Source organism: Ostrea edulis, chromosome 10 (assembly GCF_947568905.1).
Source record: "Ostrea edulis chromosome 10, xbOstEdul1.1, whole genome shotgun sequence".
Classification (NCBI taxonomy): Eukaryota; Metazoa; Mollusca; class Bivalvia; order Ostreida; family Ostreidae; genus Ostrea; species Ostrea edulis.
The window spans coordinates 6,866,623-7,010,801 of NC_079173.1; the positions used below are offsets into that span (position 1 = coordinate 6,866,623).

At 35.2% G+C, this 144,179-nt stretch overlaps 2 protein-coding genes across 15 annotated transcripts in view; both read left to right on the forward strand.

Annotated features, from left to right (window-relative positions):
* Positions 1-7,891: 7,891 nt before the first annotated feature.
* On the forward strand, positions 7,892-91,696 carry LOC125666665 (histone deacetylase 4-like). Of its 14 annotated transcripts, none has more exons than XM_056151769.1 (25): positions 7,892-7,971; positions 12,351-12,413; positions 49,079-49,144; positions 64,234-64,439; positions 67,868-68,003; positions 69,476-69,584; positions 71,138-71,229; positions 73,621-73,746; positions 74,660-74,751; positions 80,976-81,089; positions 81,522-81,621; positions 82,101-82,272; positions 82,798-83,056; positions 83,365-83,587; positions 84,517-84,650; positions 85,149-85,254; positions 85,756-85,850; positions 86,212-86,265; positions 86,530-86,585; positions 87,166-87,471; positions 88,260-88,378; positions 88,867-89,000; positions 89,273-89,357; positions 89,625-89,760; positions 90,252-91,696. In XM_056151769.1, exons 1-25 carry the CDS (start codon positions 7,950-7,952, stop codon positions 90,298-90,300), a joined length of 3,054 nt encoding a protein of 1,017 aa, XP_056007744.1. In that variant the 5' UTR covers positions 7,892-7,949; the 3' UTR covers positions 90,301-91,696. The 14 variants fall into 14 exon arrangements, 13 of the variants coding, with proteins under 13 accessions (XP_056007744.1, XP_056007747.1, XP_056007746.1 ...); XR_008799291.1 differs by lacking the exons at positions 7,892-7,971; positions 12,351-12,413 and adding an exon at positions 29,339-29,695 and having other exon boundaries at positions 90,252-90,668; positions 90,778-91,696; XM_056151772.1 differs by lacking the exon at positions 73,621-73,746.
* Positions 91,697-122,533: 30,837 nt separating this feature from the next.
* LOC125666668 (receptor-type tyrosine-protein phosphatase N2-like) overlaps positions 122,534-144,179 on the forward strand; it is a 132,152-nt gene continuing 110,506 nt past the window's right edge. Inside the window, exon 1 of the mRNA XM_056151776.1 lies at positions 122,534-122,893. Coding sequence (XP_056007751.1) covers positions 122,782-122,893 — 112 coding nt within the window. The 5' untranslated portion in view covers positions 122,534-122,781. The remainder of the gene's footprint in view (positions 122,894-144,179) is intronic.

Here is a 144,179-nt window from a genome sequence, read left to right on the forward strand (position 1 = left end):
CAAAATAGCTCTTTCGTCTATTTTCTTCCATCGATTAGAAAAGAGCCAATCAAAAATAAGTTTTTACTATCATATGATTTAAAAAAAAAAAAATGTTGAAGTGAAAATAAAAGCCACATACAATTAGTAATATCAAAATTTTAAACAGGCACATGTTGTATGCAGTATTTTGTATTTTCCAACCTATGACGGCATGTAAACATTTATGAGAATACAGCATTATATTGATTGATTGATGGATTGCCTGATTTCTTATCTTATCATGTTCTCTGTCACAGATTTCAAATCAGTTAAGCACTATAACAATTGTTCTTAAGATATAGTATGTACTTAGGATAGATGGTGAACTTCCTGTCAATATTAGAGTGCCGGCTCCATATGACTGTCTTTACTGTAAAAAAAAAAAATTTCTTTGTTTTGTGAATAGTTTGGTGAAATTGTTTAATTTAATCCATAAAAGGAAAGAAAGTGAAATCATTGATTAATCAACAAATGATCATTGTTTAGATAGAAGAGGGAGGGACTCTCTATCAAATAAACAGTTACTTAAATAAACTAAGTTGATGATTTGATCCAGACTTTTGACTTCACATGAATTTGTCAGTCATAGTGACCCACTGTTCACTAAGCTCATGCACTCTGACTGCCGAGAGTAGTTAATGCACTCGCTTCACTACAAGACGGCCTGGGTTCTAATTATTCACTCGGGTCACTCTGACTGCTGAATAATTAATGCACTCGCTTCACTACAAGACGGCCTGGGTTCTGATTATTCGCTCGGCTCACTCTGACTGCCGAGTAGTTAATGCACTCGCTTCACTACAAGACGGCCTGGGTTCTAATTATTCACTCGGGTCACTCAGACTGCCGAGTAGTTAATGCACTTGGTGACTCTCTTCACTACGAGACGGCCTGATTCAAATTAATTAATTTAAAAGTAGTCTCGATCCCGGCGCCGCATCAAACCTAACATGTTTATTGTTATGTATTAAATCAAGCACCTGGTATTAGAAGTGAAAGTCATGGATTTTTTTTATATTAAGGAGGTACTCTACATCGTCATAATGGCTGACTTCCTTTTAAAACATGAATGAAAATATAAATATCAACAATATTTGTCTATTCATTAAAAAAATCATGGACTAGCTGAGTAGGGTAGCACATCAACTGTTAAACTGTAAATCTTGAGTCCGAATCCAGCGGGGGTTTTAAATTTTTTTCCAGATTGCTTTCTACTAAAACTGCGTTTTTTGACTAAATAAATTTGAAAGTTTTCAATTTCAAAATATTGTTGTACATATCATCCACTTTTTATCCATATCAAATTTCTCTGGTGTAGCATACCTCCTTAATAATGGAGGTGCCTTGTCATGATAAGCATTGGCTTGATAAAGATCAACCCTCATTGTTGTATTAGTGTCGTGCATAGGCCAAAATTTGTGGCACTTCACATCAAGCTGAAGATATGTCTCTAAAAAATTTTTTACAAATGGGACGTAAAATAACACTCAAAGAAAAAATAAAATGCAAAGAACCATTTTATTGAAGGTTTTCAAGTTTGATGTCATTTTAGTTCATTTAGAACCACCTTAATCCAAATTTAACTTACACTAGAAGATTGACTGCCTTTTGGTTGCCTTATTGAGACACTTTAAAGCTTTTATGATGTTAGATTCATTTGGAACTACGTATAAAAAGATGAAAGACTTTGTCAAATAATGGTCTTTATAGAAACACTTTAGTTACAAAAATAAAAGGCACTTGGGCTTATTTCATAAAGTAGTCAAAATTTAGGACATAACCTTTGCAAACTATCCAGTTATTTTGGCCTAAATTGTAGTTCAGAAAGGACAAATATGGATGTATCTGTCTTAATTTGTCCAAGACTTTCGCTCTAGACAACCAGTTCTGAAGCTCGGGCTCTGATGACTCTAATTGTCTGTAAGGTTACTAATGACTTGAGAGTTTGTCATGGATTTGTAAGGTCATGTAGACAAGGTTAAGGTCTGGGGGAGGGGTAAAAATCTTTGATGAAATGTGTTGGAATATATCGAGGCTTTTGACAATCATACTGGACAAGAAGATTGATTGCAATTTCAATGTGTTTATGATCCTGGATAATGTAAGGGTCAGTTACTCGGGTTATAGGAGAGAAACAATGTAAAACTCTGTCTTGTTCATGGTTTAGACCAGTTGTTTTGTTTACTATATAATGCAGTGTGTTGTGTTTCAGATGTCATTGGGTCAGATGCTGTCTGATGTACGTACTTTATACTAATTGTTGACGTCTTCATATGAGTGAAAAATTCTTGAGAGGGACGTTAAACAAGATACAATCAATCATATATGAATTGTTAAGCTGTTCTTTGATTTTGACTATGGAGTATTTCAATTACCTGATCAAGAGATAGGGCTAAATTGGCAGGTGTGAACGGTCGACAGGGGATGATTACTCCTCCTAGGCACCTGATCCCACCTCTGGTATGTCGAGGCATCCATGTTTGCCCAATTCTTAATTTTTTAATTCTTACTGGAGTTATAAGATTGATCACTGTTTGTTATCTTCATCTTTTCATATTATGCGCTTTATTCTGAGTCCACTGTGGATTTCAGTCTTGCTAATTAAAGACTTTTCTAATTCTTGTTAAATATAGATCTGAATTTCAGTCAGGTTAGCCTTATTACCCTTGATTATATCCTATACACCCAGTTAACAAAAGAATGCATGCAACATATATGAAGGACATATTTAGCAATGAAAATGCACCAAATTTGGAGAGGTTCTCCATGATGATGATGCTGTATCATAGTTTCCATGGTGACACATTGCAGCACCTAAAATATCATCCATTTTCTCTAATACCTTATTTTCTGAGGATTTTTCTTGTGATTATTTATGGGTTTGATGTAAGTCTAATAAATCAGCGCGTGACATTAAAAGTAAAATCAATACCATTTTCTGTGTGGACTGCTGTTTCATAATTCTGCAAACTATATGTATCAAAATCCAGACTATCTCCTCCTAGATATAGCTATTGTTCCAAATTAGGGACCATTCAGGGGAACAGAAATAGATATTGGAAGTCGAGCAATTATTCTTTTTCCCGTAGAATCCTTAAAAAGGGATTCTGGCAACTAAATACGAAAGTGACTGATATTAAATTGTGCACAGTATCCGCAAATTACGGCAGCATCTCCTTGTTAATTTCACCGAGCTCAGAGCGCTGCGTCTATATTTAGAATTTGATGATCAATCTTGTCCCTTGAATAAGAAACCTGTATAACACAGTATTGGTTTCTATATTTAGCCATCTTTAACAATAATGATCCAAGAGAGAGAGAAACTGATCAATAAGTGGAATTCAATTAAAAACCCTCGGCTGCCTAACGCAGCTAGGTACGGAACCAGTTCCAGATTTATCATACTGTTGTTGTTTTTATTTACTGTGTGTTTTTTGAGGCACATGGACTGATGCGAACAAAGAAGGTAAGAGAGCAGAAAATGTATATGGAGGTGGGGTCCATTTTTTTGCAATATCAAAATCTCATGTCAAATATGTGGGTAAAAGCGGATGTTTAGGATTGATGGTTAGAATTATGTATAGAATTATGTGTAGAAGGATGTATAGAATTATGTGTAGAAGAATGTATAGAATTATGTGTAGAAGGATGTATAGAATTATGTGTAAAATTATGTGTAGAAGAATGTATAGAATTATGTGTAGAAGGATGTATAGAATTATGTGTAGAAGAATGTATAAAATTATGTGTAGAACGATGTATAGAATTATGTATAGAAGAATGTATAGAATTATGTATAGAATTATGTGTAGAATTATGTTGTAGAATTATGTATAGAATTATGTGTAGAAGGAGGTAGAATTATGTGTAGAAGAATGTATAGAATTATGTGTAGAATTATGTGTAGAAGGATGTATAGAATTATGTATAGAATTATGTGTAGAATTATGTGTAGAATTATGTGTAGAAGAATGTATAGAATTATGTATAGAAGGATGTATATAATTATGTGTAGAAGGATGTATAGAATTATTTATAGAATTATATATAGAATTATGTACAGAAGGATGTATAGAATTATGTGTAGAATTATATGTAGAATTATGTGTAGAATTATGTATAGAATTATGTGTAGAATTATGTGTAGAAGGATGTATAGAATTATTTATAGAATTATATATAGAATTATGTACAGAAGGATGTATAGAATTATGTGTAGAATTATATGTAGAATTATGTGTAGAATTATGTATAGAATTATGTGTAGAAGGATGTATAGAATTATTTGTAGAATTATATGTAGAATTATGTGTAGAATTATGTATAGAATTATGTGTAGAAGGATGTATAGAATTATGTGTAGAAGGATGTATAGAATTATTTATAGAATTATATGTAGAATTATGTACAGAAGGATGTATAGAATTATGTGTAGAATTATATGTAGAATTATGTGTAGAATTATGTATAGAATTATGTGTAGAAGGATGTATAGAATTATTTGTAGAATTATATGTAGAATTATGTGTAGAATTATGTGTAGAAGGATGTATAGAATTTTGTGTAGAAGGATGTATAGAATTATGTGTAGAGGAATGTGTAGAATTATGTGTAGAATTATGTGTAAAAGGATGTATAGAATTATGTATAGAAGAATGTATAGGATATGAATTGTACTAAGTGTAAAGGGGCAGGATAGGATATGAATTGTACTAAGTGTAAAGGGTCAGGATAGGATATGAATTGTACTAAGTGTAAAGGGTCAGGATAGGATATGAATTGTACTAAGTGTAAAGGGTCAGGATAGGATATGAATTGTACTAAGTGTAAAGGTTCAGGATAGGATATGACTTGTACTAAGTGTAAAGGTTCAGGATAGGATATGAATTGTACTAAGTGTAAAGGGTCAGGATAGGATATGAATTGTACTAAGTGTAAAGGGCAGGATAGGATATGAATTGTACTAAGTGTAAAGGGTCAGGATAGGATATGAATTGTACTAAGTGTAAAGGGCAAGATAGGATATGAATTGTACTAAGTGTAAAGGGTCAGGATAGGATATGAATTGTACTAAGTGTAAAGGGGCAGGATAGGATATGAATTGTACTAAGTGTAAAGGGTCAGGATAGGATATGAATTGTACTAAGTGTAAAGGGGCAGGATAGGATATGACTTGTACTAAGTGTAAAGGGCAGGATAGGATATGAATTGTGCTACAGTGAGTGTAAGGGACAGAATAAGATACCGTATTCATTCTATTGAGTGCACTTAAAAAATTGGAAAAGGGAAAAGCAGTTGTTTCATACTTTTGGTTGGAATATTTCCAGTAAAACTGAGACTCTACGAAACATTTAAATAAATATTAAATTCTAAATGCGTTATTGCCATACAGTGGATCCTCGTTATTACGTTTCTCATTTTGTCATAATAAAATAACGTAATACCAGAGGCAATATAATAAAAGCTGCCAGTGAAATCCAATAAAAACATCACGTAGAAATTGTATTTTCTGTAATAAGAGGTGAATATTTTTTCATTCTATTTCCTTTGAAACTCGTATAAAAAAATTTACAGCTTATCTTGACTGTTCACCTTTCTTCGTGTTCTAATTTTCTCTTTTCTTTATTACTAGTGTAGGATGCATATATATACGCAGTGAATTCTTAACCTTCGCTAAAACTTACATAATGCATGCGTGTATAGTGTTAAATCTAAAGCAAACTAGCATGGTGCCGCACTGCCCTTTTTGGCTAGTGCCATGCCCTTTTTAATTCCACCATGCCCTTTTTTTCTCTATAAATTTTTTTAAAAATAGTTGTTTATATAAAATTATTCTTTATTTCACAAGGTTGATTCAAAAGTTTAAAATCAAGGCAGCAGGTATTAACTTTTAAAGAGGCTAAATGATTATTATATTACTATCATAGTATGATACAATGAAAGTGCCCCGAAATTGTCTTGCCGCGACAAAAAGTGCCCTTTTGAATCCTAGATTTAACACTAGTGTAAATTTCACTCAAGAACTCGGTTTGTATTCAATATTTGTACAACACATCACAAAACATTGGAGTTTTTTTTATTACGTTATTTAGCTATATTTTTTGATAACATTGTTCATTACGCAATGGTAGTGTTTATCCATTAATAGGATCCACACCTCGTGAGCTTTATTATAGATCCATGTGACGATTGACTCAGTAGGCGGGTTACAAAAGTGCGAGATGCTGTATGTAATTGCCGTATGTTTTGTGCTGTTGCTTGTAGATAAACTGTTTTTAATTCGTAATCAGTGATGCCCTGACTTGTTTAACTGTGTGAATCCCCTTTCTCCAGAAATACGACGCTAAAATGTTTCTGGTGTCGCAGAGGAGTTTATCCAAGCTGTGAGGACGTGATGTTTGGTACCCAAACTGTCTGTTGACATAGAATTATACAGATTAATAAAGTACAACTTAGGAATAAACACAATTTAATTGTTCGTCAATGGTTTTCATGCGAGGCATTCACCTGTAATGATTCCGCTAGATCCATCTAGGAGAGGTGATAGTCAGGTGTCACTAATCCTCTTACTGGTCACAGAGTGTGAGCCACTGACTATAGGTGTATCTTGTCTTGATTAACATCGTACTTAAATCCTTTACGATGATATAATCCACTGATGTCTTGTCTATTGATTTTAAAAAGTACCTATTATTGGGATAGGGTAAATTGTGATAGTGTAATGTGTCTAAAGGGGATGGGGGGCTCTTTTTTAAGTTGAAAAAATTCCCAGGGGGTACCTGTAGGGGTAAGAGCATTTTATAGGATGGCTACTGTATAATTGTGTAAAGGGCAGGATAGGATATGAATTGTACTAAGTGTAACAGGTAGAATAGGATATGAATTGTACTAAGTGTAGAGGGCAGGATAGGATATGAATTGTACTAAGTGTAAAGGGCAGAATAGGATATGAGTTGTACTAAGTGTAAAGGTTCAGGATAGGATATGAATTTTACTGAGTGTAAAGGGCAGAATAGGATATGAATTGTACTAAGTGTAAAGGTTCAGGATAGGATATGAATTGTACTGAGTGTAAAGGGCAGGATAGGATATGAATTGTACTAAGTGTAAAGGGTCAGGATAGGATATGAATTGTACTAAGTGTAAAGGGCAGAATAGGATATGAATTGTACTAAGTGTAAAGGTTCAGGATAGGATATGAATTGTACTGAGTGTAAAGGGCAGGATAGGATATGAATTGTACTAAGTGTAAAGGGTCAGGATAGGATATGAATTGTACTAAGTGTAAAGGGTCAGGATAGGATATGAATTGTACTAAGTGTAAAGGTTCAGGATAGGATATGAATTGTACTAAGTGTAAAGGGCAGGGTAGGATATGAATTGTACTAAGTGTAAAGGGCAGGATATAATCAGGAGTGTGATTATGATTCTTTTTAGAGGAAATCATTTTTGAAGAAAATGAAACACTCTGGGTTTGATCTACAGTGACTGAATATGATATTTTTCCCAGTAGGGTGGGGTGTTTCCTCCATTTTTGACCAGTTTTCCTCTGATTTCTGAGGAATTTAGTCACAGTCCTGATTAATGGCCCTGGAAGTTCTGGAAAGTTGCTATGGCATAAAAAGATATACATATTGGATTAATTTCTCTTTTTTTGAGCTAATATTGTTACAAGTAAGACATTTCAACCAATAATTAATATATATATATATATATATATATATATATATATATATATATATATATGTAAACTAATGCACTGAATTCTTAAAAACATTATATTTTGACATTTCCATATATATTATTTTCAGTTAAATTGGCTATAGTAATAAGAGAGCACGGAAATGGATTCTTAAAATGATTATATATTGACATTTAATTTTATTTTCAGTTGGCTATGGTAAGAAGACAGCACTGAAATAGAGACCATGTCTTCTAATAACTATCCATGTAAGTATTATTCATAGTGATGTCGTAGAAATGAACAAAGTGGGGAAATTCTCCTGAAATTGTAAGTCATGAATGCTCAATGGCATGTTCAGTAAATACTGAGGTACCTCAATATCCAGGTCTTTAGAGTTTCAAATACAGTAAAACATGCTTATAGTGAACATGCTTATTTCGAATTCACGCTTATTGCGAAGCGATATTCTCCCCTATAATAGAAAATATATGAAAATATCATTGAATATAACAAAGTTTGGTTATAACAAATTGTTTCCACAGTTTGTTATAACCATGTTTTACTATATATATATGCATTCATTGCACCATCAAAATTCAGCACTTCCAATTAAAAAATTTATTGCATGAGACTCAGTGACCACTAAGGCCCATGGCGATGGGCCTTTTGTATCATTGAGGTTTATACCCATACTGACTCAATGCAAGCTTACAATTGATGTTGAACTTCGTTATCTGGAACACCGATATCTCGAATACCATGGATGTGTCAAAGTGATTTGGAAGTCCCAGACATTTATTCTAAGTATCTTACCCTCGACATCTCGAATCCTCAGATATCTTGAATTTTTTTTTTGGACCATTGAGGTTGAGATAACAAGGTTTGACTGTAGATTGTTAACTGTGAACATTGTATAAGCTAGATGTTTTATAGCTAAATACTGACAGAGTTTTAAACTAGCTGTTATATAGCTAATCACTGACAGTGTTAAACAGGTTGTTGACTGTTTATAAACTAGATGTTATATATAGCCAAATACTGACAGTGTTAAACAGATTGTTGACTGTTTATAAACTAGATGTTATATAGCTAAATACTGACAGTGTAAACAGGTTGTTGACTGTTTATAAACTAGATGTTATATATAGCTAAATACTGACAGTGTTAAACAGATTGTTGACTGTTTATAAACTAGATGTTATATAGCTAAATACTGACAGTGTAAACAGGTTATTGACTGTTTATAAACTACATGTTATATAGCTAAATACTGACAGTGTAAACAGGTTGTTGACTGTTTATAAACTAGATGTTATATAACTAATCACTGACAGTGTAAACAAGTTGTTGACTGTTTATAAACTAGATGTTATATAACTAATCACTGACAGTGTAAACAGATTGTTGACTGTTTATAAACTAGCTGTTATATAACTAAACACTGACAGTGTTAAACAGGTTGTTGACTGTTTATAAACTAGCTGTTATATATAGCTAATTACTGACAGTGTTAAACAGGTTGTTGACTGTTTATAAACTAGATGTTATATAGCTAAATACTGACAGAGTGTTAAACAGGTTATTGACTGTTTATAAACTAGATGTTATATATAGCTAAATACTGACAGTGTTAAACAGGTTGTTGACTGTTTATAAACTAGATGTTATATAGTTAAATACTGACAGAGTGTTAAACAGATTGTTGACTGTTTATAAACTAGCTGTTATATAGCTAATCACTGACAGTGTTAAACAGGTTGTTGACTGTTTATAAACTAGATGTTATATAACTAATCACTGACAGTGTTAAACAGGTTGTTGACTGTTTATAAACTAGATGTTATATAGCTAAATACTGACAGTGTTAAACAGGTTGTTGACTGTTTATAAACTAGATGTTATATAGCTAAATACTGACAGTGTTAAACAGGTTGTTGACTGTTTATAAACTAGCTGTTATATATAGCTAATTACTGACAGTGTTAAACAGGTTGTTGACTGTTTATAAACTAGATGTTATATAGCTAAATACTGACAGAGTGGATCACCACACCAAGAGGCATCTCATTTGGAGTACAATTTCACCAGTGTCAAGATTGACAGAAGCAAGAATGAAGAAATGAGAACATCTGAGTCCTCTAGGCAATGTTTTATTAGATATTCAATATATCATGTATGGAGGGGGGTGGGGGTGGGGGGGTTTACAAAGAAATAAACAAAATAATAATATCTGGAAAAAATGAAATAAGAGTAAAATTTCATGAAAATAAGCAAAAATTCTGCCAGTATACTAAGCCATAATCTTTTTTCAAATACTCATGTTGTAGGAGAACAGCTAATATGTACTTTGTTTAGCTGTACTTATGAAATTTGAACCGCTTCTTGATTTTATAGATGAAATGTGAGAGAATAGTCAGGGGCAGCTGCAATCTGTGATACAAAACAGAATCGTGCCTAGAAAATGAAATTAAAAACAGAATGAAAAGAACAATAGAATCATGAAAAAAAAAAAGGAATACCAATAATTTTTCAGTATTCTGTTTTCTAGTTTGTATGTAGCCCTACCTAACACTAGCCAGCTAGCGGTTCAATGATAACTCTTTTATTTGTAGTCATCATATATATATATATATATATATATATATATATATATATATATATATATATATAGCTCACCTGATCTGAAAGCTCATGTGAGCTTTTCTGATCACATTTTGTCCTTCAAAATGTCTATTTTAAACTTTTAATGGCCTCTTTTATTTGGAGAATAAGAAATTGTGAAAAATTGGTAGGATCATTTAGAAATCTTCTCAAGAACCACTTAGCCAAAAAAAAAAATTAAACATTTGAAAGCATCTTCAGTGCAAATAATTTTTTTTAAAATCATGGCACCTTGGGGTAGGGTGGGTCACAAAGCTGTGAATAAGCAAGCATCCTTAGGTAGTGCAGACTGAAATCTTGGCCCCCACCAAAATTCAGTTGGAACGAGCTTGGTTGAAAAATAACAATCTGATGTAAGCAAGGCCCTATGTGTAGAAGTTAGTCCTACTATCCATGTGAAATTAGAGCATCTTCATGATAAAGGTTTAATAGATGAAATCTGACAGAATGGTCACAAGCAGCTATTGTTTGTATTGCTGCAGGATTCTCATAGGTTGTTCAGTACAGCTCAGTTTGAATCCTGCTTTGAAGACAATGTCTAGCTGTCATCTTCAGATGAAATTCACTACTGTCAAGGCTGTCTCTCAGTCTACATATATTGTTATTGTAGCTGTCCAATTTTCTCTGTAACATGGAGAAAACAGAGTGATGTGAGTGTATGATTTATTTGATAATCTATGTATATATTAGCAATAAACTGAGTAATTTTATTGATGTTTTGTTACACAATCGTTGCATCAAACCGTAGACATTGCCAAGCACCAAGCATAAATTAGAAGTGAAAGGTCACAGGTCTTTCACAAAATGGAGGAAGTTGTGAATTGGCACTTTAAAGAACCCCTATAGTGCTATAACCCTGAGCAGCATGTTTAAGTCAAAATTTGTGGCACTTCACTTAAACCTGGTGTCATCTCAATATGAATGAAAAGTCCTCTAATGGGACATAAACATTATATAAAAATATTGCTGAAAACAAATTCATTGGATATATTCAAGAACAACTACATGTAAGTTGTCTGTGATACAAAACTAATAAACTTAATAATCTAGAAGCATTTATAGGTCAATGTAAACTCAGAAATCTAGAAGCATTTATAGGTCAATGTAAACTCAGAAATCTAGAAGCATTTATAGGTCAATGTAAACTCAGAAATCTAAAAGCATTTATAGGTCAATGTAAACTCAGAAATCTAGAAGCATTTATAGGTCAATGTAAACTCAGAAATCTAAAAGCATTTATAGGTCAATGTAAACTAAAAAATTTAGAAGCATTTATAGGTCAATGAAAACTCAAAAATCTAGAAGCATTTATAGGTCAATGAAAACTAAAAAATCTAGAAGCATTTATAGGTCAATGAAAACTAAAAAATCTAGAAGCATTTATAGGTCAATTTAAACTAAAAAATCTAGAAGCATTTATAGGTCAATGAAAGCTCAAAAATCTAGAAGCATTTATAGGTCAATTTAAACTAAAAAATCTAGAAGCATTTTTAGGTGAATGTAAACTAAAAAATTTAGAAGCATTTATAGGTCAATGAATACTAAAAAATCTAGAAGCATTTTTAGGTGAATGTATACTAAAAAAATCTAGAAGCATTTATAGGTCAATGAAATCTCAAAAATCTAGAAGCATTTATAGGTCAATGAATGTCCTTTGAGACAACAAGTAATGCAACCATTGTACATTTTGTTCACTGATGAGTACTAGGGTTTGAAGACTGAACAAGTGCTCTGAATTCATGTAATGTGAGTTCTTGGGTTTGAAGACTGAACAAGTGCTCTGAATTCATGTAATGTGAGCCTTGTACAGTAGGAATCTGAATTTTCAGAGTGTCAAATAATGTAAGTGCAATCAAATGAGCATGATCCTCATGGAATATACTTTTGATATTTTTATTGTACGATACTCAGGTAACCATTAAGGCCCATGGGCCTCTTGTTAATTAGTGATAAATTTATAGAAATAGGAAACTTTGTTTTGTAGATATTGTCAACCGGAAACTGTTGTACAAAGAGAGTGTGGACTCCGGATTCCAGGAACCGATAGGTAGGTGGATCTAGTTGTTTGAATGACACGTACACGGTGATGGACGTCGCAGTGGGAATTACAGTCAAGCTTAATGATATCAAAGTGGGAGGACTTGACAGAAACTTGTCTTTGACATCTCAGGATAAGCTTGCATGATAACATAATCAATGGGTGGTGAAGATTTTATAATAATAAAAATCAAAGAATGGGACTGAAAGAAGTATGGAGTTTGAGATTAGACAAGTTTTGTTGTACAAGTATTTTTAAGATGAATGCAGACACATTTATAAATTGAAAGTTGGCTAGTGAATGCACATTTCTCCACTAGCTTACAAAGTTCTCTGTAATGTTCACAATGTACAGGAATTAACATGATGAGCTTTTCGCTAATTCTGGGAGGAAATGGAATGTAGACAAGATTGGGAGTGCTGTGAATTTAAGTTTTAACCACAACATACTTATAAATTTCTGCATTCTACTTGCATCTATTGTGTAATAATTTAAATTGAAAATTTTGTCAGATTTGAAGGATTATGGCTTATTTTGCCTCTCTCCACATCAAGATATTGGCTCAAGCACACAGTGTTGCGCCTTTCCAGTTATTCTGTTGTACTTGTAGTTCTATGAACATTTTCTGCTATGCTATTAAATTTTCAGCTGATTTTTTGGTGCATTATAAGTTGTATATTGATAGATTACACATCAAGATAAATTTTCTTTTTAATTGGCCTACTTTTACTGTGGTTTTTGGCCCTTGGACTTTCTCGGATTGGCCTACTTTTACTGTGGTTTTGACCCTTGGACTTTCTCGGATTGGCCTACTTTTACTGTGGTTTTGACCCTTGAACTTTCTCGGATTGGCCTACTTTTACTGTAGTTTTGACCCTTGAACTTTCTCGGATTGGCCTACTTTTACTGTGGTTTTGACCCTTGAACTTTCTCGGAGTGGCCTACTTTTACTGTGGTTTTGACCCTTGAACTTTCTCAGATTGGCCTACTTTTACTGTGGTTTTGACCCTTGAACTTTCTCGGATTGGCCTACTTTTACTGTGGTTTTGACCTTTGAACTTTCTCAGATTGGCCTACTTTTACTGTGGTTTTGACCCTTGAACTTTCTCAGATTGGCCTACTTTTACTGTGGTTTTGACCCTTGAACTTTCTCGGATTGGCCTACTTTTACTGTGGTTTTGACCTTTGAACTTTCTCAGATTGGCCTACTTTTACTGTGGTTTTGACCCTTGAACTTTCTCGGATTGGCCTACTTTTACTGTGGTTTTGACCCTTGAACTTTCTCAGATTGGCCTACTTTTACTGTGGTTTTGACCCTTAAACTTTCTCAGATTGGCCTACTTTTACTGTGGTTTTGACCCTTGAACTTTCTGCTGCTTTTTTGGTGCATAGTTGTATATTGATGGAGTACATATCAAAATAAATTTTCTCTTGGAATGGCCTACTTTCACTGTGGTTTTGGCCCTTGGACTTTAAAATATTTCTTCGACGTCAAAATTTTCAGGACATGATTTTACTATGTTTACATGTGTTAAGCTGATTTTTCTGTGGATGTATTGAACTGAAGAGCTACAAATCAAATTTAATGTTGTTGACCTATTTTCAATAAAAGTTGAGGTACATAGACATTGAGCATTCTCTGGACTTTTCAGTTTTCTGGACTTCTTTTCTGATATTAGCAGATGCCCATAATATATTGAGCTGATTTTTTATTGTGTAGTTGTATATTGAAAAGTTGCTGATCGAATGTATGATTTTGTTTCAATAACCTCGCTTTTAGCAAGGTATAATGACTGAATTGCCCCATTAGACTTTCAAACAGTATTATAAATTTTATTGAACAGGTAATTTAAGGCAACTCCTTACTCGCATTATATTATCTGATAAAAGTATAGAAACTGTATTTATTTCCATTTAGTAGAGTTAAAGGTAATAAATTTTCAAATAGAGTATATAGGTCATATTGCACTTTAAGATTCGAGACATTAATTGCATATCAACATTAAAAAATTGTAATTTTCCTTCAACAGCACCATCAAAATTTCACAAAAACAGGTTATGATGATTTAATAGTATTCCCAAAAAAAAAATTTGAACCTTTTTCATTACAAAAATATACAAAATGTTTGTGAAAAATAAAGGAAATCTATCACATAATGGACTTGATAAAGAAATCTAATTGAAAACAGCTATTGACCTTGGATTCAATATTTTGAAACATTTCATTCATTATTCATATAACTTACGACTTTTGAAATATTTCATGTTTAACAAGATTTTTTTTACAATATAACTATTGGAAAAGACTCCAGCAAAATTTATGTTCCTATCATGCATAAAATCGATCTAAATGAATCATTGATTTTCCAAAATCTAATGACGTCACATGATGGTGGTATTACATGCATCGTATGAAGATGAAATTGCTTGCAGACAGATGGACAATATCAATTTCTGGTCCCAAAATTTTTACATTCTTAATATGAAGTGAAATTTAGTAATATTCGTGAAACAAAGAATATCTCCAATATTGATTTCTGTTTTAGAATAAAATGTTACAAAGTTAGTGGGTTTTTTTTATTTAGCTCACCTGAGCTGAAAGCTCAAGCGAGCTATTCTGATCACCTGTTGTCCGTCGTCCGTCCATCTGTCTGTAAACTTTTTACATTTTCGACTTCTTCTCCAGAACCACTAAACCAATTTCAACCAAACTTGCCACAAATCATCCTTGGGTGAAGGGCTTTCAAGTTTGTTCAAATGAAGGGCCATGTCCATTTCAAAGGGGAGATAATTGCAAAAATAGGATGGGGTCATTTAAAAATCTTCTTCTCAAGAACCACTGAGCCAGAAGAGCTGAAATTTACATGAAAGCTTCCTGACATAGTGCAGATTTAAGTTTGTTAAAATCATGGCCCCTGGGGGTTGGATGGGGCCACAATAGGGGATCAAAGTTTTACATGCAAATATATAGGAAAAATCTTTTAAAAAATCTTCTTCTCAAGAACCACTGGGCCAGAAGAGCTGAAATTTACATGAAGCTTCCTGACATAGTGCAGATTCAAGTTTGTTAAAATCATGGCCCCTGGTGGTTGGATGGGGCCACAATAGGGGATCAAAGTTTTACATACAAATATAGGGAAAATCTTTAAAAATCTTCTTCTCAAGAACCATTAGGCCAAAGAAGTTGACATTTACATGAAAGCTTTTTGACATAGTGTAGATTCAAGTTTGCAAAAATCATGGCCTCCAGGGGTAGGTTGGGGCCATATTAGGGACTAAGGTTTTACATGCAAATAGATATGGAAAGTCTTCAGATATGGGCCATTAGGTGACTCAGGTGAGCGATGTGGCCTATGGGCCTCTTGTTTAATTAATTTTTTTTAGCTCAAGTGAACTTTTTCTGATCACTTTTTGTCCTGTTGTTAATTCATCTGTTCATAAACTTTTGACATTTTCGACTTTTTCTCCAGAACCATAGGGTTTCATTTCAGCCAAACTTGGCACAAAGCATGCTTGAGGTTTTAAATTAAAGGGGATATATAGGATAAATCTTTAAAAATCTACTTAGAAAGGGCCATGATTAATGGTATTAATTTGCAAGTTTCCTCCGATGGAAGATTCCGTTTTGTTTGAATCAATGCACAGCTGGGCCTTGGATGAGGACAAAATAGGGGATCAAAGTTTTACATGGGAATAACCTTCTCCAGAACCACATTAGAATTTGTTCAAATTCTGGTCCATAAGGGTACTGTGAGGTCACAGTAGGGGATCAAAGTTTTACATTGGAATATATAAGAAAAATCTTCTTCTCAATAACAACAGGACCATGAATACTCATATTTGATATGCAAGCATCCCTAGGTAGTGCAGATTGAAGTATGTTCAAATCACAGTCATCTTGGTGGGGGTATGGAGGTAAGATTAGGCCACAATAGGGGATCAAAGGTTAATAAGGGAATATATAGGGAATTTCATACCACGATTTTTTGTCTGGTAACTTTATATGACCCCTGGGTCGAGGCCTCTGCTGGTGGACTGTTAGTCCCCGAGGGTCTCTACAGCCCAGTAGCTAAGTACTTCATTACTAGCTTGAAAATACGGATGTATATTTAATTGCTGTTACAAAATTTAGAAATTCATTTCAAAATTAAGGATTATCTCCCTCGTGCATAGCTCTTATCCTTGGACGAATTTGGCTTCACTATTTTGGCACGCTGTTTTTGGCTATATTTAGCTCTAAAACTTCATAGTTATTTCGGATTTCAAAGATTTCGGTTGAGCATCACTGAAGAGACATTATTTGTCGAAATGCGCATCTGGTGCATCAAAATTGGTACTGTACAAGTTTTACATCATGGGTATATTTTGACCCTATGGGGCTGGCTTTGGGGTTACAATATGGAATCAAAATTTCTCATGGGAATAAAAGATTCAGATTGTAAAAAATCTTTTAAAAATCACAATATCAGCAGGGCCAAGGTGAGCAATGTGGCCCATAGACCTCTGTTTTACCATACCCTCGAAAAATTTTTAACATATCAATTTCTTTGGCATTTTTAGGAATCATGGGCATGAACCTAAACTATTTTCACACCTTTGCAACATTGAAATATATAGAAGTTTTATCTTAATTTGACTATGGTTCATACAAGTTCGTAAGCCTTAGAAAACATAAAATAGAAAATATTGATCTTAAGCCTGTTGAATGTTTAACATTCTTTGCCAAAATTATAAATAGTTTTATATACTTAAACATATAAAGATAAATGTATATATAAATATCTGTTATTTAAATAGTTTTGAAATTATCTTCGAAATCAGGGCTATAAATCTTGCTGTTGGTGATTTTTAGGATTTGCTATCTTAAGGATGAATTCTTGTCATAATTTAGATCTATTAGATGATCTTCATCACGTGCTTGTATTCAGGTTTATAATGGGAGGGACTTGGAGCTATGTTGACTACATGTTGTCAAAATTTAATGCTAAAACTGGACCTGGGGGACTTGAAGTATTAATAGAATGAGAAGAATCTATCCCTAATTAAGGTCATATGCAACATTTATAACAAAACTATTTTTTCATTTCCTTTATATGATGTGTGATTTCTGAAATATAGTGGTATAATATTGCCATACTTGTTGACCTGGTTATATAATTAGCTCAGTAGTTAGTTAGATTAGTCCTAACTAGGAAAGCCAGGTACTGGGTCCCAGGTTCCATTTTTGGTTGATCCAAAGATTTTTCACCCTTTTTTGCTTCAATAATTTCATTATTTCAGTATGTACTACCGTCTGTAATACATGAAAGTTAACTTTCCATTTTTACTTGCGACAACTGGGAACCTTCAAAACAAGCAAACTCTAAAACAAACCTGTTGATATACCCCAAATTTGCTTGTACAAACCAGATAAGATGTAAGTGAATTGAATCCAAAATGTCACGAAAAATTATGCATAACTGAGAAATGTCATGTATGGAGTCATTAGAACGTTACCAGAAGTAGGTACAGTAAAACCTGTGTTATTTGACACACTGTAAGACACACAGATACAGTAAAACCTGTGTTATTTGACACACTGTAAGACACACAGATACAGTAAAACCTGTGTTATTTGATACACTGTAAGACACACAGATACAGTAAAACCTGTGTTATTTGACACACTGTAAGACACAGATACAGTAAAACCTGTGTTATTTGACACACTGTAAGACACACAGATACAGTAAAACCTGTGTTATTTGACACACTGTAAGACACACAGATACAGTAAAACCTGTGTTATTTGACACACTGTAAGACACAGATACAGTAAAACCTGTGTTATTTGATACACTGTAAGACACACAGATACAGTAAAACCTGTGTTATTTGACACACTGTAAGACACACAGTAAAACCTGTGTTATTTGATACACTGTAAGACACACAAATACAGTAAAACCTGTGTTATTTGATACACTGTAAGACACACAGATACAGTAAAACCTGTGTTATTTGACACACTGTAAGACACAGATACAGTAAAACCTGTGTTATTTGACACACTGTAAGACACACAGATACAGTAAAACCTGTGTTATTTGACACACTGTAAGACACACAGATACAGTAAAACCTGTGTTATTTGACACACTGTAAGACACAGATACAGTAAAACCTGTGTTATTTGACACTGTAAGACACACAGATACAGTAAAACCTGTGTTATTTGACACTGTAAGACACACAGATACAGTAAAACCTGTGATATTTGATACACTGTAAGACACACAGATACAGTAAAACCTGTGTTATTTGATACACTGTAAGACACACAGATACAGTAAAACCTGTGTTATTTGACACACTGTAAGACACACAGATACAGTAAAACCTGTGTTATTTGACACACTGTAAGACACACAGTAAAACTTGTGTTATTTGACACACTGTAAGACACACAGATACAGTAAAACCTGTGATATTTGATACACTGTAAGACACACAGATACAGTAAAACCTGTGTTATTTGACTCACTGTAAGACACACAGATACAGTAAAACCTGTGTTATTTGATACACTGTAAGACACACAAATACAGTAAAACCTGTGTTATTTGATACACTGTAAGACACACAAATACAGTAAAACCTGTGTTATTTGATACACTGTAAGACACACAGTAAAACCTGTGTTATTTGACACACTGTAAGACACACAAATACAATCAAATCTGTGTTATTTGACCTGCTGTAAGAGATACATTTTGTGTTTGATTGTAAACAGGATGTTGGCAGTGTGTAAAGAATATGAAAAAAGAGGAGTAAATATGAAACTTTAAAACTTGAAGGTGAAATTATACACTGGTTTCTGGGTACATACTATACATTAAAGATTTCAGTCGCTATGATGGATAGAAAGAAAATTCACTGAGCATTGAGATAATTATAAAAATTAGAACATTATAAATTTGATTCACTTCCCCCAGATTGATAAAACAGTTATCTTTCCTTTCACTTAATCAGATTTTTGATTAAATTGTTATTTTCATTTGTTTTGCTTCTGCTTGATTAATGCAGATCAAAATGGGAAGAATTGATATGAAAGGCAAAGTTCAGATAAATGCATGGTATTTGAATATGTTTCACTACTATCATATAATGATAAGCTTTTGAGATCGAGAATTACCCTAATCAACATTTGACACTGGCTAAGTCATCTTCATATTTTAAAACTTCTTTTTAGGCTCTGATGCACATGGGGAAGAGCTGTGTATAATATCACTCTGTAGGCACGTGTCATAGAAATTCTTGGAAGCAGGTTTTAGAGAAATGAAATCACTGGTGTGGAAAGACCTTGTTTTTTTTAATGTCTAATTAAAAGCCACGTGTTACAAAATACAGTAAAGTGCAATTAAAAGATTCGAATTAAAAGCATGTCTGTAAGATAAAAACTTTATTAAAATAGATAATCTTGAAAATTAAAACTTGCCTTTTTGTTCTTTAAACTCTCTATCTTTTTGTTTACTGAACAAAGACGTGAATGTTTGATATGCATATATAATGATAGTTGTTTGGTAGATATGATGCTTCGCTAACCCTGAAAAAAATTAAAGTGTAAACAAGTCATACAGAAACACAATAGATGGGTAAATAAATGAATTAATCATTTTAGGTGTAAATATTCAGGACCATCTGTTCTTTACTGTCATTCTGAGTGCATATAGTGATTCAAATGAAGATCATATGTTTTTTTAAAAAGTTTTTTCTCTCTCTCAAATGATTGACATGCATGCTATGTGAGTGGTAGCAGTTGGAATTATAGTAGATTGATTGATCAAATATTGTTTAACATCCCCGTCGAGAATATTTCACCTATATGGAGGTGTCACCACTGCCGGTGAAGGGCTGCACAATTTCAGCCTATACTCGGCGCTGGGGGCCTTTGAGCAGGGAGGGATCTTTATCGTGCCACACCTGCTGTGACACAGGACCTCAGGTTTTGCGGTCTCATCCGAAGGATCGCCCCATTTAGTTGCCTTATATGAAAAGCAAGGGGTACTGAGGACCTATTCTAATCTGGATCCCCACAGGAAGAATTATAGTAGAAGAATTTCTAGCCTACCAGATTGACGTCCCTTTGAACTTAATACACTCCCATGTAGAGGGATGTTATTTGTAAATTTGATTTCTCACAATATGGTATAGCTTTCACTTTTCTGTGTATTTTGAATCGTTAATTGCTTGAAAATATGAATCCTTTGCTCCACAGTAATTATGATGGGGGAGAGTGCATAAGATCACCTTTGGTTGTCCAATCAAAGGAAAGTTGTTATGTTTATTTAGTGAAGTATGTATATGTAGCTCACCTGAACAAAGTCAGGTGGGGCTTTTGTTGTAGATCTGGTTATTGTGGTGCAGTGTTTGAAATTAACTATAATTATAGACTGAAAGACAGCAAGTCCACGTCAAATGGCGCTGGTCTTATGCCTGTTGCACTTGAGATAGACCAGCTTGTCAATGCCCATGTTTTAGATTTAAACACCTGATAAGTATAGATGAAAAAAATATGACATTGAAAATTTTGTAAATAGAGACCATAGATTTCTAACATTACAATAAAGATTTTCTGAAATAGAAAATTCATGTTGGATTTAATTTCGTTGTTTTCCCCCCCCCCAGACACAAAATTAATGAAATTTAATTCGAAATAAAATTAAATGCATCTTCATTAATGCAGCCTGTTGCCTTGGAGCTGTATGTAACACTATTTTGATATGCACTTATCATTCATCAGACACAGAAATTGATCTCTTAGTAAGTCCTGACCTAGATACTAGGGTTGAATAGCAATATTGATACTTTTTTCTATCTGTGTATGTACTATAGTAAGCTTTCTAAGACACCCAAACGGGGAGCTGTAAGTGAAAACTTGTGTAGAAAAACATTTAGGTAACCATTCAAATATGCTGTATGAAATAGATAGTTAGCTTTAATTGCCAAAAGGCAAACAGAAAGAGCATGCAGAGGAACCCCGGGCCCTCGCCCCAATATTCAAAACTTAAACATATATAAGTATACAAATCAGTAGATGTACTGACCAGCATATACAAGTATATAGGTATAGACATTGTGGTCCTAGACATTGTAGTCCTAGACATTGTAGTCCTATAGACATTGTGGTCCTAGACATTCAACAGTGGTCCTATAGACATTGTAGTCCTAGATGTTATATATTTGTTGAATTTAATGCAGTATAAGGTTGAAATTTTGGTAAGAAATAATTCCTATAGTCATACAGGTCAATAGCATGATATTTGTTCTATGTTTATGTTTTCAATGTTTTTTAAGAACATACACGTACAGCTCTCGGGGAAATCAGGCTTGAACTGTTGTGGCTGAAGATGTAAACTATAGAATAAAAAACAGGTTGCGTTGTTTTTCTTTGGAGTGACAAATTAGAGATTGGTCTGTTGAATATGAACCAGAATTTCACCCTCTTAAATAGGTTTGTCCTAACTCATGGATAATATTTTGTTATCATTTGTTTCTCCAAAAAGTAACATTTGCAGCAAAGAATTGTAACCTCCCTCAGAAATGTCAGACTGATAAGAATCGTGTTGCCCTCCCCTAGAAATGTCAGACTGTTAAAAATTGTATCACCCTCCACGGGAATTGCCAGACTGTTGAAAATTGTGTCACCCTTCCCGGGAAATGCCAGACTGTTGAAAATTGTGTCACCCTCCCCGGGAAATGCCAGACTGTTGAAATTATGTAGCCCTCCCCGGGAAATGTCAGACTCTTAAGAATTAGATAGATAACCCTTCCAGGAAAATGTCAGACTGTTAAAACTTGTTTAGCCCCTCCCCCCCCCCCCCCCCCCCCCCCCGAGAATTTTCATACTGTGAAAAAAAAAATCATGTCACTCTCCCAGGGAAATATCTAACGGTTAAAAATTGTGTAGCCCTCCCCTAGAAATGTCAAACTGTCAAAAATCATGTAGCCCCCCCCCCCCCCCCCCCTAGAAATGTCAAACTGTTAAAAATCATGTAGCCCCCCCCCCCCCCCCCCCCCCCCCCCGGAGATCACATTGCTAAAAATCGTGTAGCACCCAACACACACACCCCTAGAAATGTCAGACTGTTAAAAATCATGAGGACAACATTATTAATAGCTAATACCAGGGATGGGAATTGGCTCTTGGGAGAGGGAGACAAGAAGGAAAGATGGTGTTTTTTCCTTTGGCAAGGGAGATTGTTATAGTAATAGTAACTCATCATGAAATATGTCTTTTAAGTATCATTTTCGATTAAGTAAAACAATGCATTTTATAAAATGATAATCTGTAAGTAAGTTTTCGTGTGATTGACGTGGAATCTACAGAAATTAGTATGACTTTCATGGTATTTGTAATGTAGGTCTTCACAGGAGTGATCAGACTGAATAATAGTGTTTTGTGTATCATTCTCTGTCAGGAAAGGCTCTCATGTCTAATGCCACAGGAGACCTGCATTTGACAAAGAACTAGAGAAGTGTACCCCAAGAAGAGCACAATCAATTCACTTTCTGAATAGATCAAAGGCAGAACTTGGGGGGTTTGGAGGTGGGGGGGTTAAAAGGTAAATTATTACTTACAGTTAACATCCCTGACTATTTGATTGAAATAGGATTGATTGAATGTATTATTTATGCATGGTTAAAGAGAAAAATATTTAAAGTATTCATTCACATTGTAAGAATATATGATTGATGCAAGTGGAGTGGTTTGAAATACTATTGAGTTCCGGAACTGAGGATTCTGCATGCACTTCATGTGCCCCAGTAAATGGACGGATAAATTTAAATGCCAAAAGATATGATGAAATTGTAGGATGATGCGATTATTTATTAAGATGTGATAAGAACACTTGGTTTGATTTCATGTCTGACATTTTTGCAGCTTAATTTTACCCTTAAGCTTTGCTTGAGAAATGGAAGAAAGGCTATGATATTCAAATATACTTTTCATGACCCCCCTCAGAGATAGCTGTGATATTCAGATACTTGTTCATGACCCCCCTCAGAGATAGCTGTGATATTCAGATACTTGTTCATGACCCCCCTCAGAGATAGCTGTGATATTCAGATACTTGTTCATGACCCCCTCAGAGGTTACTAGTCTATTCAGGCCAGTTACCTTCCCTTGTCTACAGTTTTTATCCTCTCAACCATTGCACAGTTCTGGTTACTCTTCCCAATACACACAGTCCATTAGACTCGTAGAAAATTAAACTGCCACAGTTTTAGTACTCTTCATCATACATATAGTCCATTTATAGATTTGTAGAAAATCAAGATGTGTTCGAGTACTCACTTCTTCCTTACAGTCAAACTTGCAGAACCAGACACCTCTATTTACCAGACACCTTTATTTACCAGACACCTCTATTTACCAGACACTTCTGTTAACCAGACACCTCTGTTTACCAGACACCTCTATTTACCAGACACCTCTGTTAACCAGACACCTCTATTTACCAGACACCTCTATTTACCTGACACCTCTGTTAACCAGACACCTCTATTTACCAGACACCTCTGTTAACCAGACACCTCTATTTACCAGACACCTCTATTTACCAGACACCTCTATTTACCAGACACCTCTGTTTACCAGACACACCTATTGTACGAGGTCATAATTTTTCCTCCCAATGAAGACCTCTGTATTAACTCTGGTTTATAAATGAGCAGTAACTTCTTTATCATGGCCAGTGGTAATTGTTTTTCATTCTAAATCGTAATTTTGCCTTGCATTTAGCAGCCATTTTGACTGATCACATGATTCACATCTGAAGTTTTCCGAATGCTAGAAGTTTCCAAATGCTTGGTAATTGAAGCATATGAGGTGAGGGGGCAGGTAAATAGATCTAATTATATATGATTAAGAGTTCATGTACAGTTAGGTTAGCAAATAAATAATTGGACTGTATTTACCGCTGTTGTATTATATAAACCTAGGGAGTAAAGTTGTTAAACTGGCTGCAGTGAGAAAGGTTTTCGCACTAATGAGCAGCAAGAAGCGATGAAATTGATGGATTCGGGAAGTTAATGGGCATGTCAGTGCAGTTGTGTTAAATATTGGAAAGATGCAAGTGACAAATCTATTAAAACAGAAATGCAGAGAGTAAAAGAGATATTGAAAATAATGCGCCTGGTGAAGTGAAAACATCAGAAGATCGGGAAGACATTAATAGCTTTTGTTGGCTAATATTGTAAAAATAGTAGACTTAAACAATACTGAAAAACAGGTGATGGTAATGAATTTATGATACAATAAAGGATATACATATAGAGATAATGTTTTATTTGTGTCATTCTACAGATGATTCGAATAATTGTGCATGCTAAAAGTCTGACATCCTCTAGTCCAAGGTCACCTCCAGCCTGAGAATTTCACTTTTTAAATGGTATAGACAATAAGTCTATGTCAACTTTTTGATGCGGCATAGACCATTGGCATTTGGCATAGACCTGACCAAAATTTGACGACAAAAATAACACATATATCGAGGAAAAATAGTTATTAACAAACTTTGTTTTTTTTTTAATTCAACTTCATACTCCATTTCCAATTCTACATTTAATCTATTGATATTGTCCTCGTTTTCTCTTTTCTTTTGCTCATCATAATCATAATCACTGTCCAGAAAATACTTTAACTGCGAAATCATATACATGCCGTTTGTTTGACCTTCACCTCAAAATTATTTTTGCTAAGTCAAATGTATATTATTTGTTTTGACATTCTTGCAATACTTGAATATTTGGGAAATAAAGAAAAATAGGATAACTCTAGTTATATTATTGAGGAAAATTTTAGTTTAAGAATCGATCCCAATAAAATTCATCAATGCTGATAAAAAAAAAAAGCATCGACATTTAAAGACAAACGAATCATATATGTTGATAAATTTGTCTAGAGCACTAGTCATATACTCTAAAATTAACGGAGGGAAATCCAGGTCACAAAAATAGATTTTGACGATTGTAAGGGAAAATATTTATTTTAAGTACATTATCACACACGTACCATAATTATTCCTTTGTTTCTTAGAATTTGGCATAGACAATTCGGGATGTCTTATTTGCACATGGCATGGCCCGACCTCATTTGGCATAGTCGCGGTCTATCAGTCTAACGTTAAATTCTCAGACAGCACCTCTGGTAAGAGGTCACTGTGTGTTTTTACAGGTTTGACTGTTGTTAAGATAGAGAAACAAGGAGCAAGGATACTAGATTGTGTTTTATGGGGAAAGGTTTTTCAAAATGTCTTTTGATAAATAATTTGGTCTGAAGTATGTAGTATACTGTCATTCAGCTAAGTTGATGGGAGTGCTAGGTTTGAAGGGATGGGGGTACATGTTCACAGAGTTCTTGAAATCTTTCAATCTTGTCAGCAAATCCAACAAAAACAGTCAATGTCCGATTAATTCAGGTTTGATATCAGACCATATGATCAGTAGGTGTCAACAGGATACAAGTTTGGTAAATCTGACTAAATTTTGTTCGAATTCCTGAAGACCCTGCACTCACTCATAATGTGTTTAAGGCTTTTCTAAATGGCATAAAGGCTTCTCTGATGTATGCAAATGCCAGACAATGATCGATTAACAACATGTAGCCAAAAGGTATCACATCAGTAATTATTTTCATTATTTATTACCATATAAAGCAAAAAAATCAGTTAAAAATCAGTTTGACGTTAGGTTGATGCCAAAATAACACAGTTGGAAATGTTCTATGCAACTTGTCTCGTCTGCTGACACCGGAAAAACAACACCCTACAGTGTGTAGACTATACGGCATTTTCCAGTTTTTTTTTACCCACGAAGAAGACTACTCTCAAATCCACACGTTTTTCATATGTGTGAAAACAGCCTGACTGCACTTTCGGAAGTAGCTGCAGCTACCAACATCAAATAATTCCTTTGTAAACATTTGATTAATTTCTATAGATTACACAACATTTCCTAATCAGGGGTACAAAAATTAAGAGAAAGGGATAAAAATGTGAGAAAACGCGAATGAAAGTTCATTTTGATTGGACAATACTGGTGTAATAACTAATCATTAGAAAGTTTTGAACATCTTGGACTTTTGCATTGAAATTTTGAGGTTTTGAATAGCTTATACAATCAGGTGCAGTGTTTCTGACATTTTTTTCTAAAATGATATCTTCATCTCTGTATAAAGAGTTCTATTAAGTGTTTGACTTTTTAAATAGGTTTAAATTTTACAGTGTAGTAATATTACCATAAATAGGTTTAAATTTTACAGTGTAGTAATATTACCATAAATAGGTTTAAATTTTACAGTGTAGTAATATTACCATACTTTGTCGGTCAGGTTAGCTCAGTGGTTAGATCACCGATAGATCTAGTTTTACAAGGATACTTGGGGTTCGATTCCCGCGATTTATCTAAAGAGTTTTCTTCCCTTCTTTGCTACAATAACTAAAATAATACGTACAATCTAATGAGAGCTGACTTCCATTTTTACACGTTACAACCAGGAACTATCAAAATAACAAACCTGTGTATATATATATATATATATATATATATATATATATATATATCCCAAATTTTTTTTTGTAGGAACAAGATAGGATGGGAGTGAATTGTACGTGAAATGTCATGAAAAATGATATATTATCTAGAGGCGTAGGTAGTGTATGTTCTTAAATAAGGCTTATACAATGTGGTGCTCTAACTGCAGGTAATTCTGGGCCTTTCTATTTTAGAAATGGTTGTGATTTAATTTTACATAACTCGGTTATGATGATGGGGGTTCATTGTTTTTTTTTTAGTTTTTTTATGACCCTCCCTATCCCATGAGCATACTGGTAAAAATATTTGATGAGAAAAAACTCAGCCAAAATCAATTAAGTAATGTAAATCCCCGCAAATTTTGTTTTACTTGAAATCTGTATTGAGTTAAATATATTTGTATGTAAAGTCATATTAAAAACACTGGTATTTATATCAAAACAGATGTAACAAGCTTTTTTTTATCAGACCAGATAATTTCAGTTGGAAAGATGGAATCCATAGCAATGCAAATAGTGGAATGGTATTGTATACACAGTGAAATTTTTAAACTATGAAGTAGAGAGCTAGGTTGTTTACATGCTTCTGATAGCAGTGTGTCTATTTTGGGGTGATTAGCTAGCAGACTGCGCCAAGACCAAGGCAAGATTAAGTCGGCAAAATCTTTTGTATGAGATCAACAAGCTAAATTCATCACCAGGGGAGGAAGAGAAGGTGATGATTATCTCGTGGGGGACCTACATTTTATTTGCTCCGGGTGAAGTTCTGTTGGATCTTCAATAGGGTGGTCAACTGTTGATTAAAACCCTCATCTAGAGGGGTGGGGAAGTGGGAAGTAAAAACCTTTGAAGCTTTCCTGAATTTTTTTTTGGAATTTCTTGGAATTTTGCCGATGAAAAGTTTTGATTCTTCTAAGGATCTACACCTGCTGAAACATATTTTTTTCGAGGAGTGATGGGATACTAGATTTTCGAAGGAGTGTATACATTGAGCTCTTATACAAGATGTCGGAGGAATACTTACTTTGTAAGTATACATATGGGCACTATGATGACCTTGTGCTTAATTGACCTGCTTTATGTTGTGGGGTGTTTTGATATCAGTAACTTTTATGCCCAATTGAATAACATTTATTTTTGGTATTCACTAGGCTCATTCATCTGCAAAGAGGAAAAACCATTCCTAACCCACCTCTTTTTATGGTCAATCAGCATGACTTATTTAGCTTTGTTGATAATATATCTGTTGACGTATATTCATGCTCTGAATCTTTGAAATGGTCTGCTTGTTCTGACAGTTATCATAGCTAGGTCAACCAGATTCAAGGCTGTCATAAAATCCATTTGGTGTTGAGATTTCATCATGATGATTTAGCAGAGGCTATTTGGTGCATGATGTGGGTTGAAATTGGGCCACTTCTAGTGCTCATTTGGGAATTCATACTTAAAGTACTCCTAAATGATTGAGGTACCCAAATTTAATTGTGTAAAGGTGTTTTGCTTTCCAACCAATGTTCATTAATGATTTTGCAAAACAGGGAAAGCTTAATGTACTTAAAGCAGCTGTATGGAGACAACAATTAGATTTTCTGCATCTCGAAAAAAAAACATCCAATGCTATAAGTGTTTTCAATTGCAAAAAATAAGAAAAAAGAAAGAAAAAAATGGAAAAAAGGGCAAAATTCAATTCCTGTCAATGGAGTATGTAAGAATAGTTTTTGTACTTGTTGAAAAATAACTGTTTTAAGTATACATAAAACATTCTCCATTATTAAAACAGAAAAGAAAAAGAAGTCAGATTTGATTTTCAATGGGGGTATATAACTGGTAAGAATTGGCAGAAATTTTCAGACAGATCTCAGAGGGGGGTAGAGTGAGGATGGTTGATGATTAAAGCTGTGATTATAGTGGGCACCTTGCACAGTGACAGCAACATAGCTCCATCAATATCTAATATGTTCTCTTACTTGAAAGTTGAATGAGCATAGTATTTTAGATGGAACTTCAAATTGCAATGACAACTGGTATTGAAAGTCGATACAGTGCAACCTCTTTCACAGAAATTTACAAATCAACTGTAAAAAATCAAAAAGGGGTGTTTCCCTTATTTAAAGAACATTTTATATTTGATTAAATCATAAAATATCACATGATCTGAACCGAGTACGTAAGACATTATAGCATTACAGGCTGGGACTGTAGTGTCAGGCACATGCCTCTCCTTGACTGTTGCAGCTCAGACTGCAGTCTTTGAAAAATGAATTGTGTCAGTGATGTAGTCGTTATTGATCCAGTTACATCAGATTGGAAATTTTAATGAAAAATAAAAAGAGAGGATATAGGGAGCTGGTCAGAATTTATTATTGGAGAGGGCGGGAAATTGAGGCACTGCAAACACTGAGAACAACTTCCCTTTCTTCTTAATGATGGAGTGATTACGTAGTATGGCGGCTTTATCAGACTCTGCTGACGTAAAAATCCCCGACCAGAAATTCTCTTGTCTACCAACGGTTTCCAAAATAAAGAACTGCTGTGTTCTGTTGTATGAAATTGATAAAGTACACATGAAGGAAAGTTTAGGTGCAGATTTTATTCAAAAGTTTTTGGACTGTTTAGTTGAAACAGGTGCTCTTTTGACCCACACAATTTGCCTGTCTAATGGGGATGACAGTGTTCTGACTGTAACCTGCAGGTCCTCACAATTAAATATGTCAGGTAAGTACTGCTGTCCATGTGTTTGTGGGTGCAGGTGCCCTTACTGCAGCCCACAGAATGTTCTGTGACCTCTGAATTATTAGCAGCAGAACTGGGTTTACCAGTGTATATATTTACCTGCTGACTGTACTAGATATAACATGTCTACTGTGTGGATTGATGTATTATAATGAACAGTGTCCATGAGATTTGTATGGTAAGTAATATACAGGGACTGATTATAGTCATATCACTATCAAACATGAGTTTTTAGTCTTTCTTCATCAGTGACTTACTTTGGTGTTGACAGATGGAGTTGTGATGTGGTATAAAGGCAGCGCTGTAACCATTATGAAGTATTTTTTAATATTGGGTTTATAGTTATTGATTAAAGCACATTTCCAATTAAAGAGAAGTTTTTAACACACCTGTGAAATCTGATATGAATGATATATACAATAATATTAGGAGATTGAAAACCTTCAAATTTATCTTATTTAGTTAAAAAAGGAAGTTTTCGTAGAAAGTTGTTTTGAAAAAAATTAAAATCCCTGCTTATAAACTCTGCACGATTTACAGATTAATAGTCAACACGTTTAACCTACACAGCTAGGCAATTAGATTTAAAAGGAATGTACAAGTATTGTTGATATTAATATTTTCATTCGTGTTTCAAAAGGAAGTTGGCCATTATGACGATGTGTTGTACTCCTCCTTAATCTCAATGAGGAGGTAATATGGAGGTTGTCCAAGTTCAGTTTATTCTCTCACACCACTTTATGGTACATGAGGTTCTATATACAATAAATACAAATAAAGACAACATACAAGGTGCATGTAGAAAAGAGCAGAGTAATTAGGTGATTGGAATGAGTTGTGGAGGACAGAATATTTTAGATACATGAAATTACACAATTTTGATAAGTACATTGGAGGTGTAATTCAGAAAATCTGTGAAAGTTTGGTTGATAGCAATATTTTCTATACAGATATTTTTGCCACCATATTCTTCAAAAACCTGACACTCTGGGATATAATGATATTCATCAGCTATTTGACCCTTAATTGTTACAGATATATATGGCAATTTCTGTCATGTTTTGGAACGCCTTACCATCTTTCAGTCTCGACTGGGAGATCAGGTGATTTGCAGTTCTGAGTCTAATAATATTGTTCTAGCTGTTTTAGGTAGTACACTTGAATATTTTTTTCAAATGCAAATTCACTTTTGAAAATACTGTTCTGACCCTTGCTGATTTCACTTTGTCCTTTCTGTATATATATACCTATCTCGTGGTGTTTAACAGTATGTGGGGCTTGGCCTGCTTCACTTAGGAATCAATCAATTTCAGGGGGACTCAATTTTTAAGTATTCTTTTTTTCATTTTGTGGGTATTCCCTTCAAGCCACAATGAAATACACAGTTTATATATGTTTCAAAAACCAGGTACTGTATCCACAAAAAATTTAAATGCTTCTGCAATATGAAGACTTTTGCTGTTTGATGTGTACTGTTGATAATCCATTCAGAGAACCAGGAATCGTATTATTCTAGCTATCTGTTAATAGAAGAAACCAGGAATCATATTATCCTACTATCTGTTTATAAAAGAAACCAGGAATCGTATTATCCTAGCTATCTGTTTATAAAAGAAACCAGGAATCGTATTATCCTAGTTATCTGTTGATAGAAGAAAGTGAAAAGTTCTTCTTGATATCATTTATTTGGAATACTTCAGAGTTCAAGGTTTTAAATGACTTTTCGTAATGAATTTTTATGCCTCTGTATTTGAAGATCTGTGAGCATTAAGTGTATACGCATTATAATGGTCTGCCTGCAAAAACTTTGAAGTCCTAACTTTTGACTTAACTTTTTAACATTCATTGTGACAGAATAGATAAAGTTTCATATTGTACCAAAATTTATTACCTTGACCTTGGAGTTTGGTCATATGGGGGCATCATTGTTTCACAAATGCTTCTTATATTTGTTAATTAGTACGTAAGTACTTCACCAGACAGTACGAACTCACCGGTGTAGAAGTTGATTATTTATTGCCAGATCATATTAAAATGTTTGGTTCCAGAGTTTTAAGATTTAGTCTGATGTACGTTTTACCGAGGAAGATAAAGGTTTCTGGTTTGACGCTATAATTTGGTGATGTTGAAGATGATGAGGATCGATGCCAAAGATGTGATTTTCCAGTTGCACAGAATGACACAATTATAACTAGCAGGACTGCAATATAACATAGAGATTTTATAAGTGATGGTCGATGAGCAGACAAAAATCTACTGTTATGTATTTAGTTGTCCACTGTTGTGTGAATTGTGTGGGGTGATTTTATGTGTGTTTCTTTAAAGATTTAGCTTAATCACAGCGGACGAAAACACAGCTGGATCATAACATGAGAATTACACGCTATTGAGTTGTAAGATGGAGGGAATATAGTTGATTTCATATTTTGCTGCACACCATTTAGTACATTTGCTTTGGTGCCAAATATGAAACCTCCTAAGGTAAGGATGTATATTGGATCTCACAGTTCAGTCTGCATTTCTGGAGATGTATATTTGGGTACAGATTACGTCAAGTCAGAATAAAGAGTTACATGTATGTAATCTAAAATTTTATCCCCAGTGACGACAAAAATAACATTGTGTTTCTATTAGCAGTGTCTATCATAGTAAATCCTCATTCACATCCAAACTTGTGCACATCCTTCTCAGTATAAACAGCATGATGGTACAATTTCTCTATCATAGTAAATCCTCATTCACATCCAAACTTGTGCATGTCCTTCTCAGTATAAACAGCATGATGGTACAATTTCTCTATCATAGTAAATCCTCATTCACATCCAAACTTGTGCACGTCCTTCTCAGTATAAACAGCATGATGGTACAATTTCTCTATCATAGTAAATCCTCATTCACATCCAAACTTGTGCATGTCCTTCTCAGTATAAGCAACATGATGGTACAATTTCTCTATCATAGTAAATCCTCATTCACATCCAAACTTGGTGAACATTCTTCTCAGTATAAGCAACATGATGGTACAATTTCTCTATCATAGTAAATCCTCATTCACATCCAAACTTGGTGAACATTCTTCTCAGTATAAGCAACATGATGGTACAATTTCTCTATCATAGTAAATCCTCATTCACATCCAAACTTGGTGAACATTCTTCTCAGTATAAGCAACATGATGGTACAATTTCTCTATCATAGTAAATCCTCACTCACATCCAAACTTGGTGAACATTCTTCTCAGTATAAGCAACATGATGGTACAATTTCTCTATCATAGTAAATCCTCATTCACATCCAAACTTGGTGCACGTCCTTCTCAGTATAAGCAACATGATGGTACAAATATTCATTCCACATTGGAAGTAATTAATAGCTATCTTTCTTGGCATTCTAAAGTCGCTAAAATTACATTAACTCTTGCTAAATATATATACCCATAATTTATGGACAAATCGCTAAATTACCGACTCGCTAGAAATACTGCTTATGCGGTATATATATCATAAAATTGATATTATATAACTCACTTAAGGTGACTCACTACACCAAGAAATAGTTTCTCAAATCAGTACGAATTGATTTAATTATAAAAGATGTGATGATATACATACCAAAAAGGAAAAAAATATACAAATTTGGTTAAAAAACATGATTTTCAAAAAATTAATATACATTACCGAAAAGGAAAAAAATATACAAATTTGGTTAAAAAACATGATTTTCAAAAAATTATTTCAACACATATGAATAAAAGACTCTGGGGATTTGAACTCAAGATCTGCTGTTCACCAGTTCAATGCTTTAACAACTGAGCTACGATGATAGACAAACAAGTGGAATATATATATATATATTTATATTTATATTTATTTATTTATTTATACATTCACATCCAAACTTGGTGCATATCCTTCTCAGTAAAAACATGGAATATGTTGGAACAATTAATTCTAAACCAGGAAAATGTAAAAATAACAGTGTCTCAAAATAGCACAGGGAAATCGTATGTACTTTCATATCTATAAATGATTATATTCCTTAGTTGCCTTCTCAGTAATATACACCACTTTGAATTGATGATTATTATCAAAGTGTATGTACTTGAGGAAATCTATTCTCACACATGATGATTGATTTTTCACAATATTTTAGAATATTTCCATGTCTAGAAATAGTTTTATACAAGGAGAGTGGAAATCTATCCTCACTTATGTTGGGTTTGAATTAATTTGCCAATTTAATGTATATTGCAAAGTTTTGTATGCTTTTTTAGGCTCTATTTTGAACCAATTTTAAAATGCTTTTAGGGTTTAAATTTAGTATCGACAGATCTTCAGTGCACATTATCAACTGTTGGTTTTCCTTACATTATAAGCTTGAAGATTGCTGCTTTAGTAATGATTGACCTAATTGGTAGTCATCAGGAAAAAGTGGGTTAATTGCATTAGGGACATAAATTCTGCCTCTAAATGTCACCTAAACCCTGAGATTTTGAATTGCTGTTGGACTTATGATTAAGTATGTGTAATAGGACTCGTATTTTAAATGAATCAACATTTTGACACTACAGGACTCGTATTTCAAATGAATCAACATTTTGACACTACAGGACTCATATTTCAAATGAATCAACATTTTGACACTACAGGACTCGTTTTTTCAAATGAATCAACATTTTGACACTACAGGTCTCGTATTTCTAATGAATCAATATTTTGACACTACAGGACTCGTATTTCAAATGAAGCAACATTTTGACACTACAGGACTCGTATTTCAAATGAAGCAACCCTTTAGACATTACAAGACTGATATTACTAAATCAACACTTTGACGCTATAGGACTCATATTTTAACAAATCAACACTTTAACGCTATATATAAGGACTGATATTTTAACTAAATCAACACTTTGACGCGATAGGACTCATATTTTAACTAAATCAACACTTTGACGCTATATATAAGGACTCATATTTTAACTATAAATCAACACTTTAACGCTATATATATATAAGGACTGATATTTTAACTAAATCAACACTTTGACGCAATAGGACTGATATATTTTAACTAAATCAACACTTTGACGCGATAGGACTGATATATTTTAACTAAATCAACACTTGCACGAATATAACTCATTTATAAGTGATGACAGGAATGTATAAAGAAGAGGTTGATGTGTGTAGAGAGATGGGACTATCTCTGTATACGGCAAACTGACAACTCAACTGTATGACAAACGGGATGATTTCAGCTTCTCCATCGTCAACTTCTCATATTTATGTAGCAATATTCCATTATCACCTGCATATGGTGTTTATATATCTCAACTGATTTGATATGCAAAAGCTTGTTCTGTGTTATATAGTCAGTTTTTAAATCGAGGTTAGCTACTGACAAACAAGTTGATGGTACAGGGGTTTCAAGTCTCGATTGAAGTCAGCATTTCGCAAATTCTATGGTCGTTATAATGATCTAGTTCGTCAATACAACCTCGCATTGGGTCAAATGCTGTCTGATGTGTTTCATACTGATTGTTAAATCGTTCTTGGCACACTGATTTTGACTGCGGGTAACTCCGTTTACCTAATCAAAATATAGGGCTCACGGTGGGTGTGATCGGTCAACAGGGGATGCTTACTCCTCGTAGGCACCTGATCCCACCTCTGGTACGTCCAGGGGTCCGTGTTTGCCCAACTATCTATTTTGTATTGCTTGTAGCAGTTATGAGATTGATCACTGTTCGTTATCTTCACCTTGCATATGCACACCTTAAGTACAGCAGGCTATACACTATATAAAGCTTATACTCTTTATGACACTTAATGTTACAAGATGGCGATTTAAATGTTTTGTGAAATTATTTGTATCGATCGATTTGTTTGACTATCATCGTAGCTCAGCAGGGCTCGAAATTAACATATGCCCGTCAGTCTGTGACTGGTTAAAAGTCTGGCGGACTGACTGACATTTGTTTTAGTCAGTCCAATGGGACTGGTTAATTTTCTAAAGCATAATTTTGGAAATTATACTTATGAAATTTTATACACACATTTGGCATGCTTCGATATGTAGATATCAGACGAATCTGATTTGTAAATATAAATCCCACATTTAAGTGTTACAATATTGTCTGAGGCATATTGAGTTAAATTTCATAACATTAACGAAATATGTTTAATTATTTCTGGAACACTCTGTTGGACTGGTAAATTTTTCTGCGGACTGGTTGAAATTATACCCCATCAGTCCGGCTGGACTGGTGACACAAAAAGTTAGCTTCAAGCCCTGCTCAGTGGTTAAAGCACTGGGCTGGTGAACCGCAGATCTTGAGTTCAAATCCGCCAGAGTCTTTTGTTCATATGTGTTAAATTGAAATAATTTTTTGGAAAATCATGTTTTTATCCAAATTTGCATATTTTCTGCCTTTTTGGCATATAAACTTGTTATATATCATCATATCTTTTATGATTAAATCAGTTCGTACTGATTTGAGAAACTATTTCAGGGTGTAGTGAGCCACCTTAAAAGACTCCCCCCCCCCCCCCCCCCCCCCCCCCCCTCCCATGTGATACGTATTGCTACACTAGTGAAGGAAATGCATATTTTTGAACTAAGAATAATTAAAGACAGCAGTAAATTGGATAGGAGCTAGGACTGTATGTGCAGTGTTGATAAGTATCAGTCTAGAAGCTGGAGACATATCCTAGTAACATCATAGAATAACCACAGCTCTTATTTCAGACAACCATGGCTGCATGAATTTCCTCAACCTGTGATGTAGAAAGTAGCGTAATCATAGGACCAGCTGAGAGGAAGCCATTTTGTGGTTCTCTGTTATTGTCACTCTGTCTTCTTAACCTTTATTTTAAATCCAAAGTCACAACATGACATTTAAGTGGGATGTCTTTGGTCACATGACATTTAAGTAGGATATCTTTAGTGGGTTTTCAATCATCACCTACGATTACTACTTCCAGAAATACGTGTTGTGGTGAAGTGACGTGGGTTTATCTGATCGTCATGATATCGCTGAACATGACTTAAAAAGACTTAAGGATTCTTCTTTTATTAATAGGTCATTTTGCTAATTAGGAGTTCATGTATTGTTTGTTAAGGTTATCAGCAAGTCATGAGGGACAATTCAACATGGAGTTAATTCTGTCCAAATTGTCGGATAATCAACTGGAATACCTGGAGACCTGTCAAGTGATTGAGTAAAGCACCCACATGTACAGATCGACATAATAGGTTAAAGTGGATGTACTATGAATTCTATATATATATACTATGTATATATGAGTTCATATCTTATCTATAAACTTGTGGCTTGTATCTCTGAAATTGTCCGTGGTGTATTGCACCATTCTTTGTATCTGACATAATCAGTCCAAATGAAGACTTTATTAGGCCAAAACTAACTATAACTTTGTTTCATGCAGCCTCACAAGTTCCATCGCTTCTAAATATGTATTACATAGTGTATATATACCGACATCACATGTCTTTTCAAAACTATTAATTTCAAGTGCTTAATTGAATCATCATTTTTAATACATGTCGGTTATAAGTCGTTTATGATCCCTGATATGATGTTTTTCCTTCCGGCATTAGTTGCTACTTTTAGAAACAAAATGTTGACATGCAGTGTAAAATTTAATTATGAGGAGTATGTAGAAAATAACACTCTCACATGATTTTTATGTGTATATGATTTTTCCCCGGGGCCGTCATCAAGGCTCACAGCTGGCATTTTGGATAAAATTCGGATTTAATGACAGAACATAGAGAAAATATACATATATATCCGAATTATCAAATATTCAAGTAGATCTCCACTGGTTTTTTTTTAAATGATGTTGGTTTACGGGGCTGAAATGTTGGTTTACTTAATTGCCACTTGTAGACTTTATAGAATAAATTTGACCTGATTATTGTGTACTGCCTGACTATTAGATTAGTGACTTAGTAACTATTGGAAAACTGTGATGTGTGGGTTTGTTGGTTTATATATTATGTTGCATTTTAAATTGCTGTTACCAAAGTCATATTGGCTGTTGAGGGTTACATATTCTCTATGAAGTCCTGTTGAGGGTTATGTTTTCTCTATGATTGAAGTCGTGTTGAGGGTTACATATTCTCTATGAAGTCCTGTTGTCTGTGGAGGGTTACATATACTGTATTAAGTCCTGTTGAGGGTTACATATTCTCTATGAAGTCCTGTTGGCTGTGGAAGGTTACATTACTCTATGAAGTCCTGTTGGCTGTGGAGGGTTACATATTCTCTATGAAGTCCTGTTGTCTGTGGAGGGTTACATATACTCTATGAAGTCCTGTTGGCTGTGGAGGGTTACATATTCTCTATGAAGTCCTGTGGAGGGTTACATATTCTCTATGAAGTCCTGTTGTCTTTGGAGGGTTACATATACTCTATGAAGTCCTGTTGGCTGTGGAGGGTAACATATTCTCTATGAAGTCCTGTTGGCTGTGGAGGGTTACATTACTCTATGAAGTCCTGTTGGCTGTGGAGGGTTACATATTCTCTATGAAGTCCTGTTGTCTGTGGAGGGTTACATATTCTCTATGAAGTCCTGTTGAGGGTTACATATTCTCTATGAAGTCCTGTTGAGAGTCACATATTCTCTATGAAGTCCTGTTGAGAGTTATGTTTTCTCTATGATTGAAGTCGTGTTGAGGGTTACATATTCTCTATGAAGTCCTGTCGGCTGTGGAGGGTTACATATACTCTATTAATTAAGTCCTGTTGGCTGTGGAGGGTTACATATACTGTATTAAGTCCTGTTGAGGGTTACATATATTCTCTATGAAGTCCTGTTGAGGGTTACATATTCTCTATGAAGTCCTGTTGAGGGTTACATATTCTCTATGAAGTCCTGTTGAGGGTTACATATACTCTATGAAGTCCTGTTGTCTGTGGAGGGTTACATATACTCTATGAAGTCCTGTTAAGGGTTACATATTCTCTATGAAGTCCTGTTGAGGGTTACATATTCTCTATGAAGTCCTGTTGTCTGTTGAGGGTTACATATTCTCTATGAAGTCCTGTTGGCTGTGGAGGGTAACATATTCTCTATGAAGTCCTGTTGGCTGTGGAGGGTAACATATTCTCTATGAAGTCCTGTTGGCTGTGGAGGGTAACATATTCTCTATGAAGTCCTGTTGGCTGTGGAGGGTAACATATTCTCTATGAAGTCCTGTTGGCTGTGGAGGGTTACATATACTCTATGAAGTCCTGTTGTCTGTGGAGGGTTACATTGCTCTGTGACAGGTGTTGACATGGTGTAGACACATTAATTATTCGTCTGTATTGGATGTAAACAAATTTTAGTATACATTATGCAGAAATGCAATGAATGGTAGTTTGATTGACAAGAGTGGAAAAAACATGATAAAATATTTTCGTCATGGTGCTCAGGAATATCATAAATTACTTATTGACAATATATGAAGTGTTTTAATTCTGAAAGGATAAAAGAATTTAAGGTTGTGGTATATTAATGATTGTTTTTAGTACATTTTACAAACTATGCTGACTCTATGGACAGCTGTAGAGGATTGCTGTGTGAAATGTTTTGTTAGAATCTCACATCATGATGCAAGGTTACCTTAGGTCTCTCACTCAGGCCATCTGAGTATATTAATGACACTTGTTTTCCTTATATAACACTATACCATTAGAGTTGTGTCAATCAGCATTGTATCTGTTGGATATATATATACACTCTCAGGTCAAAAGGTCATGGATTTTCCATTCAGCTATGATATCATCATTGAGTGTTAAACATTGACATCATTAACATTGAAATAATGGGGGGGGGGGGGGGGGTATGGAAACCATGCTTTTGAGTCTCAGATTAAAACGATGCTATCGCCGTTTGAACGATGGAATTTTTTGTGTTTACATGCTAGCTGACGTCATGCGCAAAGAAATCGACCTAATTCAAGTGATGCTTCATTTGTTGGTGTTAAGGCCATTAATCGGCGATAGCATTGTATTAATCATGATCTATTTGTAGAATAATCTTTCGATAACTGAATCCTCACGCCTTGGAGGATAGATCCGCGAAATAAAGTTGTAAGAGGTAGGTAAAGCAGCAATACCAACTGGTGTCGCTGAATTCTCACTTTTCAATATGGAGTCCGCTCTGACTCTCCCCCGCACACGGCACAATATAAAAACAGGGGTAAGAGTCAGAGGAATCTCGGATTATCTGGCTGTATGGTGTAGATTGATCATGTGACATACCAAATGGTTTGGTATAGTAGTAACCTTTTTTCTTTTCTTTTGATTTTTTTTTTGTGAGCACTTTTAATGAACAGAATTATGGCACTCTGTCACCAATATTCCAACTTTCAGAAAAGCTAAAAACATCATTGTCGTTTGTTATGTAGGTATGGAGTGTGAACTATTGAAATTCATCTATGTCACAGAAAGATTTTGGAAAATTGTCCTATGTCATTTTCTCTGCAGTGGAGCAGATTGAAAACCATATGTTTCTACGCTCGGAATTCCATATGGAAGCATTACAGTGCAATAACAAGCTAAATTTATCTTTTAATACCCTGACCTTGAGGCTTGTTCACAAATTTTAATCTGGGATTGATAATAGTTTTTAAAAAAAATAAACAGACGGCAGGAGAAAACCACAAAACACTCCCAGATTGTTTTCCAATATATTAAAATGAGCCATTTTAAATACACAGTCTAGTACCAATAAGTTATTTCAGTGATAACAAAACAAGTGGATGTAGGGTGCAATCTGATTAAAACCAGATCCTAAGATCCGCTCACTTAGATCGCTATACTAGGATCTGACGTAACCCCATATAGGGTCACGTCCGCATGACCTTTCGTTAAGCCAATCAAATTGACCCTGTCGATTTATACCAACAATAATTTTTCTCCCATGAACCTTTGCGTCATTATTTACGTTAGAGATGCAATAAAAATGGCTGCGCATTTGACAGATGACTGCATGCCCACCTGTCAAAACATGCGATTTAAACAACGTCTGTATTCTCTGCGAGTTTTCTTTCATTCAAACGCTTAAAAATCCTGATGGAGTTCACAATTCAAGGAAAATGGCTGCAATTGTTTGGTTTGAAAGAAAACATATCGCAGCTAGATGCGATGTCACAATGCACCGTTTACGTCGACTGGTGTTATAATATATTCCTCGCGTTATTTAAGTAAACCATCTTAAAAACTATTCAAATCGTACCCGTCCCTATTCATACATAAATCGGAATTCACAATTAATTTAATTTGGGTATATTTCATATCGTATGTTTTGTTGTTTGAATGAATGGAATAGATTAGGCATTATTGCGAAAGTTCAAAATTCATTATGCAAGAATATACAATTTTACAGTGTGGAATAAACTTCGTTGGAGAGAAATTACAGCACTTTGTTTACGAATTGCCAGGAACCGCCTAAATAGCCATCATTGTCTGTATGGCACAATCTGACTGGCTGATAGTTCTCATGAATATTCCAAGTGAAAGGTCATTTGGACATGACCCCCTATGGGGTTATGTCAGATCCTAGTGTAGCGATCTAAGTGAGCGGATCTCAGGATCTGGTTTTAATCAGATTGATGTAAGGTGTAAAACCTTATAAAAATGCAGATGAGGGAGCAGTTATCCCCCCCTCCCCCATACCAATTCACACAAAAAAAGTTGAAAAGTAGACACATTTTTTCATTTAAACCTGATCTAAAATGTTTTTAAGGTAGTACTCTACTAAATCGTCATAATGGCTGCACTTCCTTTAAAAACATGGAGGAAAAAAATCGATATCAGCAATATTTGACTTTTCCTTTTCCATGTAAATACCTAGCCCTGAGCAGGGGTTTTATATTTTTTTCAGATTACCTTCTACTAAAACTGTATTTTTTGACGAAATAAAGTAAATTTGAAAATTTTCAACTTCAAAATATTGTTGTACATATCCTCCATTTTTCATCTACATCAAATTTCACTGGTGTAGCATTACCTCCTTAAATGCATTATGGTGAATTAAGTCATGTTGAATGTTAAGAGAATGGTTCAGAACTCACTGACTTAACTTAAAACCTAAAATTGAGGGTGACTTTCGGTTTGTTTGTGGTTTGTTGATTAATTTCTTTTAACAATTTTGTAAAGAAGAATTTCAGGCCTTGAGGTTATAAAACTTTTTGAGTCAAACTTCATTTTCTAAATCGTACTCATATTCAAAAGTGAAGGTTATAATTTTTTTTTTTATAAAATATCATTTTCATACTCAAATGGAGTACATGCCTAAGATTTTTCGAGTATACTTTGAGCTTGCATGCCCAGAGTTGTACTCAAAACAAACATGTTTGCAGTATGAGTACGGTAAAAGTAATTACCTCCAGGCATGGTTTGTTTAGGTTTTCATTAACTACTACTTCATTTTGATTACTACAGTATCATTTGGCAATTGTTTAAACTTTTAACTTCATTATTTTTCTTCAGCAAGATGTGTTTGCGAAACATTGATTTCAATCCACCCACCCTTTCAAAAAAAAAGTTTGGTATATAAAGAAAGGCTTTGTCATGTGAAATATAAAGCCCTTAATTAGCACTAATCATCCAAAAGTTATGGCCAAGATTTTTTCAAATTAAAGAAGATCAAACCCCAAGGTTAAAGGTCGCAAGGTCAAGAATTTTGGTACCAAAATTTGATTGTAGAAGGTCAAAGTGCCTTGACAAAGTTGTATTTTTACTTGATAACTTTGAGATCTGGGCCTCATTTGAGGAGCTTTGTGTTTAGAGGAATGGGGTAGATTTTTTCTCAAGGGGAGTATGTTATCTTTCCCATATGTATATAGTCAACATTAGCAGAACAAATTATCTTAAAGAAGTTCTAAGGTCAAGGTGTTCGTGGTGTTTTATAGTGTCTGTCTGCTGGTGGATGTGGTTAGTTCAGCTTATAAGATTAAAACTGAAATTTAAATTTAACACATTAAGAAAATATAATCGTCTTAATGTTGTTGTGGTGGGTTTTATATGTTTATTCAGACTAATAGGTTTGATCGGAAATGCACTTTTGAGCTGTCATGTGAAGGGCATATTTCTGTCAGTAGTACTATAGTAGTTAGTAGTATTAGCAGTTTTATGACTCGTTTAAGTACTTGATGTCAACATTTATAAGAGTTGTGTAAAAATGGCTTAAATTATACCAGCACGTGACGACAGTATTATCATCAAGGTATATTATGTGATCCTTAATTCTCTAACTATAAGAGACATAAGTCTTTCCTTTAACATGAAGTTATTTTAGGAAATTCTCACAGGTCATGCTAATGCCTGACAGCCAGGTGGCGAGAACAATGAAGAATATTTAAAAATAACTTGGCTTAGGCGAGAAAAAATAGTGCTCTTTGCCTCTAGACAGAGAAATTATATGTTAATTGTATTTTACAGAGGGAATGGATAACAGTATGTTTGGATTTTATGCTGTCTTATTGTGAATGAGGGCTTCGAAGTGTAGAGTTTAAATGGAGTTTATTACATCATAGTGAATTGTTTTTTGAACAGTTGCTAGTAAAATGTTATGAAATTCACACACTCTGTCTCATCATTTAAGAAGTGAACTTTACATAAGGCTTGGTCAAAATGTGTGTGCATGATTTCATTGCATAATTGTTAAGATTTGATATTCTGTATAACCGCGCGCGAATTGTGTTTCTATATTTATAGAGGGTTGTGTCCTGATGTGTAGGAAATGGTGAGAAAATGCAGCTATGATTAATGGGACACACTCGTATAAAGTATTAACGGAGTGAAATTGTGTTTGCTGATTTTCTAATGGAAACATGTACTTTATCAAGTTTAATTGTGCTCTTCAAACTGGATAGAAAAAAGATTATGGTGGAGATTTCTGGAGGGTGTACATAGTGACCTACTTTATTGTATATCAAGAGGATTATAAATATTGAACTGTGCTTTATTTAGATCACTTGCAGTGCATGGGATATATTTAGATTGTTGCTGATCAATTTTTGTTGAGCTTACTGCTCTAGAAATCATTTATGAATATAATTTGTGGGAATCGAAAAACATGGCCATGTTGACAAAGGTGTTGCCGACGATACAGGAGGAGTTTAAATCTCGAGGGGATGGTTACAAACAGGGGGAAACATCCACTTCTGGGGAGCTGGAGAATGGCAGTGAAATAGGTACAGGAAACGTAATTGAAAAAATTAAATGCAATTGTAACATAAGTGTATTATGAAGAAGGTCTGCATGATAAAATTTACTGTTGAAAATTATTTAAATTCCTATAAAGAATAAACAATTTAGTGATAAACAAGACTGTTAGACTCCAGTCTCCATGGAATTGAAAATTTGATGGACAATCTTCAGGGTATTTACAGTCAAATTTAGATGTTGTTATGTAACAGTTAATGTTCTAGCATCAGAGCTTGCACTGCAGGTTGTCCTGCCAGGAGCGTAAAAGAATGGGGGATTACGTTTTCGAGGGTCTGCATGAATATGAGGACAAGTAATGGAGGAAGAAATGTAGTAAGGGCTATACGGACCATGGATATCGGCCTGGATAGCTCTGGTTATAGATCACCTGACTATAGTAATGCAGGGGTCCCAGGTTCGGTTCCATGCAGGTCCAGCCATTGATTTTCCCCTCTCCTTTATACAACAGTGTATAATTCCAAAATAACAAGAAAGAAACACTAGCTGTTTATAATTCATTAAATGGAAATTCTTATGATGGATACATTTTGTAAATCCCCATAGTAAACTGAACATATTAAATTCCAGTGTATTTAATGGAAGTGATTTAAGGAAAAGTAATATCTTAACATGGCCAAAAAGGGAAAGCTTGGTCCGCAGTCGAACAAGGAAAGCCCCTTGGTTTTTGTGAACAACCAAATTCTTAGTGTTCAGAACAAAAGAATTTAAATTACAATAGAAAATAGTACTAATAAAATAAGAATATGGCATATTGGGTGAGCGTAAAACAAAAATGTTTAGTGTACGTACTACATTCCCCCCCATCTTAAGATCAATTATAGAGGAATTGTAAATTTAATTACCAATACCTGATTATGTATCTAATCATCTAGTACGTGCAAAGTATAAAAATGTAGAAGTCTAAAAAAAAAAAAAACAAAAAAAAAAACCAGTCCCTGACAGGTAACACAGTGATTTTTAATGAGTAAAATATGTGCATACTCAAGTGACTATTAGGCTAGGCCAACGATAGAGTCCTGTTAAAAGCAGAAAAACAAATGCTTGTGAATTCCCTGACTTTAGGTGATGGAAAAAAAATCTCACAATTGATCATTACAATGATCTGATCCAATTTTTCATCACAATGGATCATTGTTTCATCACGACTTGTATCTAAGCAAGGGAATGACGAGTCCTATTTTTAGATCATGTAAATGAAGCCATCAGGTTTATGTATGGAGCTTTCAGTAGTAAATATAACCTGGATATAATCACGGCCTATGCTTCACAGCTATTATGTGATATAAGCAACATTGGAATATTGAAAATGCTCAGTGACCAAAAAAAATATATATAGAAAGCGATTAATTAAATTTACATTAGTTCCAGCTAGCAACTGAGGAAACCTCTCCCGTATACAAAATATATATTAATTATGTTATACAGTTGTACAAAACAAGATTGTTGTGCCACAAAAATACAATAATTGTTTGAGTATATACTATTATATTAATAATTACAATATATGTATAGATTTATTTATACCAGTGTATTCTTAAAGTACATAATTATAGGCAGAAAATAAAAAATATTCCATATATAAATATGTTTCTCATTAAAACCTGTTAGAGTTCTTAATAAACTTCTGTCACATGTACTGCTTTGAAAATATGAAATTCACAATCATATTTGAAAAATATTCATTTCCCCATAATAAAAGGTTATATGATTCTGTTGAGTAAATTGAGATCAGAGATTATTTAGACTTAAAGTAATTCCACCCTCCTGTGATGTCATCAGATTTTGCAAAATCAATGATTTATTTAGATTTATGCATGATAGGAACATAAATTTTGTTGGAGTCTTTTCTGATAGTTATTGTAAAAATTCTTGTCAAAAAATAAACCATTTTAAAAGTCTAAGTTATAGATAAATAATCAAAGATACGTTTCAAAATATTGAATCCAAGGGGAATAACTCTGTTTCTATTGATTTCTTTATCAAGTCTATTATGCGATAGATTTCCTTTATTTTTTTATAGATATTGTATATATTTTGGTGAAGATACAGTTTCATGAAATTGTTATGAATGCTACTATATAGTCATTACCAGTTTGTATGAAATTTTGATAACGCTGTCTTAGGAAAATTGCAATTTTCTGACGGTGATATATGAATCTTTTTATGTACGTCTCGTATCTTAAAAAGTGTGACGACCTATGTATTTTATTTGATAATTTGTTAGTTTTAACTGTAATGAATGGAAATAAATGCATTTTTCAAACTTGTATCAGATAAAACTGCGAGTATGGAGTTACCTTAACATATTCAAGGACTGAATATTTATTTATGTATTTCCGAAAAGTGCCAGTCTCATCAGGTCTTTCATGGGATGTTAATATCCCCGTAACAATATAATACCAGTCAGCAGGCGATGTAAAATAATGATGTTACTACTCTCAGATCAAAAGATTAAAATCATCACATTTTCACTCTCACTGTTCAGTCAGGCTTTCTACAATTTTAATTTTTGCTTTAAAAAAAACCTGTTGTCATTTGGCATTAAGTGCCCCATGTAATTAAAGCCTGTTTATATATAAATGACCTTGACCTAAAAAAAAAAAAAACCAAACCCTGTCGCTATGGTTGTTTGTGTTTCACATTTTTAACCTTGTCCACGTTAACTAAAAAATGAAGTATTAGATAAAAAATAGAATGCGAAACAATTCAGTGCAAAGTTGATTGTTCATAAGAAGGCTGTGAGGTACCAAATGGGAGGAGGGGGATGATATTTTGTCTCCTTTCTTGTTCAGAATTCATCAAATCAACACCTCTGATGGCATGTGGGAAGGATGAATAAAGTGTTAATTAGAGATGTGTGTATATAGACTTCGTCAGCCTGGGTAACCATTGCCTTCTTGTTTATGCATATGTACTCAATGGTTTCGTTATTTAATGCTGTGTTATTGATTATGATTGGAAGGGGGAAATTTCTAAAGATAGCAGTGCCATTGATGAAGCAATACCCAGCTTCTGACACATACACTGTGCACGAACTGCTGAGTACAAATACTGTAGGACTGTTGTTGATGTTTTTCTACTTTTAGAAATAATCAATACGTGGGGGTCATTCAGTCATTGAATAGGTAGAGTCGTATAATAGCAGGCTGATCGGCAGTCTCCAGTAAACAGGGTATCTATAGTGTTAACGTGTGGCTAGGTGAGCAATACGTTTTGGATTATTCATGAAATGTAAGAGATTTTCTGCTGCAGGTCTGTGTTTCTTTTCCTTTTCCCCTCCCTTGCTGTCTATTTATAATTTGCCTTTTCTCTGATCAGGTATTCTCTTCGTTGTGATTACTCAATGCCAATTTGAAAGGAAAATTCGACATCACATGCTGTTGGGTATATTACATTAAGATTGGAACCATGCAAGACTTCAATTCATATTTTCTTTCGAAAATATTTTGTTATCATTAATGAGCCGTTCTTAGCAAAAAAGGCCCTTATCTTATCCAACAATGTTTTTCAAAAAACATCATAATGAAAAAACGTACGTACCATCATTTTTTGCATTGCTTGTAAAGAAAAAAAGTCATGATTAACAATCACAAGTTGGTTGTCATCTTTGATTGCGACTGTAATATTTTAACGACAATCAACATTGCTCCAATATTTTGAGGGATGTTCTCTATAGTTCACACTTTAGCACCTGAAATATACTTAAGGGCACTTTTTGCTAGGAACGGCTCAATTTATTGTGTAATTAAATGAATTTCAGTTATATAACTTGCAACAATCATTAGCATTGTTTAGTTAGTGGGTATAGATATGTAGCCTTGCTTTTTGAATTTGAAAACTGTGGATCATTCTTAACATTTCATGGGCCCTGGAGGCTCAATTTCAGTGGGTGCCAGTATCCCATGAATTTCAAACTGTTAATAAAATATATAATTTTTTATGTAGAGAAACAATTCACAAAATTGCATTCTAACGAAACAATAAAATCTCCACTATCAACGAAAATTGGTCCCCTTCAAATTCTAATGATTCCACATATTGCTTTAATATATAGTTATAGCTGTCACAGTCACATCTACCATATTCCTCATGTAGAAGGAGGTATATTTAAAAATTTTATATGTATTAAAATCAGTGAAAAGTCTTACTGTTTTTGTAACAAAATGGTCACACATTTTTATCATAAGGTCATCAATGTTCGGTGTTTTGATACTGTTAAATTGGTAGAGTGTGATCCGACTTTCTGGATCATCACACTGTGGTTTTCTGATTTCAGATCTTTGTCTCTCAGAAACTGCATGATGTCACAATGTAATTTAACACATGTTTTTTGTGGAATTGAATGATTGACCGCTCCACAGAAAAAACTTGAGTACACAAAGAATAATTCCACTCCATGTTTTTTTTATAATTAGAAATGCATTATAATAGCTGTTCCTAGAAAAAAGGCCCTTATCTTATCCAACTATGTTTTTCAACAAACGTCATAATGAAAAAACGTGACAGCATTTTTTGCATAGCTGTTAAAGAAAAGGGTAATGATTACCAATCCCGAGTTGGTTGTCATCTTTGACTGTAATATTCTAACGACAATCCACATTGCTCTAATAGTTTGAGGAATGTTCTCTATTATAAGTTCACACTTTAGCACTAAAATATTTAAGGGCCCATTTTGCTAGGGACGAATTAATTGCAAATGTGTATTTTTGGGGGAAAAATAATATGTAAGGGTAAATGATAAATTTATCATTACTACAGTAACTTGATTAAAAGAGTTGGATCATGTCTTGTTGACAAGTCGCAGACCATTCGATTGTTGAATTCGATGCCGGGAAGCATCTCAATGTATTTAATGTCATCTGTGGCTGTCAACTCAACATGATCCGACTCTTTGGATCGAGTTTCTGTAGTAGGAATGTATATTAATATTAGGTCATAGCCCAGCATTTGATGATATATCCGATTATCGTATCCATGGTGTCGGATCCTTAGGTCATAGCTCAGCATTTGATGATATATCCGATTATCGTATCCATCGTGTCGGATCCAGTACGTGCTCCTCGATCACGCTCAGTGTTTTATAAGATATCATATGGTGATGTTTGGTTGTTTTTTTGTAGATCCAATGGGCCCTAGTGACGGTGGGATGGATATAAACAGCCATTTTACACCAATACGCAAAGCAGGTATGTCGTGTAGTGATCTGTTTGACATACACAGAGCAGGGTATGTCATGTAGTGATCTGTTTGACATACACAGTACAGGGTATGTCGTGTAGTGATCTGTTTGACATACACAGAGCAGGGTATGTCGTGTAGCGATCTGTTTGACATACACAGAGCAGGGTATGTCTTGTAGTGATCTGTTTGACATACACAGTACAGGGTATGTCGTGTAGTGATCTGTTTGACATACACAGTACAGGGTATGTCGTGTAGTGATCTGTTTGACATACACAGTACAGGGTATGTCGTGTAGTGATCTGTTTGACATACACAGTACAGGGTATGTCGTGTAGCGATCTGTTTGACATACACAGTACAGGGTATGTCGTGTAGCGATCTGTTTGACATACACAGTACAGGGTATGTCGTGTAGTGATCTGTTTGAAATACACAGTACAGGGTATGTCTTGTAGCAAAAATGTTAGGCTATACATAGGAGATCGATCTTGTAGCAAACGTATGCATGTTAGGCTATATGCATTTACCATCCATCTTGTAGCAATGTGTTATAATGCCATATGCAAAGCAGAAATACGTTACATCATACACAAAACAACTTATTACCAAGCTTCATTGTTACTGTATCATATGTCTTGTAAATGTAGTACGAGGGCGAGTCAATAAGTAACCAGCCTAACTTATTTCCGGTTGAGATCCACCTCTTCTTTTTCGATGTAATTGCATGCCCTCTAGTATGATGCACTTAGACCAACGATGTTCAAGTGCCATCAGCCCAGAAATGAAAAAGTCAGGGTCCTTCCCATTGACCCACCCCTCAACTGCCGTCATAACTTCTTCGTCAGACCGGAAATGACGTCCACGGATATCTTTTTTCAAATTTGGGAATAGGAAGAAGTCCCTAGGTCAGGCAAATAGGCAGGATGTGGTATTAATGCTTTGCAATTGTGGACTTTCACGTTGTCCTGTTGCAGCAAAACACCTTTAGAGAGTTTACCTCGGCGTTTTTCACGGATGGCGGTTCTCAGCTGGTCTAGCAGGTTTGCATAGTACACTCCAGTTATTGTACTTATCTTGGGTAAAAAGTCCAACATAATAACGCCTTTTGCGTCCAAAATACTGTGGCCATCACCTTGCCAGCAGATGGTTGCGTCTTGAACTTTTTTGGCCTCGGAGACCCAGGCCCTACCCACTGACGACTCTGGGCGTTATTCTCTGGCTCATAATAATGAACCATGTTTGACATCTACAGTCACCAGACACAAAACAAAATCATCTTTTGACCTAAATCGCTTTAACAAGGCGTACTGCATACTGATGCTCTGGTTGACATTTGCTCATCGCTAAGGGATTTGGGGACCCAACGGGCTGTTAGCTCGTATATACCTAAACGATCATGTAAGATTGTTGAAACGCTACCATGTGAAATGCCTAATGCCTGTGCTATTTTTTCCACCTGAATTCGCCTATCAGAGTATACCAGATCCCAAACTTTCTTACACACATTTCTTCGTCAGTGGCATCTAGACCTGGCTTCATCTTCGAAAGACGTTCTACCGCGTTTGAATTCCCTTACCCAGAATTTAACCTGAGCATAAGATGGCACAGAAGACCCATAAACATTGGCTAACTCACTGTGTATTTCCTTGCCTGTTTTACCTTTTAAATACAAGTACCGAATTATAGCACGGTACTCAACTTTAGATGAAAAACATGCCTTTGCATTACCAGCCATGTTTGACATTCAATATTTTATTTAAAAATGACCCGATATGCGTGCAATTTTGTACCCATGTATAAAACATGTATTGAAACAAGGCATGAAAATCGCTACCACCTTGGTCAATCGGAAATGGGATAGGCTGGTTACTTATTGACTCTCCGTCCTGTGTTACCACAATACACGAACAAATATGTCCTGTCAAATCAATGTTTTACAGCCAATCACGAAACAGGTATCCATGCAGTTTTAACAATAGATAGATATCAGATATACTAGCTCAGTCATAGAATTTGTTGAGGACGTAATTGATTTTCCAAAATGGAGATTCTGACAAGTATTGAAACGATTTTATACGTTTCCAGTATGTTTTTTAGTCCCCTACTGACAAAGTCGAAGGGGACTTTAGGTTTGCGCTCGGCGTCCGTCTGGCTGTCTGTTCATCAGTCCTGCAAATCAGTTTTCCAGACTTTTTTTTATGTGCTTGCAGATATTCATTTGATATTTGGTACATTGCTTTGCCATAAGTTACTGATCAAGTTCGAATTTCGTCTTGGTCCGTTGATTTTGCACTAAGTTTTGGCCTTTGGACTTTGATGATATCTTCAAATAATATGTTAATTTTTCCCGCTGATCCATAAAACTATGATATTTATTGCCCCAAAAGAGAAAAATACAGAAAAAAATTATTTGATTAATTCCACTCCCTTAATGGTGTAGGCATTGACTCGTTCGTCAAGAAAACAAATACCAGTTTGGGCAAACAACCATGATTTATTACATACATAGATATATAACAGCAAGTACAACAATTTTGTAATCATGGTTTTCTCCTCTCCTCAGGTGAGGATGTACAAACTAAACTACATTAAACAATACACATATTCAGTCACACACACATATGAAAAAAAAAAAATAAAAAATTTTAATTTACGACTGAAGTGGCCTGATGGTTCAAAGAATATTTTGAAAGTGACGCTAACTTGAGATGCTTAAGTTAATGATAATAATAGGCATTTGATAGGTCAATTAATTGTTATTTTTTTAAATTTGGCACAGATAGAAACTGATTGGTAATTAATTACGTATATAGGTGGCACTCGGACAACCAATCTGATAGGTTGTTGATCACATTTATAGGGGTGCCCTCACTTGGCCCTAGGGGGGTCCCTTATCAGACTTAGAGGGTCTTGATTAAAAGGACAAAAAGGGAGGCTTTGTTTTGATTGGTTATAAACAATATAAACAAACGGGTAATGGTGCCCAGGCAAATACAAGATGGCCATCGTCGTAAATTAATAACAATTAAATTACATTTAATATTACATTTAACAAAGTTTAGTTATAACAAACTGCTTTTTGCCTTGAGGTTCATTATAACCATGTTTGACTGTATTGTAAATTTTTTGGCATGTTAACTTGTCCTCCTGTTTCTCTGTTCATTAGGAAAGGAGTGGCCTTAGAACTCGTCCCATAGGGGTTAGGATAGGTCCTTCGTAGCCCTTGCTTGTCGTAAGAGACGACTAAATGGGGTGGGCCTTTGGATGAGACCGCAAAAACTGAGGTCACATGTCACAGCAGGTGTGGCATGATAAAGATCTCTCCCTGCTCAAAGGCCATAAGCGCTGCATGAGCATATAGGCCAAAATTTTGCAGCTCTTCATCAGCTGTGGTGACCTCTCCATATGAGTGAAAAATTCTCGAGAGGGATGTTAAACAATATACAATCAATCAATCAAACCTTAGAACGCATCCCACCAGAACACTTGAAACACACAGTGACAGTATAACCCACAAAAATACAGGGAGGTATAATCGTAGTAAGACTGTTAAAAATGGTGGTACAGTGTATCAGGGATAAGAAAACATACGGTAGTTATTGAAGAAAATCTTCAAAACTTATTTTTTTTCTTCATTATAATCTATTATAAAGGATTTATTTATTCCCAATTGAGGAAAAATGAAGCTTTTTTTCCCCAGTTCAAATGGAGGGGATTGTAGTTAAAAGAGGGGAGACCACTGCCTTTTATATCTTAATTATCAAGTCTCACCAGCACAGGTAATTCTTAAGAGACCATGGATTCTTAAGATTTTAATTAAAATGACACGTAAACAGGCTATGAATATAAGACTTTGATAGTATCTGTTATACATTGTACAACATGGTATGCAAACAAAGAAGTTTATATAATAAGGAATGGATTTGACTCTTTAGAAATCTGAAAAATACAGTGAAATCTGGGAGATGAAGAAAGACAATTTTGTCTTTAAACTTCATTTCTTGTGGGGGAAACTTTAAGAAATGTGTTGGTTTTTTTTGTCTACATGATGGAGCACATTTAAGAACATTGTCTTTGACTATGAATGTCACTTTTGGCGCTAATTGTAATTTATGTCTACAATGTGGAGCGCATTTGGGAACATCGTACTTGACTTTAAACAGTCATGGGCATAATGCAAATATGTTATTAGAAAAATGACACGAATTGTAAGTAGGGGTTGGTTTTTTTTGTCACAATGAGTTATCTCTCTTTGCTTCTGTCCTTCATCAAATTCCATGTGGTACTTTTTCTCTTAATAACTCAAACAGGTTATTCTTCACTACCCTGTTTACATTATTTTATGTCAACTCCACATGATGCACCACAGATTTTTCCTGGTGCACCAAGACAAAAACAAATGTTTGTTTTATTTTGAAAACCTTGCTGAATTAAAAAAAAAAAAAAAACTATTCAAAAAGTCTTTGGAAAAGTAGGGAAAATTGTTAATTTGTCGATTAAAATTTCACCCCCAAAATGCAAATAACACCTTGTAATAGCAAGTAGAATACGATCAAGCTACGTCTGCTAGCCACTGCACCATGAACAATTTGTTGATTAGAATCTGTGTCCTACATCTTATTTTACATCCTGGAATCCCAGAACGCAATATATATATCAGCAGGAAATACAAAAAAAAGCTGAAGATTTTAAATGATATCAATGACCACTTAAGATAGATAAAATAACGATATGCATTATTTTTTAGAAAATATAAATGTTTGTGTAAAATAACTTAATTACTTGTGTGCTTGCATTATGCCCCTGACAGATAAACGTCACTTTCAGCACTATATAGATTGCGTTCTGTATCTACAACATTGAGGGCATTTGAGAACATTGTTTTTCTATCAGTGGTCTGTCTTTATGTCCCCACCATTTGCTTAAAAGAAAATGGTATATGAATGTCAACTTTATCGAAAGTTCGAACAAAAAACTAGTACATTTGTGACATCATTTCTTAGGATTACTCCGGAGCGTATTTAATAGTGCACATCAGTGCGCACACAGGAGAAATGACTTAAAACATAAAAGTGAACTATGCTTTTAAAAGAATATTAAAATTCAATTTTATTGGGCAAAATTAACTATGTAGATTTGATATTCCTTATGATATAGAAAACACTAATGCACATTTTTTCAGTTTATCTGTGCAACAGCTGCTGTTATTGGGATGATAGAGGTCCAAAAAGAAGATACAGTTAATGCTTACATGTTAACATGATGTTAAGGATTTGTGTATCAGATGCAAGTTGTTTGTCAAGTTTTTCAAATTGAGCCCTTCACACATTGAATCTTGATTGTGTTATTTTAAGGCAGTGAAATGATCAGTATTCATGGTTTTGTCATGTACATGTACCAGTGACTGTATAGGAATGATATAATGGTTTGTAAATTGACCCTGGAAATAACACCTCATTGGATATTCATAACCCAACTCTGTTGAATCTATATACTCACATAAACTGTACAGTTATCGTTTCCTTAAACCAGGCCCGCATGATGACAATAAAAAATTAATAAATTAATTAAAATTTCAATAACATATGTTGATTGCATCAGTATATTGGATTTTTATTTTCAATGCATAGAATTAAATTGGTTTATGTGAAAAATTGATTTACATAATAAATGCTCATTACTGAAGCCATACTAATGAAGGAACTAAAATGTTATGAAAGAAATTTATAATAAATTACTAATTAGTAACATGTGTTACACGATCAGTATTGTTTACGCCAAGTGGTCAAAATCTTGAGATTTACACTATAATCAGCTCCCTGTAATGTTGATCGATAATGGTAGTACGTGTATATAGAAAAAAGGAAAGGATTTACACCATCAGGGAAAGTGCTGGATGGTTGAATATCTTAAGTTGTAAAATGAATTTAAACTTGGGGTTAAACCAAAAGATATTAACTGTGTACAGAGTTTGGACCTTTGGATCCTTCCCCCCCCCCCCCCCCCCTTTGCGCCAGCCCACACCCCCCCCCCCCCCCCCCCCCAAATTTGCTTTGTTTTGATGTTGTTTTACATCTCGTCAGAATGACCTCATTAGCTTTAGGTGAAGTGACCAACAGACCTTTAAATGGTGATCAAGACCACTGAACGTATGGTGTGAATTAAAGCTTAAAGTTCACGACACAGGACCTTTATTCCTAAGGTCATATCCAAAAACCCGTGGATTTCACTTCATAAATGCTGGTTAATTAGGCACAGTTAATATCTATAGTCCTAAGTTATGATGCAGCGTTGGAATCCAGAATCAAGCCCAGGACCTCTGGATTGCAGAGATATGCATGATTTAACTTGAAATGCATTGCCCTGTGATAAGGCAGTTGTCTGCTGAAGGAGTGCCTTGTATCTATTGAAGTTCATGTTGTTTATGAGGATTTGTGAAAAAATCATTATTTGTGTAAAAGTAACAGGCTTTTAATTTTGTGCCAGTATCATTCAGTCTGAGAGCAAGCTAGACAAAAGTAAGACATACAGGCGTTTTGTTTTTTCTGTTCAGAAATATCGTTTCGATTAAACTTTAGTACATTAAGTTTAACAATGAAAGTTCTGTAAATACGAAAATTTACGTCATTGGCAGAACTTTTTAAATAGAACAATTAGTGAAATGAAGTGTTTACTGCCAGGAATGAACTTCCTCGTCGTTAACCAGCACTGTGTGGAGTTTTGGGAATTGGTGTTTTTTAACATTGAGATTGTTTAATGTACTTGAGAGTTATGACGTGTTAGAGGAGAGAGTGCTTTTGTAGAACTTGGTGATGGACAAGCGTCACTTAAAAGAGCGTTATCTCGGCTGCGCACTCGTTGTATTCTCTTATCTAATCTTCTGTGTAAAGAGTGGACTTACAGGCCCTCACAAACTTACAAGGACAGATTGGGTTGAACCATAAACAATCAGGGAAATTAAGGTTTATAAGCATATATACTATAGAAAATTTCAATTATCTCCATGCAGATTTGATGGAAAATAATGCAGCTGCATCCAGAAATGTTTGATGAATGAGAGAGAGAGAGAGAGAGAGAGAAAGAGAGAGAGAAAGAGAGAGATGTATCACAATGGTTTCTCCATATAAATAGAGCTTATGAAATTTCCTAAGTGACATTTACAATTGATGAATAAATGACTAATTGGGAGTTATTTTTTGTTTTTATTCCGCATTGTTATAAAGTTATAGGAGAATTCCAGCCTTTCTCTGACAGTCAGAATTATTACTGTACCTGATAACCAGACAGTACACGGAACAAAGTTCACAGTGCGCATGTTTCAAATTTCTGTTTTATGAGAAAATCATTCACTGAGATCATATTGTATATTAAAACAAAGAGTATACAAATCAAGTGTTAGTCATTTACATTGAATTAGTAGGAGGGGGGGGGGGGGGGGGTAGAAAGATTTGTTTTCTTCAATATAACAATTATCAACTGATATTGATTAGTAATAGGTGAAAAGAAAATTTAGGTGTAAATTTAAGCACTTGATAATGGCAACTATAAGAACATAAATACCAGGCTATAGCCTAAGGCTATTGCTGTCTATTACTGTGGTTCTTAATATTTTAAGATAGACTGGCAAAATGTTGACAAGAATTATTGTGGTAAAGTGTTTAACATTTTAGCTGTAATGTTACTAACATTATTTTGAATCAATACATTTATTTAAAATTCAAATGGAGGTTTTACCACTGAGTTTTTTAAGTTTTAATTTATTAGACTCTGACATTCTGTTTTTTCTGAGGTTGGTTTAATGTTTGTCAAAATTCATACAGCTTAAGTCTCCTAGTTTGTAACTGTGAGACATATTTACCACATCATCGTGACAAGTAGGAAAAATGGTCACGGAAAGAGCTACTAAAACTTAACAGAAATTATCTGAGGTATCATCTCTACCTCATCGGAAAATCATAAAGCCACAGTGTGTCACATTTTTGAAAGTTCTCTATTAAAATTAAGAGGTAGTATCCTTTTGTGCACAATATTTTATATTGCCATGCATCAAGCACAAAGTTTGAAATGTATAGCTGGACACCTTAGCGTTGTGTGTATAATTGTCAGAAAATTGAAATCTGAATTACACAGCTGGATGTTGATGAAGTGGGTTTTTTTAAAAAATATATATTTCAAGATCAGGGGCAGGAAGGTCTTATTGACCCTGAACCTAGAAATTTTGACAATCAGGAAATGAGAGCTTTACAGTGCTTATAGTATTTAGATTTTGACCTTATCAATAACACTGAGGATTGCAGTCAAGGTCACCCATTTTCTTTGTGGTGGATCCAAGTTTTTCCGCCAGTACTTTGAACCTGCAAATTTTTTCATGATTTTATTTCATCTTTTGTTTTGCAGGCAAGATTTAACTAGAACTATTTCAATAATTAAGTGAAAAACTATTTTGAAGTTTGCCCCCCAAATACTCATGACGGAAAAAGGAATTGAAACTTCTTGAATTCTGATGAAAAACCAATGTCTTGTAAATTATGAAGCAAATTTAGATACTGATTTAATATATTTAGAAAATATAACTCATTTACTTTAGAAACAGGGATCCCCTTCTCCAGAAACCACTTGAATTTGAGTTGAAATAACACTTGCATTTGATTGGATTGTTGAATGATTGTAATGCATGTTTCTTATGCCAACGACATGTAGAAGTTACACATATATTTTGTGTTTTGAATTGTTAGTGTGCATCATGTGTTAATTTGTACAAGGGAGCCCATCCTTCATTTACTGCTAACAACACGCTCGTGGAGTTGGTGGACATTTATAGCTTTTTGGAGTCGTCTTTCTTGGTTATCGTATATTCTACAAATTTTTATTTGCTTCTCAGAAATTTCTGCAGGAGAGTTGCACCCATGCCAACAATTAATATAATCTATGTAAGAATGTGATGGTAAAAGCGTTGTCCTCCATTGACTAATCATATTAACCATATAATGCAATTAAATGTTAATATCACAAATAGTGGCGATATACAAAATTATGAGAAAACTGAGTATTATCTGTGTGAACACATGTACTGTGACTGTTTCTTCATTTTGCTAGTAATTTTAAGTTCTTCAAAAAAAACAAAAAAAACCCTGAATAATTATGTATGCTTAAAAGTTTAACTTCTCTTTGGATCCTATTGCAGTGTGCATAAAAATTTGAATTTTTTATTGGAAAATTATATTTAATTTTCTAATTATTTAAATCAGCTGTGTAGGGGGGAAGTTGGTAAATTATTACTACAGGCATTAGGATTTAACTAGAGCTACCTTGAAAAGTTTTCAAAAGAAAAAAATTTGAACATGAAAGGTGATAAAATTATTATTGCCCTTGTTGACATTAAAAATGTTGTGAAATGCTGAGCATCATTATACAGGTACAACAGATGTTGTAAGTCATCCGTGCTGTATATTCACACTTTGTTGAATGTAGTTTTTGCCATGTTGAATCTTTTTGAATAGAATGTGTACAAGTTAATTATCAACCACCCACGTGTTATTGGAAAATTTATCTTGTAAAAATCAGAATCATTTCTGCAGGCTTTACGCTTGAGTTAATTTGTATTTTTATTCAAGTGCAAAGACAAATCAAATAGCTCTTCAGAGGCTATGTAAATTTTTTACAACCAGCTTAAAAGAAAGATAATTTCATTCTTTTTTAGCAGAAATTTGGTTTCTTAGTTACTTGAAATCAGTGTGAGAAACAAGTTTCCATAATGGAATTTAGGATCTATAAATAAATAATTCATTATTTTGTGTCTGTGATTGTTGCGAGACCATGGCACTTTACAATAATCCCAAAGCTGTGGCTATACTTGAACTGTCAAAATTCAAAAACAAAAGTCCAGTTTATTTTTATTATTAATTATTAACCTTTAATATCACACGTTAGCTTATGAAATAGGATTCCAATTCACCAAATCCTTTATAATTGAAGGCCTGTGTAAACTAGCTATAACAATGAATGCTGATCACTAGCGATGCCGATCATTTGGGTTGTGTCATCAAGTCTGAAGAACATTCATCCTTTGAACAATTGAATATCAGAGATTTCATTCAGATTTCAGATCTTTTCATTGTTATTTACCCTGGGAAGGAGAAAACTTCATGATTATAATATTGGCGGCCTTGAATTTTTAATGGCCCCTGGTCGTGTTGACATAGTTTGGTTTTTCCTATTTGTCAATCTTTACCTCGGAGTTGCTTCATCCAGCTGTGTTTATGCATTCCAGATTACAAGTTCACTTTGTCATGGATCAACGAGTTTGACCGAGTTTTTGATACGGCAGTTTAAATACCACACTATGCATTTCTAATTATATGTGTACACAGCACGCGGGCCACTGGAGCATGCATTTACGTAAGAAACAACATACTTGTAATCACCCATCAAGCTCACTCAGATTGTAGCAGGTCCACCGACAGTGAGGTTTATGAAGGAGAAAACAAACCCACGCACAATATTTTGAAGCTTGTTTCTAAAAACATTGCACAAATGTGCATTATAGAATGAAATGTGAGTGAGTAACGGAAAAATTTTGATCAAGTCCATGTAGAGGAACTGTGTGATATTGGAGTTGAATTTTTTCATCTTGTTTGTGTTGTCACAGACTGGAGTAACCCAGTACAATCATGCTTCACTTTAACCCCAGGTTTTTCATGGGTGAGTTGTTGTTTTTTTAATTTAATTAATAATTTATCTTTTATAATGTACTAAAACTGTGAAATGTTGAATACGTGCGTGTGTAGGATTTTTTAAGGGTATATAATATTCTAATATTTTATGCATTTCCTTAATAAAATTTGTGTTATTGCAGGCAGACTCGCATTACAATAATGATAAAAAAAAGAATGCATGTCAAGCAAAAACAGCTACTGTTGTGAGAATTTTAATTGATGTTAAGGGACATATCAAAGATCATAATTTTCAATAAGTAAACAGATCTTTTGTGTAGTACACTTTGGAGTCTGTATAGAAAAAAAAAAAACCCAGGTTGGCCCACCCTATAAATCCTGTTGTACAGCTGCCATTTGGGAGCATTAGTCATTTGCATCTTTCTAAATTACAATTATTGAACTAGTTTTTTGCAAAACATTTCCAAAAATGTACATCCACCCATCATTCCCTAGCTCATGCATTAAATTTATACAATATTTTCAATTCATGATGAATTAATTAAGTTTAAAAAATAACGATAGAAAAGAATTTAATTATTTACTAAGCGCTTTCAAGATTTCTGAGATTATTGTTTTTGTAAATTGGCAATGATTTATTGATGCTGCTTGTACTTCAAAGGATAATAAAAGTCAGATGCATGCTCACTGTTCCAATTAATGCATTAGCCATTCACTTCATTTTAGGAACCATTTAAATTAATAAAATTCGTGATAGCATATTGAACCAGTAGCTATAAATAGCTCTAATGACTGTGGTGTGTATATCTCTTTCATTTCCATTTGGGTAGTCCTAGACAAGTTATCATTGTTCCTTAGACCCACTAGTCCTGTCTTGTTGGTGAACTATTACCTGCGATCTGTGACCTTTCTGTACTTTCATGTTGACCAGCTAATGGGGGGAGACACAACCTGGAAACATGTATATATCCATACTGACCATACCTCCAGGTGATAGTAGCACTATAGGTGTTAATTAATGTGTAAATAGCATGCCATTCATAAAAGTTGTTTAACATAGGTAAGTAGGGGTGGGTGCAGGGTGGAGGGAAGGCAACAGGGACAGCCATGTTTAATCTTTGAAATTGACTCATTTAATCATTTTATTAGATGTGGGACAATTTTTTTTTTACTATAAGACAGGAACAGTAATGGGGTGGGGGGATGACATGATTGATATGTTAAGATCGTCAAGTCACTTAATGTTAATTTAATAAATAACAGCAGTGCATAATAGACTTGCTTATTTGATATCTGTTTAAAAGATTATGTACGTTAGACAGGGGAGTCATTTAGGCCCCTTATCATTTCTTATTTTGAAAAAAATCTCTGTCTATTCAAGGGGAAACAAACAAAATAACAAAACAAAACAAACAAACAAAAAACTAGTACATGTCATAAGCACATAAGCAAGATTTAAATCATGCAACTTAGACGACAGTAAGATTTTAATTTATCAGCAACTAGTCGAGGAGATCAGGTGTGTTTACTTGCTTCTTAAACTGACAATTAATCTATTTGATTAGGTTACGAGCATGTGATATTATGTCATAACAGCTAGACTGCAATTAAAGCTCTTGTATGAATACTAAGTGAGTGGGCGGTGAATTTTAATGATGACAAAATTATCTACATGTGGATAAAGCTTACATAACAGTTTACATGTATGAGTTTATCTGTGAATATTAAATTTCCATTCACTGCAGGACTTGGTTTAATGTACTATTTTAAAATGTAATTTGCACTTAGAACTGAAGACTGGTATAATTAGATTGATGAATTTTTTTTTTCTTTGGCTTGATGGATGTCATGCAAAACTAACGCCAATAATAACACTACATTTCACAGTTTTCTGAAAACCTTTCATCAACATTCTTCCAGCTTGAACACGTATTCACTCAAACAAGGAATTCTCTCAATTATACATTGAAGACTGATTAATATGCTAAATAAATGCTTCCGTATTCTACTTTGCATGCAGTCTTATGATACTAAAGGTGATTAAACTTAGTGAAAATATTTTCGGAAGCCTCGTAAATCACTTGAGAGGCCAAAGCATTGATAGGCAACACAGTCTTGGAGATGTCGCTTGTTACCTCAGAAAATAAATAGTATGGAAATTTCATGCAGTGCACGACAAGGCATGACCACTTCTGTACGGGGCTGGATTTTTTTTTTTTTTTTTTTTTTTTTTTTTATATATTTGTACACGTAAATTATGGTTTGTAAAATTGGTGCCTTTATAACAAGTTTTTGAGAACAGAAATCATTAAATCTTTATGCGAAATTAATGAGATTGACGACGATTTTTATCTTACCTGTGAAAGGGAGATGTACTTTCAGTCATTTTGTTTTTGTAACTATCATGATTTCTCTTAGCTATTCTAATCTTATCAAATAATTAAAAAAAATATCCTGTTTTTTTAGCCACACTTATCTACAAATTGCAAGTTGTGTTTTTAAAAAAGATAAAATAAGATTAATAGATTTATCTAAACCTCTGATAAAAAAAATCGGTCATGCTTCACATTTCCTCCAAAAGTACAGTACGGATGATATACCAACTAGTGCCATCTTATTGAACGATTAGTTATTTATGATAATAGCCATCCAATAGGTACATTAATGCAAAACATTTAGTCCTAGTCACCTGGTTATGAAGATGCATATTAATTAATTGTACTAACTAAGACTTTGATGCGTAATAATTAATTATACTAACTATTTGCCAAGACTTTGATAGCTGTATTAGCACTTTGTGGCAGTGAAGATATAATAATTATCTGAAAAATGGACAGAAGAATGACTATGAAAGTATTTATATTAGTCTCTTAAAATTTTCATTATTTTTTATCAATTTGCGAATACAAACATGTTAATCATCTGGTCATATAATGATTGTTAAATGGTAATTTAAATACTCTTTCCAATTATTTTTTTCATTTTGAAATAAATTTATGTCAAGTATAGCTAAATTAAAAAATTACTCGCTTCATTTTGTGGTATTTGCATGGGTCGATAAAGTTGATGACGATAGCCAATTGACAGTGTGTATAAATATTTGTGTTTATATAGAAGAAAATGGAGCTTGGTAGGGGATGGGAGGAAAATTAATGTGACTTAATCTTAAGCTACTGCAGTCATTGTAGGAGATATAGCGGGTATTGATTGGGTCTTGTTGCTTTAAACTGGTTCACCCCCCTTCTATTATGTTCCGCGTTTCAGGGTTGTTTGATATCCTGTAACCTGTTTGGTTTTTTTTATTCAGCCCAGATGTTTGTTGTTTTGTATTTAGACCTGACATTGTCCTTTTAAGTCAATGTTTAGTTTACTCAAACATTCTTAACCTGGGCAGTTTTATCTGTTTCTGCTTTCAATCTGACAGCTTTGCCAACGACCCCTTTTTGACCAGGCTAGGCAATTCAATTGGAAAATTTTGAATTCATATTATTTTTTTCTTTTGACAAATGGAGTTGGAACTTGATTTGGGAAATGATTAACTGAAGGAAATGACTAACTAAGAATTCAAGTAACTATAGTTTTAAGTTGGATCTTCACTCAGGCATTAATATTTACAGCAAAATACTCGTACCATTTTTGTTTACCATTTTTGCCTGTTGAAGACACAAAAATAAAAGCACGATTTGATGTATATTTACATGATTATGTTGATTATAATTCATTACGTTGGGGTCTCTCAGTCAGTCTCCTGCGGTGCCCTTTCTCAGGTGTGACGAGAGTCACAAATGACCGATTTGTTGTGGGGCTGATTAATCTGGAGCTGATACATGTGTCATCACAGTAATTAATATTTGAGGTTTAGACATTTCCTGCTCTCTGACTTGGTATTGGTGTCTTACTGGGAGTTATGTAAACTCCCTCCACACAGCTTAATATAGTCCTCTTGATAAGGTCAATGTCACAGAGGGCGGTGCACCTTAAAAAAGGCAGGGGTTTATTTTTTACAATGTATGTTGTTGAAACAAAAAAACGAATATGATTGAATGTTAGCTTTGTTTAAATAATAATGTATTGAAGAGAATTAAAGTGTCATTGTCTGTCTGGCATAATTAGCTGTTTATTTCAAAATTAAGAGACAACAAATCGCTCATCAGCTTAATGGATAAGAGTGCTACGACCCCTCACAATAGAAATCTTCATTTCAAGGTTCTGCACTGTTGTCAACAATCCCTGTTATTGTTTTATATATTGATGAGATGAGTTATATATAGTAACTCTGGACATGCAGTATCTCAAGTGTTTAAGTTGTATTTCAAAGACTGATTCTGTGAACAAAAATAAAGAAAATGCAAAAATGGAAAAGTTTTATCATAAGTATAGACAAGCCATTGATATTTTTCTTTGTTGATGTTTTACAGAAATGACCCAGTCACCACTTGCCTCACCAGTGGTGGAGCGGCGCCCGGTCCCTACCACCGTCTTCACTGACCCCCACCTCCAACAGGGACTGGCCAAAATTAAACATGAGCAGGAGCTTCAACATCAGCTGCTCATACAACACTATAGACAGCAACAACAGCAGTTAGCTCAGGAGCATGAAAAGCAGCTACAAGACCATATCAAGGTAAATAGCATGTAGCTGTAACAAGCTTACAGGAACACAAATAGCAGTAACTAGCTTACAGGAACACAAATAGTGTAGCAAATAGCAGTAACTAGCTTACAGGAACACAAATGGCATAGCAAATAGCAGTAACTAGCTTACAGGAACACAAATGGCATAGCAAATAGCTGTAACTAGCTTACAGGACCACAAATAGCAGTAACTAGCTTAAGGGAACACAAATAGCATAGCAAATAGCTGTAACTAGCTTACAGGAACACAAATAGCAGTAACTAGCTTGCAGGAACACAAATAGCATAGCAAATAGCTGTAACTAGCTTACAGGAACACAAATAGCAGTAACTAGCTTACAGGAACACATGGCATAGCAAATAGCAGTAACTAGCTTACAGGAACACAAATGGCATAGCAAATAGCAGCAACTAGGTTACAGGAACACAAATGGCATAGCAAATAGCAGTAACTAGCGTACAGGAACACAAATGGCATAGTAAATAGCAGTAACTAGCTTACAGGAACACAAATAGCAGTAACTAGCTTACAGGAACACTAATGGCATAGCAAATAGCAATAACTAGCTTACAGGAACACAAATGGCATAGCAAATAGCAGTAACTAGCTTACAGAAACACAAATAGCATAGCAGATAGCTGTAACTAGCTTATGGGAACACAAACAAATAGCTACAGGACTATACTAAGGTGAATACTAGCAGATAGCTGTAACTAGCTCACAGGAACATAAATCGCTGTAACTAGTTCATAGTAACTCTAGTAGCAGCAGGTTCAGATACCACAGAGAACTACAACTGGCAGTGGTTGAGCTCACTGAACAGTGCACGTCCAGATGCCTCACTATGAAACAAATAGAAAACTTGGAAAGTAAATAATTGGATAATTAGATTCTAGGATTAATTTAAGACAAACATAGTTCAAGGAAATGCCAGTATTTTTATCAACACACCCAGCAAGAAATAGCATGTTCTATTTTAGCATGTGGTTGCATCATAAGTTGAGAAGTCTTCAAAAATAATTTGAAAAGGAGGGCAGTGCTAGATTTAGTGCTGAAGGACTTGATCACCTATTAATACCACATTAATGGGTGACTATTTAAATACATTTGTGAGGTGGCACAATGCAATATCATTGATGGGAAGATATATCTAACATGTTTTAGTCCGTAGAACAAAACGTTTAATATAAGTGTACATTCACCCTAGGATTACGCACTGTTTTGAACAAAAAACGTGCAAGCTAGGTGTGAAATTTAATCTTTACATTTTAATCTTAACAATGACAGTCATTTAAAATAACTGCAGATCAAAAGATATCGATTTTTCTATTTATAGATCTTATTTTCTTAAATGTTTTTGTACGCTTGCCAAGGAGTTGTCAGAATTCTTTGGTTGGTTTTTGGAATACATTTGATATTCTATAAGGACAAAAAGGCTAAACAGTTTTACATACCAGTGCACTACATTGGTGATCAGGCCCTAGCACATATAGCAGTGCATATAGAACTACAGGGCTTTATTCAGTTTGAACAATGACAAGTTATTTACAAAGTTATCAAAATTATAACCAAACAAATGATATTGATTGTGTGGGTGTGTGTTTGTGTATATTCTAAAACATATGGTTTGTGGATAATAGAGCATTTATTTTTCCAACAATTCAATAATAATGATTTAAGGAGATACTTTACTTCGTCATAATGGCCGACTTCCTTTGAAAACATGGATTGAAAAATCAAGATCAGCAACATTTGACTTTTCCTTTTCCATTTAAATACCTAGCCGAGTAGCTCAGTAGGTTAGAATACCAACTGCTGAACTGTAAATACCTAGCTGAGTAGCTCAGTAGGTTAGAATACCGACTGCTGAACTGTAGGTCGCAGGTTCGAGTCTAGCAGGGGTTTTCAATTTTCCCCCCCAGATTACCCTCAACTAAAACTGCATTTTTTAACAAAATAAACTAAATTTGAAAATTTTCAACTTCAAAATATTGTTATACATATACCCCATTTTTCATCTACAACAAATTTCTCTGGTGAAGCACTATAACCTCCTTAATAGGTTGTACATGAATATATATAGGGAATGTTCAGGCTTTGAGCATGTGAAGTCTGTGTCTGTGGGACTGTTTTCTGTGGACCAATGTTCACAGATATGTTTTTATCTTAATCAAGAGAACCAAATTCAGCACAAGAAGCCAAAAATATAAAGTGTTTATTCCCCCCCAAAATACCTTGAGAGAGCTATGCTTGTTTTTGTTTTGTGCAGTGGCAAATTGATTTCCTTGTAAAACCTCAATAAAACATCATCACAACTATTTCAGGACAGATGAAGACCAAATTAACTTCCTTTGAAGCGTTGCTATAGTTTCTTCACTGATCACTTAAAAGCTTTAATGTCAGAATCCTGATTGATGGTTAGTGCAGTCCCTATAAATAGCCCCCGTTCCCTGACTATTTGTCTATTTTTGGAGCCAATAACAATATTGATCCAATTCCACTGAATGTCAGGATCTCTGATTCCTTTTTTCCCTGGTGAAATAGTAATTATAAATCATTGATCTGTAACTCTGTAATTATTGCACTCAAAGAGCAAACAAGATGCAGAGCAGGAAATGGAGCTCTCCTGCAGCGAGGTAAGAATGCTCCGACCACCTGCTGTGCTTTATCTCATTCCAATATCAAGGTAAATAGGAATCGGGGGGGGAAAAAGGCTGGCATAGGAATCCTGCAGGACAGAAGTGAACTGGTAGATTACGTATCAGTCTAATTGACATATATACATATTATAAAGAAAATCTCCGGGCACAATTTGAATAGTGTGCTGTATACGATTTGCCCTTCTTTGATTGGAAGGGAACTTAGTGCATATATACAGGAACTTCATCCAATAATCATGTAAGGCAATATTAGCAGTTTTCCTTGACACCTTTCTTTCTCTAGTCCGTATACTGTAATTGGCCATAAGTTTAATATGTACAAGAACATGTCACTCAAGTCGCATTCATTTTGATTTTTTTTTTTTTTGCACAATATTGTATTGAACTTAATAATTTCCAAGGTCTCAGATTGTTATAAAGTCTGCAAATGCTAGACAAGCAAGATTGATCCATTTGTAATTCAAAGTTCTCAGACATATTTCTTGTGTTCAAATCCAAGGTCAGATAGATTAGAGGTATTCGATTTAAACTCAAAGTATTTGATCAGAAATCAACAATGATTTTATCAAGTACTTCCAGATGTATATTGTATGACAATGATAGATGGAAAATGAGATTTTAAATTTATAAGATCTAAATGAAATGTCCAGTCATGGTCTCCATTAGGTTTTGTTTGCAATGGAAGTATGTACACTGCACTGCTTGGTGATGTTTTCCAAGATAAATGTTGAATTTTGTCTATTTTGGATTTTCCAGCAACTGGTCTTCATGCAGAAGCAACAAGAGCTATTGGAACAGCAGAAGAAAATGCAAGAGCAACATCGCATGGAGAAAGAGCTCCTGGAGAATGAGAGACTGGAACAGATCAAGAATAAAAAGGATGGAGAACAGAGTAAGTTACCTAAGTAGGTTAAGGGTCAAGGTTAGGATGGCAAATAGTGCGAGTGACTATAGGGGAGCTCAAGGTTATGGAGAAGTTAGAAGGATGACTTAGTGACCAGAGGGGTCAAAGGTTCAAGATTATAGGTAAGTTAAAAGGATGATTGAGTGACCAGAGGGGGTTCAAGGTTATGGGTCAATTAAAAGAAGGGAAAAACATACCAAGAATCCAAAATCAAAGTTATCGGTCACCAAGTGATCAGAAATCAATGCTGTAAAAGGACAGGCAACAGTGACTTCAGAAGATCAAAGGTCAAGGTTGTATCAGAAGATCAAAGGTCAAGGTCATGTTGCTCTTAGACTGACAACAAATATCTGTTATGTTGGAGCAGAGGGACTTTGGAAGATGAAAGGACAGTGTTACAAGGTGATAGGCTACAGAGTGACAGTAAATCAAGAGATCAAATGTCAAGGTCATTAGACATTAAAGAACGAAGTGGAAAATAGTATATATAGGTCAAGGTTATGTAAACTAAACATGTATGCAACAGAGTGACAAAAGGTCATTGGTCAAATATTATGACTTACTAAGCAATTAAAAAAATAAGCTTTAGTGTGTGTATAATGTCAATATCTGACTATTACATTGCACAGTCTGATGTAGTAGATAATAAGTTATTTAAGTTTTCTCACAGTCTGATCTAGTAGATAATAAATTATTTAAGTTTTCTCACAGTCTGATCTAGTAGATAATAAGTTATTTAAGTTTTTTCACAGTCTGATCTAGTAGATAATAAGTTATTTAAGTTTTCTCACAGTCTGATCTAGTAGATAATAAGTTATTTAAGTTTTCTCACAGTCTGATCTAGTAGGTAATAAGTTATTTAAGTTTTCTTTACTTTGTCTTGTAGATGGGAAAATCAAGTCTGAGATAGAAATTATTTTTTGAATGCAAAAAGTAAAAGGAGAAAAATTGTAGATTCTGAATTAAAATCCACATTTGAGATATATTGTAGATTCTGAATTAAAATCCACATTTGAGATATATTGTAGACTTCTGAATTAAAATCCACATTTGAGATATATTGTAGATTCTGAATTAAAATCCACATTTGAGATATATTGTAGACTTCTGAATTAAAATCCACATTTGAGATATATTGTAGATTCTGAATTAAAATCCACATTTGAGATATATTGTAGATTCTGAATTAAAATCCACATCTGAGATATATTTTAGACTTCTGAATTAAAATCCACATTTGAGATATATTGTAGATTCTGAATTAAAATCCACATTTGAGATATATTTTAGACTTCTGAATTAAAATCCACATTTGAGATATATTGTAGATTCTGAATTAAAATCCACATTTGAGATATATTGTAGACTTCAGGGAATGGCTGGCGACTTGCTGGAGTATGATGTGTTCTCATATATTCAGTGATTTATTTAAAGAACATTTTGTGAATTGTCTTTTGAAGGTGCTGTCGCTTCTTCTGAGGTCAAGGCCAGACTGCAAGAATTTGTTTTGACCAAGAAACAGCGAGAGGCTGCAGCAAGAAATTCACCACCTGCCTTAAGAAACTGGGGGTACGTAAAACTGGGGGCAAGTGCACATAATCATTATCTTCTGCCTTAAGAAACTGGGGGTAAGTAAAACTGGGGGCAAGTGCACATAATCATTATCTTCTGCCTTAAGAAACTGGGGGTACGTAAAACTGGGGGCAAGTGCACATAATCATTATCTTCTGCCTTAAGAAACTGGGGGTAAGTAAAACTGGGGGCAAGTGCACATAATCATTATCTTCTGCCTTAAGAAACTGGGGGTAAGTAAAACTGGGGGCAAGTGCACATAATCATTATCTTCTGCCTTAAGAAACTGGGGGTAAGTAAAACTGGGGGCAAGTGCACATAATCATTATCTTCTGCCTAAGAAACTGAGAGTAAGTGCACCTAGGTTAATATCTTATGTCGTACAAAGCTGGGGGTCAGCCTGGACAGTACACAGTGCTTTGATGGATTGTGAGCAGGAGCAGTATTGACTGATATTTCACACCCTTTCTCAGTGAACTCTATATCCTTGTCCACGGGAATCACATACAGTTTTCCTCTTGCATCATTACAATAAAGTACTTGAGTACTGGTAATGAACTGGTAATTTTGAAGCTGTTGAATTTCTCTTACAAAGACTTGTTTATTGTTGTTACGCATTGTCACTTTATCTGGTATAACTTTACAGTACGCATTTGTAGGGAGAGTTTGTGCAGGATTCTAAATAGATCACATTATGCCGTGTTTGAAATTCGCTGTAAACTTAGCTAGAAACACAGGGCTGCCTGCTTGTAAAAATTGTCAGTCCTACCAAAGACCTACTAGCCCTGAGGAAATAACTGCATTTTTGGAAACAAATTTTTATTACTATCTATCTTTAAATGAAATCTATAAAGTGACTAGGACTCAGTGTCTATAACCAATTTGATCGCAATCAATTAATTATAACGTTATAATTTTATAAGATTGACAGAGTCTGCCCCTTGGCTTGTTAAAGCTTCGTTTCTGGTACGATAAGTAGATACGATACAGATAAATTTTATTTAGCCGAAATTTTAACGCCTCTGGTTGGGCATCTATATATAGAAATCTGTTCGCCCACGGCAAAACTTATGTGTCTCGGGCGGTCAGGCACAGAGTTATTTCAAACACTGCATTATACCTCTAAATCATGAAGTATATTGTCCCTATTTGCCCTAGGAAGTAGTTGCTATTGAGGAATGGGAGAGGGGGGATACAGTGAATAAACTACAAAAGAGACAAAAGGATGCATTATCTGTAAATTGTCCAGGGATTTTGATACTGTGAATTTTGATGTTGTCGTGTTGGTATTTTTAGAAAGAGCATAGGGTCGTGCAGAACTGGTAAACGAGGTTCTTTTAGAAAAAAGAAATTGTTTTATTTGTAAATTACTTTTTATTTAGAAAAATTTGTTTAGGTATTCATTAGAAATCTATGTGTACGCATGATACCCCCAATGTTATGAGGGACTTGAGGTTTTTGTTGATACTCTAGAATCATCTTGAGTGTATGAGGCGATATGAAATTGGCTGAGAAATTGACTTACTGGTTATTGTAAATTTCTCTTACAGGGTGGATCAGAGCTCCCCTCCCCAAGGAATCTCCCCTCCATACGCCTCTCACCTCCTCGGGAAGTACGAGGACTTCCCCCTAAGGAAAACAGGTACCTCATTTATCTGTGATCTGGTCTTTGTTTCTTGTGCATCTTGTAACGTGACTCAAACTGTAAAGTTACCAAGAAAAAGAATAACTTTTTGAACTCAACCTCATTTTAGGGTGGAGTATCTTGGAAGAAATATTGTACAAATGAAAATTTACGCATGTTGGTATTTTAGAAGAAATGGGTTGAAAAAGCACATTTTCACTTCATTATTTGCCAGCGTATTTCCTAGTGAAATATGCTGGCATTACAATAAAATACAAGCAGGACGTGCTAATCTGAAATCTGACACAATGAAATCTTTTTTGTTAACTTTCTATTGTTGGAGTGGTTCAGAAAATAGACTTTTGGACAGTTTAAGGGAAAAGAGAGGTAGCATGCAGTTTGAGTGACTTGTAAGAGTTGCAGTTCTTGTTTCTGTGTCTATATATAGACTTAGGATATTTTGTGATGTTGCTGCATGTTTCAAGCAATATAAATGTCTTACTAACTCCAAAAGTTCTCTCTGGTCTGACGCCTTCCAGCATCTTAAAGATCGAGAGGAAGTCTGCAGGGGAAAAAAGACTAGTCTGAGATTTAAAAAAAAAATTAATACGGAAATTTACAACCAAAAAAAAAGATGAGATAATCTTGTAACTTTTTCATTGAGATGAGGCAGTGAGCTGGATCAGTTATAGTTAACTTAAGCTTTGATGATGATATCACACTGTATCAAAGCTTGATTCACGATCTGTTTAGACATACTTACTGTGTAGATCCAGGTGGTGACTAATAAATCTTTAACAGTGCATTTAACACTTAACTCTCAAAAACTAGAGGACCTCACTGTCTGCAGTATGACATTTTTCTAAATTTTTATCCATTGTTTAATCCAGTGTTTCAATCTAGGATGCGCTGTTTTCTTGTTATTCTTCGAAAGTACAGTTCTGGACTCCGAGGATGAAACTATATCAACCTGATCAAAAGGCAAAATTCATAGGGAATGAACTATCAAAATGTTTTTAGAAGCATCATGTATCGTCAAACTGCTTGAGTGGCACGGGAGAATTATCACAGATATTCAAGCATGTTAATTAAATAGTGAAACAACAAATAATGATAATGAAACATCAGGCATCTCGCTTGTTCTGCAGACCATTTTCGTTATGTGAGACCTCATTTTGGCGAAGATGCAGTCATATATTCCTTCACGAGACATGACTTTCGGGAATCATGATTTATTGCATAAGTCATCTATTTTTAAAATTTCATGAGATCAAAATAGTCTCACAAAATTGCACATAAGTCATGTTCTCACAAATAAAATGTTATCTACAATAATATTAATTGAAAATGGATTAAATATACATGGCAGCAATGCATTATCAGATTGTTTTCCATAGACCATGAATTATTTAATTATGAACAAACTTGATTAATGAAAGGGATGAATCTTGAAAATGCTTTTTTCTAATGCATTAACAAAGATCAAATAGACTTTGAGGATAGACCTTTGTATTCAGAACTTGTTCTTTGTGTTTGGTCAATTTACATGAAAGTCAATGATTAAAAAGCAATAATCCTTAAAAATGTTTGTATGAACAAAAGCTTTCAAGGATACAACATCACCAAGACAGATAAATTCTTTCTATGCGTGTAAACCAACTCCACAGACAAATCTCCGAGGAAATGTGAAATTTTGTACAGTGGGTGGATCCAGGATTTTTTTGGGGGGGGGGGGGGGGGGGAGTACAAGTGAAAGTCAATATTATTAACCAAAATACTCAGCCTTTTGGGTGCCAAATCTGGAGTTTTAAACTCATTATTTCTAAATTTGTGGCAAAAGGGGCACACACCCCATGGGGCCCACCTCTAAATCCACCACTGCTATATGGTGTACAAGGAAATTGACACCTTTTGATGTTTTTGCTCAAACACAATGAAAATTAACTTCTTTGACAGAATCCTTTTTTCATGCATTTTAAACAAAGAGTAAATTTGAATTCTCACTTAGTGTGTATTCGCCTATTTAGAATGACGGCAAAATGGCTGGAAATAAAAACTTTTAAAAAATCAACTCTTAGTAACAACCATGTATATATTTAGTTTGATTCCTTTGATAATTAATTTCCTTCGTAAGGGCAATTTTTTATTTTTATTTTTTTTTTTTTTTGGCAGAGTGCAGATTTCAGTCCTGTTTTCTAAGGTTCTAGATTGAACACTAGAAGCATCTAGAAAGTCCTATCTAAAATAGACTTTTGATAAAGCTATAAGCTGACAGCATTGTGAAGTACAAATAACCAAACTGCATAGCTGATAGCTTTAAGCTACGAGGGTGTCGTGCTACCGGTGTAGCTCAGGAGCTTTTTTTTTTGATTGCGCGTGTGTGTGACTGAAATGTTGTTATGATTTCAGCATCTGAGCCCAACTTGAAGGTGAGATCTGCGCTAAAACAAAAATTAGAAAGCCAGCGACGGATCAACCATAGCCCGATCCTACCCAGGAAGAACAAATTTGTCAAAAGAAAGCCCCAGCTCTCACGTACGTATTTTGTGATCGTGGCATGTACGTCTTGTTTCTTACGCATCGTGGCATGATCTAAGTTTTACACATCACCTACGAAATTTTTTCTGTTTGAATAGCTATCGTAATCATTGATTTTCTCTTTAAGTTATTAAGTAATACATAATATACAATTTTCTCTATTTAGTTAGGTTCTTTGATTTGACACATTTCTTGATTTACCATGAATTACTGGCATAAACTAAATACTTTTAATTTTCATCATTTAGGAGAATCTTCATCTTTCTTGTCTGTTTTTTTTTTTTATTCCTTCCTCTTTTTAGAATTCATCATTATATTTTGGAAACAAATCAAAAATTGAGAAATAATTTTTTGCAAATAGCAAGACTTGAAATGACTGCAGTGAATTTCCAAACTGGCAGAATTTAATTGTGAACATGATCTTGCATTGTTTCATGGCTGCATGCCAGCTGTTTTCTTTGGAATGTTTTGTATATTTTGTAAGTGATAGATCAGGTTTGCCCAAAATAAATCAACTCCCACTATGAGTTTTATTTATCTGTTAATGTGTAATGTCAGTACTATAAAAATCTGTATATGTGTATTGATAAATCTGTTTCTAAGTTGTTAGTTTCGTGTCTTGGGGTTCTGGTATTTGATCAGTCATTTTCCAATTTTCAAAAACAATATTCCTCTTCCTTGTCCATCCCATCATCTAGCTGTCTGTAAAACTCTAAACAATCTAGCCCATAACTTGGGAGATGTGTTGACCTCTGACTTCCTATGTGGCTTGTACATTTCATTTAACAATATCTTATGAAGAACAAAAATAAACTGATGCCCCCCCCCACACCCCCCCAGAGACCACAAATCTTCGAATATATGCTGGTTTTCAATAAAAATTTCATTGTCAATACTTTATTTTGTTCAGTGGACTGCAGCAGCAACTCTGACTCGGGGCCCAACTCCCCCCCAGCGGGTCTCCATGCTTCAATGGTCAATGGCAACGTGACCTCCAAAGAGGTAGGTTTCCTATATATCAATGGTCAATGCCAGAGTGACCGCCAGAGCGGTAGGTTTCTCAGTGGTCACTGGCAGCGTGACTTCAAAAGGTAAACGGCAGTGTGATTTCCAGAGCGGTAGGTTTCTCAGTGGTCACTGGCAGCGTGACTTCAAAAGGTTATCGACAGTGTGATATCCAGAGAAGTAGGTTTCTTACACAAGTTTCAATGTAATTGGATAAGCACTGATATTCACAAGTTGTTGAGGATTCAAACCTGAATAGAAACGAGAAACTGAAGTCTGACATTTTGTGTTTAAGAACTTGTAGAGTATAAATGAGAAACTGAAGTCTGACATTTTGTGTTTAAGAACTTGTAGAGTATAAATGAGAAACTGAAGTCTGACATTTTGTGTTTAAGAACTTGTAGAGTATAAATGAGAAACTGATGTCTGACATTTTGTGTTTAAGAACTTGTAGAGTATAAATGAGAAACTGAAGTCTGACATTTTGTATTTAAGAACTTGTAGAGTATAAATGAGAAATTGAAGTCTGACATTTTGTGTTTAAGAACTTGTAGAGTATAAATGAGAAACTGAAGTCTGACATTTTGTGTTTAAGAACTTGTAGAGTATAAATGAGAAACTGAAGTCTGACATTTTGTATTTAAGAACTTGTAGAGTATAAACGAGAAACTGAAGTCTGACATTTTGTATTTAAGAACTTGTAGAGTATAAATGAGAAACTGAAGTCTGACATTTTGTGTTTAAGAACTTGTAGAGTATAAATGAGAAATTGAAGTCTGACATTTTGTATTTAAGAACTTGTAGAGTATAAATGAGAAACTGAAGTCTGACATTTTGTGTTTAAGAACTTGTAGAGTATAAATGAGAAACTGATGTCTGACATTTTGTGTTTAAGAACTTGTAGAGTATAAATGAGAAACTGAAGTCTGACATTTTGTATTTAAGAACTTGTAGAGTATAAATGAGAAATTGAAGTCTGACCTTTTGTATTTAAGAACTTGTAGGGTATAAATGAGAAATTGAAGTTTGACATTTTGTGTTTAAGAACTTGTAGAGTATAAATGAGAAACTGAAGTCTGACATTTTGTGTTTAAGAACTTGTAGAGTATAAATGAGAAACTGAAGTCTGACATTTTGTGTTTAAGAACTTGTAGAGTATAAATGAGAAACTGAAGTCTGACATTTTGTGTTCTGATGGGTGTTGGCATGATACGATGCTCTTCCGGCTTATTTTGGTCCACGGCATAAACATGATCTGAATTTCGCACAGCACCAGTGGTCCTGGTCCTATTTTGATTGGTAAAAACGAATGATATATCCTGTACTCTGTACTGTTGGATTCTGTTGTACAGGAGATTTATATCCTGTACTCTGTACTGTTGGATTCTGTTGTACAGGAGATTTATATCCTGTACTCTGTACTGTTGGATTCTGTTGTACAGGAGATTTATATCCTGTACTCTGTACTGTTGGATTCTGTTGTACAGGAGATTTATATCCTGTACTCTGTACTGTTGGATTCTGTTGTACAGGAGATTTATATCCTGTACTCTGTACTGTTGGATTCTGTTGTACAGGAGATTTATATCCTGTACTCTGTACTGTTGGATTCTGTTGTACAGGAGATTTATAACTATGCATGTCCTTATTAACCAGCAGTCCTATTTGCATGACTATGATCCAGAGAGACATTGATAGCGCTATTTCATGATTATGCGTAAGACCTGAAATTATTTATACGGTAAATTTGAAAATGGTACAATTTGTAAAGTTAGATTTCATATCAGTTTATAAAATACTCATGGTCATCTAAATTCCAACCACATTTCAATGTTACTTTTAATTGTGTTCATATTTTCATGAACCAGTGTGGATACTTTTGAAATTTTCCCCTATCCCTGAAGCTTTCCAAGTATACTGTCTGTGAGGTTTGAGTTCTATTGTACTAACTTACTCTATGATTGATAGATGAGTCCAGACAGGTCATTGACATTTCACTGATTGCCAGGAAGAAAAAAATTTACTGAGTGGAGTTTTCATTGCAGGAAAAATATTAATCAAATTAAAATGAAATGCTATTATAGGTTTAGTGTTCAATTAGACTGTGACAGACTAGGAATGGGGGGGGGGGGGGGGGGGGTCGGTCATGCCAAATTGCCATCCATGACAGATTGGTTTTGGTGTATCACCTAGGAGACCTGTGACTTTTAGTTTTAATGTTAAGCGGTGGCAGTAAACAGAGGTTAGAATATAAATAAATGGAGATTACTCTGTGGTAATTGACAAGAGCTATTTTCATGATAATTAAATGCCTTCAGATTTATTGTCAAAAAATTGTGTGTGGCCCAAAAACAAATTTCTTTTAAAAACCAAAAAAAAAAAAACAACTAAGTCTATGGCCTGCTATAATTAGGGATAAGTGGTTAACTTGAGAATGAAGAAAAATTGTATCCTCCACAGACACAATTAATCTCTGTTTATTTCAACCAATGAGATGGAATCTTGTAAGCAATGTAGAATGATAAACACTTGCAACATTAACGATTGTGAGCAAGATAATCACACATTCTTTGCATTTCCCTGAGAATTTTTTCTGTAAACAGGTAGAAAATGAAATCAGGTCTCAAGAATGCAAATAGAAAGAAATTTAAATTGACTGGCTCGATAAATATAAATGGAACGAGACGTAAAGATAGCTGAGGACATTCCTTTGAATGTTGGGCACAGGAAGTGTATCCTTTCTCCAAGTTTCCTGACTTAGACCAGTGAGTGTAAATAGCAGGACCTTGTGGTTTGGTGGTTTTTGAACTTCTGTTGAGTTGCAGGACTCTGTGAATGTCGTTCTCAGAGTAATTTTAAGTACATGGAAATGCGTCCGGTTGACACGGTTATAGTACATATATATTGACAGAAATGAGTTACGTCCTGTTACAGTTGGTCTCTCTGCACTGCACGCAGTTGTGCTAAAGATAGTGGAACATGTGTTATAATTAAGGGTGTATTTTCAGTGTACCAATAGGAATTATTTTTAAAATTTTCACATCGCCCTAGAATCAAACAACAAAATGGGAGGAATTTTAATGAAATCAGTACTTCTAACAAAACCCTCTTCCTCCCCCCCCCTCCCAAAAAAAAAATCAAAAGTTCAAGAGTGTGCAGATATGCTGCTGCTTCTTTTTATGTATGTATATTTGTGAAAACTGCTTTTTGCAAATTAAGTTGCATAACTGTAGAATTCCAGTAGCGAGGGCAGTGCTTGTTATTGAAACATGATGAGAAAAGTTCTTACTCAGTTCTTACTCATATGTACAGACAAGTGGAGAAAAATATCTCTCTTTGGAAAATCAGAATTTTTTTTGTAGAATTTTGTATTGAAAGAGAAGTTGAGACTGAATTGAATACAAATTATTGATTATAAATTTAGGAGACCTTCAACAAACCCTTTTTAATCAGTTGTAGTAAATGCAATATTGCTCATATGAGTTTTAGTTCTTTTAACAACTAGCTGATTTATAAGTACACTGGTTAAAGTTGTTAACATTCCAGTAGATTTTTGAATGAAGTTAAGTTCTGAAGGCTTTATGTATAATTGTGGAGATTGATGACACTTGTAATAGCTGGAGATACTTTTGTACTTCTATCTCAATCATTCGTTGTATGGGTAACAAGCAATGACTGCTGGAATGAGGGGATCAGAGGAAGAGTACACTCCCCTCCCTTTGCTTGTTGATTTGTTCTAATTGTGTGCTGCCGTTACTATAATTAGGATTAAATATGCGATTTACAGGGTGTTTATACCAAAATATCAGGCATACCATGGCAAGACAATAGTATTTTGGCATTTGCTATTTAAGCAGGGCTGGTTCTATTTTGTGATTGTGGTGAATGTTATAACTGAGAGTTGCCATAAATAGATTCTGTGTTTGGCTGAGGGGTTCGCTGTAATTACAGAAATGTTTTCTCTTCAGATAAATATCAGTAGGGGTGTAATTTATTATTAGATGGTCCATATAACTGCTGGATCTTTGATAGGTTCGTTTTTTGTGGCAAGAATTTCTATTTTAGACATTTACATTCAAAAGATAATGGTGCCTTAGAGGCAAGAAAAATATTTTGAAGCTGGATGGAAAAAAAATGCTTCAGATTATTGAGCGTTAACAATCTTGGCAAAAATTTTGTAAACAGATTGCATCTGTTAAATAAACTTGGAGAATCCTTATCAGAGTATTTATCTAGTAGTTTGTAGGCCAATGACGTCTTTGATTTTGAATGGGGGAGGGGCAGTGTGTATGTAGAATAGGTCTTACTACGACTCATGGAAAATCTAAGACTCTTATCATCACTGGGTATTAAATGAAGTGTGGTGCCAAAAACCAAAGGGTGTATAATTGCATATTGAGTGTTATGTATTGGTTTTTATTCACTTTTGTTGATTAGTGAATCACCTCTGAGATCTTGAAATACACTTCCTGTAGAAATGGTGAAAAACAAATTATTTGACACAACGTGGAATCTTTTATTCAAATGAAACAGCCTTTTCATTTATTTACTCTCTCTCCCCCTCTCTCTCTTTCTTGAAACATTTTCTGTAAATTAAAGATTGATACATATGTTACATGTTTTAATATTACGGAATAGAAGGGGGCCAAGTGGTTAGAGCATCGCCTGATCAAAATCACACGGCCTCTCACCTCTGATCGGTGTGGATTCGAATCCCGCTCACGCTGGTAAGTGAGAAAGTTTCCCAGTTTACTTTTGGAAGGTCAGTAGTCTCTTCCCAGGTACATTGTATCTGAGTTCTCTTCCACCAATAAAAAACTGGGCGCCACCAGATACCTGAAAAATTGTTTAGTGTGTCGGAAAACATCAATCAATCAATCATACAGAATAGAAGAAAATAAAGAATAATAATAATAATAAAAATTACCTGTGTGTGGATATTGCAGTCTACTTCCAGGTCGATATACTAGATATCACATTTTTACATCCAGGTCAATATGTTAGATATCACATTTTCATATCCAGGTCGATATATTAGATATCACATTTTTACATCCAGGTCGATATATTAGATATCACATTTTTACATCCAGGTCAATATATTAGATATCACATTTTCATTGCAAGTTTCTTCAAAGTAAAAATAAGTAACATGAAATCACTTGATAAATCACAGAACCAAAAACCTGGGTAATGGTTTTGATGTGTAGAGTATATTTATATATATAAGTACAAGTCTCTCACCTGCACAATTAAAAGTAGTACAATCAGTGACAACAGTCTCAAATATAGTTCAAAAATTCGGCAAGATCTTCCCAAGAACAAGACAGTTTCAAAATTGTAAAAACATTCTCCTAATATGTTAGAAAATTCATTCAATCATTGTTCTGGGAATCAGTTTTTGGTCACAATTGATTAAGAACAAAGGATTTATGTAGGAATTTATTGGAAAGAGAAAGTTCAGAAATCTTTTTATGAAGAACAAGTGTTTCAATAAGCAACCATCTTTATGTACAAGACATCCAGGGATCATATGGGGAGGGGGTGTAGACACAGGTCATTATTCATTGTACAGATGGGGAGGGGGTGTAGACACAGGTCATTATTCATTGTACACATGGGGAGGGGGTGTAGACACAGGTCGTTATTCATTGTACATGGGTAGGCAAGTTATTGGTTCGAATGCTGGTGAAGGTGGATACAATTACAAGTATCAGAACTAGGACAAAACTCCTATGAACTCCTTTGACAGAACTCCTATGACAGTGGTGAGAGAACACAGTTAATTAGTTAACCCTATGACAGTGGTGAGCACACACAGTTAATTAGTTAACCCTATGACAGTGGTGAGAGAACACAATTAGTTAACCCTATGACAGTGGTGAGCGCACACAGTTAATTAGTTAACCCTATGACAGTGGTGAACAGTTAATTTGTTAACTCCTATGACAGTCGTGAGAAAACACAGTTAATTAGTTAAATTTGATGACGGTGATGAGAAGTAATTATGCTAACCATTTCTTTACTCGGTGTTCGCATTCTCAAAAATAACAGATCTACAAATATTCATATATGAAAACATCCATATGATTGATGAAATGAAGGTCATCAGGTTTGTATGGGGATCTAAGCGGGGAGATTCAGAGTTAAAAGTCTCAGCAATGATGGCCCAGGTCTTGTGGAGTAACTCCGTGAGTCAATCATTTTCCGTTTCTTTTCAGGATGGAGGCTCCTACCCCTTCTTAATGTATCGCTCCATGGGTTATCCTGCTAACGATCTCTACACATCACCATCCATGCCCAACATCTCCCTGGGACGACCCCCCTCATCATCTGTAAGTGGCTGCTAGGAGTTTTACCATTCATTTCTTCTTCTTTTTATGAATAAAAATCTGTTTTTGACGGGATTTCAAAGGTTAGGTTTACTTATTTGGAAAATGTTTGAAAATCATGAGAAGGTAAATAGTGATCTCTGTTTAATTACTACATATAGATTTATTTTAGCTGCTGTTTAATTTTTGCTGTTTTCACTGTATCCCAAAACCATGAAATTAAAACTTCTGTGAAATTATTAAACATTATTTGTATAGAATGAATATAAAAACTTATAATTATAACCAGCAGTGAATTTAAAGTGGTGTACAGTATTTCTCAGCAATATCTGAATATCAATTTTCTCTTCAGATTTCCAGTTTCTGTGTATTCTTTGATTAAAGATTTCAAATTCTTCATATTGTACCAGGGTATGTTTTTATTATTTTGAACAGGGTAATTCTAGTTCCCCTGAGGCAGACCTCCGTAATCTTAGTCATTCACGGCATGGCCTGCCTGCTCACCTCAGCGGTTACCCACTTTACCCAATCACAGGTACTTGCTTATACTTTTGCACTTTTACAATAAATAGATTTATATTGAAACTATAGAGTTGAAATGTTTCTATTCTGAATGGATGGTGTACTGGAAATACCCAATATTGAAAGGATATTTCGGTGTCAAACAGCAGAAATCTAAAATTACCCGTATCTTCAACAATAGCACATATATACCAATGATTTATATATATATATATATATATATATATATATATATATATATATATATATATAAAAGAGAGAGAGATTCATTAATTTGTAATAGGATGATCCATATTTTCATGTGATATTTTATAGATGCATTAATTTACAGTGTATGCATGAGGTTTTTGTAAAGTTTTACCTTTGAATTTGTGTTCCTGTGGAATTGAATTGCAGTTTTATATTCTCTCAGAATGATACATAAGGATAGTCCTGCTGAGGACGATGTAAAGAGATTAATTATCATACTTATGTAATGACTTTTTATAACAGGGCATGAAGTTGATCTCTCCCACCCCTCCAATCCCGCGATTCTGTCGGCCCAGATCAAGGCTTTGGAGGAGGCCCGTAACCAAGCTAAACTGGGTCAGTCCCTCCCATACTCCTCCATCCAGGCCATGCCTGGCAGTGCGGCCTCAGAGGCGCGACATGCCAGGATTCATGGGTAGGTGGTTATAGAAGTTTTGTTTTTAGGCTATGTGCAATCATGTGTAATGTTTACTGAAATACTGGTGATTAAACTTATACAAAAAACCATAGATGACGATATTAGAATTGTAATATCAGGGCTGTCACTATCCATTTTGGTACAGGGTCTGGGTCCCATTAGATTGGGAAAATTATCGATGTTTTGGGTCAAATTGGGAAATTTTACTTTTCGGGCCTTGTCGAAAATATGCGAGAAGTTATAAGTAAAAACGAAACTAACACGGTTTAATTTTTTTATATACACGATGTAACAGTTTTGTGATAATTGCAATTTCTAGATAAGTAAATTGGGAAGGGGGGGGGGGGGTTCCCAATTGGGAAGGACCCAATTCAAAGAGATTGACGACCCTGTTGTATCTATGAATTATATGTTAATTTTTCTGAAAAGATATATTAAAGGTTTGATCAAAAAAGTATAATATGTAGTACTTTTGAAGTTGGCCGTTGTCTGAGTGTGTTCTGAACCTATTGTATATTACAGGCGTCACAAGCCTCTAAATAGAACGCACTCAGCCCCGCTCCCCATTGGACACCCGTTCCTGCAACAGAGTTATCTGATGCACCAGCAGGCAGCAGCTGCTGCTGCAGCAACAGGAGAGCATGGCAACGTGTCATCTGAACAGCTGATGAAGGACAAAATGTATGTAAAGCAGCACATACGACAAGCTGTGTTACAGCGAGTGGGCAGCAAATCGCACATGGAGAATGTGGATGAGGAAACGGAGGCCAGATTAGCTCAGGTAAAGGGAGATAATCAAAGGTAGAATTAACTTAGGTAAAGGGAGATAATCAGATGCAAAATTAATTTAGGTAAAGGGAAATTATCAGAGGCAAAATAAACTTACGTAAAGGGAAATAATGAGATGCAAAATTAACTTAGGTAAAGGGAGATAATCAAAGGCAAAATTAACTTAGATAAAGGGAAATTTGTTCCCTCACATTATCAGACACCTTGCACAGTTCATTTACATTTTATTTCAAGGTTATGGAAAGGTGTGACATGGTAAATTATAAATCAGTGACTGAAATTTACTCGGATGTTTTTCAGGAGATGCGTGAATCTCGAGAGCAGATGCAAGAAGAAATGCGAGAGAAAATGGAAGAATCTTATATTGAAGAGAAAGAAATGCAATGGTCATTGAAACCCCGTCACAAAGGCCCCTGGCATCACAGGCCACTGGCCCGCACTCAGTCTAGTCCATTAGTATTGTCGTCCATCCCACCGCCAGATTCCCAGGAAGCAAAACCCATTTCATACAGATACACAACAGGTAATATACATACAGATATATCACAGGTAATATATACCTACAGATATATCACAGGTAATATATACATACAGATACACTACAGGTAATATATACATACAGATATATCACAGGTAATATATACATACAGATATATCACGGGTAATGTATACATACAGATATATCACAGGTAAAATATATATACAGATATATCACAGGTAATATATACATACAGATATATCACAGGTAATATATACCTACAGATATATCACAGGTAATATATACATACAGATACACTACAGGTAATATATACATACAGATATATCACAGGTAATATATACATACAGATATATCACGGGTAATGTATACATACAGATATATCACAGGTAAAATATATATACAGATATATCACAGGTAATATATACATACAGATATATCACAGGTAATATATACATACAGATACACTACAGGTAATATATACATACAGATATATCACAGGTAATATATACATACAGATATATCACAGGTAATATATACATACAGATACACTACAGGTAATATATACATACAGATATATCACAGGTAATATATACATACAGATATATCACGGGTAATGTATACATACAGATATATCACAGGTAATGTATACATACAGATACACTACAGGTAATATATATACTGAACATATCTCCTTTTATGTAAGGTCTACAAGATTCAGTTTAAAGAGAGTGATAGAAATTCGATTGGATTTGGAGGGAGGGGAGTCTCGTTGAATGATTTGTAGACTAAATGGATATTTTATTATACATGTGACAGATCTTCCATCAAAATAGTACATTTTATTTTTGTTTTTCACCACTCTGGATATTGGGCTAAATGCATGAAAGTGTGTTGAAAGAGAAATGAATTACTGATTATTTAAGACAATAATAAGATATCCTACTTCTTTTCAGGTATTGCATACGATTCAATCATGCAGAAACACCAGTGTACATGTGGAAGCAATGCAAACCACCCAGAAAACGCTGGTCGCGTTCAGGCCATCTGGTCACGCATGCAAGATACAGGTCTCATCAACCGGTGCGAAGTTAGTATCCAGTACTCAGAACTATTTTTTCAATCTTTTTCGTACTGGGACATTTTTTTATTGCCTTTTGATCTCACTCTGACTCGATAGATAGGTAAATTTAAATTTGCCCAATTTCTTATTCTTCCTATTCAATTTGTGAATATGGAGCTACATAATACAGTGATGATAGCCCCAGTGGATTTGTCAACAACGAAAAAGAAAGAGTGAGAGAAAATAAAACAAAAATAAAAAATTTCCCAGTATGCAGTAGATAGCCAATTTACATACATTAGTCAAACAAAAGAAGATTGCACTATAGTGAGATGACATTTTCTATAGTTATTTTTAACTTTACAGTGAGTGCACAGAATTTTCAAGAAGTGTTGTATAAATTAATGCCAAGCCAAATCAATCTTAAGAAGAGTTCTGTTTTCACTTATTAAGTCTGTGTATCAAAAGGTTTTTGTACACATGATGCTGGACTTTTTATCATATGAAACATGTTCTCTCTTTCAGAAAATCAAAAGTCGGCGTGCGACAATTGAAGAACTTCAGAGTGCTCATTCAGAACTTCACACATTACTTTACGGGACAAACCCCATGCATCGACACAGACTACTCGGTAAGCTGAATTTCTCGTGGAACTCCAATTTAAACATTTGTAGTCCTCTTGTCCTGAGGAATTTGTGCTCTTTGTTGTTTGTTCAGATTAAGTGTGCATTGAATGTTCTCGAATTTACAACCTCATATTATGGTTCAGATTAATTAAGTGTGCATTGAATGTCCACAAATTTACAACCTCAACCAAGTACTACCCAGTAAAAAGTCCGATTATAAATTTTTAATTTTTGTAGTTCTTTTTAGTATGGGTATACCCATAGATTTAAATCTGTTACTAACAAGAAAACCTGTGCTTCAGTCAATCAGCCGCGAAGCGAAGTTCCAATGAACATGCATATTTTTTTTCTCAAGCCACGAAAAATTTGACTTCTTGAAAAATGAATTTGATTGTTAGTGTATGATTCCAGGGTATTCAGACCAGACGTGTAATTAGATTCCTATTGTACCAGTACGTGGTGCTCATTGGTCTCCATGGTAATACAATGCTGTTTTTACTCTTCAGATCACTTCCAGTTTTGTATGTTACCGTGTGGAGGGATCGGTGTCGACTCGGACACAGTCTGGAATGAAATGCACACCTACACTGCCACTAGAATGGTGAGCAATAACTGTGTATGATTACTGTAAAAACTCCCCAACTTCTGATGGTGAGCAATAACTGTATGATTACTTTAAAAACTTCCCCAACTTCTGATGGTGAGCAATAACTGTGTAGGATTACTGTAAAAACTGCCCAGCTTCTGATGGTGAGCAATAACTGTGTAGGATTACTGTAAAAACTTCCAAACTTCTAGTATGACTGATTGCCTTGGAGATGATAGACATTGGAATACAATTATTGTTTTCAAAAATTAAGTTGCCACATTTTTTTAAACATTCAGAAAATGTGTGGGCATAGAGATTTCAGGGATTGGAATATCAGCGGTAATGTGCATGTCAATTGTTATTTAATTTCCAGGCTGCGGGCTGTGTGACAGAATTAGCAACCAGAGTTGCCAACAAGGAATTGAAGGTATGTATATATTTACATACATAAAAGTCTCTGATAATCCTGTACATTTATTGATATACGGTTTATATGATAATCTGTTACATCTATCAATATACAGTTTATTTGATAATCTTGTACATTTAATGATATACGGTTTATTTGATAATCTTGTACCTTAATGATATACAGTTTATTTGATAATCTTGTCCATCAGATAATCCAATTTTCTAAATCTTTGGTCAGAGAGTGGTTTTAGCCTAATAGTGTCGTTTTTGTTGTTTACAGAATGGCTTTGCTATTGTTCGACCCCCAGGTCATCACGCAGAACACAACCAACCAATGTAAGTGAGCAAAGGAAGATAACTCAGACAGAAAATTTGTACAGTGAGAATCTCGCATGTTTTCATTTCGGCAGAAAGTTTCATCTGTAAATCAAGTCCACCATGAAAAATTTCGGTAGCATATATGATTGGACTTAACAATACAAGTATTGGGTTAAGTATTCCTATAGGCAAGAGGCTGGGATAACATCCCTTGGTTCCTTTTATATACCATGGAATTACATGGAGTTCCTAAGTACTAAAAAAATTCAAAATGAAATAAGGTAAAAATAGAGTATCATAGAAAGGAAAGCATACACATACATGATTACACAGAGTGAGTGTGTCACTGCTACACAACTAGCTGTCAGAGTGGGTGTGTCATTACTGCACTTCTAGCTGTCAGAGTGGGTGTGTCACTGCTACACATTTAGCTGTCTGGGGTATGTGCTGAGCAGCTCTACATTTTCAATGATACCCAGGCTTTTAAAATCTATTTCTGCAAAATCATACTCATGTTCTTCAGGGAAAAAGTAGAATGGAGAAGCTGAATGTTTTGATATTATGTCACATATTTTCATTGTTGATTTTTTGCTTGTAGGGGATTCTGTTATTTCAACTCAATCGCCATAGCAGCAAAACAGTTGAGACAAAAGTCAAAAGCTGACAAAATCCTAATCGTGGATTGGGACGTACACCATGGCAACTCCACACAACAAATCTTTTTCAATGACCCTAATGTGTTGTACATATCTGTCCATCGCCATGACGACGGGAACTTTTTCCCTGGGACCGGTTCCCCCGCTGACTGTGGATCTGGGGATGGACTGGGATTCAACGTTAACATAGCATTCAGTGGGTCTCTGTCCCCACCCATGGGGGACGCCGAGTATTTAGCTGCCTTTAGGTAGGTGTTCAAATTTGCCACAGATAGAAAGATTTATTCAGGTTAAAAATCATTATATGACATAGGTTGATATACATTTATAGCCTATTAGATGGCAAGAACTATGAAATATTGATAAATGTATCCATTGCAAGTATGATTTTGAAATATTATGCAATTTAAATAAGACTAGAAGTTTGAACTAAAATAAACATATAATGGTTATCACAGTGTCGCTGCATTGGTTTCCACGTAAGGATAACCTAGGAAATCACAAATGCTTATTTCCAATGGAGTCCTTAATGCAGAGCCTTAGAGTTATTTGAGTTCATCTACTACAAAAGATTTAAACCTGGTGTTCCATTTTATCAATTACTGTTATTAACAGCTACTACAGGATAGTCACCATTTCATTTTCTCGTGAAACATCACATGAAAATTAGCGCGGGCTCTGAATGATTGGTCTCTTGCAGGCTAACGTAAATAAAATACCGTACGAATGGTATTTTTAGCGAAACACAAATTCAGTGATTTTTTTTTATAAATTATTGGTATATATATGTAGCGAAAGCAAATTTTAGCGACTTTATAATTCTAAGGAAGATGACTATTACCTCCGATATGGAGTAAATTGGTAGTGATATCCAATTTCAGCGACCTCGTCACTCTCGCTTAAAATGCCAAAATTTAGATCCTCGCTTATATGGTATATGTAAAAATTAAAAGTAATTTGATTGTTTTGATAGTAATTACACTTGTTTCTTAGAATGATGCAGATCTTGATTATGTGGAATTTTTTTTTTTTTTAGAACTATTCTTATGCCAATTGCAAAGGAGTTTAACCCTGATATTGTGTTAATTTCGGCCGGATTTGATGCAGCAGCAGGTCATCCCCCGCCTCTGGGAGGCTACAATGTCTCCGCAGCTTGTAAGTGTTACACAAAGTATCATAGAAAACTACAATTCTAATTATTTGCTGAAATTTTGCGGTGAATAAACCTTGTGAACAATTAAAAAATTATCCACTGAACTCTCTCCATTGCCGTTAATTAAGTAATTTTGGCTCATTAGAAAATAATTTTAGTTCTTGACAGATGATGAAAATTTGCCAAATAGTAAAATTGATGCAAGTAAGGAAAATTCACTAAATCATAAAATGCCAATATTTCAAAACTACTATTCTGGAAAAAAAATTGACGCCGAAAGTACCTATGTATGGTATTTAGAATAAAAAGTAGAAATTGTATTTTAGATTAAAAAAAATATTTACAAAAACTTGTGAATGTTTTCTGAAAAATCCACTTGTCCTATCCCAAGTATTTTTATAAATATTCCTTATTAATTATTCTTGTATTTTTTATGTATATCAGAATTAAAGATGAGATATTTTATTTCGTAAATCTGTCTTGCTTTTAGGTTTTGGTCATATGACCCGTGAGCTGATGTCCCTGGCAGATGGTAAACTGGTTCTCTCTCTGGAGGGTGGTTATGATCTACCAGCTATTTGTGATGCTACAGAACTTTGTATTAAAGCTCTTCTTGGAGATGAGGTACAGTGCTACATGTAGCTTGACTCATGGCACAATATTTCTTTTTCTTTTAATAATTTTATATATGTGTGTGTTGATATAGATATTTCTGGGGATTTTGTTTTTGTGGTTGAATGCAATTTCTATCTTTAGTGGAAGGGGGGTGGAATTCATTGATTAGTTATGCTTTGCCCATGGACTAAATGCTTTGAATGAGCACTGTGAAATAAGATGAATTCACAGAAATGACTTCAGACAGTATGATTTAAGATTTGCTTTTTTCACTTTCATAGCTACCCCCGGTGAAAGAAGAAGAACTGTGTCGTGCCCCGTGTAAACCAGGGCTAGAAACACTGGAGGAAACCATAAAAATACAGGGTAGGTCTCAGCTCACAGCTGATCACAAGCAACACGACATATCACTAGCAACACGACATATCACAAGTAACACTACAAAACTAATCACGAGCAATATTACTCAGCTAATTACAAGCAACATCACACATCTGATGAAAAGAAATATGGCATTGTTCATGAAAAATTGATACAGAAAGACTCGCACAATATTTATCCATTATATATGATTGTATATTTCCTGTACTATTCTGATTGGAATGTTCTAATAGTTATAATTGTTTGAAACAGCTAAACACTGGCCCTGTGTTCAGCGGTATTTAGGGACCATTCATTATTCTCTGATGGAGGCACAAAAGAGGGAAATGGAGGAAGCAGACACCGTCACGGCCCTGGCCTCCTTAACAATGGTAGCTGCCAAACAGAGGTAGGATCAATATATACAGTGAAACTTCTCTAATCCAAAACCTGTACAATCCATTTATTGTGTATTTTGACTGTAATTTTCATTCTTTTCTATGTTCTTTCACTATGCAATCAGACATCTTGTCTAGTCAATATCAAATTTGTCTCCCTGTAAATGTTGGATTAGACAGCTTTCATGTGTAGAATAGAGAAGAAAATTTATATGCAGGAATACACTCAATTTTCGTATAACAGAGTATGTTGACAAAATTCCCATATTTGTTGGGTAAAAAATTTACACATAGATGTATAAATTTATATATAGATGTATAAATTTTCTTTGGTCTTGAAAATAAGACTTCTGAGAAATAGTTGTAGCACAGGTAGATTGTTGTTGCTTTTATAGGACTTTTATATAGATATTATTTGAACCTCCTATTGGAAAGTGCAATTACCATGATTAAAAAACTATCAAGTCCCTATTTAACAGACTGCCCTCTCTCTTATTTACAGTACAATGTCGGAGGAGGAGTCGGAACCAATGGACGAAGATAAATCCTAACCATTACAAACTGTTTCCATGGAAATAAGTCTCGTCAACTCAAGCAATGGGAGTGTGTTCTACTGTGTTGTGGATTAAACTCATAGCTCCTAGTTGCTATAAATAGAACCGTGAGCAGTTGGTTGTCCATTTTGATGTTGCAATTTTTCAGTGACCAATTCACTGCCAGGGCGTGCTGCGAGGACATAGAGCGAGTTTTTGGACCCCTCTTAAGGAGGGACGTACAAAGCCTTAATCTGTATTAGCTAGAGTCAAGCAAAATTGACCAATTACTGTTACAGAAACCAAGGACATTTTGACCAAGACTGAAACGGGAGGATATTGGTGCATTAAAAAAGTGCATTTGAACAGTTCTGTAGCATTGAGAAGTATTTATAAATATATTTATATACAATTATATATTATAAATATACCTGTATAGGAGTAAAGAGAGTGATTTGAATTATTTTATTTTATTTTTTTTCTCTTGTGATCTAGATGTTTGCGGATAGCCATTTATGTCATGTCAGGTCCTGTGATATGTATTTCTGGAGGAAACAGAGTGGATTTAAGCCAGGTGTCTTTGTTTTATTGGTAAATTTTGTTAAGTAAACAAATGTTAAAAAAAAATCAACAGTCAGCAATGACCATTTTTGTCTTGTCTTTTGCAGCAGATTGTATATTTTTTACATGTTGTCAATTATTTCTGTCAAGTATTTTGATGAAGGTAAAAATATTTTGCAATGATATAAATTTTCTTAATTTTTACTTCATTTGAGATTTTATCAGTAACATGACATATCTTTTTATAGCTCTTTAATCATGTGCATGTTTTGGAAGAATTGGGTTTTTTTTGTACGGATACTAAAATCCGAGTATGCATAGCACAGAGTAAATCTGATGGAATATTCAGATTGATTTTTGACATTTAGAATTGTTCAGTGTCTTATGACATTGATAGCAATCAAATTTTGATATTTTCAACAACTTTTTAAAACAACTTCTTTTGTGGAGTTCTGGTTAAAATGCATTTTAACCATATTGATTGGAATGTAAAATTTATCCCAGTGCTACCACATTTTGATTGGTATTATAAAACATACAAAGTATATTTTACTCAAAATTCATAACTGTCATCTCATTACATCTATTTTTTGTTGGTTCAAAATGTGATGTACATGTACAACCAATCAAATCATTTACATTTGTAATTGTTCGACCAATCAAATTTGGTGTAGCAAGTGCTGGGAGTCTTTTTTGACCAACCAGATTTGGTTTTATGTCTGTATTTGTTGTTAAGCCTTGTGATACTCCATACTGTTGTTATCGTGAGCAGCAATATTACTGGTTCTGTCAGATGGTAGTCATGACGCTTTACTGTAACTGTTATCAACAATAAATGAGCAACTGAAATGTCTTTTCTGTCCAGTAATTTTTCTAATCTGATGTTTTGAAAAGGAAAATTTTCCTTACTTGGTGAAAAATTGCAGGTTTGGTTTAATTCAAATTTGCGGGGAACAAATTAAACTCAATTTTACAAATCAGCAGTACTGTAAATCACTTAATGATTTACTTATTCACGAGACAAAAGCTTTCACGAATCATTATTTATTGCTTTTGTCTGCAATGTGTAAGGAGGTTACATGACGAATACTTATTTATGCATTTGAATTTGAAAAGGAAGTCGGCCACAATAATGATTTGTCGTTCATTTAAACAATCTCCCCCCTTGACTAGGAAGACAAAGCAGGTCTGGCAGCCTACACGGCATAGTCAGTTTGGTCCATTTGTGCTCTCAAAAGCAGGAGATGATTGATTGAATATTGTTTAACACCCCCCTTGAAAATATTTCACTGGTATGGAGATGTCACCATTGCCTGTGAAGGGCTGCAAAATTTAGGCCTATGTTTGGCGCTTATGGCCTTTTAGCAGGGAGGGATCTTTATAATCATGTGACACGGGACTTCGGTTTTTGCGGTCTCGTCCGATGGACCGTGCAGGAGGTGTGTTTGATGAATAATAATTAAAGTGAAAGGTCATTAGAATATAATGAGATTTGAGTCCTGTTGGCTCATCTCAATCGTTGGTTTTAGCTTAATCTTCAAGGTCATTGGACTAAACTGTGTAGCAGACTGGCCAAAATTAATTTATAACAAAGAAACACTGGATGTTTATAATTAATGCCAACACGGAGAAAAACACTAAATTTTGGGTCTTCCAAATCTACTCCAGTTTGAAGGAGCACTGCGGGGGTTCTGTGTGGACACATCTTGTTCAATATAACCTCGCTGTTAATTTGACAACGAGATGGAAATATCTTGAAGATTTTAGTATGTTTTCACTTTAAAATGTAGAGCACTTGTGGCATTAGCTGGAAATATTCATATCTGCATATTTGACCTTCCTTTATGTAAGCAGGATGTATACTGTAATGATGGAGGAGTAATGTGCAGGGTTACTGATCTTACATTGGCGAGGTATTGGTGCCTGTTGGATTTCTGCGAGGTAATTCTTATTCGCAATAAGTCAAATATTCACCAATAACTCGTTTATTGATTGTATAAGTAAAACATATTTCAGTTGTTTTATGAAAGGCAAAGATAACGACCAGTGACCAATCTCATAACTCCTGTAAGCAATACAAAACAGAGAGTAAGGCTAACACGGACCCCTGGACATACCAGAGGTGGGATCAGCTGCCTAGGAGGAGTAAGCATCCCCTGTCTGTATGGATAATTAATTACACTATCAAGTTACAAAGTGAGCATTATTGCCAATATCGCGGCTGCGCATACTTTCAATGTTCGATCAATGCTAGTGAAATATTCTAAGTATGAGTAATCTTGACAGTAAAATCACAAGAATTGAATTACAATCGATGCACCAGATATCTGATTCACCATTTAATATTTGCGGTAGCCCAGTGGTGTGGGTATTGGCTCCTGGGAGACACGTGTTCGATTCTCAGTCCTGGTACCGCGTCAATCCTCAGACCTTTAATGTATCATTTCAAGTGTAGCCGAGTACTTTATGAATTTTTTTTTCTATATGTAACATGGATGTATCACTATGATTGATTGATTGTATATTGTTTTGCACGGGACCTTGGTTTTTGCGGTCTCATCCAAAGTACCGCCCCATTTAGTCGTCTCTTACTACAAGCAAAGGGGTACTGAGGACCTATTCTAACCCGGATCCCCACGGGGCGTATCACTATGGTGTCTATCATATAGACGGAGGGGTGGTGATACGAAGCTATGATACGTGATCAGTTGTTGGAGATATTCAGATTAAACCATATTTAGTCCAACGAAGGTTCTGTAACTGAAGGGGGTGAGATGAGAAGTGTGTTTTTAAGGAGGGTAGACACTTGATTGTGCACAATGTGTAAATCCCCTCGCACGGTACTCTGATAGGGTTACGGATACAGCCTAAATAAGATCAAATCAAGCAGAAAGGGGACACCTGCATCGACACCAGTTTAATTTAGGGTCAAAATTTATTAACTACACCAATATGAAATACAATTACTTGCATTGAGATAAAAGGACAAAATTCCTTATCTTGTCGTAACCTGACTTTGATGTAGGCCTATACTCCCTACCCACATGATTCAGAACAAAACAAAAACAAAAATATCCCATGTCAAAAAAGCAAACACCCCCCCCCCTAAAAAAACCAACAAAAAACAAAACTTACCCCATGTTACCCAAACAACCACCAGCACTCAGGGAAAAAAAACACCCATCGAGAGACGGAGAGAAAAATTATTGTGATTTGTTAATTTCAACCAAAAAAAATATCAAAGTGTTTATAATTGCACGAAAACTAATATTAATTTGTGGTATGTGCTTTGCAATATCTTATATTACATGTAATTTAGAATCCCCTGGGGAAGAATGGTGTAATGCAGTTTCACCTTCTCTAAATAGAGTATTGTTACATGTATTATTGATGTCATTATTATTATCATTATTAACAAATGATCAATTTAGACAATTATTATTTATTAAACAACGTCATAATTATCCTTGCTTCAGAAAAAGGGGGAAAATAGATGATTTACAGAATCTGACCGGATACCGTTTTCGTAAATGACAAAGAAGTTGATAATGTCCAGTATTCAGGCTACTTTGATTTTCAACTTTCTTTTCATTACGTTTTTCGTTCATCTTGGTACGAAATAATGTTTCACCATGTTTCAAGTCCGTTCCCGTGGGGATCCGGGTTAGAATAGGTCTTCAGTAACTCTTGCTTGTCGTAAGAGATGACTAAATGGGGTGGTCCTTCGGATGAGACCGCAAAAACCGAGGCCTTGTGTCACAGCAGGTGTGGCACGATAAAGATCCCTCCTTGTTCAAAGGCCATAAGCGCCGAACATAGGCCAAAATTTTCGCAACCCGCCCTTCACCGGAAATGGTGACGTCTCAATATGATTCAACCAACCAACCTACCTTTCCATGCAGTGCGCTCATGAACAAACGTTTCCCATGTGTTAGGGTCCATGTTGCAAGCTCTCATCTCACGTTTGACATCTTTGAAGCGTAGATGAGGGCGATCAATGAGACAAGCTCTTCGTAGAGTCGCCCGTCTTCCATTTGATGCACGTGACCTAACCAGCATAGGCGTCTGTGGCGAAGTTGACAAATGAAAAGTTGACGCTTCTGATAACTGTCTGCAATAGAGAGATAAAAAAAATGCTTTCTTAGAGTAATACATAAATCCACGAGCCATATTATAATCAAAGCTAACTGTGGGCGACCAAGTCACGTGCCAAAGTGAGATCGCACGTGACACAGTACAGTCCTTCTCACGGAAACAAAGTGATTATGGAACTGCAAATCCACTCCCATATAGGTATTCACTTTTTGATAAGATCATTGCGGTGGGCAATCGATAGCTAATTAAAATTAACAAATCATCAATTGAGGAATCCTTAGAATTCTTTATATCATTGATGCAAACATCTTCAGGCATTGAAGATTTAAACATCAGCTACCATTCCCGGGGGTACTCGGAAGATTTGAGTTAATATATAGGATAAGAGGGGGGAAATAATTCTTCAACTATCTTCTGAACAGAAACGAGTACAATTTATCTGACTAATAAGATATTAATGGAAGCATCCTCAAGCAGTGTAGAATCACGTTGGTTCAAACCCTGCACCACGGGGCCAGGACACGAGTCACAATAGAGTTTACAATGCCCCACAAGACACGAGTCACAATAGTTTACAATCTCTCACAGGACACGAGTCACAATAGTTTACAATCTCTCACAGGACACGAGTCACAATAGTTTACAATCTCTCACAGGACACGAGTCACAATAGTTTACAATCTCTCACAGGACACGAGTCACAATAGTTTACAATCTCTCACAGGACACGAGTCACAATAGTTTACAAATTTGATACAGGAACATGAAGAGGGATATTGGGAGATTAAGCGCGGGGCTGTAGTGATATTGATGTATCGATAGATCACCAGGAATTCCATTGTTCAGGTGAGTGATGTGGGCTATGCGAGTCTCTTGTTCAGATCATTGTTCAGGTGAATGATGTGGGCTATGCGAGTCCCTTGTTCAGATCATTGTTCAGTACAACATCGGACCGGTATACTTACAATGGGACATGCAGGAAAATCTCTCAGGGGGAATACTATGTCGTCAGAATGGCTGATTCGTTAGTTCCACGTGTTGACTGTAGATCGTAAGTTCAGGTCTAGAGGGGTTTTGATCCCCCCCCCCCGATTATTTTTTACTAAAACTACATTTATTAACTAAATAAGGTAAATTTGAAAGTTTTGATTGTATCTATCTTCCACTCTCCATTCATATTAGATTTCCCTGGGTCCAGTCGCACAAGAGTTAGTTAAGTTTATTAATTATAAATAACCAATAGTTAACGTTAAGTTATGAATGTTCAAGTTAATGGCAAGTTAACTGTCAGTTATAGTTAACTAACCATTGTGTTATTTCTCCTTAAATCCTATTAACTGCTGAGGCGGGATTAGTAACGGGGTGGAACGAGGGAGAAAGTAGAATATCCAAGAATCCGGTATTCCACGTCCTTCGCCAAGAATTAAGTTACGTGTCAGACTATGTGGCTGAATCATTTCATCTGCTTCCATTTGGTTATCTCTCTTTGTCCAATATTCAGCCACAGTATGGCGTCTTGGTGTCCTCGATATATGTATTGAGATAATAATAATAATTCTTATTTTTAAAGTCGAGGATATATATATTGAGCTTCATCTTCACCCTCCCCCTTTTTTTAGCTCGCCTGAGCCTCAGGCTCAAGTGAGCTTTAAAGTTTCTGATTAAAATTTGTCCGTTGTCCGTCGTCGTTGTTGTCGTCGGTGTAAACTTGTCACATTTTCATCTTCTCCAGAACCACTGTGCCAATTTCAACCAAACTTGGCACAAAGCATTCTTGGGTGAAGGAGATCCGGGTTTGTTCAAAGGAAGGGTCACGCCCTTCTTCAAGGGGAGATAATAGCAAAAATACATTAGTAACGTTTGAAAACCCTTTCTTCAGAACCACCGGTCCAATTTCAACCAAACTTGGCACAAAGCATCATTGTGTAAAGGGAATTCAAGTTCGTTCAAATGAAGGGCCATGTCCCTTCAAAAGGGAGATAATAAAAAAAATGCAAAAATAGGGTGGGTTCATTTAAACATCTCAAGAACCACTGGGTCAGAAGAGCTGATATTTACATGAAAGCTTTCTGACATAATGCAAATTCAAGTTTGTTGAAATCATGACCCCCGAGGATAGATTGGGGCCACAATAATGGATCAAAATTTTACATGCAAATATATAGGAAAATCTTTGAAATTCTCCTTCTCAAGAACCACTTGGCCAGGAAAGTACAAATTTACATGAAAGCTTTCTGACATGGTGCAAATTCAAGTTTGTTAAAATTATGGCCCCCGGGGGTAGGATAGGGTCACAGTAGGGGATAAGAGTTTTACATAGAAACATATAGCGAGAATCTTTAAAAATATTCTCAAGAACCACTGGGCCAGAAAAGTTTACATTTACATGCAAGTTTCTTAAAATCGTAGCCCCCAGGGGTAGGGTGGGGCCACAATAGGGAATCCAAGTTTTACATACAAATATATAGGGGAAATTTTCTTCTTTTAAAACTTTTATTTCTCTTCATATACTTTATTTTCATATATATATACAAGCACAGAAAATTTCACTTTATTTGGATACCCATTTCCGCCCCTACCCGGGGTTGAACTCACGACCTGCGGAACCAAATCTCCTAGCAGCGTGTAACCAGCGCACTAGACCGCTCGACCATCTAGGTAAGTCTAAGAAAACATGCTTTCGATGACGATGGAATTCTCGCCACGCTGTCACACGCTACACGGTCATTGAGAATGGAAATGGGATACAGTTATTAACGTACATTTAAGAGGATCATACATGATACACATTGCATTCGAAATATCTTATATAAAGCACGGAAATAGCAATGAACTCTTAAATGAACACAACTGCCCTAAGTGAAGATATATTTAATATAAAGCACAGAAAATTTCACTTTTTTTGGATACCCATTTCCGCCCCTACCAGGGACTAAGAGATTTGGTTCCGCAGGTCGTGAGTTCAACCCCGGGTAGGGGCGGAAGTGGGTACCCAAATAAAGTGAAATTTTCTGTGCTTTATATTAAATATTTCTTCACTTAGGGCAGTTATGTTCATTTAAGAGTTCATTGCTATTTCTGTGCTTTATATATATATATATATATATATATATATATATATATATGTGTGTGTGTGTGTGTGTGTGTGTGTGTGTGTGTGTGTGTGTGTGTGTGTGGATGAGCTCTTTGGATGTGGGGTATGTCCTAACTCGCTCAGCTATGGGTCTTTAACTCGCTCAGCTCTTAAAGACCCATCTCATGACCGTACGGTCAGTGAAAATGTAAACACCTCTCTGGGGTAGCCACAGACCACAGTGTCTGCATGCAGATGTCACTCCACCTGAGATCTATTGTTAAATGTTTGATTGGCGGGCAGCTTACAATTTGGGGGTGTCAACTTAAAATTGGGTCTTTAACATGTAGTCTGTGGGGGTAAATACGTTTGTAGATTAGTGTAGTTGTAGTGCTAGGTGTATGTAGATGTAGTGTTTGTTGCTTTGTTATTATTCTCTGTTAATATTGGCCACATTATGTAACTGTTTTTGTTCATTGCAAACCTTGTGCTGTAAATGAAATATTTCAAATGCAATGTGTATTTTGTATGATCCTCTTAAATTTAGAATCGGCTGAAGCTGAAAGTTTATTTCTAGACAGGAATTACCTAGATTCGGCAGTCCAAATATTCAGCCAAGCCCAATCTCAGCTGAGATTACATGTATTCCGCCTCGTACGGCTGTTGAGCAGGGAAGGATCTTTATCGTGCCACATCTGCTGTGACACGGGACCTCGGTTTTAATTTTTTGTGGTCTCATCCGAATACGCTCCATTTTGTCGCCTCCTACAAGTAAGGGGTACTGATTTCCAATTCAACGGATTGACCGGCCGTTTCCAGCCAATAGAAACTGTGTAAAGCCGTATACATGTATACATGTACAAGATTCCAGTAAATAAAGCATGGACTAATTTATTTATATCATCAATGATACAATCACAAAATCAAAATAGAATGAAAAGAATTTTTAGACATTCTTTCGTTACTTTTCAGTTGTCACTTGCTACTCGTTACCCACTTGTAAGTTTCTTCCTCGAAAAATGATGTCACAATGATTTATTGATTGTACAATATATTGTTTAACCTCCCTCCCGAGCATTTTTCACTTGTATTGAAACGTTTGCCGGTGAAGGGCTGCAAAATTTAGGCCCAATTGCTCAAGGTTTACGGTCTTTGAGCAAGGAGGAATCTTTATCGTGCCACACCTGCTGTGACACGGGGCCTGAGTTTTTGCGAACTCATCCGAAGGACAGCCCCAATTAGTCGCCTCTTACGACAAGCAAGGGGTACTATTCTAATCCGAATACCCACGGCACAGTCAAAAACATTGTTTTGTAGATATTTATAGGTCTAGGATTTTATGTCAAGTTGAAAATAACTACCTGTTGATGTTTTTATCGAGAGAAAAATACAACAAAACAGCAAGAAAACATCGGTACATGTTTATGAATATGATTTAAAAATTATCGATCTCAAACAAGATAAGTGTTTTTAGATGTCTTTGCAAACTTGGTCAGCAAACATAGCTTGAATTACACAGCTTATAGAAAACTGCAGAAAAGGCGCTTTTTGTGAATAGATTTCTTGGAGAAGTTGTTAAACGAATTCAATACTCCACTCACATTATCGGCTGTGAACTTGAATCAATATCTTTTTCGCAATATGCCGACAAGTAGGACTCCTCCGGGATAAGACTAAATAGATTTGCCGCAGAACCACCACTAAGTGGCGTCATCCTCAGCGACATGTACGAGCAATCAATGAACTATGGATAGGCCGCCAGCACGTTTCTTCTTATAGGAACTTTAATTCTGGATACGCACTGATTTCTACTAAGTCGTATACCCCCAGCTGTTGGATGTCCGACACGGGAATCACACGAGGCGGCTTTTTTTTTAGATCATTAATTGCAGAGGTTAATGGCCCGAGAACGATGTGCACTTACAGTCTTCTAATCAAGCTTCTCAGAACGAGTTCATCCTAGAACGATGTCATCCTAGAACGAGTTTATCATAGAACAAGTTAATCATAGAACAAATTTATCATAGAACGAATTTATCATAGAACGAGTTCGCCATAGAACGAGTTTATCATAGGTGGAGGGGACAGTTTCTTTGGTTTTGAAACATGTGGATAGGGGGTATACACCAAAGTCAGATTATGACAGACTCATGAAAAATCATATTTCCCTTTTATGTCAATACTTGTATTTCATATTAGTGTAGTTAATAAATTATGACCCTAAATTACATGTAATCTATAAATACTGGTGCTGGTGCACAAAACATGCTCTGAGCAGGTTCCCCTTTTTTGCTTTGATTTTCCCTCATTTGGGCTAATCCGCACCACCCCCACACCATCACAGTACCAAAAATGGGGATTTAGACACTGTGCATAATCAAGAACCCTATCTGCCCTTCTCAAAAATCTACCTCTCATATGGGGCCATCCACCTTCCCTCACAGCTACAGACCTTTTGCTAGACCCTGCATGTTTTCACCGGAATTTCTTCAGAAACTGACCACGTGTCTTAGTTTCGTATTTGCACCCATCTATATGCTAGGAATCATGGTGACACCTACATGTTGTATATCAACATTTTTACTAAGCACTCAGCTACATTTGACATGCATCCTAAAATCATTATTTACATTTTTACACATGTAATATCACTTCAAATACGGGGTAATTCCATTTTTTGAAAAAGTTGACCGGGCCTATATAGTGCGAAACTGTCCCCTGGTACCATAGAACGATTTTATCCATAGACATATAACTGTTATAACGAGTCCATCATAGAATGAGTTGATTGGAGAACGAGTTCATCATAGAATGAGTTTTAACATAGAACGAGGTTATCTTATAACGAGTTCATCATAGAGTGAGCTTATCATAGAAGGGCTTTATCTTAAAATGAACTTTTACATAGAACGAGATGATTGTAGAACGACCATTTATTGCTAAGGAAAAACGAGTCTATCATAAAGCGAACTTATCATAGAACAAGTTTATCATAGAACGAGCTTAGCATAGAACAAATATAAAACGAGTTTATCATAAAACGAATCTATCATAGAACGTGTTAATCATAGAACGAGTTTATCATAGAACGGTCTTATCATAGCTCGTGTTTATCATGTCAGAAAGGAATTGATCACAACACGAACTTATCATAGTACGAGTTAATCACAGAACGAGCTTATAATTTTTATCATAGAACGAGTTTATCATAGAATGAACTTATCATAGAATGAGTTTATCATAGAACGAGTTGATCGTAGAATAAGTTCATAGAATGATCTTATCATAGAACGGGTTGATCATAGAATGAGTTCATTATGTTTATCATAGAACGCGTTGGTCATAGAAAGGGTTCATCATAGACTGAGGTTATCATAGAATGAGCTTTTTATAGAGTGAACTTTAATAGAACGAGCTTATCATAGAACGAGTTCATCATAGAACGAGTTTATAATAGAATGAGCTTATCATAGAACGAGTTCATCATAGAACGAGTTTATCATAGAATGAGCTTATCATAGAACGAGTTCATCATAGAATGAGCTTATCATAGAACGAGTTCATCATAGAACGAGTTTATCATAGAATGAGCTTATCATAGAATGATCTTATAGAGTGAACTTTAATAGAACGAGCTTATCATAGAACGAGTTCATCATAGAATGAGTTAATCATAGAACGAGTTCATCATAGAATGAGCTAATCATAGAACGAGTTCATCATAGAATGAGCTAATCATAGAACGAGTTCATCATAGAATCAGCTTATCATTGAATGAGTTCATCATAGAATGAGCTAATCATAGAACGAGTTCATCATAGAATGAGCTTATCATAGAACGAGTTCATCATAGAATGAGCTAATCATAGAACGAGTTCATCATAGAATCAGCTTATCATAGAATGAGTTCATCATAGAATGAGCTAATCATAGAACGAGTTCATCATAGAATGAGCTTATCATAGAACGAGTTCATCATAGAATGAGCTAATCATAGTACGAGTTCATCATAGAATGAGCTTATCATAGAACGAGTTCATCATAGAATGAGTTCATCATAGAATGAGTTGATTGCTGAGGTCCTTGAGATATCCATGCATGTGGTATACTGTGTGGTAGTTGTTATGTTTTAAGATTTACAACCTGATCCCACAAACAAATACACGAATCTGTTAAGTTTGAGTTTTCTTTCGTTTGAGCAGTCAAAATTTGAATAAAATCTCAGATTTAAGTCCAAGTGCTTTCGATAAATTCAGGCTTGATCTCACAAACAAACATCCACTTCTGATCTCACAAACAAACATACACATCTGATCTCGCAAACAAACATACACATCTGATCTCGCTAACAAACATACTCATCTGATCTCGCTAACAAACATACACATCTGATTTCACAAACAAACATACTAATATAATCTACGAACAATATACGAATGAAAAGGTGAAGATAACGAACATTGATCAATCTCAGAACTTATGTAAAGATTGATTGATTGATTGATTGATTGATGTTTTCCGCCACACTCAACAATTTTTCAATTATATGGTGGCGCCGAGTTTTATATTCGTGGAAGAGAGAACCAAGATACAATGTACATGTACCTGGGGAGAGACCACCGACGTTCCGAAAGTAAACTGGGAAACTTTCTCACTTACCGGCGCGAGCGGGATTCAATTAACCCGCGCCAACCAGAGGTGAGAGGCCGTGTGATTTTGAGCGCGATGCTTTAACCACTCAGCCACGGAGACCCCTCCTATATAGAGTTTTAAAAAAGAATAGGAGTAGGGCAAACACAGAACCCTGGGCATACCAGATGTGGGATCAAGTGCCTAGAAGGAGTAATCATCCCCTAATCATTGGTCACTCCCGCCATGAGCCCATATCTCGATCGGATAAACGGAGTAATCCGCAGTTAAAGTCAGTGTGTAAAGAACGACCTCAATTGGTACGAAACATGTCAGATAGCATTTCACCCAATGACAGGTTGCACTGGAAATGGTACCTTCACACTCACGGATTTTTCTTACGGATCCTTACGTATTCCACAAATCCGTAAAAGTACACGGATAGTTACGATTTACACAGATTGAAGAGTTATTTAAGAACGTTTTAAGAGTATTTATGAGTATTTACGGGTCATTTACGGTTTATTACAAGTTCTTGCGAAGCATTTACGGCACACATTTACAATTTGTTCCGAGTGAACACGGATAAATACGAGCAATTTACGACATTTTACGAGCTTTTTAGGGATTGTTACAAGTATAATACGGAAATTTACGATTTAGCTTAGCTTTTACGTGTAAATCACGACCTGTTAACGTGTTGATAACGTGCTGTTACGAATAGTTAGGAGTTAGTTACGATTGTTTACGTTTTTGACTCAAAAGTGTTCGCAATTGGCTTTGTATCACCATTCGACAACTGACATTACTTGTAACAGCATGTATGTATAATGTATGCAAGATGTGTAACTTCTTTGATGTCTTGATAACAACTGAAAGAAAGTGTCAGATTTTGCGTCTTTTATACCTTTCCTTAATCGTAAAGTTTAAGTAGTACTCGTAAAGTAATCGTGTCTATACGTAAAGTGCTCGTAATGACTCTGAACAATCCGTAAAGTGATTGTAACCCGACGTGAATGAAATCGTAAATATCACTTAGGCATTCGTAATAATCCGTAAACAACTCGTAAACTATCCGTAACATATCGTAAACTAACCGCAAAGATTCGTAAAAAAGAAGTTTTTACGAGTGTTTTACGGATTCTTATGAGCAGTTTACGTGTTCTTGCGACCAGTTTACGATATTTACGTATTGTTACAAGTTATTTACAGGTTATTTACAGAAAATGAAATCCGTGGACAATCGTGAATTTTTTTTTTGACATGTCAAAAAATTTGCCCCTACTTTCACGGATCCTTACGAGTGTGCGCGAGTTGTGACGAGTTATTAACGGATACCGACGAGTGATTTACGAATGCTTGCGATTGACTACGAGTCGGAGATCCATAAGGACTCGTAAGAAAAATCCGTGAGTGTGAAGGTGGTATTAATTAGATAGATCGTTATAACGACCATAACATTTGCGAAATGCTGACTTTATACAGGATTATTTAAACCCCTGCATATAACGTCAATTTGTTTGTCAGTAGCCTGTCTCGATTTAAAAACTGATCATACGTAGAACAAGCTCTTGCATATCGAATCAGTTGAGATATATAAACACCATATGCAGGTGATAATGGAATCTAGCTATAAAACATGGGAAGTTGATGGAGAAGCTGAAATCATCCCGTTTGTCATAAAGTTGAGTTCATAGTGTACCATTGACATCTGTGTATATATATTTTTCATGTAAAAGCTTTTGAATAAATTCTGCGTAGTAAGAATATAAAAACAGATCTCATGAACAAATATAAGTATCCGATCCCACGATCAAACATACATATCTGATCTCACAAACATATATATCTGATCTCACAAACATACATATCTCATAAACATACATATCTCATCTCACAAACATACATATCTCATAAACATACATATCTTATCTCACAAACATACATATCTCATCTCACAAACATACATATCTCATCTCACAAACATACATATCTCATAAACATACATATCTCATCTTACAAACATACATATCTGATCTCACAAACATACATATCTCATAAACATACATATCTCATCTCACAAACATACATATCTCATCTCACAAACATACATATCTCATCTCACAAACATACAACTCTTGATCCTACAAACAAGCCCACAGACCTGATGCCACGAACAAACATTATAATATGAAATATCCCAATAATATAATAAATCGTGTAGCGGTGGGAATTCTAATTATTCTAGTTAAGTATAGATACCGCCGTACCTGCGAAAGGAAGGGCTGTTTAGGAAGGGGTGAATTAATAAAATGCTGGGTTTAGTCTGCAAGATTAACCGTGTTGCCAAACGAAATCAAAATATTGCAACATGTGCTGGTCCGCCGACTTTTAATTATCCTGGGGAGACTCTTTAAAAAACACATAATCAATCAATGCTACAGGTCGTGAAGGTTTTACACTCTCAAAAGCTTACATAAAATTTACTGCTATAACGGTATCCTCACGGGTGAAGAGGTATAAAAATCCGCTGACGCAATGTAACTTTTATTGTCACTGCAGCAAACCCGTATATTTCCGTGTACTACAATATACTTCTCGACATTTAATGCAGTTACGCTACGTACACAGTAATCTCGGCTGAGATTCGGCTTGGCTGAATATTTGGACTGACGCCTTCACCGAATCTCTCTCTCTCTCTCTCTCTCTCTCTCTCTCTCTCTCTCTCTTTCTTTCTCTCTCTCCTGACGGGAAGAACTGCTACGTCATATATATGGATGATACTCGGATGGGAAGAATTAGGAAATTCCACGTCAACGATTTTGATGATGCTCGGATGGGAAGAATTTGGAAATGCCACGTCAAAGATTTTGGTGAATGATGCTCTGATGGGAAGAACTGGGTTATGACATAACATAGATTTGGATGTTATTCTGTATAGTGGGTACATACATCATATCATTTAAATATTTGAAGTTAGAATTTATACTTGACATTTGGTTGTCATGGCAACCAAAATCACCTCCAAATTGTATTTGAAAATTGATTGTTGATTAAATGATAACAGTTTAATTTCATAAATGATTTTCTGATTCAATACAATCACTATCAGAAAGTATAGTAAGGTTTGATTTGATTACTTTTCAACTTTTCAGCAAGTTTTGCTTTTCGAAAAAATTGCAAAATTAGGATTTTAATGAAAATATAAGGATTTTATTAGGATTTTGGAGCTTAGGTAAGGTAAATAAGGGTCTCTGACAAAATATAACGAAAATAAGGACCCACTTTAAAGCCTGAAAAGATATCAAAATCAAAAACATTGGAATGTATTTCATTTTATTCAGGCATAAAACATCACAAAATGTCATGATTGTAAATTTAAAATAACAAATTGAAACCTGACATAATCTATAGCACTATGCAGTTATAACAATTAAATAATAAGTGACTGTATGAACAACATGACAAATGATGTTATCTTAACCTAAGGATAACCCATAAAAGCGTAAAGTAGCTTATTTCCAATGGGGTCCTTATATTTATATAATATATATGATCAACAGACAAAAAGAATAAAAATTACATGACTAACAATTGGAATTTTTGCAGGTTTTGCTTAATAGTTGCATAATGTTATCTGGTTATGCCCCTTGCCTTGCTGGCTAATAAGGACTTTACAGCTTTGTTAAAACTTTGCTTAGTTGCCTATTCTTTTGTATCTAAAGGTAAATTATTCCAATCCTTGATAGCATTGTAAAAAAAAAACAAGAAGATTATTTGCCTTTTATCTTAGGTATGATAAAATTTTTGTTTGTAGCACTTCTAGTATTATTATTGTTTAGAACAAATTGATCATAGAGATAATGTGCGACTTTACCATGAAATATATCAAATACCTGGTTCAGTCTTAATTGAGTAGCTCTGTCATCCACTTTTAACATGCCCAAAGAATCTAGAATGTCACTAGAAATGCTAGCTCTAGGACCTAGATTTAAAATAAATCTGACAACTTTGTTTTGGGTTACTTGCAATTTTTGTTTAAGTTGTTTGCCAATACTACAATACCAAGGAGAACATGCATAATCAAAATAGCATTGTTAAAGCAGAACATAAAGTCTTTCTTTACTGTAAATTTAGGCAAGATGCATTTCTGTACAAAAAAAATAATGAAGTCTAGCATTTACCTTTTGAATGATGCTTGAAAGAATATTTTCACGTGATAGAAATTTATCTATAAATACACCTAAATATTTAACACTATCAGATGCTTTGATTTCATGACCATTACATAGAATTTTAAAACTTGTAACATTTTTCAATTTTTGTGATGGTCCAAATAAAATGGTTTCGGTTTTTCCAAGGTGAAGAGACAGTTTGTTATCTACAAACCATGAAGAGCAATTCTCCATAACATTTCCTAGTTTTTGTGCAATGGCACCAGGATCTCTATGAACATAAAATAGAGCACTATCGTCAGCATATAAAATCAACTTGCAGTCTTTGTCAATACTTATAGACATATCATTGACATAAATTAAGAATAGAAGAGGGCCTAAAATGCTCCCCTGAGGTACTCCACAATCTGTTGGGTTAAAATTGGATGCTACATTATTGACATGAACTTGCTGCTGTCTACCAGATAGATAAGACATAAACCATTCTGTTGATAAAACTTCTAAAACCTCTAATTTGTCACATAAGATTTTATGATCAACAGTGTCAAATGCATTTTTAAGTCCAACATTACCATACCAGTAAAAAGCCCTTTGGAGGTATTGATTCTCATAAAATCTAACATATGTGTTAAACAGGTATCCGTAGAAAAATGGCTTCTAAAACCTGATTGATAGAAATAAAACAAGTTGTTACTGTTCACAAAATGTAAAAGTTGTACATGGAGACATTTTCCCCAGTATCTTTGATACTATACAAAGTATGCTAACTGGCCTATAATTGCCAACTTCCAGTGAACTTCGCTTTTGAAAAGGGGCTTGACCCTTACAATTTTAAATTCATTTGGTACAACACCACTTAAGATGGGTTTATTTACAATATACATGCTAGGTTCTTTAATGAAAAAAGCACCATCTTTTAAAAATCTTGCTGGAATATTATCCAGTCCAGTACTTTTGTTTACATTTAAATGTCCTAGTTCCTTGTAAATAAACTCTTCGGTCACAGGTTGAAGTACAAAAGTTTTGTTTTCTGAATGCTTATCAAAATAGAACTGTTTAAATACAGTGGAAGCAGCATTATACATATTTGTAGGACTAGGTAACTTGCTCACGAGATTGGATGCAATTGTAGAAAAAAGGCTGTTAAAAAATCTGCAACAGTTTACCTACATGTTGAACCTGTCCATCAATTCTTAAAACAATATTTTCATTACTTTTTTGTAAATACCCGGTATATTAAAATCACACCTTTAGTTAGGAAAATTATATAGCGTCGTACCGATCGCTATAGCTCAGTTTCGTAACCGGCCGGAAGTCGTGAGTTCGAGCCTTGCTCGCGTAATGGCGGTCATTACCTATATTGTAAGACGTTAAATTAGGCAGTGATTGCTGCTTCACTAAACGCTCGCATCTAGAAGTAAGATTCCAGGGTCTTTCTGATATGACCTTAACAATAGAGATCCCGTGTCACGGCAGGCATTGACCAGTAAGCTAAAGAACCCTCACAGTTACGGCCCTAAGCGCTAAGCATAGGTCTAAATTTGTAGCATATTCACTTACGGTTGGTGACGTCTCAATATGAGTGAAAAATTCTCGACGAAACGTACAAAACACACCAATAAACATCGAAGAATTATAACGGCGTGATTTCAGTCCCATGTTTAATAGAAAGGGGCGTAACCAGGTTTGGGGTGAAGTACCACGTGGTCATTGGTGTTTTGTTAATGTGAAACGATATCATCACAAAGAACCCGCTCGTATACACCGAGAACGAGAGGTTGCATCGGAGAGAGTGATAGCTAATGCGTGTAAATAGGTGACGATCTTTGTCTCTCCGGTGTTAGAAAGTGAAACCATGGATTAAAACGAATGATCCTCGTGTCATGGTGGGCAATGACACGAGGATAAACCCTCACTGGAATGGTCTGGTCCCATACATCACCGTGCAGAGCAAGTTCTCTCAGGTTCTTTATTATCCTTGAGCCAAACGGCTCATCAGAAACAGAATAATATAAATATGGTATATACAGACATCACACAGGAGAGTATACATAAATAGAACAAAAGCTAAATTAAGCATCTCTTTTTAAACATGCTAAATACAAGTATTTACCTAAATTAATCAATTCTTTGACATTTTGAACACTTAGTAATTGAACCATTTTGAAAGTACTTGGCCTTTTATAATAATATCTTTTTATATATTTTAATCTCAGTTTATTATAGAATGGACATTGAAGAATGAAATGGAATTCGTCACTTACTTTCAAATTCCATTCATATAGAGTAAAAATACAAAGAATTTAACATTTTCTGAAGACCTTCAGCAGTTTCTGGGATGATAACCATATCATCAGCATACATTAAAAGAAAAATATTAATAAGTTGAATTTCGATAATAGGACAGTTTGTCTTTAAAAAATTCATTTCACAATCATTGACATCGAGTGAGAAAAGTAGGGGTGATAAAACTTCCCCCTGCCTAACTCCACATTTATTATCAAAAAAGTCTGTTAAATGTCCATTAAATTTGACACATGATTTGACATTATCGTACATAGATTTTATAATACAAAATATTTGGCCTTGCAAGCCTTGCAATACGATTGACAAGCGACTGTAAGGCAAAAATAGAACCAAATTGTGGGATTGATTGATTGACTGAATGCTGTTTTCCGCCACACTCAACAATTTTTCAGTTATATGGTGGAGCCCAGTTTTTATTGGTAGAAGCGAGAACCCAGATACAATGTACCTGGGAAGAGACCACCGACCTTCCGAAAGTAAACTCTCACTTACCGGCGCGAGAAGGGGACCAAACTGCGTATACATAACGTTAGCACTTCATGAAGAGAACAAGCCGTCATGAAGAGTTGCCGTTCTTACCTTCATGTGTTTTGAAAACAATGAAGATTATTCTTTATATTTACACCCTACTTTCATTTCTGTCGGAAAATTCCCAGTCGTTAAGATAGACGTACTATTTTTATCTGTATCCATACGCGCATTGTTTACGACTGCAACAACTCCCATGGGGAATGGGGATCCGGGTTGGAATATGTCCTCAGTACCCCTTACTTGCCGTAAGAGGCGAGTAAATGGGGCGGTCAGGACTACGGGTGAAACAGAAGATACCGAGGCTTCGTGTCACAGCAGGTGTACCACGTAAAGGATCTCTCCCTGCTCAAAGGCCGTAAGCGTTGACCATAGGTGTAAATTTTACAGCCCTTCACCGGCAATGGTGACGCCCCTATATGGGTGAAAAATTCTCGAGCAGGATGCTGCTTAGCCAATTGTACTTCCACCATTATGATTATTTGTTAGCGAAGACACGAGCACATGCTCTCGACAATTTTGTTTCTGTATGCGTAATAACCTATAGCACAGTTATCCAGCATGTTTTATACATTTTCATTTAGCCCGAAACTGGAGAGAACGTTTGTTTAGAGCGATTCCGTCTATTTTCTGCATGGTTTTGAGGAGTAATTCAGCATTTATCGATTACAGACTTTTTCTTACCCATAGAGACAAAGAATATATTTGCATGTTTAATAGGGAATTTCTTATTGACATAGTCGTTCAACAATAAAATGCTTGTTATTTCATCGGGTGATGAAGGTAGCTAGCATTGCAGAAAAAATGCATAACCCGCGGAAGTGGGTTATGCAAATTTTCATGCAATGATTGCTACCTTCATCACCCGATGAAACAATAAAGGAAGATATTTTATTGTTTATATCTATATTTTTATGCATTTAAATATACATATAAACTAGAATTAAGTTCTAAAATATCATGTGGTTGACCCATTGGGGCTGAACAGAACAGCCAATGCACCCGTTGACCTTGATGGCACTCGGTCTAGATTATGCAGACAGGTGGTACTAAAAAACCGGATTGAACTAGTTTGCAACAAACATGTATTTAATGTATGAAGAAAGCAGTGTCAATCTGTGAATGGTTTAAGATCCACTATGATACTCACGGCGCCGATCCATGCACCGCCAGCTGTGAAGTAAAGGAAGTGAATATGAAAATGTGACAAAGGGTTTAAATTTGTCATTTTGATGTATGTAATGAATTCTGAAAATCAATCAAACGACGTGTAGCTTTCTTCATTATAGAGATAGTTCATACAAATCAATGAATCTTTGCAATTCATGGGAGCTGCCATATTGAAAAAAAAAAATCATTTCCTCCCTGCTGGGTTATCTCTGAGCATCCACTAGAGGGCATCACTGATGCTGACGTCAGTAGGACACCTTGTATTTTTGCCACATTGTAACATACACGTTAAAATGCCATCAGCAGACAGTAAATTAAATGTGGGATATCAGTTTAAATGCGGGATATCAGTTTAAACCTGAGTTTTACAGAGGAGGAAATTGCTTCATCACCAGCGATTGATTTTTGTGAGAGGGGATTTTCCGTGATTGGTGTGCTTGTGGAAAGTGTAGCTATGTACATTGAAGGGGTGTCTTGTCATGAGTTTGAACATTTTGTCAGATTACATACCTGTAGATATACACAAACAGTGCAGTTCTCTACACCCATATTTTGACTAAGTTCTGATTGATTGATACAGCGTACATTTATGTATCCAAAGAGGAAGGCTATGACAGGCCATATTGATGTTCCTCTATAAAGATATCTTATATAATTTATAAGATATCTTCCAGTTTTAATAAGATATCTAATAAATTTTATAAGATGTCAGATATAATTTACAGTTTATAAGATATGTCATAAAATATATAAGAATTAGATATCTTATAGGATGTATTATACAAGATGTCTTAATATGTGTATGAGATATCTTTAAGAATAGAAGATATCTTATAAATTTATTTACATAAGATATTTTATAAAGCATACAAGATATTCTATATGCTTTATAAGATATCTCGTAAATTTTAGAAGATATCTTATATAGTTTACAAGATATCTCATGAATAATTTTTTTATAAGATATCTTCATAAAATTTATAAGATATCTTATAAAACTTACAATATTATTTTATAAAAGAAAGTTTATAAGATATCTCATATATTTTATAAGGTATCTTATAATTTACAGTTTATGAGATATCTAGTAAAATATATAAGATATCTTATAAAGTAAATAAGATATCTCATAAACTTTATAACATAGCTTGTATATTAAAGAAGATATCTCATAAAGTTTATGAGATATCTTATAAAATATATGAGATATCTTATAAACTTTCTTTTATAATCTTATAAGAGTTATAAGATATCTTATGAAGTTTATGAGGAGAAAAAATCATTTATGAGATAACTTATAAGATATATGATATATTATAAAGTTTGAGATATCTTGTGAAACATATAAGATATCTTATATGTTTTATAAGATTTCTTACAAAGAAAAAATATAGGAAATCTCATATCTTTCATAAGATATCTTATAAAAGATATGATATCTCATAAACTTTGAAAGATATCTTATAACGTTTATAAGATATCGTATTTATAAGATTTATGAGATATCTTTAAAGAGGGATACATGTAAAATCGGTGTACCATAGAAGAGCCCCTGAGGACATGAATAACAAGTAAAAAACAAACAAACAAAAAAAAACCCCAAACAAACCAAAAATGAAAAATGCATTCTATATTCACATGTATTCAACATGGCATTTATGTGTAAACATTTCCAATCACAGACACACGTGATAGAATACAGTAACAATTCTGTTGCAGATATGCTATCAAGATTTATGGCCTTCAGACAGTTCAAGAACTGGGTCAGACGAGGCCAGCCTCTTGGGGGGTGGGGGGGGGGGGGAGCTGGGGGGGGATCAGAGTAGTTTTACCCTCATTTATTGTGACCATTATATAATGAACACTGCAATTTTGAAGGATTTCTTGAAACCTCATATTTTTTTTAGCATAAATAAATGTTATAATTGTAATATACTGTCGATCGTATCTAAATCTAAACCGTATTAAGGATATTTGATAGAAAAATTAGATACATGGGTTGATATGTTTTGGCTTAGTTTGGTTGTAATGAACACAAAAATAAAATCTTTAGACAAGAGGCATATGGGCCACATCGCTCACCTGAGTCACCTTGACCCATATTTGAAGATTTTCCCAGTATATCCGCATGTAAAACTTTGATCCCTTTTGTGGCCCCAAATTACCCCAAAAGGGGGAGGGGCATGAACTTAACAAATTTTAATCTGCATATTGTCAGGAAGCTGCTATTTAAATTTGAACTTGTCTGGACCAGCGGGTCTTAAAGGACACATCTCGTGTTTTCAAAGTATACAGAATTATATGCATTTTGTCTTCCTTATGCTTATAGAAATTAATTGTAATAGTTCGTTCACTGAAGTATTGCGATAATTTGCCACAATACGGACTTAAATCTAAGCCCCGATTTCAAAAAGCCTAGTTAATTAGATAGGTAGTCACGTGGTACAGTGACGTCATATGCGACCTTCGTCGATCAACTTGTTGTAATAGTAGTGTTAGATATTTTTTAAAAACTCGGGTTTTAGGGGCCTAATTTATTTACCATGGATAACATTTATTTCGATGTTGACAAATTTCCCGAGTCTTATATCTTTTAGCCACCAGTGCATACAAATAGCGACCCAAATGTAGCGAGGAAAGCGAATATGAAATCTGCCTAAATTTGCGAGTAAATAATGTTTACATGGGATCACTGTCTAAACACTATTTGGTAATGCCATTTCTGTAAACAACTGTAATTAGCGTTGTTGCTTTTCTAAAACAAACAGTGCAATTATTATAAAATTTATTTTTGGAGAAGTTAGATAGGCCTAAATTATAATACGATTATACAGCATTGACAACTAGGCCTACTGTCACGGGTGCATTTCGGGGGAAAAATATAATAAAAATGATCAAACTTATTGTGAAAATTACAATACTTTTAAATTATTTTATTCAAGCAATTTTATTAATCATTATATTTTGTTATCTACACGTTGTTACTTAGGAAGTGGGAGCGCGGCGTGTTGTTGTTGTAAACACGTACACGTTCCTTAAAAAAAAAAATGAAAGCATTATAATTCAATTCAAAGTTGGGAAATATCATATTTTATTATTTATAATTGAAAGTTCTATTATCTTTTATCTTTAAATTTCGTTTTTAAAACTACCAGTTGGTAGACACTGCTAGCAAAGTTCTGTCTATATGTTGTTACAAGGTGAAGGTCAGTTGGTGCGATTGTGTATTGAATTTGAGAGCAGAACGGAATGCATATGCGGTAGGCCTATATGTAGCAGTGCGAAGCTTCGATAGAACCATTTTCTCGCAGTTTATATACGTCTTTGTCCAAGAGCTTGTTTGAAAAAGTACAGGGACAAATTCTACTGGGTTTTTTTTATGGCAAAGTCGTTGTGCCGACAAAAAATATTCACGTCTTGTCCCTCATACCTTCCTTCGAAAATTGAAAAAAACACAGTCCAAATCATCTCTACTGACAGCAAGTACACCCTTAAACGGCACAAAACAACCCAATGCAGTGTTATTTACAAGCCGTTAATGTGATAATTGTTTGTTTGTCAATTAAATCTAATCTGTTTATGAAATGGCTAACAACTGTTTTCAAATCTTCTCGCTCGAGGTCGCATATGACGTCACAGATAATGGCGCGTAAAATATCGAAGAAAATATGCATATCGCAAGATTTGAATTTCATCGCTATCAAACTCGAAAACTACGCAAACTGTTTCTTTTAAAACACATGTAAAGTAGTTTTAGGCATGAAATGAATTAATTTTGCTGAAAAAATTAAAAAGTTTAAAAACATGCGATGTGTCCTTTAAGAAAAAGATTTTAAAAGATGTTCCTTATATATTCGCATGTAAAACTTTGATCACCTATTGTGGCCCCACCCAACCTTCCGGGGCCATGATTTGATAAACTTGAATCTGCACTATGTCAGATAGCTGCCATATAAATTTGAACTTCTCTGGCCCAGTGGTTTTTGAGAAGATTTTTCTCTCCTATATACACATGTATTCGTATGTAAAACCTTGATTCCCTATTGTGGCCCCACTCTACTGTCCTGGGCCACGATTTTACGACACTTGAATCTGTACTTTGTTAGAAAGCTTTCATGTAAATTTGAGTGATTCTTGAGAAGATTTTTAAATAACCCCGTCCTATTTTTGCATTTTTGTGATTATCTCCCCTTTGAAAGGGACATGACCCTTCGTTTGAACAAACTTGAATTCCCTTTACCCAATGGTGTTTTGTACCAAATTGACTGAAACTAGCCTGCTGGTTCTGGAAAAGAAGATTTTAGGTCACCTGAGGAAACTGGTGAATTTCACAAAGTAGATTTTTATTTGTTCTACAGAGTTTTTACTATATGATGAGTCTAGATTAGGGGTACCTCTAAAGTGTGAAAAGAAATTGAAACGAAACGAAATCTACTGAAACGAAACAGACTGTATAACCCAACTCTTTTAATTATGATAATTAAAAATGGTATCTCAGGCCCCTGTGAAAGTTAATACCACGTATAAATAAAATTCGCCTCCCCTTTGATGTAGGCTTTCGGGTTGACTATAGCTAGTTGACTAATTCAAAGTTTTAAAAGTTGGAAGAGGGGTGGGTGGATGGGTGGGTGAGTAAGCACAAAGTACATATCCGAAGCTGATTAAATTATAAATAGCATGTTCAATTAGTTTCGGAACCAGAAATTTCAGAAAGGAGGGTTACAGTCTCACAAGTCGGAGGTCTGGGTAAGCACACTAAACGAGGGGTGGGGTCGCCGGCGTTGGATCCGCCTTTGGGAATAAATGCAAGTTTTTTTGTTTTTTGTTTTATTTACTCTAAAGACAAATCTATGTATACATGTGGATATTGTGTATTTGTATGTAGTATATCAAACGGTGGATTCTGAGTATGTCTTCCCGTTCTCTTATTGATTTCTACTTCCCTTGTTCATAAGCCTTTTGATTTTACAAAATGCTGACCCCCTCCTGATATTATTACATAAAATGTTTTTCCGTTCCGTTTTCAACTCCCCGTTTTAGCAACATCCCCAATATATAGAGTTATCTTTAGACTCACTACATATCAATAATACATGTATATAGGGGGCCCTATATCTTACCGAATTACATTCATATAATATGGTATACTATTTAATTTTTTCCATTATTGAAAGTACTCGCACCTCAGCAGTTAGAGATAAAAATAAGAGGTTGAACGCCTCCCTGCTTTCAACTTTCTCAGACACCAGCTTCTTCAAATAATGTTTGATGCTAAGCGATGGAACGCTTAAAATGTATCAGTCAACCCGAAAACCCACATCAACAGGGAAGGGTATGTGGTAACTTTCACAGGGACCTGAGATACCATTTTTTATTATCATGGTTACACAGTTTGGTTCTACAATCTGTTTCGTTTCGGTAGGTTTCCTTTCGTTTCTGCACAATTCGTTTCGTTTCGATTTCGTTTCGCATTTTCCAAATTAGCCATATCGTTTAATAATAATAATCAGTATATATACACTTTTGAGAGCATTAAGGTTTTAAAACACATCTTGTTTTATACTGTTGCTGAAGATTAGAATTTAGCTTAGATATTCAGAACAGGAAAGTTTTTTCTGGATTTCATATGGGCCTCTTGTTTAAATTTCTCAGTGTATTTTCGCTATTGCGCTATTATCTCCCCTGGGAAAAGGACAGTGTCCCTCATTTGTACAAACTTTTTACCACAAGCCCTCTGAATGTTGCTGGTGTTCACGTCAATTTCATCTTCCTTAGTCACGTGGTCCTGATTGTCCTCTCCTAATACATCATGATCATCAGATAATACTATTGATTTTAATTAATGAATTAACATGAGTGTTAAAATCAAACATTACAGGGGCACGCGTCGAGAAAGCTCCATATCTTATTTCGTTCTTCCACATTTCCTTTGATGATGTTATTTATTCAAAAATAGATCAACCAAAAAGGTCAATTAAGCTGAAAAATAAACCCAAATTCAATACCAACGAATTTTCAATTATTTGTCATTTATCAATCCGCGAAACAGATTCCGAAAGACAAATTATGACAGAATTGAAAAATCGATAGAACATTAAATCTGAATGACGATATCGAGGTTGACATTGGGTCCCTTGAATTCCACGAAGCACACAGGGCTAGAAGAATCCAGAGAGAATTTTTTTTAAAGAAAAGTATACATGTATTTTCATTATCCAATCTAATAAAAATCAGATCCTAAGATACGCTCACAATCGCTACTATAGGCGCGGATCTAAGAAGTCTGATTTTAATAAGATTGATACATTATGTTGTGGTTCCTCTAAGAGATTCGTCGTTTTACCCCTTGTAACGGGGCGTGGTCCATCATTTGAATACACTGGTAAGCCCAAAATTACCAAAAACTGATTCGACGTACGTTTGGTTGAAATTAGCCCCACTGTTTTTCAGGAATTAAAAATATGAAAAGTTTTATCCATGAAAAAAAAAATCACTCGAGCTGTAAGTAATTTATAAAGCGTATGATAGATATTATCAGTAGATTTATATAGCACCGTAGCAGAAATTATCAGTAGATTTATATAGCACTGTGGTAGATATTATCAGTAGATTTATATAGTACTATGGTAGATATTATCAGTAGATTTATATAGCACTGTGGTAGATATTATCAGTAGATTTATATAGCACTATGGTAGATATTATCAGTAGATTTATATAGTACTGTGGTAGATATTATCAGTAGATTTATATAGCAGATGGTAGATATTATTAGTAGATTTATATAGCACTGTGGTAGATATTATTAGTAGATTTATATAGCACTGTGGTAGATATTATTAGTAGATTTATATAGCACTGTGGTAGATATTATCAGTAGATTTATATAGCACTGTGGTAGATATTATCAGTAGATTTATATAGCAGATGGTAGATATTATTAGTAGATTTATATAGCAGATGGTAGATATTATCAGTAGATTCATATAGCACTGTGGTAGATATTATTAGTAGATTTATATAGCACTATGGTAAATATTATTAGTAGATTTATATAGCACTGTGGTAGATATTATCAGCAGATTTATATAACACTGTGGTAGATATTATTAGTAGATTTATATAGCACTATGGTAGATATTATCAGTAGATTTATATAGCACTGTGGTAGATATTATTAGTAGATTTATATAGCACTATAGTAGATATTATTAATAGATTTATATAGCACTGTGGTAGATATTATCAGTAGATTTATATAGCACTGTGGTAGATATTATCAGCAGATTTATATAACACTGTGGTAGATATTATCAGTAGATTTATATAGCATATGGTGGATATTATCAGTAGATTTATATAGCACTGTGGTAGTTATTATCAGTAAATTTATATTGCACTGTGGTAGATATTATTAGTAGATTTATATAGCACTATGGTAGATATTATTAGTAGATTTATATAGCACTATGGTAGATATTATTAATAGATTTATGTAGCACTGTGGTAGATATTACCAGTAGATTTATATAGCACTGTGGTAGATATTATCAGTAGATTTATATAGCAGATTGTAGATATTATTAGTAGATTTATATAGCACTATGGTAGATATTATTAGTAGATTTATATAGCACTATGGTAGATATTATTAGTAGATTTATATAGCACTATGGTAGATATTATCAGTAGATTTATATAGCAGATGGTAGATATTATCAGTAGATTTATATAGCAGATGGTAGATATTATTAGTAGATTTATATAGCACTGTGGTAGATATTATTAGTAGATTTATATAGCACTGTGGTAGATATTATCAGTAGATTTATATAGCACTGTGGTAGATATTATCAATAGATTTATATAGCACTGTGGTAGATATTATTAGTAGATGTATATAGCAGATGGTAGATATTATCAGTAGATTTATATAGCACTGTGGTAGATATTATCAGTAGATTTATATAGCACTGTGGTAGATATTATTACTAGATTTATATAGCAGATGGTTGATATTATTAGTAGATGTATATAGCAGATGGTAGATACTATCAGTAGATTTATATAGCACTGTGGTAGATATTATCAGTAGATTTATATAGCAGATGGTAGATATTATCAGTAGATTTATATAGCACTGTGGTAGATATTATTACTAGATTTATATAGCACTGTGGTAGATATTATTAGTAGATTTATATAGCACTGTGGTAGATATTATTACTAGATTTATATAGCACTGTAGTAGATATTATTAGTAGATTTATATAGCACTGTGGTAGATATTATCAGTAGATTTATATAGCAGATGGTAGATATTATTAGTAGATTTATATAGCACTGTGGTAGATATTATCAGTAGATTTATATAGCACTGTGGTAGATATTATTACTAGATTTATATAGCAGATGGTAGATATTATTAGTAGATTTATATAGCAGATGGTAGATATTATCAGTAGATTTATATAGCACTGTGGTAGATATTATCAGTAGATTTATATAGCACTGTGGTAGATATTATTAGTAGATTTATATAGCACTATGGTATATATTATCAGTAGATTTATATAGCACTATGGTAGATTTTCAAAACCAAGTATCCTACAAGAATAAATGTTTTGTAATTTAACTACTATTGAAGATGAGTTACACTTTGATATGAATGCTTTATGTATTAAGATATAAAAAAGAATATTACTCTAAACATCAACAATTCAAATGATGATACATGTATATCTAAGGAAAGCAGTTGTAAAGTAGTATGCAGTTCATGCCAGAAGGTTATGTAAATTTTTACGTGAATGTTTTGAATTGCGCAAGAAAAGTAGAGTGCTAGAATAATATTACTAATGTTATATTAATGTTATATGCGATGCTAAATTGCATGAATATGTATATAAACTGTTTGTACTTAGTGTATTATCATATTGTTTTTAACATGATTGTATGCCAACATGTTTGGCGAATCAATAAATTGAATTGAAAAGCTGACTGCTCGCACCTGCTTTGTGTTCCTACTGCGTATCTGACCTCTGACCCCGCAAATCATGGGCTAAAATAAATGCAAAATCACGGTAATCCAAATGCCTAAATCCACGAGGAAAATCGTTTAAAAATAAAAACAGAACGTATTAACGGAATCTGGCAAGTGATACATCTGACGTTTAAAACTGAGAAGAGATCGGTTTCTCCGTAGTCTCGCTTTCCCCTGACGCTCGTGCTAAGTCTCGAGAGCGAGAGTCTAGGGAAAGTGAGACCAGTTTCTCCGATATATAATACATTGGGTTACGTGACTGGGTGTAATTACAACGGGTTCGACCGTGTGTACAATGACCAGGCTACAAGGATGGTAATTTGTAAACTCCCACTAACTTGTAATCAGGAACATGCGTCTTCACTATTCCCCAAAGCCTCCGCATTCCCTAAATAATGTCCCAAAGAGGAATTCAAGCGCACGGGGGGTTCTAATGACAACAAGCGAAAGGTTGTGGACCGGTGAGGCCTGTAGTAAGACCCGTTACACATGGGAACAAGAGGAGATTATTTTAAAAAGACGTCTAAGCACACACCAGGGCTAACTTACATTTGGACATTACGTAATGCACAATAAGCATGCATCATTTTCATTATCCACATATGGCTTGTAAACGTGTACATGATTATGCAGTGGCGTAGCTTCCATTGAGGCAACCGAGGCAGCTGCCTCGGTAAAAAAAAAAACCCCACCTTTTACGTTGTTAAAATGTCGATAGCTTCTGGGGGGGCTACGCCCCCCGATCCCCTGCCTCGGTAATATTCGAACCCAAGCTACGCCTATGTTATGGGCGGTAGGGGGGCAAGCACAGATCCAGTCTTTTTTCCCAGGGGTTAGAACGTTTGGCAAGAAAGAAAGGAAAAAAAAAAAAACCCACCCCATTTTGGAAAGTAAAATGTTAACGTCGACCCAGAGATCAAAATTCTAAAATGCGCTTGCGCGCGTATCTGTGTGAGGATCTTCAGTGTATGAATTCAATTCATCAGTTCAAACTTACATTTCCACTCTACTATTTACCAATTATTAACTGCCAAAAAAAGTGCCAAGGTGGAGAGGGATGAAACTTTGCATGTGGCATACAAGAGCCGTTACATATGAAAATAGAGGACATGTACATGTATATTGCCCCCCCCCCCCCCCCCCCCCTCATGGGTGCTGCATGCGTTCTCATAGTTTTACATTGTCCAGAAATTTGTTGTGGACGAAATAGCAAAAAGGTTTTAAATATCAACAGTTTACACCATTAACTCGACCATGCTATACAAGTATCATGTTTTGAATGCTGACAAAAAAGTACAACTGTATATGATACGATTTCATTTCAAATCGATATTATAATTTATATACTTGGACCATCTCTGCAGCTTTGACATAATGATCAATGCGTTCATCTTCAATTGCAAGGGTGTTCAATCCACTCTACTGGGGAGGAGGAGGGGAGGGGTAGGGGAGGGGTGGGGGTGGGGGGTTACAGTCAAGATAGCATATATTGTTCATTGTCTGTCTGATATGAATGACAGTGGCGGATCCAGAATTAAAATGTTCGAGGGTGTTGCGACCCAAGTTTGAAACTTTTCCGCCCACGAAAGGGGAATGGTTGAAGGCCCTAAAATGGCAAATTACCTTTTTATAAATCAAAAATCAACGAAAGGAGGGAGTTGCAACACCCGTAACCCCCTTTAGATCCGCCACGGAATGTCACATAAAAAGGATGACTTTTAATTCTAAAGTTAATTAAAGGACAAAGCTACAAATATTTCATATTTATTAGGCCTATATATATATATATATATATATATATATATATATATATATATATATGTATGTATGTATACATATATCACTACAGCTTTAATTTTTAGAACTATTTTGATGTTATCTGTTCTAAAACACAAACACATATTTATTTCAATCTAGGATATCAAGTTTATGTTAGACATACATACACGTTTACGTACTGCAGACAAAAACGTGTATATCTGTAAAAACCTCATCGGTTATCCTGAGGAAGGGGTGTGTGTGATTGACAATCTGGTGTTGTCGGTCATTTCAGCCCACTAACTATGACCTCCAACTCCCCGACTTCATATATATATATATATATATATTTATACAGGTATATATATATATATATATTTAAATATAACGAAACACAAAGACGTTTCTTTAAAAGGCTTTCATTTCAAACTATTTTCAAAAGATTCTTCTCTGAAGATTTAAAATGAAAGCGCCAAAGCTTTACTAAAGATCTTTGTGTTTCTTTTTAAAATCTTTTAACTTATAATCTTTCTGATAATTGCGAAAATCATCTCTCTCTCTCTTTCTCTCTCTCTCGAGAGTGCTAGCACATGAATTATGGTTATGAAATATGTTTAAGAGATTTTGGCTATGCTACGATACTGTGTTATATTGTACTCTAACGTTAAGATCTATATACCCAGTATTAAAATTAATTATTAAGTATTTGCGTACATTCTTCCGGTAATTTGGCATTCACCAAAACCAATGCTGATTATAAAATGGTAATTCATAAAATTGTGTTCATTGTTCATAAACGTCGGTTGAATAAATTTCCACGTTCTCGGTCTATATCCCTTTGAAGAGCGCAATATTCGTGGCATTTCCTGCTTACTGTGACGTAACAGCGGGTACCTGTTTTGGGAGAATTGTGACGTATTCGTTCATTGTTGACAAACGACCACGCACAACTGATAACGCGATCAATAACTCTACAACCGTGTATATTCCTCTTCACGACAAGTTTCGATCTGTGACGTCATGGATGCTGGATGAATATTCAATAACGAGTCTGCCATTTTGGATCCATAAAAGGAAAAACAATTCTGACCATATTGTAAAATTCTTTTCTTTTATTACGGACTTTTCGGGTTCTTGGACCGACCCCTAACGATGAGGGAGTGATGAAGACCACATTGTGCGGAGTGGTAGGGATAGTCTTGGGCCTAATTTTGCCCGGGACTAGTTTTAGTTACAGTAATCTTCAAGACTCTGCGTTTCCATTGGGGACAGTGGGTAGGTATAAACATTGATGTACAAAACCTGTAAAAGGTAAAATGTTCTAGGTGAGATAAGGGTACACCTCACCTATATATCTATTGATGGTTCTAGCAGGAGTGTTGGTTGTCGTCAGCGTGATAAGTGTGGGTCATAATGGCAACATTTGAATATTATTAAATTCCGTGAGATGTTAACACGACAGGGTTGTAGTAATAAACCACATAATATACAGTATATAAGATTTATCGATAGTTAAAGATTCAGAGACGAAGGTGTTGTATAAAATAACACAATTAATGTACATATGTCTATTTTGCTTATTTTTTAATTTTTTTTAAATATAAAACTTTAGCAATTATGTTTTGCATGTGTTCTGAAGATGGGCTTTGGAAATGGAATAATCTCATTAAGATTCATGGCTGGTCAGTAATTATTAGATGCTGGTCAGTGAGATTTTAAAATTACTGGTCAGTGATTCTGAGTGAGATTCATTGCTGGTCAGTGAGATGCAATGCTGGTCAGTGAGATGCTGGACAGTGAGATACAATGCTGGTCAGTGAGATGCTGGACAGTGAGGTACAATGCTGGTCAGTGAGATGCTGGACAGTGAGGTACAATGCTGGTCAGTGAGATGCTGGTCAGTGAGATGCTGGACAGTGAGATACAATGCTGGTCAGTGAGATGCTGGTCAGTGAGATACAATGCTGGTCAGTGAGATACATTGCTGGTCAGTGAATCATGCTGGTCAGTGAGATACAATGCTGGTCAGTGAGGTGCTGGACAATGAGATACATTGCTGGTCAGTGAATCATGCTGGACAGTGAGATTCATTACGTTGGATATGGACACCAAGATGTTGGTGTCGGTCCAAATGTTACAACCATTGCACAGAATATTGGCAAGATTAGGGATTGAACTCTGAGAAGAAAAGGGGTAGGGGTTATGATGAAGGGACAGTGGATAAATAGTGTGGTGTGTGAGTGTGTGCATGCGTATGTGTGGATATTGTATGTAAAGAGGTACCCTTCACATCTTTGTACACACACGAACACATTTGTAACTGAATACTGTAATTTACAAATAAATTTAAATTTTGGAAATGTATGAGGGCAAGAACTGCGATTGCTTCATGCCAGCATACTTCATGAAGCACATTAGTGCATTAGTATGCCAGCGTGGAGCATTTCAGTTCATTCCCTCATGCATTTTTAGAAATGAAATATAAGAATTTTATATAAAATACATTCTACCTTCAGTTCTGTCGAAATCTGACCAAATATCAGACCAGTCCGATATTAATTATATTTACCCACTCTCTGCGACAAAAAGTGATCCATTTTCCAAATTTTATGGGCAACATTTCCTAAATGTGTATTTGAAATTGATAAATAGAGGCAAGAACTGAGTAAATATAATTGTTAAAATGGTTGTTGTGTTATTATTGTGTTTTAAACTTTATTTGGATAGAAAAGACAGTAAACTCAATTTCTGCCAATTTATTAAAAAACAAAGATGATTTTCCCGATTAAAGGATACCTGGTCCCGATACGAAAATATGCTGTGACAGCACTGCAATATACTACACTAATTTAAGTCTTAAATTAATCAAGATTCATTTGCTCAATGTTCTTTTAAAAACTGCAACACATTCATGAGGAAATGGCTATTCTCATTACAGTTTGTAAAGATATCAAAGGCAAAAACATCAGAATTGTAAATATATTAAAATAAAGGTCTTCCATGTGAAGAAATCCTGGAGATGAAGCAGGGAGATCTTTATTCTTAAAACAGTAAGGCTGAGGGCTCCATGTTGAATGTTAATATAATGGCCACTATTATTTTGAGTTTTAATTTATGATACTGTTAATTATGATGTTCATTTCCTTTTCCTCAGATGAGCCTAACAATTGCACATATTGAGAAATGTTTATTAGTCAATGATAATGACTTCAATAAATATTTGCTTTTTGATGTCATTCTAAAACAATTGTTTATGGCAACTTTAATATTAGCTAGGTCATGCAGACCCATAAAAATTAGTTGGGGTCAAACTGAATTTTAAAGGGCCAATAAATTTTTTATGACGAACCCGTTATATTAAGAAAACACTCCTCTCCTTGTTAAAGATTATTACCATACTTTTCTGACTGAGTTTTCTTGTGTTTGTGTCAAATACCAAAACTGAATCAAAACAACCCAGTCATTTTAAACTGACATCTGGGGAACATACGGCTTGTATAGAATTATAGACAAGATTAAAACATTGTTGTGACGTCAGTTCGTTGTCTTGACAGTACTTTATTTTTCATACTGTACTGAACATAGTCCAGTATTATTAAGAGCAGGCCAATATTATGAGAAATACTGTTTTAGATAGAACAGTGTTTTAAGTAAGATACAAGACTCCGATGGTCTATTATGTCAGATACGGAACTGATCACTTGCTGCTACGCGGCTCGTGCCAGTCCCGCTCGTGCCAGTCCCATACCTGACATAATTGACCATCTTCGTCTTTTATCCCTTGCAGACATTAAAAGAAATTTTTCATATTAACCTTTAAAATTTCTATAAATCCCCACACATTCTGTTAAAAAGCTGGGACTGCACATTAAGCTTAATTGCATTTCAACAGCAGAGTATAGTTATGGCAGTCTGCTAGCTCCCATTACTCTTCATGAAGATGAGGGAGCCACCTGTGATGTCTGCTATGCTTCAGGGTTTTTCTCTCTTGACTTAATGATTTCATTTTACATGTTTTTGGCAGGTGTATAATACAAGACTGAAATACATAATGATTTCATTAAAAAAAAAAAAACAACCAACGTTTGACAAAATCTGTTTGAGGCCATATTTACACTTATACTCCTTTAAATATGGCTGTCTGAAATTAATTCTCTGTTTAATGTCAATCCTAAAATTCAAAACATATGAGGTAGGGAGGAAAAATGTAAGCAAAGATAAGTTCAAAACAAATTATCTATCCTTTAATTAGTAAATGGCAACAAGTTATTTATACTGACTGAGACTTAGACATTTAAAGTTTAACCTTCCCCACATTAGAATTTCAATTGATCAATTTCAGCACTGTTTGCACACGACTTACTTGACTAGTGATCCACTTCGTCCCGGGGGTGGGGTGGGTGGGGGCATAGGGCGACCACTGCAGCTCTTCACTTCTTTCTGTCTTAGGTCATCTTCTTTATTTCTACCCACTTCATTCATCCAATTGGGATCCAAGTTAGAATAAGGTCCTCAGTACCCCTTGCTTGGCGTAAGAGGCGACTAAATGGGGTGGGCCTTTGGATGAGACCGCAAAAACTGAGGCCCCTTGTCACAGCAGGTGTGGCACGATAAAGATCCCTCCCACTCAAAGGCCGTAAGCACGGAACATAAATCTAAATTTTGCAGCCCTTAATTCACCGGCAATGATGACGTCCCCATATGACTGAAAAATTCTCAAGAGAGACGTTAAACATTGTCTCAAACCACAGTCCGGAGTCCACATATAGCTCTTACCAGATGGGAGAGGATCATACATATTGGTTGTGGTTTTGTGGACGTTAAACATTATACAATCAATCAATCCCCACGTTCTTTTATGCCGTATTTCAGAGGTCAGATCTCTTTGCCAAGTGTTTTTTGGCCTTCCTCTCTTTCGGTGACCCTGAGGGTTTCAGTCCAATGCATGATGTGTGACGCTGATGTTCTTCTTTATCCTCAATGTGTGTCCAATCCATGCTGATTACACATGCTGTATAAATATTATAGTCTACTTTTTGTTGCCAAAAATAAAAACGTGATTGTAATTGATAATTTTAATAAGGATTTGTTTTTTTAAAAATGATTTTAATGACTGAAATCTATGCCAGCAGGTCATGTTAAACATGATTTATTCAGGCTAGCCTATAATGTTCCTTCAGAAAATATTAAATTTCAGTTCATAATAAAAACTTTTAAGTGTGTATGGATTTCGAAAGAATTGAAATGATTTAGGAATAACTGTCTAGTATGTTGGGCATGTGAAGTGATTTCTAAGAAAGGAAAATGTGATAATTTATGCGGGTATAGCAACGAAGGTGGTAAACGTGATAATTTGAATTAAGCAGCAGTTTGAAATAAAAAGGAAAATATGAAATTTACATATCGAAAACACTGCTAGCTTATAGAAATTGAAATACACAACATTCCCTTTTAATATCCATGTAGTGTTGCCCAACGACGTTATGAAGAGTTGCTGATACAAGTGAGAAATTTACCTGCTGATTTAGTATATGGGGTTATCAGAGATGAAGAAGTTGGAATCAAATGTAAATTTTGAAAATTAATTAAGATATTTACACCAAAACACATAGATATATAAGTATAAACAAGAAATAAATATTTGAATTTTTAATGGAATGTGGATAAAATGTGCTTGGTATGCTATCAGTTCTACAATGATGATACCCTTTGGGCATTTTACTAGGGATTTGATCATGAAAAGTGAAGATAATGAACAGTGATCAATCTCATAACTCCTATAAACAATACAAATAGATAGTTTGGCAAACATGGACCCCTGGACACACCAGTGGGATCAGGTGCCTAGGAGGAGTAAGCATCCCCTGTTGACTGGTCACACCCGCCGTGAGACCTATATCCTGATCAGATAAACGGAGCTATCCACAGTCAAAATCAGTGTGCCAAGAACGGTCTAACAATTGATATGAAACACGTCAGACAGCATTAGACCCAATGATAGGTTGTATAATTAGTAAACTAGATTGTTATAACAACTGTAGAATTTGCGAAATGCTGACTGTAATTGAGACTGTTGAAACCTCTGTACCATCATCTTGTCATGTGACTATCTGCAATTGACATCATCCCAATGAAATTTAAGAATGATTAAGACCTAATTCTTATGGTTATAAGTGGAAACACACACATACACACACAAATATAGAGAATTGTTACCACAATGCAAACCAGTCAAAAGTACATGAAACAGATGAAACATCAAATTCTAAAATCTATAAGGAGTGTTTAGCTCACAGGAGCTGAATGTTCACGTGAGCTTTCCCGATCTGTCTGTCTGTTTGTCCATCTGTCTGTTAACTCTTAACATTTTCAACTTTTCTAGAATCACAGAGCTCATTTCAACTTGCCACAAAGCATGCTTGGGTAAAGAGGATTCAAATTTGTTCAAATGATTGATTGATTGTATATAGTTTAATGTCCCTCCGAAAATTTTTCACTCATATGGCAATGTCACCATTACTGGTGAAGGGCTGCAAAATTTAGCCCTATGCTCGGTGCTTATGGCCTTTGAACAAGGAGAGATTTTTATTGTGCCACACCAGCTGTGACAAGGGGCCTGAGGCGGTTTTTGTGGTCTCATCCGAAGGATTGCCCCATTTAGTGACCTCGTATGACAGCAAGGGGTACTGAGGACCTATTCTAACCCGGATCCTCACAGGATTGTTTAAATGAAGTGCCACGCTCTGTTTGAAGTGGCGATAATTATGAATTGGTGAAAATTTTGTGGCATCATTTAAAAATGCTCATAAGAACCACTTTACCAATTTCAAGTAAAAACTTAGTACAAATGATCCTGGGTAAAGGGGATTCAAGTTTGTTCAGTTTAAGTGGAGATAATCAAAAGGCAAAAATAGAGATGGAGTCATTTATGAGTCTTCTTCCCAAGAAGCATTGGGCAAGAAAAGTTGAAATTTACATGAAAGCTTTCTGTCGTAGTGTAGATTCAAGTTTGTTAAAATCATGGCCCTGGGGGTAAGGTGGGATCACAATAGGGGTCAAAGTTTTAAATGCAAATATATAGGGAAAATCTTTAAATATCTTCCATCTTTATAACAACAGGGCCATGATTAGTAATATTTATACACAAGCATCCTAAGGTAGTGAGGATTCTTTTATTCAAATCATGACGTGGGAGTAGGTTGAGGCCATAATTGGGGATCAAAGTTTTACTTAAGAATTTTTAGGGAAACATCTTCAAAAATATTAATCTCAATAACAGCTGGGGGCCATGATTAGATTGAATTAAATATTTGCAGGCATTGAAAGGTAATAGTTCAAATTCAAACCTGGGACTACTGTATTGTCAGTCAGGTGCTCTAACCATTGATCTCTCAAGCCAGTATCAACAGTCCATCAGTTCTACAGGAAACTGGAGAGCTTCCTCTGGACACGCTGAAGTAATGTTGTGTTGATTGATTGTATGAGATTGTGTAGGCAGAGATATCACCAGTATTTTAGGTAAAGCATCACAAATTTAGACCTACGTCAAGTGCTCTTTTGGACATTTAACAGTGAGGGTTCTTAACTTTGCCTGTTCTCACAGTGACATAGGCCCAGGGACCCTGTTTGTTTTTATATATATCATTCACAAAACATGTGAATTTCACATCTGATATGACAAGACCTGTAACTTTCATTACGATCAGATGTCAGGACCTGCAACTTTCATTGTTGATGTCAAGACCTGTAACTTTCACTTCTGTCAGGTAGTAAGTGGCATCAAGCATTGGTCTGCAGGTAGTAAGTGGCATCAAGCATTGGTCCGCAGGTAGTAAGTGGCATCAAACATAATGGTCCTCGCGTGGAATCTCGTAAGGCAGTATGTTAAGGATACAACACCCCCATTACTATCTCTCAAACAGAAGTTTGTCATGGCCGCAAAAATAAAATCAGAAATTTATATTTCCTTTATGTCCTTTAGAATTCACCCCTGGTCCGGTCATGACATATAAAGCAAAATTCAAAGACCCAACACGCCGTACACGTACCATATAGCTTATATCATTATTCATCGACCTAATTAATTTTATTTGATTTGTAATAATATTATTCACAAATTATAGTGAAAGGAATTGGGCAGCAGATATAGCCTATTTTAGCCCTCTCCCAATCAAGGATATTTGCATGTAGATCATAATACACAAGTCATGCAGGCTTATATAGAAAAAATAGACAAAATAACAGGTAATATGTCTAAAGACTCATGCTGTATCCAACTTGTATGAGGAAGAGACAAAAACATCATTACTCTTATATAACCACTGTTTGAAATTGATTGATAGAATTCAACTAAATACAATTGGTTGCACTGAAAAATTTATGGCACAGCAAATTTTTACTCATTTTTCACATCAATAACTTTTTAAATACAGAACTGAATGTGTGGGCAGGAATGTTCTCAATTATTTAACTGCTCCAAATGCACTATACCAAAATTAGAGCACTTGTCTATAACCCATCGATAGATCAGCAACATTGTGAATTCTAGGGTGATATTTAGATTTAGTGAACTTCATGTAAAGTATGAATGTTAAGTATGTGGTACGAATGTTGTAGGTTTCCATAGAATATAATATTTAAAAACCCACGAATTGGTCACATATGTCTATGGATTAAATGCTTCTAGTTGGATTTATGCAACGGTTGATCATTTCGATAAATTTTGAGCTTATTATTTAAAGCAAGAACCCAATGATACTCAAAAGTGATTAAATTACCTTAGATGTACAGAAAATTGCAGAAGTTCACATTTTGAATTTCTGCAATATATGAATGGCATTTTAACTATATCAGGTTGTAAAAGTAAGATTGGCTCGTATGAATCTTAGGGTAAAGGAATCATGGATGATGATGAGATGTTGAACAATACAAGACTATCACTCCCCTCAAAGTTAGACCGAATATTGGACCCATTCCCAAGGATAAGTCACCCATGTTCCCAATTTTTAAAGTAAAATTTCCCAAATACATTTATAAATTAAAAATGTATTGTACAGTACATGTATATACTGATGGTGAAAAATTGATGAAATAGTCAAGACTTACTAATAGTCAAAAACTGAGGGAATGGATGCTTTGTTGTTCTTGTGTTTTAAACTTTATTTGGATAAAAAAGTAAACTCAATGTTCCCGTAAGTGAGAAAGTTTCCCAGTTTACTTGTGGAAGATCGGTGGTCTCTTCCCAGGAACATTGTATCTGGGTTCTCTCTTCCACCAATAAAAACTGGGCGCAACCATATAACTGAAAAATTGTTGAGTGTGGCGGAAAACATCAATCAATCAATCATTCAATCAATCAATGTTCCCAATTTATCAATAAATGATGATGATTTTCCCAATTAAAGGTAACCCGGTCCCCTGGGACAACTCTGCAATAAGTCTATTGAATGAATGTGGATTGTTGCTGCTAGTTGAAAGTAACTTGATTCTCAATTGGGCTAAAATCTATTTCAAAACAAATTTGAAAACTTCATTGATAAGTTTATTAAGTTTTATGAAACCACAGTGAAGGGCTTTACAGGTTTACACACATGTAGCAATTGATTGTTCAATCATTTATAAATAAATTCTATTTCTGCCTCCCAAAAGAATTGCCAAACATCAAAACACATGATATGTGTCAGCACAATTTATTGCTGAAAGCAACATTATGGAATTTCATTCAGTATGCATTGTGCTGACAGTGATTCTACATACAGGATTACAATTTGTATGGTCAATGTTCATACTTTTCCCTCCAGAGATCTTGGGATGCAGACCCCAAACAAATTAAGATTTGATATTATTATGACACACACATACCACCCAGTGACCCTACACTTCATGAATTGCCTCAGTCTGCCAGTGTTCGTTGCGTGATCACTATTTTAACTGCCTTTTGTCCAATCCGTATGTGGAATCTGATACCCATGCAGTTCTACATGTATGTGGCTTGTGGTACATTGTTTTGAGATTCATGCACCTGGTTTGTTTTACTTTGTTTGGAGCTTGGTCTCTGTCTGGGTTGTGTTAGTTGTCTGTCTGTCTGTCTGTGTTATGTTAGTTGTTCTCTGTCTGTCTGTCTGGCTTGTGTTAGTTGTTCTCTGTCTGGGTTGTGTTAGTTGTTCTCTGTCTGTCTGTGTTATGTTAGTTGTTCTCTGTCTGTCTGTCTGGCTTGTGTTAGTTGTTCTCTGTCTGGGTTGTGTTAGTTGTTCTCTGTGTGTCTGTGTTGTGTTAGTTGTTCTCTGTCTGTCTGTGTTGTGTTAGTTGTTCTCTGTCTGTCTGTGTTGTGTTAGTTCTCTGTCTGTCTGTCTGTGTTGTGTTAGTTGTTCTCTGTCTGTGTTGTGTTAGTTGTTCTCTGTCTGTCTGTCTGTGTTGTGTTAGTTGTTCTCTGTCTGTCTGTCTGTGTTGTGTTAGTTGTTCTCTGTCTGTCTGTCTGTGTTGTGTTAGTTGTCTCTGTCTGTGTTGTGTTAGTTGTTCTCTGTCTGTCTGGGTTGTGTTAGTTGTCTCTGTCTGTCTGTCTGTGTTGTGTTAGTTGTCTCTGTCTGTCTGTGTTGTGTTAGTTGTTCTCTGTCTGTCTGTGTTGTGTTAGTTGTCTCTGTCTGTCTGTCTGTGTTGTGTTAGTTGTTCTCTGTCTGTGTTGTGTTAGTTGTTCTCTGTCTGTCTGTGTTGTGTTAGTTGTCTCTGTCTGTGTTGTGTTAGTTGTTCTCTGTCTGTCTGGGTTGTGTTAGTTGTCTCTGTCTGTCTGTCTGTGTTGTGTTAGTTGTTCTCTGTCTGTCTGTGTTGTGTTAGTTGTTCTCTGTCTGTGTTGTGTTAGTTGTCTCTGTCTGTCTGTGTTGTGTTAGTTGTTCTCTGTCTGTCTGTGTTGTGTTAGTTGTCTGTCTGTCTGTGTTGTGTTCGTTGTTCTCTGTCTGTCTGTCTGTGTTGTGTTAGTTGTTCTCTGTCTGTCTGTCTGTGTTGTGTTAGTTGTCTCTGTCTGTCTGTCTGTGTTGTGTTAGTTGTTCTCTGTCTGTGTTGTGTTAGTTGTCTCTGTCTGTCTGTCTGTCTGTGTTGTGTTAGTTGTTCTCTGTCTGTGTTGTGTTAGTTGTTCTCTGTCTGTCTGTGTTATGTTAGTTGTTCTCTGTCTGTCTGTGTTGTGTTAGTTGTTCTCTGTCTGTCTGGGTTGTGTTAGTTGTCTGTCTGTCTGTCTGTGTTGTGTTAGTTGTTCTCTGTCTGTCTGTCTGTGTTGTGTTAGTTGTTCTCTGTCTGTCTGTGTTGTGTTAGTTGTCTCTGTCTGTCTGTCTGTGTTGTGTTAGTTGTCTCTGTCTGTCTGTGTTGTGTTAGTTGTCTCTGTCTGTCTGTCTGTGTTGTGTTAGTTGTTCTCTGTCTGTCTGTGTTGTGTTAGTTGTCTCTGTCTGTCTGTGTTGTGTTAGTTGTTCTCTGTCTGTCTGTCTGTGTTGTGTTAGTTGTCTGTCTGTCCATCTGTGTTGTGTTAGTTGTTCTCTGTCTGTCTGTCTGTCTGTGTTGTGTTAGTTGTCTGTCTGTCTGTGTTGTGTTAGTTGTTCTCTGTCTGTCTGTGTTGTGTTAGTTGTTCTCTGTCTGTCTGTGTTGTGTTAGTTGTCTGTCTGTCTGTCTGTGTTGTGTTAGTTGTTCTCTGTCTGTGTTGTGTTAGTTGTTCTCTGTCTGTCTGTCTGTGTTGTGTTAGTTGTTCTCTGTCTGTCTGTCTGTGTTGTGTTAGTTGTTCTCTGTCTGTCTGTCTGGGTTGTGTTAGTTGTCTCTGTCTGTCTGTCTGTGTTGTGTTAGTTGTCTCTGTCTGTCTGTCTGTGTTGTGTTAGTTGTTCTCTGTCTGTCTGTGTTGTGTTAGTTGTTCTCTGTCTGTCTGTCTGTGTTGTGTTAGTTGTTCTCTGTCTGTCTGTCTGTGTTGTGTTAGTTGTCTGTCTGTCTGTGTGTCTGTGTTGTGTTAGTTGTTCTCTGTCTGTGTTGTGTTAGTTGTCTCTGTCTGTCTGTCTGTGTTGTGTTAGTTGTTCTCTGTCTGTCTGTCTGTGTTGTGTTAGTTGTTCTCTGTCTGTCTGTCTGTGTTGTGTTAGTTGTCTGTCTGTCTGTCTGTGTTGTGTTAGTTGTCTCTGTCTGTCTGGGTTGTGTTAGTTGTTCTCTGTCTGTCTGTCTGTGTTGTGTTAGTTGTTCTCTGTCTGTCTGTCTGTTGTGTTAGTTGTCTCTGTCTGTCTGGGTTGTGTTAGTTGTCTCTGTCTGGTTGTGTTAGGTTGTTTGGAGCTTGGTCTCTGTCAGAGAGTCATACTTAAAACAAACTAATGTCACATGCCACAGTTAATCTGGTTGAGTATCAGAATATTGAGCAATGTTTGCTGTAATTTAAGCCAGAATTGTTTTGGAACTGGTGTTAGAGGCCCCTGAGGTGCAGCTGGCAAGTGATGCCAGCACATGAGTATTCTTAGGCTTGTAGAACAGTTATAGTAGTAAATCTTATTCTCCAATGCCTTGGTGGGATCACTGAATGGTTTATAATAGTCTAGATGTGTATCATTCATTACATTTGGAGAGCGCGAGTTGACAGGCAAATCCTATTGATGATTCCATTGGGCATTAAAAATGACTTGTGATTACCCTAGGCTGACTTCGCAAGCTTTCATTGTCGTAGAGAGTGGTGAATGTTTTAAAAAAATTATTGCAATTTATAACATGAGGCATTAAAAATACAGTAGAAGTATTTTTGCTAAGAAACCTTGTGAAGACTGAATAACAGATCAGAGAGAGGGTCACCCAGGCCTTTTAAAGTATGTCTGCAATAAGCAGCAAAATCTGTCAACATATACTCCTGATATCCAAAAAGGTTTCAATAGATTGTTGGTACAAGGCTCCAATTTACAACGTACTTAAAGGTTTTTCCAGAGAAATGGATTGATTGATTGTATATTGTTTAATGTCCCACTTGAGAATTTTTCACTCATATAGAGATGTCACCATTGCCGGTGAAGGGCTGCAAAATTTAGGCCTATACTCGGTGCTATTGGTCTTTGAGCAGGGAGGGATCTTTATCTTAATTGTCACACTTGCTGTGACACTGGAGTTTGGTTTTTGTGGTCTCATCTGAAGGACCTCCCCATTTAGTCACCTCTTACGACAAGCAAGGGGTACTGAGGACCTATTCTAACCAGGATCCCCATGGGATGTGCACAAATTGAAAAACGCGCATTATAATTATTGCTTATATATATATTTTTGAAACCTTTTTAACGTGCGCATTTTTCATTTATATTCTAAATCTCTCGCCTAATTCTTTGGGTAAGTTTCGATTAACGGAACAGCCATGGAAAGCAAAAGTGTGATGTCATAATGTAACAGAAAAGAGTGTGCATACAATAGTGGGAGGTGAACTACAAAAAAATCTTGAGAAAACTACTGTAGAATCATTTAAATTTGTGGGAGCCAATTTTCGTGAATTGCTGAATTTTCATGGGTTCGTGGGGACGTAATTTCATGGATTTATATATATAAGAAAGATAACTCTGGAATGTCTTTATTCGTTGAGGATGTAAATTCGTGGGTGAGGGGTACCCACGAATTCCACGAAAATTGAGCCACCATGAATTGTAATGATTCCACAGTAGCTTTTGTTACAATGTTAATATGATGCGCTCAGCTCGCTCTCTAAATATCAGGTTTGTGTATGGCACAAATACAGTGGTGTATGTTATAATGCAGTACAATTGGTATAAGGGTCCAAGATTGGTTTGGTGTAGAAGTAATTTCTGTTTTAATTGATCTTAGTAGGAAACCTTTTAGGATATGATATGTCTATGAAGCCCTATTCTAAAATTGTGAAATTCATGGCCCCTGGGTCAATGGTTCAGGCCCTTGGGCAGGGCCAATATGGCCATATAATGAAAATGTATTAAATCTTGAAGAAAATCTTCTTCTCTGTATAGATATGAGAAAAAACTAAATGCAGTTTTGAAATTCACGGCTCCTGGGTCATGGGTTCAGGCTCTAGGGTGAGCCAATATGGCAGCGCATAATAAAAATGTATGATTTTTTTCTTTTCTTTCAGTCACAGGAGATAAACTAAATGCTTGGATATGATGTCTGTTATGCCTCTTCTTAAAGATGTATGATCTGATGTTCATGCATTATTTTTGTACGTAATCACTTTAAAGCAGATTAATTAGTATTACATGTTTGAAAACATTTGCATGTAAATGAAAACTGAAAAGATTATTTAAAAAGTAAATAGTAGCGGGAACGCATAAATCTGCGTCTATAAATAGCCCAACATGGGTCGGGGGAATCCCAAAATGAGGTATATGAATCAAAGGCAATTGTCTAATTTTAAAGAGCATAAAACAATGAATTACTATGAGGTGTTTGATATTTTTAGGTCACCTGAGTAAACTCAGGCTATTGCAATTGGTTTTCATCCATCATCCATCGTATGTTAACAAATGAACATTTTTAACTTCTTCTAAATAACTATCAGTCCAATTCTTTTCAAATTTGGTATGAAGCATTATTGGGACAAGGGGGACATAAATTTTAAATTTCAGGACTCCAGCTCCCCTGGGGCCCTAGGGGAGGGGCAAAAACTGCCCAAAATTGACCAATTTTCAAAAATCGTCTTCTCAAGAACCACACACATGTAAGAAAAACTAAATGCAAAGTGATGTAGATCAGGAAGGCCTCTACCAAAAATGTAAATTTCATGATCCCCGGAGTAGGGGTTCTGACCCCAGGGCAGGGCCAAACTTGTTATATAGTGTTTATGTGTAAAACACTTAAATAACATTTTCTTTAGTGCTATTGATACTAAATTGAAAGTAAATAGATATTTAGAAAGAACAGGTAGTCCTTTGCCAAAATTGTGAACTTGATGATTCCAGGGGTAGGGGTTTTGGTATCAGGGTGGGGCCAAAATGGTCAGGTATTAAATGTGTTAACAATAGACATTTTTAACTTCTTCTTGATAACTATCATTCCAATTCTTTTCAAATTTGGTATGAAACATATTTGGAACAAAGGGAACATAAATTGTAAATTTCAGGATTCCTGCACCCCTTGGGTCTTAGGGGCAGGGCAAAAATTGCCCCAAAATGACCAATTTTCAAAAATCATTTTCTCAAGAACCACACATATTTAAGTAAAACTAAATGCATAGTGATGTAGAGCAGGAAGGCCTCTACCAAAATTGTAAATTTCATGATCCCCGGGGTAGGGGTTTTGACCCTAGGGTGGGGCCAAACTTGTTATATAGTGTTTATGTGTAAAACACTTAAATAACATTTTCTTTAGTGCTATTGATACTAAATTGAAACTAAATGGATAGAGCAGGTAGTCTTTTACCGAAATTGTAAATTTGATTTTCCCCATAGTAAGGGTTTTAACCCCATGGTGGGGCCAAACTTAGTATATAGTATTTATGTGTAAGTTTGCTGATACTGTATCAAATTTAAATGCATACTTAGGAATAGCAGAAAAGGATGTACAAAAAATGGCAAATTTCACAACCCTGCAGGGTAATGACTTTTAAGATTAATCCAAATTAGTCATATCTTTTGATGTTTTAATGTTAATACACCTATTATTTAAAGCCTTTCATCAATGTATGCACTTTTGAGGGCAGTGAAGTTTTAAGAACACATCTTGTTTTATACTGTTGCTGAACATTAGAATTTAGCTTAAATATTCAGAACAGGGAATTTTTTCTAGATTTCCTAGCCCATGGAAGTTTATATATAGTGATACTTTTTCACTAGTATTCAGGTGACCGATAAAGCCTGTGGGCCTCTTGTTAATTTTACAGGACATATTCGGTCTGCATGGTAAACAATCTAGCTTTACCAGACCAAATTTCTAATGTGCAAAATCTAAATTTCTTATCACTGAAATTCTTATATCTACCCCTGATTTACCTTTCGTATATTTCAATCCAAACATTTATTTTGAAAAACATGAAGTACCAAAAATACTATAAACAACAAAAATCAAAATAAATAAAGAAAGAAGAAATAAAAAAAGAAATACCGGACATTTTGGTTTGGAATTATACAAAGTTTTACCAGACAGACCCATTTTTTTACTGGAAATCTCCAACGGTCTGACGAAATTCGGCATAATCTGATGTTCAAATCATTATTGCAGACTTTATTTCATCCAACATGAATACAAAAACAAGTAAGCAAAATTGTTTTGAACAAGGGGGCAAGTTATCTTGATGAGGGGCAAGTTGTCTAATATGGGGGCAAGTTTTCCAGTGTTCCATCCATTTACCCCACCATCAAAGATATAATAATGGAAAAAACTGCAGTGATGAGTTTTTAGCTCACCTGAGCCGTAGGCTCAAGGGAGCTTTTGTGATCAAAATTTGTCTGTTGTCCATTTGTTTTAAAATTTTCACATTTTCATCTTTTCTCCAGAACCACTGGATCAATTTCAACCTAACTTAATTGGCACAAAGCATCCTTAGGTGAAGGGAATTCAAGTTTGTTCAAATGAAGGGCCACACCCTTTCCAAGGGGAGATAATAGCAAAAATAGTGAAAATACATTCTCTTCCATTCTCTTTCTTTTACCCACTCAGACTTAGATTATAGACTGCATCCTCAACTTTACAGTTTAAAGGTCTTGTACAGAAGACCCATATTAACGTTTAATGGTTGACATTTTTACTAACCGGAGGTTGTATATATGATCTTTTAGTACTCAATTATTTTGTCTTTGAAATCCAAAATGTTTGTGTAAATTAATGTAATGGTTACCTGATACAGTGAAACCTGTCTAATCCGACACACCTGTGTAATCTGTCTCACTGAGAAACCTGACATTTTACAAGTCAACAACCTGTCTAATGTTACTCAGAATTTGTGTCCAGCTACTTATCAGAATCGGTTTTCACTGCTGTGCCTGTGCTGCAGTGTTCGAAATTAACCATAGACTGATAGACCTAGTCTATGTCAAATGACACCAGTCAATGTTAACCATAGACTGATGGACTGAGTCTATGTCAAATGACACCAGTCAATGTTAACCATAGACTGATAGACTGAGTCTATGTCAAATGACACCAGTCAATGTTAACCATAGACTGATAGACTGAGTCTATGTCAAATGACACCGGTCTATGTTAACCATAGACTGATAGACTGAGTCTATGTCAAATGACACCGGTCTATGTTAACCATAGACTGATAGACTGAGTCTATGTCAAATGACACCGGTCTATGTTAACCATAGACTGATAGACCGAGTCTATGTCAAATGACACCAGTCAATGTTAACCATAGACTGATAGACTGAGTCTATGTCAAATGACACTGGTCTATGCCGATTGTGATTGTGATTGTGATAGACCAAATTGTCTATGCCGATTTTCTAGGTTTAAAGCAATAGAGTTATCCCAAAAGTCGACGTCTGATAAACGTTATGAGGAAAGGAAGACATAATTATGGAAATGGAAAGAAAATATGCTTTTTAAGTACATTAGAAGTAAATAACAATGTTTTAAATTTGTGAGTTTTTAGCTCACCTGGCTAAAAGCTCAAGTGAGCTTTTCTGATCACCCGTATTCCGGCGTCCGTCCGTCTGTCCGTCCGTCTGTAAACTTTTAACATTTTTAACTTCTTCTCAAAAACCACTGGGCCAATTTCAACCAAAGTTGGCACAAAGCATCCTTAGGTAAAGGGAATTCTAAATTGTTAAAATAAAGGACCAGGCCACCTTCCAAGGGGAGATAATCAAGAAAAGGTAAAAATAGGGTAGGGTCAATAAAAAATCTTCTTCTCAAGAACCACTAGTTGGGCTAGAAAAGATGAAATTTATAGATAAGCTTTATTAGGTAGTGCAGATTCTAAATTGTTAAAATCATGGCCCCTGGGGGTCGGATGGGGCCACAATAGGGGATCAAATTTTTACATACAAATATATAGGAAAAATCTTTAAAAATCTTCTTCTCAAGAACCACTGTGCCAGAAAAGCTGAGATTTATATGAAAGCTTCCTGATATAGTACAGATTCTAAATTGTTAAAATCCTGGCCCCCGGGGGTCGGATGGGGCCACAATAGGAGATCAAAGTTTTACATACAAATATATAGGAAAAATCTTTAAAAATCTTCTTCTCAAGAACCACTAAGCCAGAAAAGCTGATATTTACATGAAAGCTTTCTGACATAGTGCAGATTCAAGTTTGTTCAAATCATGGCCCCTGGGAGTTGGATGGGGCTACAAGGAGGGATCAAAGTTTTACATACAAATATATAGGGACATTCTTTAAGAATCTTCTTCTCAAGAACCACTGAGCCAGAAAAGCTGATATTCACATGAACAGCTTCCTAACATAGAACAGAGTTAAGTTTGTTCAAATCATGGCCCCCTGTTGTAGGATGGGGCCACAATAGGGGATCAAAGTTTTACATACAAATATATAGGAATTTATAAAAAAAAATCTTCTTCTCAAGAACCACTGAGCCAGAAAAGCTGATATTTACATGAAAGCTTTCTGATATAGTGCAGATTCAAGTTTGTTCAAATCATTGCCCCTGGGGGTAGAATGGGGCCACAAGGGGGGATCAAAGTTTTACATACAAATATATAGGAAAAATCTTCAAATATCTTCTTCTCGTGAACCATTGGGCCAAAGAAGTTCACATTTACATGAGGCCAAAATAAAAATATTGTTTGTTTCCCCTCGCCCGACCGAGTCTGAAAATTCACACCGACCCATAAGTTTTTATTACACCATTCTGGTGAATTTTTTTTTTTAATTTTAAGAAAAATTCAAGCTCGTTTCTGGTGCAGATCAGTATTTATTAATGACAAAAATTTTCTATATCTTCTTTGGTTTCAATCCAAAATTAAACAAGAGGTACTGTGAGCAATGCTCACTAAGAATACCCCCCGCTTAACCCAATCTCCCAAAGGGTGTAGGTAATAGGTAAAACTTCAGTATTATGATCCAAAAGGTATCTAGGAACACAGCATCTCCATGCGATGAAAAAAGCCATTAAAGAATTTAAATGGAAACCATATTGCTACTTCGATGTCCAGTGCGCTTGACCTTTGACCTTTTGACCCCAAAATCAATAGGGAACATCTTCATCCCATGGGTAGTTCATATGTATGATATGGTTACTGTAGGTGGAAAGGATAACGCTTTAGAGCCCGGAAACCATATTGCTACCTCGATGTCCAGTGCGCTTGACCTTTGACCTTTTGACCCCAAAATCGATAGGGAACATCTTCATCCCATGGGTAGTCCATATGTATGATATGGTGACTGTAGGTGGAAAGGATAACCCTTTAGAGCCCGGAAACCATATTACTACTTCGATGTCCAGTGTGCTTGACCTTTGACCTTTTGACCCCAAAATCGATAGGGAACATCTTCATCCCATGGGTAGTCCATATGTATGATATGGTGACTGTAGGTGGAAAGGATAACCCTTTAGAGCCCGGAAACCATATTACTACTTCGATGTCCAGTGCGCTTGACCTTTGACCTTTTGACCCCAAAATCGATAGGGAACATCTTCATCCCATGGGCAGTCTATATATATGATATGGTGACGGTAGGTGGAAAGGATAATGCTTTAGAGTCCGGAAACCATTGCGTCTACAGACGGACGGACGGACGGACGGACAGACGGACAACCCGATTCCAGTATACCCCCCCACAACTTGTTGCGGGGGGTATAAAAATAATGATAATACGAATACAGGAGGTGCTCTGGTCCGAAATCTAGAAATTTCGCTGCCTCCAGCTGGAGGCGGCATTCTCTGGCTGATTTCAAATACTTACAAGCCGAATTTAATTTTAAGCTCATAACTAATCAATAAAACGATTCTTCTTGTACTTACTAATATCGATATTATGGGTTCTTTCATCACATAAACAGTCTCTTGAAAACATTTTATCAAACTGTCAAGCTTTGTTTTGAGTCACGAGACTCGTTTGCTCAAATGCCAGTGAAAATTCGGTTGACTACAATTGTTGGCTTCTGTTTAATATCGAATTTTGGATTGATATTTTCTTTTAATCGATATTAATAAGTACAAGAATCATGATTGTTTTATTGATTAGTTACAAGTGAGTTTAACATTGAATTCGGCTCGCAATTCGGACTAGTGATCTGCAAGATCGAGATGGAGAAATGTTGTCTATACGAGAAGCGAGGAAACAAGAGAATTCGGGGCATCCAGTGTGCAAGTTGTGTTCTTCAGTAGGGGAAAGTGTTGATATTTCGGACGGATGCGATATTTTTGACAGTCAATCAGAAGCATTCTCAATTTAACTTATTTCTGAACTAATGCTATATTTACAAACTGGAAAACACCTAATTATATGCACATGTGTAACTCAGCTCTGATTGGTTGATGTCAGCATCCATTTTGTTTGATCGGCAAAATCAAGTCCCGTTGAAACGTTTTCTGGTAAACTAGATCTACCGATACCATTTAAAAATATAATGAAAATCACTATCATATATAAATTAAGATAATGTGCAAAAAACAAAAGCATAAAATGTCAGTGAACCATAAATAAAAGACAGCAACCGAGTTTACCAATTTTATAACACCATGTGTCCAAAACTAACACCACTGTCCATAGTTGCAACATTCTCCCTAACTTTATTTAAGTGTTAGTATGTGGTATAAATAGCAGAGAAAATTCTGATGAAACCCAATGTTCGTCGAATCAACCAATATGTATACATGTAGTCCAATGCCTAAGTTTAGTGGTTAGATAATGAACATTTCCAAAATACATGAAGTACTGTCCAAAATATCGACACCTTTCCTAATTGCAAAACGTGGCAATCAAAGCAGAATTTACGCGAGAACTGACTATACGAGTTTGATGAGGAAACATGGATGATGTGCTTCACGACGTTTGGTATCGGGCATTGTTAATGGTTATGGGAATTTCATAATAAATAAAATTCTGGTAGCTAAAAAAAAAACCTTTTTACCTACCTACCGACCTTCCTCTGAAATTTAGGGTCGGGAGAGGGGAAACAAACATATTTTTAAATGTGGCCTGAAAGCTTTCTGACATAGTGTAGATTCAAGTTTGCGAAAACTATGGCCTCCAGGGGTAGGTTGGGGCCATAATAAGGACTACGGTTTTACATGCAAATATATATGGAAAGTCTTCTGATATGGACCAAGGTGACTCAGGTGAGCGATGTGGCCCATGGGCCTCTTGTTTTTTCAATGTCATGGTCTATGTCAGTTTAATGAGGTCTCAGTCTGCTGAGTGTCATCTTGTTTTGGCATAGACCCGTGGTCAATGCCAAGTTTTAAACCAATATCGAACACTGTATGCTGGGGATTGAACCAGGGGCCTAATTGTCATGACAGACAGGAACTGGTGGAAACCAATTGTCGCTCAAACTAGATGGAATGCCTGGTGTATCAACGCTGCCAATATTTAGACTCCAGGAGCCAGAAGAATGAAGCTGCATGGATCAATAAATTAAGGAGGAATTTAAACAGATCAATGAATTGTGAAGGAAGATGGACTCTTGTCATTTGCATGATGATGGATAACTGCTTTTCTGCAAAACAAAGTTGTACGCATACTGTCCGTGAAATGAGTTTTATCACAAGATTCTTATTAAGGACTGATTCCTGATACTCCGAAGTGAAGAAAGAGGAAAAATGTCCACCCAAACTGTCTGCCATCAGAGTCTGTTCAACAAGTGAGTTGTGCAATTATGTTGTATCGAAGATTAAAGCGCAGCTGTCTCCTAAACAGTGTAAATTGATCAATTTCATGAAACTGATCAGGAATAGTCAGGGTCACAAAAGCGTTTTCAATAGATGGGTTTTCTGGCACAAGTTTTTCGATCGTTTATTGTGTGCTATTATGGGTCTCTGCATAGAAGGATTGATTACAACACAGAGATACAGTGGCAAACCCATGTCAAAGTATCCCTTCAGGGAAAAGCTGGAAAGAGTTTATCTGGCAAACTTTTGTTGAGATTTAATTCGTTTTTGCTTCTGAATATAGTATTGATGTCCTTCAAAACTGTGATGTTGATTTATTCACAGTGTACGATGTATATAAATTACTCGCAGATTTTACAGCAGATGTCTCAAGTTATAAGGTTTTAATGCTGGAGAGTCCTTGGTGTGCCAGCAATCACATTGTCTGTCCAGCCGTCTGTCGATGGACATTCGAAGGCCAGAGATTTTATCTGACACTATTGATTTATTCCCCCCACTTTTGTGGAAATGATGCTGCAGCGCTGTAACACCACTTAGACCACGTAAACCTCTGGTATTTTCAGATTGATTTGTTTTGATTTTGAGAGAGCTATATTTAATTGGCAATGATATTCTGCACTACACATTCTTATCTATCAATACAATAAACTATCTTATGTTTACAACATGGAGAAATAGGTTCTTGGCATAGAGGCTGCTCATGGTAAGATGGAGAGGTTGTTACATAATACAGATGTTGCTCGTTATTTGACAGAGGTTGCTCATGACTTGACACAGATGTTGCTCATGACTTGACACAGAGGAAACTTGG

What these genes read in the sequence shown, in the direction of transcription:
- LOC125666665 (XM_056151767.1), top strand. Translation starts at nt 29,425, where the DNA reads ATGGCGGCTTTATCAGACTCTGCTGACGTAAAAATCCCCGACCAGAAA. An exon ending in CGACATGCCAGGATTCATGG is followed by an intron (nt 82,273 to 82,797) that starts GTAGGTGGTTAT and finishes TGTATATTACAG; the next exon opens with GCGTCACAAGCCTCTAAATA. An exon ending in AAGCTCTTCTTGGAGATGAG is followed by an intron (nt 89,001 to 89,272) that starts GTACAGTGCTAC and finishes TCACTTTCATAG; the next exon opens with CTACCCCCGGTGAAAGAAGA.